This window comes from Blennius ocellaris (genome assembly GCF_963422515.1).
Source record: "Blennius ocellaris genome assembly, chromosome: 6".
Lineage (NCBI taxonomy): Eukaryota > Metazoa > Chordata > Actinopteri > Blenniiformes > Blenniidae > Blennius > Blennius ocellaris.
Window position 1 is genome coordinate 16,701,889 of NC_137655.1, and position 144,179 is coordinate 16,846,067.

Genomic DNA, 144,179 nt, shown 5'->3' on the forward strand with positions numbered 1-144,179 from the left:
GTTCTGTGCATTGAAGACCTTCAGCAGAATTCCTTCAGCCACTTGAAAGCAATACCTGTCATGAACCATCATCACAAAAGCCTTCTGAGATATAATCTCAGAGAACTTTTAACCCAGGAATTTCAAACCTTGCTGTCAAAGAAAAAGCAGAGATCTCGGGATCATGACACTCAGTCAGCAGCAGTCACACAGCTCTGGGCCGGGCGCTTCTCAAGTGCTGGACTATGTGGCAGCCAGCAGGGTCACTGACTGAATTTCACAAGCTTTAGTTAAATACTAGTCCAGTGGAATCCACTTAATGTCCTGGAGCATACATGAAGCTGTGTGCGAAAGCATCGAGACTCCCCGCATGCTGTTTTTCATCAAATATCCAGGAAAAAAAATATTACCACCACTGTTGGGAGGTAAACAGAGTGGAGCAAATTGTAAACATTGAGAAGAATATAAATATTTCAGCCGTATCAGTTGTCAGACCCACCTAGTGTTCAAGCCAGAGACATCTAGTTATGGCTGAATTCTAACTGAGGTTGACTTATGATAATGAGATTCATTCACAGCACGATCGACTGTATGTATACATGACATCGCCTTCATTTCACTAAGTTAAGGAAGTTTCTCATTTAGTTCTACCGCTACCTCCGCAAGCTGAGCATTCAAAGGAGGATCTGTGCTTCCCAACCGTTCAATATTATTAAAAAACATTTTTTTTTTTTTTTTTTGAAAAGGCGTTTCTCTTAAATCACATAACAATTTGCTTTGTGCACCGGAGGTCAGCGAGGGACCCTGAGATTCACCACATCCCCCCTCAACCAAACCCCCTATGAGACTGAGAGTGGGATGCTTCTCGGAGGGATGTTATGCAGCATGTCATCAGCCTGGTTAAATTGCACTGCCAGTGGGTAAGCAGCAGGGGTCACATGAGGCTCAGTGTGGACTGCAACATGAAACGCATGGCAGACCACAGTCTGAAGGCTGGCCAGTAATGACTCCAAAACATCCCGATAAAGATTGAGGGGCAGCTGTTTTTATCTAAAACAACTTGTCTCAGACACACAATTCAGACACCATGAAGAAAGGGCCATGCCGAGCCCTGCTGTAAAACCTTAAAAAAGGCCTATAAGGTTTTGCTTGTTTGCACACCGGAATCAATACATCAATAGTATGTCAATAGAATCCATCGATAATAGAGCAGTGGTCCAGGAGTGTATCATTCTTATTTTAGGAATGATTAAACAACCCACTGTATCAAGTTAGGGCAAAATGTCTGTTTTGGGAGCAGGTCCAAGCATTTGCCCTTGTAAACACAAAGCCCACATGCGACTGGGAGCGGCCCCAGTTGGGAAGACAGCAGAGGGAGTTAACAAAGCTAATTAGGAGAGGCTGACATGTTAAAGTGAGCTGCGGCTTGGGAGTCAGCTCTATCACATATGTTTCCTTTGTGGTGGATGAAGTGGCTCCTTTGTTTGTGAATTGATGGCGTTTCGCTCTGCCGTCCCTTTGGGTAGAGGCAGTGACCTGCGGAGGCCCCGACAGCGAGAAGAGCCTCTTTCTCTGTCTCCCCAATGCCTGCCGCTCCAGCTGTCCCACTCCCTCCCAAACCTAAACCTTCCCAGAACCCGTGGATGCACAGTGAGATGGGCAACACCTGTAAAAGAGTGAATACCCCCTCCGCCCAGGCACCTCAAAGCAGCCTGCCCACCTGCTACTGAGCTCTCTGGGCCCTGCAGCTTAAACGCTCATTTTGTGCCTCTCAGCACGGGACTTATTGATATAAATAGCTGTGCACAAAGTGCACACTCTGTTTTCTCTTGGTCTGATGCAGTAGGTGTGTATGTGATTATATTCAATGGCAGCCTCTTTCAGGTGGGGATGAAATATGAGCAGTTTGGACACTGGGTAAATGACAATCTCTGCTGGATTCACTGAAAATGATTATAGCACAATTGACATATATCGAAATAGACAACATGATTCGAGCCGCTGTCTTAAACAAGGATTCAATATCTAATATGTAGACACAATATACTCTGTATTAAACACTACAGGTACTGCCATAGATTTAATGATGACCTTACCATTTGTCTTTATATAGCTTGTCCTTCCTCACTGGTGAATCGTAAGGTTTGTCCTTGAACAAGACACTTCATGTTTACAATAAAAAAAAGAAAAATCCGCACAGTGCGAGTCTTCCATTTATCGTAATGCACTAATTGTTTTTTAACTTTATTATTACTTCATTAAGATTTACGTCTCGTGGGTTCAATTGAAAAGCCAGAATGAATTTTACTCCACAACATTTCAAAGTCTGGATGTTGAAGTGTTAACTTGCCCCGCGGCCCCACAAACAAAGTTTGAGTCAAGTCAATCTCATTCCTCGTACCTAAGCCAACACGGCAACAGATTAATCCTCAGCCATTAAGATGACAAGACAATTTGTGGCGTAGTTGAGTGTAAATAAATACGTTGAGGAGGAGATAATACATTAGGCTGCTGACCGGGCTATTCCATTACAGCGGCACATTTGTTTCCATACACGGAGGAAGCCATTCAGCGGATGGCGTCTTTCCTTCATGAGGTGAAAGTGGAATCTCGCCTCTGAGACGAAAATAAGGGCATCAGGACTCGCCGACATTAACTTTCATCACAAAAGTCATCTCACCCACCAGGAATAGAGGCCCTCTCAGGCTCACTCATAAAAAAGGAAAAGATATAATACACAGCCTTCAGTTTAAGAGGTAACAATAGTTTTGTCTCCATTAGACGCCATAAAACATCAACAATGAGAGGTGCATCTGGTGCCTCGCTATTCCAAAATACCGCTGTAAAATATGACCCCCCCCCCTCCCCAATCATTTTCCAGCATCACAAAACAATAGTAAAAACTTTTTTTTAGACGTTTTATACACACCTTTAGACTTACTAGCTACCCTACGTCTCCAGGTGGTAATTCTGCAGGAAAAAAAACGAGGCAGTACAAGCCAAGTGGCTGCATTGATTTTGCAGTAATTGATCTGATGGTTCCTTGTGATAATTGACAATTATCCCTGATTACCAGACAGGGGCTTAAAATCAGTCTAAGAAAATGACCAGCATTATGGGATGTTGTACAATGGCTGAACAAAGATAAATCAATACAGCTCAGAAACTGCTTAGGAAACAAGACAAAAGAGTGTCACACTGGGCCACATGCCGCTCTGCTTCCAGCAATCTCTGACCCACAATGCACTATATTCTACAAGAAAATCTAGTACGGTGAGGGATTGAAATTAACACCATAGTCATTTTAGAGCATGAAATGAGCTCCTAATAAAACTCATAATTATTGACTTGATCTGTTCATTTACATGCATGTGGCAAACCTGCACAGGTCTGTATCTTTGTGCGCGGCCATGTTCAGCCTGTGCGGGCGTGTAGTTCCACGTCTATATTTCTTTGTTACTATGTGACTGGCCTCAGCTGATTGGCCGTCTTGATTGAGGCAGACAGATGCAACTCATTGCAGCTTAATAAATATAGGGGCCCAGGGGATCTCTGCTAAACAGTTCTATTAAGTTGGAAACATGTCAGCCAATATAAAAGCAGTCTGACCCCGGGAAAGGTCAACTGTGACACGTATGTTTACTCAGGAAAACAACCCGAGGCTGGAAGGTCTTGTTTCATCAGATGTCTTCAAAAGAGAGCGAGAGAGCGAGAGAGAGAGGGAGAGAGAGAGGGAGAGAGAGAGAGACTGGATGCCCAATTGTTTGGTTTATGTGTATCTGGATCTTTGAACCCCGAGTGAAAGAATGCTGTGTTGTCACTGAGCTTTTCTCTACACAAGTCGAACGGCTCCACACTGTATCGTATTTCTGATGTGCGGACAGTTGGAGGCAGACTGTGACCGATCGGCAGGCAAAATCAAAATATATACAAATACGTATGAAACGTATACTATTTATTGAAACAGTCTCTTATGCATTGCATAACTATATATGTTTTATGATACACCAATTAAAATATCCATGCCATTCCTCTTAAATACACACATAAGACAGTCTAGTGTATGCAGGGCAGAGTAAAAGTATTTTATAAGCTGTTCAGGTACTCCACCCCGTCTTCTGCCACAAACACATGAACCCTGTCCCCAATGAACAGCAGAGGTGAGAGGGCCCTATTTCCCGTCTTTTATAATCCGACTCTACGATGTTTAATCAGCACATCAAAACAGTGAGGGAAAAGAATTTCCGCGCTCTGTGAGCATATTAGGGATGCAGTCGCAGCGCTAACTAGCATTGATGAACTGTTTGCTTATGCAGTAATAATTAACTTCCATTACATTACTTTGTGTGATTACTTTCTTAATTGCCTGAATTATGCATCAATTTAATATCTAATAACCAGTCTTAGACATTAGACACTCTTCAGACACACTGCATATAGTTTCCCCGGCTTTAATTAAACACACTAGAATAAATGAAACGATGTAGGATGGATGTCTTGCAGTGATTTCCTGGGTGCTTAAATATGCTATTTATTATAAAAGCATATAAAATTCACTTTCTCCTCAGGAAAGCAAACCACAAGATGCCAATTATAGAATGCAAGTTGCTTTGCCATGGCTTTTTGAGAATCTAGACTAATAAATTTGTTGAGAGGGACTCATTGTGTATTATGCAAATAGGAGACCATGTCATTTTTTAAGTTTCAAATCTGCAGAGCAGACCATGTCCCCAAAGATGATTTTAATTATATAGCAGAATGGGTTCCTGTTTTGCATTGTTACTGTCCTGTAGTAAGGAACCGGTTCGCTGGGACGATAAATGAGAGAGCATGCAGATAATCAAATGAATTTTTTTTTTTTTTTTACATCACCTAAATGCAACATATCTTCTCGATGCTCTCAGCATGACATATAGTCATGTGCTTACTGGTGGTGGCTACAAACAAATGACCTAATCAGAAATATAAAAACACGATGAAAGTATTACAGCCATGCAGCAATTCCAGGAGTGTTATTTCACACATGTCGTAGGTCAGCTCATCAGCGTGAAGAAAAGCCTTGGACTCAGATGAAATGACTTTGCTCATCTCTTTTCAGTGCAATGTAGAAATAAACATTTTGGAATTAGTCTCATCTTTCTCAATTGCAACCTTCATGGTACCTGGTTTAAATTTGATTTACAGGGAGTGAAGCAACTGTATGTCATACGAGCAGGAGTATAATTAAAAAGTCAACCCAACGGAGGCACCAGGTCATCAACAAATTGATATGAACTTTCAAGTCCTCTTGTATCATCATTTCAAACTCAGTCAAAATGTGACATATCCACTTAAAGAGAAAAATTAATCCTATTGTCCTCATCAGCAGCAGTTTGGCAAATAAATACATGTTAGAGAAAAGCAACACGCTTCCATTTAAAAAAAAATATTTTAAAAACCTTTGAAAACCATAGGATGAAAAACTGTATTTCACATGAATTATTGTGAAGTAAATGTGAATTCAAATAATGGCAAATCACAGCAAAACTCGCTCGGTGGGAAGAAATCCCTTATGGCTGAAATAAAAACCTATTTAGCTGATCTAAACTCATGCAAATCTTTGTGACTGGTGTTAGGTCTGGCAGCATCGTTAGTCTGCCTTTTAAATGATTTCCAGAGCTGGTGAGCTGCTGGCAATGCAAGGTTAGACAGAAAATGATGGCAGCATGCGGATGCTTCACAGACCTCATGATAGTTTCCGTCTGTCATTATTTACGTCTGACTAGTCGCGTCATGTCAGCTACCTAGAGAGACACTTTTAATGTGAACCCCCCTCCGTTCTCCTATTGCTCTTCACAAGCAGTGTAGTATACCATTATTTCTTTGCTTCAGTACCTTTAGGTGAAACTCGCCCTCCCATCAGCCTGAATCAAAGACAGATCCCCTGCTTGCTATTGTACATGCCCATGTTTTTACAGAGCTGGCACACAAGCTTTCACAATGTCAAAGCCAATTCTTTAACTTATTTGACTAATTAAATAATTTTAAAAAAGGCAGAAAAGCCGTGGGTGATGTGATGTTTAGACATTTAAAATCAGGATGTCTAAGAATGTGGAGGACCCGACTCGTGCAGCAGTTTCGCATTGTTTATCTCATATATTTCATAGTTGCCATTAAATCCTACACTTCTGCATAACCAAGCACTCATTAGCAAACAAAGTAGGGCTTCCTAAACAGAAAAATCCTCTTAAAAAAAAAAAATCGTTTGAGCTATTAGGCCTGATTAAGTAACGAAATACCAAAAGCAAAGCAGATCCCTCCGACATACAAATTTATTTCACAACAGTTACTCTCAAGCTCGATAAGACGGCCATTTATCATAGCCCTACCCATGAATCAAGTCACGCTGTAAAATCGATCATTGATTCACCTTATTCCCTTGTTTTTCCATCTGAGCCACATAATGATCATTAAACTGACCACAGCATGTCCAAAAAATGGATTTATAATACTCTGAGCTAGGCCTGAAACGTCATAAGAGTGGTGTCCTGAGGAAAAGTTGATGCAGATATAGCATACAGAAAGAAAAACAAAAAAACAACAACAATAATTTACGGTATCTTATGACCATAACAATTCTTCCTGCGACTCAAAGCCTGGCATTGTTCAGCTTTGGAGGTAGAAACCATGAGTCCAAGACCTTCTGGCTCGAGTCCATCTCTACGCTTTGTGCACGTGATCCCAGCCTAGATGAGCATGCTTTAATGGGGCTGCTTAGCCCCATCATGACCCAATGAGTGCCGGCTGTGGAGTGGATGTGCTCGGTGCGTGTGTGTGTGTGTGTGTATGTGTTCCCAGCAGGGAGACAGTGCCTTATGAAGGTCACAACTGCAGCAGTGTGGGACTCTTTAAGTGAACCCAAGAGAGGCTAACAAGCCACATCTAACACTCTCTCTTTGTGCGCCCGCAGACGCCGATCCACCTGAGAATAGTACAAGCTAAAACATGGTTAGCACAAGCAAAGCGAAATTCTATCTCTGGATGGCGCGACAAACAGACAGAATGGCATTTTCAATTACGACGCAGAATTATTGTCTCAGCCTCGGTTCGAAAACGTATCAGTCGCGACCCAAAATGAGAAATGTGATATTTTTGCAAAGCAATTCTACAACAAAAATGGAAAAATGACGAATACTATTTGCCTCAGGAGAATTTCAGTTCAACCACAGTGTGTGACAGCATTGCCCTGTGTTATGGCCACCTAATGGACAATGTAGCATTAATTCAGCTTCAGATGAACAGGCAGGACAGCGGAATCAAAAATGAAGAGGGGGCCCGGGGTGTATGAATTATGCATATTACATTACCATAACACTACAATACACTGTGCGACAAAACAATGCAGTGAAAATTGGGCTTCGACTCAGATATTGAACAATTTCCTGCCTGGTTCTTGCGCACCTCAGAAGTGAAATTGCATTAAGCCTCCTCAATAACACCACAACCCGTATGAGATTTGTATGTTCACAATCAGTCCAGTGAACAAAACACTATGTAAACAAGTCAGGGATAATTGAAAAGAAAAGTCTCCTGACTGCTTTCCCAAGGACCCATCATTCAGGTAAATGGGAATTTGCTTAAATGGCAGGAGAGAAATTACTTTTTTCATTGATTTTTCTTTAGACATCAAAGCCAGGTAAATGAAATGGAACAATTTACCTTATCAGACTCTGAAATGGTATTCAAGCAAAAACATGTCAGAAACTATTATTTGCAATCATGTTTTTGTTATTAATCCTGTAGAGAAAAAAAAAACGGATAAATGGGTACACGCAAGGGGACTTACTGCGCTGCGACACATTTTTAGTTTGTATTAGGCGATAAACAGAGGAAAGAAATGCATGCAGTCACAGAGAGGAAATGAAGTAAGGGAAAAAAAAAAAAACAAGTGCAACTTTTAAATAAAGTTATGATACAAAACTACCTGAGAGTTTGTTTCTGAGATCATGACACAATTCATTAACTGTCATTTACATTTATGTATCTTTTCTGCAAGGATTTAACAACGGAGTGCATATCTTTTTGGAAGTATAAAACAAATATTACACAATGTTCAAGACGAAAGCTTAAATAAACACTTAAATCACTGTGAATTCATAAGGCCACAAACACAAAGTGTGCTTTTGATGCCCAATCACATAAGGTTGACTCTCCCTCTCTCATTTGTGAAGGAGTCCTATAAAGGGGCTGCACCACACACTTGCAGGGTGCTGTGTAAAACAGTATGTGGTATTGGTAACTGCTTCTGTTCAAGCCTTGTAATCATTACCTGGCATCTTATTGCCTCCGTGGCTCTTAAAGCTCGTGTCTCACCCCCCAGAAAACAGGGAGTTATAGTTGATCTTTTATTAAAACTTTAGGAGAGCGTCCCTCTCTGGAGGGGGCGGAGGAGGAGTGGGACAAATTAGTGTTGACAGTAGACACTTAAAGCAGGAAAATCACAGGCCCACTGGGAGGATGGAGCCACATGGGGCTCGCCGCCTGTGTAAAGAACACTCCAGATTTCACTTGAGATGCAGTCGCCTTTTAACAGGGCAGGGGGAATGTCAACAGACCCTCTTGAATGAACCAATAAAGCCACTAAAAGGAGAGGATTAACCAGCTGATATCGGGGACAGTGGAGTGTTTTGAATGCTGCCCCTCCCTCTCTGGACGATGGCCTGAATCGCACGGGGCGGGACGTTTCCTTTTCATAGCGTGTTGTTACAGGGCCAGCATTGTGTAGCTCATTGTGCTAATACTTAATTGTGGTCACACCTGATTTAACCATGTAATTCTAATAATATTACCAGTGCTTGACCACATGGAACATGAAAAGACAACTTGCTATTAATATGTGACTGGTGTCGACTGAATTCTTTTACTGACCTCAATGTTTTGATGTTAAAAAAAAAAAGACCCAGTTTTCACATCAACTCCTTTGTAGAGTCGTTGCTCCATTGTTGCTTTTACTGCCCATTTATCAGCGAACGCTGCCGTTGGTAAGTGAGGCTACACAACATGAAACAGTAATTACAAGACATCAGGGGCTTTCAATCTCCTCTTAATATCCTAACAGCTGTGATGGAAAACCTTTACTCCAATTAATGTGTCAAAATATGACCCAACGGTGTCACGACCTTCTCACAACCCTGTAAACATCAAATAAAAGACGTCCCTTCAAAAAGGGGCACTTGACTTCAAATGATGGTGTTTTATGTCTGAAAATTCTAAGAACAATGAGCTGAAAGTGCCACTGCGATGTGGCACTTATTAGTTATATTTTATTATGAGAGTGAAAATATGTCGGAGAGGTGTGATGTTTTAAAAGTCCTGGTATGTGAATGTCAAATGTGATGTTGAGGCTGCAGCATGATAAATGTGAATTCGTTTTTTTTGTAAAATAATGTGAACCTGATCTTTTACAAAGTGGTTTCAGTGCCATGTTGATGCAGTCATAAAGTTTCATTTATTAAAAAGATGAAGTTGTTATTCTGAAATGTACATTCGTTAAAGGGATAATACTAATGCACATAAATACTAAATGTCCATACACCCATCCGCCCATCTTCTATATCACTTTATCCACTCGGGGTCGTGGGCCATTGAGCCAATATCAGTCGACTATGTAGTCTGCGGAGGTCAAACAAACTCGCATTCATATTTCTAAGTCACTAAATAGCCTCAAATGAATGTTTTGTTGACTGTGACAGCGAATCGGAGCACCCTGAGAAAACCCAGGCATGCACAGGAAGAAAACTCCACACTGAAGGGTTGGAGGCGTCCCGCTATGAGGTGAGAGTGTTAACCATTACGTCAATGTTTGGCCTTAATCAACATGTCTTTTTCTAATTAACCAAGAGTAATGATGGGTCAATAGTTAACACCAATGATATATGACTTCACGGTGCTCAGAGAAACACGGATCACCTCTGAAGTACACAACTTGCTTATTAAAATTTGTTTAAACTTAAGCTGGTTTAACGACGCCAACAGTTTCCTGCTCATGCCACAAGCCCCGGTCTGTGCACGTCTACAAGCTCAGTCTCCCTTACTCTGAGGTTCAACAGTTCATAGTGTAGCCTTTTATAAATGGTACACTAACAAAATATAAGCAGAAATAAAACACTGATGAAATGGATTTCATTTAAAAAAAGAAATATTCATCTTGAAGTGTTGAAGAAAATGAGCAATCCGTCTGCAGATGTATCAGGTGACCAAACATCCTACGTTACAAAGGTTGAACATAAAGTGCGTTTCTGTATGCCGGAGTGAAAAGCTGCTATTTAGACTGAAGGAAAAACAGTGATGTGTTGCATCGCTGAAATCAAGGCTACAATACAATTAGTACTTCTGAGCATCTACTGGAAAGTTTCTTTCCTCTGTCAAACAAGGCAGTGGGAGATGAATTAAGGCATTTGCAATGTGCAACTGATTTATTATGGAGAAGGTGAGAGCAACACATAGAGGGATTTCCCTTTAATCAGATCTCTTAGGAGTCCATGTAGTGGACCAATACCCCAATGAGTTCCCTTTTAAAAAAAGGCAGGAATATGAGATTGGCTACACGCTGCTTCACTTTTAGCCTCAATCAGGGGGAATTGGGAGGGATTTTGTTAAATCTAAAAGCCTTTTACATCTCTGAAAAGTTCATTTCTCTTCATCTATTAACTAAATAAAAACCAGCCATCATTTATGCATTTGTCCATTTAGAAATCCTCAAGCTCGTGAGCTGCAGATCTGAGCCCAAATTTTGAGCTTACGGATGACCAATCACAGAGGTGCGTCCCTCAGAGCTGAACCACAAATGGATCCTTCACAGCATTGTAAATCAGGACCTCAAAGAGTATTATTTAGCCTCAAGCAAAGAGTGCTTGTTTATCAGATGGTGCCTGAGTCTAGGATAAAAACCGCCCCCATAAATCTGGGTACCTTTTATGTGCTCATGGAGACTGCCTGGCTTGTTTTAAGTTTCAAGGCATTCAAGAATACGGAGGTAGGCATGGCATTTATGTTGAAGAGCAAACACTTTAATAGGAATTCCAGAAGACTCATTTACCAGTTGCACAAGATGGGCAAGCATTTTTTTTTTTTTTTAATTGGTCTTAGCATACTTTTCATAACACATGTTCCTGAGGAGTGTTGCCATAAAAGATATTACATTTGAGAGCAGACTAAAGATCTATAAGGCACAAATCAGGGACAAATCATGACACTTTGAAAGCGAATTCAATGTGAGATACAAGGTGAATCCTAAGTGTGGCTAAAGTTGTCCATTAAAGATTTAGAGTGTATAGCCAATGCAGTTGTTCAATGACTATTGTCAATTCTTCACATGAGGTGTCAGTCGGCGCTCCGCTTCATCTGACACCGCTTGATGTAAGTTATCACGACTGTGGGGCTCCAGCGGGTAATTTTCTGAGCATTTTATTTTGTTGTCTGATATATTACGGCTCCGATATGGCATCGCTACACCCCAGATGATAAATCAAGTAGTAGCGCCTGCCTCTGATAACTCAATAAGCACCTGGACTCCTCCTAACATGTCACACCTGCACTCCTACATATACCGCTCGCATTCCCGGGCCTCACTGGGGGGTTTAATACACCTGCCTACTGCACTTCAGCAGCCGAGCAGCTGGGAGAGAAACATCATGCATGCTTAATTAGGAGGATCGGGAACCAAGAGAAGAGGTTGGTATTTTCAAATGCGCAGTATATACGCATTCTCTATATTTACTGTGGAACAAACCAGTCATTCAAATAGCCACAGTACGTGCAACACCATATGTAGCAAATACAGTATATCGTGTGTGGAGTCGCCGTACGTCAAATGAGAGAAATCGTCTCAGTCTAAGATGGATATTGTTCCCTTGGTGTTTTCAACAATGTGCACGAAAAATAAATAAATACATTTAAAAAATCACTTTGCGCGTACGCCGCTTTATTCACACTGTCGAGTCTTAAAAAGGTCTAATTTAATGAGCATATTTAACAGGAGAATGCCAAGGGGAAGAATTTTTTTGATCAATATTATTGTGTACTTTGTGCCAAATCAATTTAGTGTCTGCTTAGGAGCAATTACCTAGTGTAATAAATCAGGGTTTGTTTAAGAAAAATTAATATTATACTGATTCTCAAAAACCTCAAGACATTTATTAAATGCAAGAAGAAATATTCAATGCTGTATATGCAATGCAAAAAAAAAAAAAAAAAAAAAAAAATCCTATCCACTGCATAGATTGCCCGCTTTGTGGCAGTCAACAAGTATAAAAGCCACATATCGACTTTCATGCTGTCCACATGAAAAAGATAAAGTATCAGAGATATTCATCATTAAGCCAGCTCATTGTCAAACACTTTTATGAAAAACTTCCAAAAATTCCCTATCATATTACTGCTATTACGAATTCTAGCATAGGTGGGGGGAGAGAAAAAAAAAAACCTTTAGTAATGGACATTGAGTCGACAAAGTTGCTGCTATGTGAACATAAAAAAAATGTGCTCTGAATTCATAGATATAAATGTTTCCTTGAGCTGAGATTTTGACGCCCTGCAAAAAACCCAACTTGTTATAGTTGTGTTATGGCCACATGCACAGAGGTGGTAGGATGTAAGAGGCAATTTCTGAGAGGAGGTTGAATTTCCAATGAATTTTTAGTGTTTTACAAGGGCAATCTTTTAGTGTGAGAGTACTGCTCATAAGGTGTGACTCGTATCAACACGACACAGGCTATGTGTTTATCACATATTTACTGTCAGGCGTCCAAAGCTGATATCAGGCCCAGTTTTGCTACGGAGACTGTAAACCCTATAAGGGAGCGAGAAGAGGAGAAGCAGTATGATAACTCGGATCGTCCTGCTGTAATTATGGTATTCATGAAAAGATGAAATTGAGTGCAGACTAAATCTGTAGCTGCGGGCAAAATCAACAGCTTGGCTTTACTCCATGACCCCTGCCTATCTTGAGAATACGGCGAACATACCAAAACTTTGCAGCTTTATTCATCAGTCAAGAGTGAGGGAATGAAGTGCATCGATTGCTTGTGATTATTAACTAGACTGAGATAAGCCCTCTCCTTATTATGCAGATTACTGAGGCTCCTCGCTCCAGCATATTGTACAGATGCAAGGGAGCAGCTGCTCTTACAGATGGTGGGTACACGGATCTATCATTATGCCTCCATTGTCTCCACTTCAATTGTTTGGGGGACAACAGAACGGCATCAAAGAGGAATCCGACTGCAATGAATTAAGAGAGAGAAACGAAAACCATCAACTAAATTTATACACCGGAGGCCATGGAATGGAGAGGAGCGTAAAGCTGAAGCTATCTCATATATACAACCATGGAGTCGCCCAGTCATGTATACTGTGCCCAAATCTGTTGGATGCAGCACTGTGCACCAAGCATATGTTGTTTTTTTCATTAACAGACCGACATTAATTCAAGACTTGGATATTAAATCAAATAGGCAAAAAAAAAAAAAAAAACGGCAAAATGCCTGCAACAAAACAATAAAATGATGCGATAACCAGGAATTCTCTCACTCTTCTTCTTCTTCTTCTTTTTTTTTTAAACAACTCATTTGTGACAGAATTCTTAAATTTAAATGTATGAGATCATCCCACGAGGGCATAAATGCAGACGAGGTGAGTTTTGCCCTCAAAGGGAACCTCTGGTTGTCCATTTGACTGGCCACACCTCCTGCTGAGCACTGCTCAGATCAGGACACTGGTAGCTCCTCTGATCAAACATGACACTACACTGGAGGGAATTACATGCTCAGATTATAACAGAGAAGGTCACAGTGAGTTGTAAGTCGTGACAGCGGTCGGTCTCATGCTATTTCACATATAGCGAGGGGCTAATATTACTGTATGAATAAATGCCGTGGCATTATACTGAGCACAGTACAAGTTATTAAACCTCTGTCAAGGAGGGTGAGAATTTCAGAATTTCAGAAATGTCCCTATAGAAATAGTCACTTGTTTTAAATACTAATCATTAGCTTTTTTTTTTTTATACATGCGCGGCAAATGCAATGGTGGACAAAGACAAGAATAAAATAGTGAATATAATAGAGATTAAGCTTGTGCTTAAATCAAACACTGAGTCATATTAATGAGAAATTTGAGAGCTAATTAGAAGAATTAGTAAACTTAAGTTGCAGGACACAAATGATGTAGAATTAATCATGGTGGGTTTTTTTTTTGATGATCCACTGGGTTAGTATGAATAGTTTTAACCCGCTATCTTGTAGTAATAAATGTTCCATTATGCAGTTTGGGCATTTTAAACCTGTTTTAGATGCTTTAATGATGTTTGTAAATTTAACAATGCTCTGAGATCACATTGTTGAGGTATCAGACTGAAGCATAAGCCCCGTGAACACAGATACTCCTTATAATACTGCTTTCCCCCCACTAGTGTGTCAGGATGGAAAATTAAGCTCAGGATGACAGAGTTACATGAGAAACTCAATAATATCCACGAGAAAACTGAAATTCATTTTTATTTTATGTCACTGTGTACCAATATTAGGAATGGATTTCGGCTCTTTTTTGACTTCAGGTGCATTTATTCTGCGTAACAACGGCCATTGATTACAAAAGAAGCGCTCCAGCCACAAATGCGGGAAGTCCACTATCGTCCATACAGTAATATGCAGTAATTCCCTTAAGGTGGAGAGAACCATCATTATTTGCTCCAAATAGAAAATCAATTCCTTAGTAGAATATATTCTGTTTTCAATATCCAAAAGTAGCCGCTGTCTTCAAATGATCCCAGCATGAATTAATAAATCCCTGTTTACCAACTTCCTTCACAAAGCACATTTGTCCAATAATAAAGTAGACTTTATGCAATAAATTCAACTTGCTAACAATCTGGTTCCTGCGGGCACGATTTACATCACATGTGAGTAAAAACACACAAAGGGCAGGAGGAAATAAGACGATGTATCCCCGCAGGTCACGGCGCTATATTTCAACATTAATCCCATAACTTGTATCTACAATATTCGAATAAATAACAGTTTTCTTTCCCTCAGTCATGTGTCATGGGTGGATAGATTGAGCTCCTGTCAGCGCACAAAGCTTCCCTCACATGTCCACGCTGCCTCGTCTGTTAGGACCTGGTCCACATGGGGCCAAATTTGATTGGAAAGCCCAAAGGGAGGACTTCTACCAGTCACAGGGGCATTGTTAGCGCCTCCAAAATGGCCAGAGAAGAATGACTGATTATGCAACCACAGCCAGGGTTACTAATAGGAATTCTATTTGAATTTCTAACATAACAGATGTTTGCTGGGCACCTCCATGGAGTGCGCATACACAGTTATGCTAATTCACCAGTGTTTCCCTTCAAGTTAGCTCAGAGTCATTAGAGCACACAGCTAGCTTGGATCCCTCTGTCAAACTAATAATTGGCCATTATTGATATTAATTAACATTTTTGCTCTCTATGTCCTTTTTGACCCACTATCTGTTAGTAAATCCAGTTACTGAGTCCTATTAGGAGCAATGAAATCCGCAGCACTCTCGAGCAGTTGTGAGTCATTTATCAGAAAGAGAACGTAAAGCCAATTAGGAATGGGTGCAGACAGTTGTCTTCATTCTCCACTGACTACTTCTTGATCTACATTATAAATTGCTAATAGTGCAGATACTGGAGGGGAGGAGAAGAGGGTAACCATTTCTCACTCCCACTCGTGATGAAAGGTGAATAACACCAGTAACTATTTTTTTTTTTTTGCCTGATGAATTTAACTGATCATCAGCTGCTGGTTTTTTTACTTCAGTGTTTAAATTGAGGCGCATCATGGCACATACCTTCCTCTGGCTGGTCAACAGCGCTAATTGGCCCAAAACAAGAACAACACAGAAAGCCATTAAATTGTTGAGGGTTCACACTAGGAACGTCATGGCTTTTGGTCTCACTGCTATTATCATGCAATGAGCATGAGACACACCGCACCCCATAGCTTTATGGGCTCAGATCAAGAAATCCTAATAGGTGTATATTGACTGGTTTATTTTCCAGAGAACTCCAAGGGGACAGGCGGTTGCAAGAAAATACATCAAAAAAGCTATCAACAATGGTTGGGTCTTCTGTAAAAAATCAATAGTGAGCCATAGATGGCTTGAGTTTTCACAGTTCTCTCTCGTCATTTAAAAAAACTGTAGACTATATGATGCCTGGAAGAACCCACGAGACTTGCGTAACGTAGCAACCGAGCTATATGTTTGAAAAGACTCAGATTAGTAATAACCTAATCTGTTATGCCACCGGTGGAAACACTGTAGGCTGCTTCCCTCAACTTGAGAACAGGTTATTGCGACTCTAACCCGAATCTGTGGGAATAAATGGTTTAGTTTTCAAGAACAAAAGGACTCAGGAGCACAAAGGATCATGTGTTGTTGAGGCAGGGAGCCGAACATAACCTACGTGTATTACAACTAATGTTCCCGGTCCCTGAATCCAGATGCTACCGTGGCAGAGCGGGTTTATGACAAGAGGTATTGCGGTCCCTTAAATGAGCACTATTTAATAGCCTGGATTCAAGTGTAAAGGCTTTCTCCCCTGTGCATTCCCCTGAGAACCTAATTACAAGTTTCATCATCAATCATCAGCATTATTTATTCAGTGAAATGAATTTCTAATTAATAACTGATGAGCATTATGGCCTCAAAGACTGTAAAGCAATTAATTATGGTCGGCAACAGGGAGCGTCCCTGTAAAGGACTATCTGGTGTACAGTCACAGCACAGCAGTGCTAACAGGCTAATGTCCACAAAGAAGAGGCCCTGGATTGTTTTAGTAGCTTCTCTTTATTGAGATAATCACTTTTGTCAATGTTGCGTTGGGCCTGTCAAACTGCTGCAGATGATACAAAACTATTTCGTTCTTAAATGTGTTAACATGAGAGAGCAGACTGGACATTTTTGGTGTAATCCCTTTGTTTTTCAAACAAGGCTAAGTTCGTGCATCATTCTCTGCTTTTTGAATGAAAATCAAAAGATGAGGTTTCCTGTTTGTTCAAATACATTTTCCAGTTTCTCATTTGCAAACTGAAAAAAAGAAAATGCATCTGTTTTAGTGACTAAGCGGTAATTTCACACGCAGATTATAAAATATTTTAAAGTTTTCTTTATTTCAAGGTCACGTAGGAGAAGGAAGGAGCTCGGAGAGACACAGTGGAAAAGAGAGACATAATTACCGAAATGCTCGCCTGGAGAAACACTGCAGGTCGTGAGAATGGATTCAAAAGTCAGCGCTGATTCCTCTGGAACCATCGCCTTCAGGAGGATTGAGCAGAAAGGGTCACCTGAAGAAAAATTATCACTTTGAGTTGAGAAAAATATAAATAACATTACAGGAGAATAAAGAACGATTTATTTCATTTTCTGAGCGCAATACACTTACAAACAAAATAACCTGTGCGTTCTGTCATTTGGGTGTTATTGAAAGCTCATTGTCTAATACTACGAATGAGAATCATTATTGTCCCTGCTATAAATCCAATAAACAAAACATTTGACATATCTTCAATCACTGCAATTTTGCCTAATTCGTGCACAGTATCATATCTTCATTACATTGTAATTGGGCTGTCTTTAACCATTTTTTCCCCCCTAAGCTTTATTTCAGTTAACGCACCTCTGCAATAACTGGGGGTAAAATATAGATCGGCTACAACGAAGGTAGATTATTGTACACCTCACCCCAGACAATAAAGTAAAACAGACACATGATGAAGCGGACACAAATAAAGTTCAAATGATGATAAAGAACCATGAGAGGCTGTAATTCTGTCATTTAGAAAACAGAAATCAGCGAAGCAGCTCTTTCATTTATCTGTTGTTTCAATTCAGCACAAATTTTTGCACATTTGTGGCAGTTTTCTTTTTTTTTTTTTGTTGTTGCATATATTCATCTCACACACAACTCCATCTGCACAAAGCAGAGATGGATTGAGTCATGCATGGCTGTATAAGCCATTCAGAGTAAATGTAATAAATGTGCATGACTATAATGCTGAATTGCAGCAGTGGCCTAATGTGCAGGAGTGCCACCTCATGTGTTAAAAGACATTACAAGATTGTTGCATATCTCCTAATTGATTGGAAGGTCACACAACAGACCATACCTACAGGCTCTGTCATGGGAACGTCCATTTAATGTGGATATATGTTCATTTCAGGCCTGTGTACTGCATGTAGTAAAGGCATTTTACAGGGTGCATTTAAAAACAGTTCAAAAAGTGTTCCTTCATCTGCATTTTGATTTATTCGAAACCTATAATTTCCTTTCTCTCGTTTTTGAGTCGTTGCTGCAGCACAAAAAATTGAATTGGAAGCTTGTCCTGAGTTGTTTGTTTCTGCTGCATCAATATTAGTATTTTTTTTAATGCTTTTTTTTAATGGGTCACAGGGTGTAGGGGTCAGTACAGGAATGTTGGACAGACTTACACTGGAGATAAAACTGCAAGGTAGGACACACCGGTAGGCCTTACTGTGTGGAGTTTTCATGTTCTCCCAGTGTGTGCATGCGTTTTCCTCAGGGTGCTTCGGTTTCCTCACACAGTTCAATAACATGCATGCGAGGTTAATTATTGACCCTAAATTGCCCCAGGGTGTGAATGGGAGTGTGTGTGATGATCTGTGCTCGCCCAGTGATCGACTGGAAACCTGTCCAGGATGCATCCTGCCATCACCCATCGTAAACTGGGATTAGCTCCAGCAACCTGAGACTCTCAACAGGAGCAGTAGAAGATGGATGGATGGATGGATGGATGGATAAACTGCAGGGCGTGTTAATATAATAATGTATTTTTGATAGAAAAATGTCCTCTCCTGATCAGTAGTAACAAGCTGCACCTGCAGCCTGGAATAACATGCAGGCTGAACAACAACTACAACAACAACAACAACAACAACAACAACAACAACAGATCCAGATTACGAATTTTAAAAACATGGTGAATAGTATCAAATCAGATTCTATTGAAGTGTGTAACTTATTTTCCTTCCAAGCCAATTTATGATGTTTAGGCCTTCCTCTATGAAAGTATTGCAGTATATTTTTTTATTGTATGTGTTTGATAATATAAGTGTTTTGTTTTTTTTATGTTTTAGTGTTTGTTAAATGTAATTGTTAACCTGATGCTGCTGCCGCCTTGGCCAAGGCTCCCTTGAAACAAGATCCTGCCATCTCAGTGGGATTCACCTGGTTAAAAAAAGCTACAAGTGTGTTGAACAGCATGACAAAGCAGACAATTCAGAATTTTACACAACCAAATAGATCTATTTAAACTGAATTAAAAGTAATTGATTAGAAGAATAAAAACCCTCACTCAAATTTAGGATTTAATCCTTCAATCTTTCTTGAACAGCCTAAGAAACATTTTAACATTCACGGCATCCGCACATATAAATAGGAATAGTAGGAAATAGCAGCCACTGCACTCTCGTAATCCTTTCTCAATTCACCCCTCATGAATTTGTCACCTCAGAATGCAGAACAATTTTCAAATCGATACACATGCTGAGACGTGTAAAACCCGTGTTTACAGTACATCTATGGACTGTGTGTGATGTCACGTCTCCTGCACACGCGAATCCCTGTGAGGCCGCGTGGACTGTTCAGTCTGCTGGCGGTCAAATATAAAGAATCACACACAAAAACAAATCTGATTTGAGAAAACGTTTGGAAGTGAACATGAAGACGTGCATCTTGAACGTCTACCTCTGACCATCTGTCTTGCCCTTTGCACACGGAAACCTCTCCAGACTTTATGAATCATTTCATAAAGTTATGAACTGATGAAGGAATCTCTTTGCAATTCTTTTTAACTGTAAAATTTCTAATCAGCTTTTCAGCCCAAAAGCCAAATCGGCTACAAAACTTCTGTTTGCTCTGTCCCAACTTTTTGAAATGTGTTACTTTTATCACATTTAAACTAAGCTAACATTTCCTATGAAATGATAAAACATCTTTCTTTCAACAGAACATGTTTTTAGACATTGTGTGGGTGTAAGTTGTTATTTTTATCCAAATACATCTGAGCCTAACAACGAAGTAGCTATAGTTAAGAATTATTATTATTATCATTATTATTATTATTATTCCGTGATCCTATGAGGCCTTGTCCGTGTGAAAACATGTCAAAACACTGACAACCTACATGAGAAATCTGGATTACATATTTGTCTGCTTCATTTTAATTCCAGATACTGTTTTGTTGTTATGAATAACTGGATTTACCAAAATTCTTCTGATATCATTAGTGGCTTGTTTTCAACTGTGCTGTTATTATACTTTTATCAGTTCATGAATATCTTTTGTATTGTAAATAGTGAAGCAAATGTGTTGTTTTTATGTTTTCGAATGAGCTTGCTTCAAATTGCCACCCAGGGGATAGGCAAAGAGTCTGAATTGCATTAAAGCAGGAAGCGAACGGAACGTACAGGAGTCAGTGCAAAAGCAAAACAGTGATAACAAACAAGCAAGCATTCTCTTCATTTGGTCTTCATTTTGTTGTTATGTGATCAATTAAAAAGCAAACATAAACCTAAGAGCAGGAAATATTAAGCAGAAACAATCTGATTTAAGCAGTTAGTATTGTTTGGACTGACAAGGTCAGATGCACACAGACACCTCTTTTTATTTCTATATTCAGGGGATTTTTCCCTGAGTAGCTTCCCTCTTGTTGCGGGGAGGACAAGGCCAAACGTGTAAGCAACCCTGATTTACCTGAACCCATCGGGGTACTTAATCTTCTCAGGCAGCTTTAAGAGCGTTCAGATTAATCTCAGCTCTACCTTTAAAAAGGCAAAATATGGACATGCTGCTTCAGGTGCTGTTTAGAAGATTTACTACAATCCGGGACATCCCCATGCAGTACCAAATACTATGAGCCTATACAGTCACTTGCCACTTCGTTTGGTAACACTTGTACAAGATAAACAAAGGAAACAAGGAAAACTGGTATTACTGCCAGTGTGCCACTTCAAATTTAGGCCAGTCAGAATTCTTCTTCCTGCTCTTTTGACAAGTTTCCTTCCGGGCGGTTGCCAAAGTCGATCCTCTTCTTCCAATACCGTTTGTCTCCTGCATCCTTCTCCCTCACAACCATTGCCTAGCAGCTCTATCTTCAGCACCTGTTTCCATACATAGCTATTATCTCACCTACATACATGACCACGCCATTTCAACCTCCAAATATGTCTTTGTGATTCATAATTCTGTCCCTTCTGCTCACCCACTGTGAAAACTTCCCCTTCAACCCTTCTATCAGAGATCAGGCAAAAAAGTAAGTTCGTTCTCTCAAATACATATTTTGCAATCTGTTTAAGACAGTGACATGCATGGAGATAGATTAACTGAATTATACCAAATAAATGAATTATCTTCCTCCCACATATTTATGAGACGTGGTTCAGCCGATGTACAACATCTCTGAAGGTAAAGTAACCCAGTGTAAACCTCGTTTAAAAAACAATGGAATTTGAGATCACTGCCAAATGTGCCACAGTATTTTTTTAAAGAAAATTGCAAGTGGTTGGTGGTATATGGAGATACCATAACTTTGAGAATAAATAAATACAGCATTATTATTAATGCTGTAGACATGCCAAAAAGAGATATATTCTCTAGTTTACAACATGAGTCAGACTTTATGAAACAATAGTGCAATGTCGCAATAGTGCAGATTGATTATTTATTTTCGTTCATTGTTGTTTGGGGGAAGAATTTTTTACATAAATATAAGTGAAGTATATAAAGTATGCAATCCTCAAAACATTTTTTGAATTAAAAAGTAAGCAGTAATGGCAGCAAAACTGCTTTATGTGACTAATGTCCTCCATTATTAACAAAGTGAGCCAGTCAGTGGCATCAAACAGCCCGACTTAAAAAGCCCCTTCAGGACTTTGTGAACCAGTACAACTCCTCCTCCATACATTTGACCTTTAGCAATTTGATAATGTTCCTTATGCTGTAGGCTGCCACAGAGGCATTCATTTAACAATATGTTTATTCCTGAGGCGGTGTGTACACAGAGGTGTTTAAGTATGCTGTTCTATGATGGTTAGATTTTTGTTTATTTAGCACATTTTAAAAGGTCCACATTACAATTACCATAAAAAAAATTGACAATTACTGATATAAGAAAATCCAACAAAGAGAAACATGCAAGGAAGTCCTAAAAAAAAAAAAAAAACCTCAGGGGGCTTGACAAGAGGACTTCCCTAGATAAACATTAAATTGGATATTGTCATATGCATAAAATATATAGAATCACTCAGATGGTTATAATATATTGGCCATAAATTTGCTCAGAATAAGCTCTACACTACAGCACCCTTTTACCAACTCAATAATAAACATAAAGTCGAATCATTTGAGAAATGTCAGCTTCAGCAAGAATGAAAGCTTCTGAAAAGCACTATTAGGAGCTTCTGTATGACATTGTACATGTATGCACATAGTGCATGTTTATTAGTGATAGAGTTTAATCATGTGACCTGAGTCTGTATGTTTATTAATCCCGCAATGAATAGAAACATTCAGGTGTTATTGCATTAAATGAGAAGCATGCACACTCCCACCTGAAGCAGTTTCAACAGTAACAAACCGTGACACTAAACTTAATGCACCTGGTCACACACTGCATTTGTTGTCCAATACAAATCATTCCACTACGTTTTATAAAAACCCACGGTGAAAACATTGGCTGCAATTTTTTTTTTTTTTTTTTTTAACGTGTACTTACTTGTATTTTGCCCTGGACTGAAACATTTGCCTCTGAAGTGCAGTAAAGTCTGCCAACAAAGTTGGAGCTGCTCACCACAGCTGAGGTAGGACTGGATAATTTCCCCCTACAGAAAGCAGAACATTATTTAATGCACTTGCTTCATTCCGGAAGCATTGTGCCATCTCTGGTATAACAGTTCACTAAGATAGCACGAAAAGTTTACAATTAGTTGGTATCGAAGGGATCAGCTTGCAAAACACGACTGCGTTTGCAGTCTGTCAGTGCGCGGATTGATACATTAAATACAAACTTGGAATAAGAAGCTTGGGGGTCGAATGTCGCACTCAATCTGAAATGTTACCACCCCCCCCCCCCCCCCCCCCCCCCCCCCCGTACACTAATATTAGAGTGTGACTATTTCATTGCATTTTAGTTATTAGTTTTTAATGGACAAATCCGATTCCTGTTGATATGGACTACTTCTTCCTCCGCCTGTCTAAGCAACGCACACTTTGGAGTTGGAAGGTTTGGGAGTCCTATACATGCCTTTTCCCTTTTCTTAGTATTATTTTGTCCTTTAATTATTCTGAGAAGAAATCGTGATGTAAAAAATAAACACAGAAGTGAAGGGTGAAACAAAACCAGGTGTATAAGTGTGTTTTTATAAAATTCTAATTTTTAAAAACACAATTTTAGTGATCCAAAAAATGTTGGCGGAAAACTGTAGGATTACTTATAATAACTAGACTGTATGGAAAGATCACATTATCAAAAAGAAAAAGGATCTAACTGGCGCCACTTTGTACTTTATATGGATCCCAGCAGCAGTTCATGGTATTATCTTCCAATGTGAAAGATCTCTGGGAGTTTGGCATTCAATTAAAAATTCCTTTGGTGTGAGACCAAGCATGTGTGGCAAGAGAGTTTGAAAACTGAGACACATGTTGATGATGGAAGATGGCGAATACAGTCATGTCATGCCGTGTGTAAAGTTTTTTTCCTTTTCTTAAAGGAGTGTAGCATTGGTTAAAATACATTTAAAAAATACTACTATTGTGCTAAGAATTGTTCTATTGATCAATTCTATTGATCTTATCTTATCTTGTCTTATCTTGTCTTGTCTTGTCTTCTCTTGTCTTGTCTGAACAAGCAAATCTTCCAGTCTTTTGTACGAAACACCTTCTTAACTGTGGCCACTGTGCTGCGCTGCCGTTTCTTTTCTCTTAATGGATTACATATGATCGATGCTTTAATTAAGTAGTTGGTGAACTTGCCAGAAGTCTGTGGGTCAGTTCATTATACATGATTCCGCCCTTACAGCACTGCCATCTCACCACTGAAAATAGACACACTATGTCATCCCTCACTATGAGTGAGACACATAACAGAGACAGGATCGTGCACGTCCCATAACCGTCCTCCGCAGGTCTACAACGCGCGCGCGCAGTGAAAGCTCTCGTCTTTCCATCTGGTAAAGTGGGCCGTTGTGATTGATTTGTGGATTTGCTCCCTCTTTTTTCCTCTCCATTTAAGTGAAATAATGTATGGAAGCAATCTGGCGACAGACATTTTGGAAAATCTATTTGAAATCATTTCACTTGAAGCCATGGCAGTTTGTCTTCTTAGGGGAGAGGAGCAAAGTATAATTGTCTGCAGTCTAGTAAAACACAGTATAACTGCCATCACACTTGACTGAGCTTATAGCCAGCGAGTCCCATGGCCTCTAGAAGATAGAGCAGTTAATGTTCCCTTTTATTTTAGAGGATATGTCACTTGTATCGCAGATTTATACCATGATACAGCAATTTTGTCCAAACAGATGGATAATGGTGTCACCAGCAAAAAGCCCTGTTTTTATTGAGTTTAGAGCATATTGTTTAGATAGGGGACTGTGCTGAACAGCTCCGCCAGCCCTTTCTCTCTTTATCTCTCTAATCTTGCCCGTATTAGATTTGATCATTTTTGTTTGAAGGAGGAAAATGTGGTTGTAATGGCTTCCTAATAACAAACACGGGGGATACAAATCCAGAGACCCTGTTCTGTTGTGCTTCCATAAGCACCACTGATTTATAGAGGTCTTTATGACAGAAAGGAAAATGATCTGCTGCAGGTATAAATCAGGTGAGGAGTAGGAAATTGAACTTAGATATCATCTTGTCAGATGCTTAATGCTCTTCCTCCTGTCACATTCGATAGGACCAATTTGGAGAATCCTGCAGAGGTAAAAAGAAGACAATTAACAATGACAGTGTGGTAATAGATGAAGCTATAAAATGAACCTGCTGCCTGCAGGATGCTTTGTATGATTTCCACATGAGGTAGTAGAAGGGATGTGTTGTCCTCGCTTTTCTCCTGTCTTGTCTCTTTTAGGTGGTTTCCCGAGAGTTCCTCTTCGGAAAATATGCATGTGAAGATCATTTCCTGGGGTGTGATTGGGCTCTATAATTGAATTATTGTCCTGCTCATGACAAGCCTTGTAAATTTAGGTTAACCATGTTTTTATGTTATTGATTCCCAGGACATGTTCCATCCTAACACTATGTTAAATCGAATCAATATATCAGTTGTCACAACAAAAATTATGTATGTACCGGAGCATTAAAACCAAACGCAACTAAAACAAACTCCAGCGCTGCGCTGGCATCCAAGCCTTGGAGAATCCAGCTTATGCGAGCCACATTTAGGCGCTGTGTTGAAACGGATGTTTGCTTGCCGTCTTCCCGCAAGCGTGTCCTTTTCTTGGATAGTATGTATGAATATAAATATATATTGCGGATTGTTTGCGGTAATAACTGTCAAACTGTGTCGGCGCACAAACAGATGCCATCGTTCAGTGGTATAATGAGTTCAAGATAGGACGGAGAATGACAATGCTCTCTGATCCCTGAATGTCACTCTGGTATAAACCACAACGCAGTGGTTTATTGCTGGCATCATGTATTCAGCAGCACGCCATGATGTGACAGACAGAATATGGGGGAGAAAAAATACAACAGAAAGCCATCCATCTGGATGTGTAAGTTTCCACTGACCTGAGTTTAAAAAAAATTAAAAATAAAAAGCTAATTTCTTGGAGGCTGATGACCTCTTTGTAGAAAGCGTCGACAAACGGCAATTCAAGCCCGGGCACCTAAAGAGCTCTACAGTAATAAACCGGGGATCCACAGCTCGGGAAGCATCACCCCTCGCAGCTCATCAAGCCAAGCGCTTGTATAATCTAATTTGATTTTAATGCTTCTCTGAAGGAGATTGTGCTCTTATTACTGTGTAATGATGCTGTTGTCAAGAGCCAGCAGCGATGTCTAATATTGCAACCATGTTAACTACTTCTGTGACACGCCTCTCAGCATTTCCCACATTGTCTCCAGTGCATAATGGCGTGCGCGGTATATTTATGACTTTGTTGTTCGCGTTGCATTTTTCTCGGGGAATGACAGAAACCCAGTAAATCCCTAAAAACTCCCTTCCTTATTACCTTTGTCTGATATGGTACTTTTTTCGTATTCAGTACAGTAGATAGAGCATAACGATGAAGGTCTTAGCCGAGATGAGGGGAATTTTGAAGTGCTCACACTCGGGGGCAGCAAATGGAAAAGTGACAAGCCTGGTGCACTTGTCTATTTTACTTATTCTGTGCCTCTGTTTCATATTCCGCCTCGCACCGCGGGGTTATTTTCCTCCAGGGTTCACGAGGGCACGCTCTTTCATTTCTTCAGAAAATTGTTTCGCAGGATTTCAATCTTTGGCTGCGAGATATGACAAAACACAATATCAAGAACACTTATGTTTCTTATCTGCCATTTTTTCTGGGTATAAATAAAAGATCAGTATAAATTTGAGTCAAGTGGCCTCGAATGCACATGTGAGAGATGAGTATGAAAAGAACTATGAACCTTGGGACAGCCCCACTGTACATTTTCATCGCTTGCTCAAAATTACCTTGGCAGCGGGGCCTTGTGTGTCATTTGTCATCCTTGAAAATCAATTAGTCTCTACATGATAGCAATCCAGATGAAATCTTTTGAACGTCCAGACAATTGGACACAAAAAAAAAAAAACAACCTCTGAGTGGATCTTTGGATTCTACATTATGTAAACCATATTTGTTTGAAGTGTTCATATAAGTTGATATGGTCAATTACATGCAGACTATAACCGGAGTTGAAAGTCAGATAGGTGGAGGACTGTCCCAAATATCGATCGTGCCTCAGTAGACCTTCAATTTACCACCCGATAAAAAATCATTGGACCACACCACAGCGAGCGCCAGAGTAATTATAACACCTTTTAAAGGCAGTGATATTTAAACAGAATATGTTCTCCCCCGTGATCATTCAGCTGTCTCGTGAACATCTTTATGCATTAAATAAAGCCAAACAGAAAACTGAGCGTTGTTCCACCGAGCTGAACATCGCGCTCACGTATAATAATTCCACTGACTGTGAAGTGCAAACTGTCAAGAAATGATACAGTGCCGTGGAATCCAAAAAATATTCCCCGAAACATACATTCTCAAAAAACACGCAGCGCAGAGATCTCTTGTGATATATTACTTATGATGATGCACATGTGTGCAGGCTATGTACACTGAACATGCTCCCAGTAGTGCGAAAACATCCAAACGTTGTCCTATTGATGTCCCATTTTTTTTCGCCCCCCCCCCCTGTTTGACTCTTGTCAGAGGTCAACCTCAAACAGCATGTGGTGGAATCAGGCGTTACTGTCGGTGTCACATTGATGCATTACACGGCCCGGGAGGTCACGTCTCTGTAAACATACATTATCAAAACCCATAGAAAATGTGTGATGTTGACCTCACCAATAGTTTGTGGTGTATCTATGGGGTGGGGTGGAGTTGGGTGGGGGGGGTCACATGATGGCAGAGAGCAACTTTCTAGCCGCAATGACGTTCTTGTTGCAAATGAAGGAGGTCAAGCAATCAAGACTGCTCAGACTCTTGTGTCAGCACCATTATCTTACACTGTCTGAAATGATCAATGAGCTAAAATAAAATGATCACAAGCTAAAATTGGCCTGCTAATGAAAATGGACTGTTTAAATATAAGCTGGAGTGAGCAGCTGCAGAGGAGAAAGAGGGCACTCATTTAAATGCCAACAAATAGGAGATACTAGTAACACCACTTTGGAGACCTTTTCAATGTTTATTTACCATTTTCAGGTTAATGTTTAATCACTTTTATAGGAACTGATGTCCAGGAAAAAGGTGTTTCTGAGCACACGAGTTCAGACACGTTTGATCTCAAAGGTTTAATATTGTTCATACAGCACATTGATACATTCAAACATTGTCATTTAAGACTGTAAACAGCCCTTTTATTTCATTTCCTCTGCGTTAATAGATTTTATTGAAAATACTCTGAAGCACAGACTTAAAGTATAAAAGGCACTTAAGGCACAGTACTGACAAAACCCCGTTCCTCCACGCAATAAATACATTATTCCTATTGTGGTACTGTGGATTTGTAAACATGTTAGCTCCTCCATGATGCAAAAGAACCCGCTGAACAATGTCAAGAAAGGTGCAGCATTATAGAAAAATATTCATAAATAAATTTCCCCATAAATAAAAAGATCCATGCTAAATATTTTTTTCTGGAGGTACTCGTCAACCCGTCTCCTGCCCTCACAAATCCAGCCCGAAATACATAAAATATGAAGAAAAACAACATGGAAACCATTTTCTTTAACACTAACAAAGACAAAAGGATGGTTCATCTTTTCTTTACAGCTCTGTTATGGACATGTAAACAAACGGGAAGAAAAAACAAACAAACAACGGATTGTTTGGCTGTTGCTACACAAACTCCTTTGGCTCTCAACTATTGCTACAACTCTAAAAAGCAATTCTTAAAAGAAAAGGGCAATCTGTAAGTTAAAGAGTACATCAACAGCTGGGCTGTTAACTTACGGCATTTTCTTATCGGGTGATATTTCTTACATTTCATCAGGAGAAGGGGAAACAAACAGATGATCCAGCCCGACGTGTGTCGAAACTGCGGTTCCTTTTGTTCTACTCCACTTCCATGGCAGACAAATCCTGCTCGCCGTCAGATTTCTCAGACTGCAGGTCGAGCGACTCCGGGCTGTTCTGGCTGTCCGATAGAGAACTGGGCTCCGTGGATGTTGGAGTGTCTGGCTCTGGGGCGTCACCTCCAGCTGGAACATCGTCAAGGGTGGCGTTTCCTGATAATCGCAGAGGGTTTTTCAGTTTGGCACAATTTCACAATGTAGTATTGGTGACATGTGACTTTATAAGCCTTTTTTATAAGTAAAAAAAAATAAATGAAAAATGACCATTGAGATCCTGGTCGCCGTTCGCTTCGGGAGCAGGCGGACATGCAGCCGCCTCTGGCAGCGTCCTCAGTTCACCGGTGACCTCGGGGAGCCGGGGGGCCTGAGGCCTCGTCCTTCTCGCGGGGTTCAGGAAATAACAATACGCACAGCGGAAGGCTGGAACGACACGCACGGAAATAAAATAAATAAACGGCCGTACACATAGTTTATGTAACCTCACCAACACATTCGGAGACGGACATAGATTAATATACATGAATACGAACCGATGACAAAAAAAAAAAAAAAAAATGGCTGAGATGCATAAACATTTCAGATTGATGTGTGGCACTACTTTGCATATTCAATCTTGGTGTGTTTTTGCTTACAGGACTTGGTGGTGGCAGAGGCATTTAAGAGCCATATGATATACTACGCTGCCAAATGCTAGAGGGCAAATGAAGGCACGGTGTTTGATGGAGACCGACAAAGGCTGCTGTGATTCTTAAAAGTCTTACCGATGTATTCAAATTCTTCTTTTAATGCCATGCCGTTATGGGACAGACACTGCTGACACACGAGAGCGTATCTGCGAGAAGGAAAGACAAACCAGTGAAGATGACGGGCTGCAGAGCGGCTCAAATGAGGCACAAGTGTTCACTGCCGTCTGAGAGCTCGTCTTCATTGCAACAGGAAGGTGACCAACACACTGGACAGCCTCAAGTCCAGCGACTGCAGAGCTTCGTCACTACAGCATTTTAATTTTTTTTATTTTACCTTACAAGATACAAGGCGCATATTTTCCCCCACATCATTATTATTCATATCAACTTTCCATCCATGCATGTTGAAAAGACATTGCGTTTACTTGTACGTACCTGTTTTGAGGCCCATCGCCTACAAGATACTCGATGACCCTGTCCATCGCACCCCTCTCCCTGGGGAGCACCGGTCTGGCCAGCGGAGGGCCTGGGGGGTGCATCCCTGGTAAATCACAGCATCCGTGGCTGTTATAAGACAGTCTGCAGTTTTGACTATGAGCTTTCATAAACAGGGCTTGCTTACGATAGCGGCTCTGAAAAACTGTCTAAAACAGTTTTCTGTTCAAACCAATGAAAAGAAAAAAAAAAAAAACTGCCCCCCCTTTTTTTTTTAATGAATTAACACCGGCTCTCACTTGCAAAGCACGTCCCAAATCCCTGCTGCGTTGGTGAGTTGTAATTAATATAATCTAACATCAAGAGCAATCATAGGAAGATGACTGGTCATTTCTGTGAGACTTGGCAGAGTCTCAGTATCCTGCTGGTTATTAATTTACCAACATATGGAAACTCTGTGGTGACTCTTTGTATCAAATTGCTTTTCACTTTCAATTTTCAACAGAAGCAGGTGATAACATCAAGTCATGTAAACCATTTGTGAGGCGTTCCCAATGCCAAAGGCAATTTCACTAAACATTAAAAGACATTTAGTGAGATTCCACCACCATTGCCCAGAGAACAAACGCAGGTCTGGCTAATTAATCATAGTTAATGTAATCTTGCATCGAGCATACCTCACAGTTGGCTTTCTACGTGGCAATTACAGCATGCAGCTTCTTCTACTCAAGAAGCACATTTTCTTCACTGTTCACACTTTTTTTTCCTACTCGATGCTTACAGTCCAGCAGTAATTAATATTGAACATTCAATACATCTAAATTGGACACATACTACAAATAACACAAGAATTTCCCCATGTGCGATCAATAAAGTGTGGACTTATCTCAAAAAACCGCTCTATGAAAAGAGTTTTCGTCTTGTTGATTGGACAGTTTTTAAATCTTTGAGAGCAGACAAATATGTGGAGGATCACAAGCCCAGGAGAGCAAATGCAAAAAAAACCAGTTCATACTTTGATCAAAAGTAACCAGTTTCTAAACGTCATTCACAATTACACACTTGTTTGAGAGAGGTTGGCCCTCTTAATAAGATGTTTTAATTCTACATTTCTATAATTACCACATTACAACTGCTGTATAGAACACCTCAGGCTGGCTGACAACACGAACCACAGAGCTTTGAGCAACTGGGGACACCGAGCCAGGGAAGAGTAAATCACACCTTAATCGACCACATTATGATCCGGTCCCCCTGTGTGCAGGTAACTCACCGACTCCTGGAACAGGTGTTCCAAGGGTCACAGGCTTCCTCATCAAGCTCTGCTGAGCAGCTATGGCTGACAGGTTCCTCTCTGGGGGTCCACCTGGAGCAGAGTGGGAAGAACGTCCAGGATAGGTGGGCCCCGAGGCAAGAGGAGGGCGGGCAGCACCACCGCTTGCAGGATTCACCAGCACTGGGGGGGTCTTTGGGATGACATTGCGCTGGCGGAGCTCTGACGTGGGAGGAATGCAGGTTGTTCCAACAGTACGAGAAAATGCGAAAGTAACTAATTTGTTCTGAGAACTGTCAAACTCAATGTTACCTTGTCCTGGTTTTGGAGACATTTCAGGTCCAGCCTGATTGGATTCAAGCTCCTTGAGAGGAGAAAGAGCATTAAGAAAACAAAGAGCATGGCGTTATAAAGAGACAACCATATTATTTAAGTTATACGACGATGTAAAACCAAATTAACTCACAACTCTCCTCCTGGAATCAGGATCAAATCTCTCCAGAATCATTTTGGCATTTTTATACGTCTCAGTCTCCATGACTTCCTCAAGCTGGAAACAGACATGTTTGAAAAATGTGAACATTTTGCCAAAACATATCCTGCCTCGATTGAGTTGCAAGTAGTTATTTGGCAATCATTAGGTCTAAATAATATGAAGAATCATTATAAAAAAAAAAAAAAAACCCAGCTCCAATAACACCAACAGAACAAGTGACTCAGAAAGGGCATCATTTGTATGTCACCCAATTGTGCATCTTCATTTTAAATAAATATAGAACATTTCTAAATGTTTACATATAATATGAAGAATAATTGCATTCACTACTTCGATAATGGAGATTGTGAAAATCCATCAGGCCTAATTATTGAAAGTTATTAGACTTGACAGAGGATGACAAGCAATTTCTCAGATTTATTTCTTTCCCGCACTAAATGCTATTAATTAAAGTGACATTAGCAGAGTAGTTTACTGGGTTAAGTCACTGTACCAATCAAATGCTGCCTGCATAGATGTGAGATCAGCAAGTATCTTGCGGTAAAATGATGAGACAGTTCCTAAAGGCTTTTCATAAAAACTGGGAAAGAATTACATTTTATTGCGCTTCGAGGGCCATTTGAAATTAAAGTGACAATGTGTTTCACAGCTGTTGTGAGTTACTGTACAGAACTGCTTTCTGTGACATTTAAAGAAACATCTTCAGGATGTCTGTGGCGTCTTGAAATAAACCTGGTGAAAGTAATGAATTGTTGTCAGGGTGTTGAAGCAGAAGCTATGGCCACCATATATATACCTCATCTCACCGAGTCACTCATCTTCTCTGCGACTCAATCCAACTTAAGCTTACTGGCGCCGATCACAAGCAAGTTATTTAAGCAGCAATGGCAAGGGGAGAAATAAAACCGTGACTTACTATTTGTCTTTTTTGTACTTTAAGATCTTCTAATTTTTCATCTGGAAAAAAAGACATTAAACATAAAAAAAAACTTATTTCTCTGATAAAGGTATCAACGATAAAAACAAACTTACTATTTTTTTCAGTTCTGCGTGAAAAAATATAAACAAGCAATTTCCGAAGGAACCACACTCTGGAAAGAAGAGAGGAAAATAATCGTCGGTCACTTAGTTTGGGGGAAACACACAAAATATGACTCGTAATCGCGTTTACTTACAGCAATGGAAATACTATGAAAGGAAGAGAAAGTATGAGGCGCCCCATGAGCTGTTCAGGCAGGTACCAGAAATACACGACCATACAGGTGAGCAGGTAGAGGAGAAACGAGTAAAGCAGCAGCCGTCCGCCCCATAACTTCAGCTGCCGTTGATACTTTTCGCGATAATCTTCAAGAATCTGAATATCCTGTGAAGAGCAACACATGTTGGGTCATAAAAAGAAAAAAGAAAAAATAGTGTGAAATGTTAATTTTTCACAATTAACGTGTGGTAACTGTTCCTCTTCAGCCCGACTACAAATACTGCACCAACAGGAAGAGCTCATGTTTACAATACATTAACTGACATCACTCGAAATAAGTGCAATTTTTGAATAAAAAAATAAATAAAATAAAAAAAAACTTTTCTGCAGCAACTTTTTTTTGGGGGGGGGTGCTGCTTCACACAGCTTTCATTCAACGCTGATCCACAGTAACAGAAGCTCGCTTATAAAAGAAATTCACTGCACATAAATCCAGGTTGTGATGAGTTGCTGATAGCAGCTTAAGTTGCAAGACTGGACGAGTTTTTACCCCAAAGCTGCAGAGTGCAGAATCCAGTTGATGCACACCAGATGACGTTTCTTTGACACAACACTCTTGACTCTACCAGAGTGCAAATAGAGCCACGTGAATGCTGTGTGGCTTTTATGAGTCACACAAAACAAATCTGAAATACACTATGTTTGGAAACATTAAAACTGTGGAGCAGTTCTCGGCAATTGAACAGCAACTTTAGGATTACAGGCAATGCCTCATGCTGTAAAGGGGAGCAATGTTTTGATTGAGACAGATTATTTCGGGGTTATCAATTCAACTTCAGGGATATCACAGTACAGAGGCGTAGAATTGGCCAGCAGAAACTTGCACGTTCAGTTAAATCATTATCAAATGTTCTTACTGGCAATAAGGACAACCTGGGTCATTATATAGTGATTTAGCAATAGGTAATTGATCTTGAGACTTGTTTTTAAAATGGAAATGCTACACCACAGCTTTTAGAGTGCCCCTGGCTCAACCATGTCTAAATATAGATGAACAGAAGAGGACGCACTCCTGGTCACTTTGGGTCCACTGTAACATGTGTGCATGTCACGTCAAGCACTGAACTTAACATTCAGGATAACGGTGTATGTCTTTGTATTGCATGTTCTAATGGCACACACACACAATGCCAAATATCATCTTATAGAAGACAACATAATTAGAAACAAACTGGAGAAACACCATTCGCTTCAGAACTTCGGGACCACCTGACGTGAGGGTGTCATGTGGCCCCAAGGACAAGAGCTGAAAATAGCCCAACACGAGCTTATGTGTGGGAGCGCAGTAAAGCCACATAGCTGCTGGCATTCACCCACATATTTGCTCATGATGAAAAGCTGAATGCTTACATAACTTGTTCAATGGTTTTTTTTTTTTTTTTTAATATCAATGAACAGCCTTGGGAGGTCACATATACATCTATAACTTTGCATCCATAGCCATATACTACTTACTTTTTGCATAAAACCAAATAAAAAAAGTCCACTTTAATACCTTTAACGTAACTTTAATAACATTTAGCCCAACTAAGAATACATGCAAGCTGAAGTCTTTGAGTGAACAGTATGAGTCTATATTTTGTCTGCTATATCAGCATAACTGGCCATGATTATTAAGTAGCTGTTGAGAATTGTTAAAGTGCTCAAGTCTCACTCTGCAGATCAAGTGCTACTTATTACCAAACATTCAACACAGGAAGCTCTGGTGTGGAATGTTAAACCTCAAAGCAAACAAGTAAAATAACTTCCTGTGTGGCACATAGTGGAACATTCATTACAGTAAGCATTACCTTATCAATTCCTTCCAAAACATCAACAGTGGACGGCTTCGCCTGTAAGACAAACATTTAGAATAAGTAAGTCCACTTGCCTTTACATGCTTGCATGATGGCAGAAGGCAGACAAGTACACAGTGAAATTCCATCTTTCTTGTGAATATGCAGGCGACAAGGCTCGTTTCTACCAATTAGCAATAATCATTAATGCAATCTATACATGAGAATAACACGATAATTACAGTTTTTGAATACACACCCTCCACCGCGAGACCACTGCCCCCATGATGATTGTCTTTCACTGGGTATCTTCCAGTGACGCTGGCCACCTGTCGAAAACAGTGACGGTCTGTGGTTATTTAGCATTTCCTTAAATAAATACAGGCGTAAATAATACTCTAACTTTACCAGTTACACTGTTGACTGACACACAGCTGACTGAGATTAGCCGAAGAAGTCACTTGAGGATCCAGAGCTTGTGGCACTGCTCTGTGTGGTTTATCTTAATTTCAGGCTCTGCATATCACATTTTTTGCGTTAAGTCGCCTTTCCAAAACACCGTGTCCATTTGTCGTGTGCGCAAAACATTGAATTGACCGTTTATAAAAACTTGCAGGGGAAGTCAGCTGCAGCTGCTAACTGAAGACTAGCAAACCTCGGCAACTTCTCTGTGAAAGTGTGTTTTCAGAGATGTCAGGAATGTGAAGTGAAGCAACGGTCGAAAGCAGGACTGTCATGTTGCTGCTTGCAGCTAAAAAAAAAAATACATGCATATTTTACCGCTTTCACATTCCGCGTAGCTCATTAGCACTGTCTCGACACGGCTAACTCTGCGTAGCCGCTAGCTCGTGAGGCTAACGGGGGTTAACAGCTAAACTTTCTCCAGACTTTAGAGGAGCGCGCGAAGCTGGGCTCGTTGTGTCCGTAAAAGAGCGCAGCGTTTGGGAAGATGGGCGGCTTTACCTTTGCGGGCGACGTGTTCAGTGTGTGAGGACTCGGTGCAACCGGTGGCAGGACGGGAGTCGGTCCTCCGGTCTTCACGGGGAGAGCGGGAGGGGGAGTGTCTGTCCGCTGGGAGGGCGCGTGGCGCAGGAGCGCTGCTGGGCCTGCGCGCGGGGGGCCGCTTTGTGGATGAAGTCCCCCCCCCCCACGCGCTCCTGACGTGCACCTGGCTCACAGGGGGAACTCAGGGAGGCACAACTTGTGGGGAATTTTGCTAAGTTTGACGTGTACTTCAGACATTGTGAGTCGAGTTGAAAGGGTCTAGGTCTGGTGTAAAGCCCCGGAAACACTGTGATTTTAAACGAAAAATTGCACTCGTGGAAGAGTCGTGGTGAAATCTTTGGTCGTGGCTCCAATCAGTGGTCAGAAGGATGGACGACGTCCTGTGATCAATATCAGAGAGTGTCAGATATCAGGGGCGATTGTAGCTGTTGCTGCGACCTGCGGCCTGTTTGTTTTGTTTACATGGAGTGTGCTTTGTTGTCAAATGAAAGATCATAACAGTAAATGCTAATGTAAAAGGCTCCGTTCATGTTTATGTTTAGGACAATGTTTTTGTTCTGTTTACAGTCAACACACAGAAAACTTCATGTAGTGGCTGTCGTATAGGCAGAAAATTGCAATCCGGATTATATTCTGCGTTTCCTTTTGTCTGTTTTTGTTTAATGGATGGCATTTTAGTCTTTCAAGTAGGTGAGGTGTTAACTGAAGACAGAAGTTGACTTTCAGGGTGTCAGTCCTTGAATAATACCATCACGTCAGCTCTCAGACTTCAATGTACTTGCACTGTGATATTCTACATGTATAGTCTTTCTCTTGAGCTCGCCTTGTATCAGATGGTCATTTATTGCACAAACGCTGTTTCAGTACAGAATGTTTTGTACCCGATGTCGAAGGGTAACTGTGCAAGACATTGAACCGAAAATGAGTTCTCATTGTCATTAAATCCTTTACATGTTTATCACTGTCTGCCAAATGAATGCAATGTTGTCTCACGTTTACAACTTGGAAAATAAGTTTTAACAGCATTAATTTACACCACATTATATGACAGATGCAATGCAACCATCAGGTGTCTTATGTGTGAAAAACCAACAGATCCAAATAACACAAGTATAATAAAAGTTTCCCATGGTGATGTTTTAATTTGCAGGTGGTATACATAAAATCAAATAGTGAGATTCATTAGTGAATGCAGCAACAGCCTGAGGGTGCTCATAAAAGGCAGAACACAAAATAACCCATTGTTTGCTGACAACACAAGTTAAGTTGGAACAAATAATACAAACGTGTTGCAGTTACTTCGATGAGTGTGACCACATTTGTTGTATTTGATGAAACAGCAGGCTTTTGCTGTTTAAATCTTTAGAAAATGCGCAAACATCAATTCCCAGTCATTTCACAGCAGGTATATAAAACCAATTCAAAGGATAATGCTTCATCGACAGATTAAAAAATTTAACCTTTTCATGATTTAACTTATGGGGTTTTTTTTCCCCCTCTCTTTTTCCCTTGTCCTGTTTGGTAGCTTGGGCAGACAATATGATGTGATTGAGAGCCTTCCGATGTCAGAACAGTGTTTCCCCATGTTGCTACCTTTATTAGAAGTTGGCATGGCTGCCGTACAAGACGGGGGTGGGGGGGGGCACACTCAAAGAGAGAGAGAAGATTGAGGGGAGAGAGAGAGAGAGAGAGAGGGAGGGAGAGAGAGAGAGAGAGAGAGAGCGAGAGAGAGAGGGAGAGAGTGGGGGACAACATAAAATACCCTTGTTAGTGTTACATATATTATTCACAGTTATCACACTAATCCCAATATTATCCTACTGTTGTGAGATTAAACCAGCCCGAGCAGCTCTATCGAGGCAATAACATGATTTTCATGAGGCCCCAGCGAACCACCCCAGAGAGTCAAACACCAACCCAGAAGGCACCAGACGGAGAATGCAGAGAAGACCCCCCCCTCAAGCAAGAGGGGCCCACAAGAGAAGGATAAAGGGCGCAGAACCCCAGGCCCCGACCCAAGCCGCCAAGCCGGGACCGTCCGGAGCAGGGCCCCTAGGCTGGGCACCGGAATCCCCCCGATTCCGGTGGTGAAGCCGGATACATATAAGACGTAGAAGTCGTGGAACAGCAGGTTGACACTGTTTTCTGTGAATTCATGTGACAATATGCTATTTTTTATATTGCTGGCATTGAATTTTGTCTTTAATTAGTTTGTGTTGTTGTTTACTGACATTTGCATTCCTTTTTCTGGTTTGACAAAATTGTATTTCGGTTGTGTAAGTATGAAAATGTTTATTAAAATAAAGCTAACCCACATTAAGTTGGTGTTTTTATGGACTGTATGTGCTTGGGTAAAGACAGTCCGACATCTCATTCACACAAACTGTATCCACCACTGATTTTGTATGTTCAAGCATTGTAAGGCCTGAATTGTTTCGACAGACACACCACAAAAACACTGGCCATTGGTTGACCACAGAGACCCAGCAATGGCCAAATGGTGTGCAAAGGCTGTCAGCTTGGTATTTTAGTGCCCTCGGTTCCCTCTCTGCCGAAGCCTCATCACTTGGCATAGTTGTGGTATCCTCTCATTTTTGTAGATGTCCTGCCCTTTTTCCCCATTCACATATCCGGGATCAAAAGTTATATACATCCATGTGACGAGCTCTTCAAAACCCATAAAACTGTTTTTCAGATCAGCCTGTCAGACTGTCCTCTCAGAGCACTTTTGGGAGAGATAATAATGGTGCTGCATGTCGATGAGTTCCAAAATGAATTAAATGAAATCTTAATGGCTCACGTTTTCCATTAACTGTGCTCCAATTAAAGTCTGATTCGTTGCTCTGGATCCAAACAAAATGTGGTCTGACTGTTCGATGTACACATGTATGACACCCACCAGGTAAAGAGTCTGTAGGTTGTGAGCAACCAAAGACCTTGCTCGGATTTGGTCAAGGAAGAGATAAATAGCAATGCTTGTATGTGGTGCAGGTTTAAAACAGGCTAAAAAGGATGACACTCAAGTATGGTGCAATACGTATTATGTTACCTGGTAAACCACTAGAACACCGTGATATCCAACGATTATTGGATGAAATGCCCCGACTTCTATCACATCCATCCATCTATCCATCCATCCATCCATCTAGATTCTATATCAACAGATCTTCACAGTAAATCCACCAGAAGATCATGCAAACTCTACAGAAACATGTCCAACATGAACTCAAACCCACAATCTCCTTGCTTTGAACATCTACTTGCAGCCTGTATTTTTATCACAGATTGTTTTAACAATCTGAAAATATTCGATTGTAGTCGTTTTTTTGTTTGTTTGTTTGTTTTTTACTTTTTAAGATATTTTATGTATAAATTGTTTTCATTGCTGTCCCTACTGATTAAAAAAAAGTATTTATTTGAAATATCTGCCCGTGAAGATATCAAGCCCTCAATTAAACCCAATGGTAAAACACTATATTTAGAAGTATTTCAACAAGTGCCCCATAAGGAGTTAATTCTACTTTTTACTTCCTTTTTCTCAGACTGAGAGTCAAGTTCACACTCAGAACATCATATTACCCTGGTGTTCATGCAGCAAGGCTTCCAAATGGCAGCACAAAGTGAGTATCCTAAAAGAAAAAACAGCTCTGTTGTTCATGTACTGTGTCCTACACTTCCGCATGTCTCCACAATGGCTCGAAGCCTGCAAGTAAAACTGTCAAACCTCTTCTCCTCTCTGTAGTTGTATTCAAAGGCTCAAAAAGGGATATATATTCTCAAGCCAATGGCAGATAACACATTGCATGATTGCCTGCAACTATAGTTCCAATGTTACTTAAATCCCCCATAAGAAATAAGTGCAAACCATAAGTCTTCGGACATTTGTGAACAAATGAATGGTTGAGAATGATTCTTATTATTTTTTACTTGTTAAGTAACATCTTTTGATTGGATAGTTAATCCACATAGATTAATTTTTATTTAGATAAAAAGATAAAAGTACACTAAAGGTTTGTACTCTTGCCAAATGCAGGTGCAGTATATCAATATATGAATAGAACTTGTGACCATTGTTTTCAGAAACAACAAGATGAGCTGCTCCAGATGATAATGCAAAAAGCAAACAATATTCATAGAGAATGAATGCGGTGCACGATAGTACATATGGCTGGAGATAATGCACCTCAAGTCTTGTGGAGGGGGTTAAAGATTAGGGGTTGGTAGGTGCAGTGAATTTAGCTGCTTTTTCCTCCTCAGCACGATAAGGTTTTGAAGAGTCTTTATGTATTTTATGGTGATGTTCGCCAGTTAAACGTGCCTCATTGTATTTGTAAATCCTTGTTTTATTAATGGAAGCCTTTAGTATGATGCCTTTAAAAAAAAAAAAAGATTGTTGTTGATCTCTTTCTGTCTGTATATGATTGTATTTTACAAAAAAAAAAGTTGTTGAGAGAGACATGATTTGTATGATCTGTTCATCCCTTTACTATTCAGTGAGTCAGAGATTAATTTGATTGAAGAAAAAAACTGCGTCAGTGTACTCAAAATTGTTTTCCATACAATCCTTACATATGTCACAATTTTTACTCTTGGTGGCAAAGTTATACCTCAGTGTGGCGCTGGAGAACCACTCACAGATTTGAAAAAGGTCATGTGAATCAGTGATGTAACCCCATATTGGAAGTATTATCAGAGCCTTTTGGTCCCAAAATTGACTTGATTGGTCCTTGAATGATGACAAATCATCCCTGAAGATTTCAAGCTTTTTGAGTCAGTAGTTTTTGCAAAAGGTTGTATGTATATATGTATTTTGCCAAACTAATAAACATAAATAAATGCAGACCAATACATAACCTTTCCCGCAACGTTCATTGGCGAATTAAATTATCAATGCCTGCAGCTTATGTGAGGCAGTTTGGTGGTGTAGTGGTTTGCAACCTTGCCTCACAGTGAGAACATCTCCAGTTGGGAGGGGTTTTCTCTTGTGAGTTTGCTGTGAGTTTTCTCCAGGTACAACCGTTTCTTTATTCAATCCAAAACTATGCATTTGGGTTTAATTGGTAACTTGTCTGTAGGTGGGAATGTGAGTGGGTGGGGTTCCGTGTTTCTCTGTTTGCTCTGTGATGGATTGACGACCTGTCCAGAATGTACACCGTTTTCACCCATAGTCAGATGGAATTGGCTCTTGCTTCCGACCATCATAAATTGGAAGAAGCTGAGTGGTCCAAACGACGGCCAGAAGGCCAACTTCAGTCTGCGGTATATTTTCAATTGGCCCACAGCAAATGTAGTCCAGGTGAAACTTGAACTTTATTGTCTTGTTCTTCTGTTTTAACACTGTCTTGAACAAGATGCTAAAACAAGGCTAATTCATGAAAATTGTTGTCACTGGTGACAAAAAAAAAACAAGAAAAAGTAATGTAAGGCAAGTGATGATGGATGGATGGATGGATGGATGGATGGATGGATGGATGGATGGATGGATGGATGGATGGATGGACAGTAGGTTGTTAGCAATTCGACCTCACAGGAAAAGTTAACATGTTTTTTTTTCTGAGTAATCTAATTTCTTCCCCCATTTCAAAAACATTAAAGTGTTAGGAGAATTGATCTCTCTGAACTGAGCATTTCTGTGAGCAGATGTGGCTGTGTGTCCCTCTGTGCTGGCCCTGCAATGGACTGATGATGGTTCCCTGCCTTCAGGCTTCAAGCTATTGTTGGTTTAGAAGATGGAAGGATGGATGTCTATAAAACATACACCATGGCTTAATTTGAACTGCAGCTGGAGGAAGCAGTTCATAATTCATAGGATTAAAAAACAATACATAAATCAAAAGGAATCAGGAAAAAAAAAATCAAATGGTGGCTTTGCAGCTCCATGTGCAATGTGAATGTGACAAAAGACCTCCAATGTGTTCTTAATATGGCTTTGAGGTCCTCCATAAACGCCTGCCAGACACTCCATGTCACCACATCCTGTAGAGAATTACATTTTCAAACATATCAAACATTTAATTTACATTATACTGACTATTGAAACCCTTCCAACCATTTCACAATATGAAACCAGCATGATTTCTGAACATACGAGCATAAGTTTAGGCTGACCACATCTGTTCATTGGTAATTAGAGAGGAGCCAGTTGTTCCTGCTGCCTGGCTAAGGGAATGGGTAGACCCGTTTTGGTTTACATGGTTTCTCTCATCATCTTGTATTATCCAACACTTTTCAGTTAATGACATGCTCACTTATGTCTTTATCTGTTTGATTTGCTTATATTATATAATGCTTTCGAGACATCCTTGTGGGGACAAACTGTCCACACTTGTTTTGTTAACTGAATCAGTAACTGGAATAATGAGTGACTGACAATCTGTCACAATCATAGAGTAGAGTTCTTTAATGTGCTCCCACAGTAAAGGTTTTTTTTTATTATTTTTTATTTCATTCAATATGCTATGAATTATGGTCTTGGTAATTTAGTCACTGATCCAGGTCAGATTCTAACCAGAACAAATAATAAACAGGTCTTATGAGCCCACTCTCCACATTAAGTTTAAAATGCAGATGGATGTTATTTTGTACATGTTAGGAGACAAAATAAGAAGTTCTGATGTTGTATTCTGTTGGAGTGCATCAGCTTATCTCAGTGAGCTTCAATTTTGCTTTGTTGTTGGCTTTCATTTTTTCAATTAAACATAATATCCAGGCAAGCTAAAAGCTTCACCCGGCACAGGATGGAATTCATTTTAGTGTTGTTGCTGGTGAAGTTATTGAGTGGCTTTTTAAAAATATATACTTTTGGTCTGACGTGTGAAATAAGAAATCTTTTGATGTGACTCAGTTAATAATTGGAATGTCTAAATGGAATAAATGACTACACTAATATAAACTAGGGAAAGTTTCCGAGAGAGCTGCCTGAAAAATACTGCCTTTGCCTTACATGCAAATAATCCAATGCTAATAATAATAATAATAATAATAATAATAATAATAATAATAATAATAATTTTTGCCAAGGCAACAGGGATTAGGATTAAAATGACTCAAAAAAAATTACAACTAACAGAGAACAGCAAAAATTGTCAATCTTGACCATTTCTTACATTTCCTAGAAAATTAAGAAATTGGTTAGCATTTCCAGTTTTTGTAGTCTGAAATTCTTTTTGCACTCTTTTCCCTTGGCTTGTAGGCTATATATCTTCTTTATTGGAAAAATGAGTATGGTGAGACATTCGGTGTTAAAGGGTTAAAACCTGTGACAAGGTCTCTCAGTGCAATGCTAATTGGGGCACAGTAAATCTCAATGATACTCAAGACCTCGAGCCCCCAGTTTTGCCAAAAACCATCTCAGTAATGAAAATAGATCCTAATGCAATTTCCAAAAGTTCACATTTGACCAAAGTCAAAAATTTCAGGCCATTCCCAATGAATAAAACCACATACTGTGTAATCTGGATTACAATGTAATCCATTGTAAACTCTCAGCGTTCAACACGCTGTTGTTGGTCCCTCCTGAACAAATAAACAACCACATTTTGACACTGATCAGATCTGCCACAGCTTAATCATTTTACAGTAGCAGATATTAATAGATTTCCAGTGAAATCTCGTAGAAAAGTTGTAGAAACCTATGTATTTCTTTCGTTCTCATAAAAAAAAGGTTATTCCCCCGAAAACAGACGAATAAATGGCAGTTTATAGTACTACCTTAACTACATCCGGAGCCATGGGCCTCTAAAAAGAATTACTCTTAAACCAATAAAAGCAATTTTCCAAAATAATTGAGAACACGTTTCAATACATATGCATGAAAAAAGGATTTTCCAAACGACCGACTCATAGACTGGTGTAATTGATTGAGGGGATGACCCTCTGTATTAAATGTTATTTGAGAACCATCAAAACGCGCAAAATTGCAAATTGCCCAGCTTGTATCTGAATTAATACCTCATTCATCATCATTATGAGTTGATAAGTTAATTTAACCATTTCATTCCGCCTTAATGAGCTATAGTTGAATTAATGTCATGTAATATATGAAAGTAACATTTGAACAGAGGCAATGATATGAGACAAACAGAGCAGAGACCGCTTTAGAAGCATAATGGTGGCATAAATCTCATCAGGCTGCAATTGTTGTTATGGGCTACTTCTGATGAAATGTTAAAGTCAAATATTTAAATACGCCACCTGAGGCTGGCTTATTGGCTTATTGTGTCCGATTTTCTTTTTCGTCAGCAACATGGTGTTATTTTAGATGATCTGTAAACTAATATTTTGAATGGAGCCTTTAAATGCATCTCTTTCAGACCAACGACGCAATGTTGTTGTGATGTTAATATTTTTTTTGGGGGGGAACAGCAATTCTAAGAAAATAGCTACTCTTCGTGCCATAATGTTGTGTTTAAGTCTCCCCTGATGTGAGTGAAGACCCCACTGAGCTGTCAGTGTTGCCTGGATCTGACCACAGGGCTCCACGCGCTCTTCTAGCTCCACCTTAAATGCGTTTTGGCCCCGCTTGCTCCCTGTAGTTTAGGTTTTTTTGTCCTCCCGCAGCAGCTGTCACCCTGCATTACTCGCAGTCAGCTAAATGAAACATTATTCTAAACATATGCATCGTAATCAGTCCGGTCACACTTACAAGAACACGCGTTAATAAGGCAATCAATCACTCTGGAACAAGCAAGTTGTTCTGTAACAGCTCATAAACAGTGTGTAATGAAGAATTGGAGGTTAGCATGACACGGCGCTGATCAGATAATCAATGTCAAAGATGCGATGAATGTCAGTAAATGTAGTTTTCATGTCGTTTCTATAAAATCCTCAATTTACAACAAGCAGTTCAATTACCCTGAAAATACAGTCAATTAAATGGGGGTGATTGGACAGTAGGGGCAGGATCATCGATCTTTGCATTTCTATCTCGCTGGTGGACATTTAATTTGGTTTTTCTATTAGCACCGAAATAAAGAAAATATAAAATATATTAAACAACCCTAAGATTTATTTTCTTGTCAAAAACCATTCAGTGAAGGTGACAGACAGTCTTCTGCATTATGATGAATTCTTTTTTCTGTCGTGCACATTGGATACAAAACTAATCGTGTTATTGTGGGCAGTGTTTTTCTGGCCTCTGTCTTTTCCCTTCCACATCTCCATCTATCTCAATGCCTTTGTTGTATGGCTTTGCAACCCTCGCTTTAGTAAAGAGCAAGGAAACCTGGTGATATATCACGCCTATATTTGCTCTCCTAATCCTATTTCTTTAATGGGGACGTTCAAAAAAGCAACTTATCTTCAAGTCCCCAGGGGCCATTCTGGTGTATAGGCTATATTTTAACCAAGTGCAATTAACGACAGTATCAGCTTGTATCATTTAGAGGTAATGTAAAAATAATGGTAAATTATAGGGCCGAAATGACCCGTGATGGCAGGCCTCATATTCCCTGTAGCTTTTCGCGTATTTTCTTTTAATTAAAGTTACACATGCTCTCTACAGATATGATGCCACGGCACCTAAATGAAGATGGGGTGCTTTCGTTGTCTGCGGAAGCGTTTACGTTATTTTAATCCAACACCGGATCACAAACTTACTATGAGTCTTTGGTTTAATTTAGATTTAGCGTTGAGCTCCGCTCATTTAATGTTAGTTCGCTACATCGTCACGTAAAGACGCAGAAATGTGTAAAGTCATTTTTTATTTATTTTCCAAGAACAAACACGATCAATAAATAACATGATTTACATTTCATATTGCACATTTTTTTTCAAGTTAAAATATTTAAATTCATACAGTCATTGATATTTTAAATACAGAGATATAGAGTTATAACAGAGACCTCAGGGACAAAGGCCAATACATTTCTTAATTTCCGTTTTTCAGCCCTTTAAAGCCTCTTTTGAGTGGACCGTAAAGAAATGTTCTCTATCTCTTTATTTTAATTCAGAATTTTGCACAAAAAACATGTCACGAATTTGGACTATTTGTGCATTTACAAGCCAATTTGTAGGCTACGTGATGGTCCTAATGACGATTACATCCAGTGTTTCAACATTTAAAAAAAAAAAAAAAAAAAAAACATTCAGCAAGTCACACAAAATAAATTAAAGAAAGAATGTTTTTTTGAAAAATAGCCTACCATCGATATTTCGTTGTGCATTTTCCAGATCAGTAATTCATCTTATCAGTAGGACTATCCGTGATATTTGCAAAATATTTAACGATTTACAGTTCACATGTTTTATAATTAACATATTAGTGATGTCCCAACAAGGAACGACTAAAATGCTCATAGCCATTTCGTCTTTTTTTTTTTTTTTTTTTATTTCTTTTATCTCGTCTTTTTCTTTCTTTTTACAGGCGCAGACAGATTGTTAGGCCAGGCTACTTTGTCTGAACTTTCGCCTTGCTCAGTCCCGTCACTGGGTGAGGAGGTCCTACAGGGATTACATACAGGATTGACATAATGAGGTTCAGCAATGTAAATAAGAGTGGCTGCTGTATATATCGAGGTATTTCCATGATCAGCAAGAAAAAGAAAAAAGAAAATCAGGGGGCTCTTTGAATGCTGCTTTGTGGGTGATATTTTTTTGAAGCCTCCATGTGTCACAGACTATCCTCATACAGTGCATTCTGTGTACCAGCACTGTCGCTTTGTTCCAGCTCTTTTGTATGTCTAATGACTTCCCTCCGCGGGTTGTTAGCACTTGACAGCGGGTCTCAAAACGAAGAACTTTCTTACAGTCATGTATTCAAAGGAGCTCCATCTAGGTACATGATTGGCAATTTTTGTCATGATCCTCTCATTATTAACATAGAAATTGACACGAAAGAGGCGGTGCAAAATTATATGCGCCTTCTAGCTGATTAGGGGAATCCCTATAGGGGAGATGCTGGGTGTTGGAGAAGCTATTGCTGCCAAAATCTCAGTCTATTAGGCCTAGTGAAGAAAGATATGCAGCTGGGCTAAAAAAGCAGATCCTTCTGCTACTTAAATTTAGTCAGCATAATCCCACGTCTCTGTGTGTGTGTTTTTTTTATATCTATATGAGTAAAGGTGGCAGAATGTGTTGTTGAATATTGGGATTGTTGAACCAAATAAATTGCGTTGTGACTGCGTTTCATTTGTGAAAATTGTAGTGTCAAATAAATTACAAAGAATACATTGGTGGAAAATAGAATGTTTGGTGTATATATATATATTTCCAAATATTTAAAGTAATTCAACACAACCCATTAAAAATGGTACAATTCACGGGCACAAGCCTTTAAAAAAAGTTTTTTTTTTTGTTTGAAAATTTTAACTGTTCACTCCATTTTGTTAGAAAGTATTTTTAAATTGCAATCCGACTCTTTTTTTTTTTTTTTTTTTTAGAAATGTATATCAGTGTGTGTGTGTGTGTGTGTGTGTGTGTGTGTGTGTGTTTGGTTGCTGCCTGATTGTTTACCCAGGTGTGATATTTAAAGTAGGCCTATTCCCGTGAAGTAGGACTGGAGCAGAGCAGGGCCGCGCCGCGCTGCGCCGCGCCGCGCCGCGGGGTGAGTTATCTGTTCAGGGAGGTTTCTTCTCGCTGGTCTGGTGACGGGACTGACGTCTTGCTGAGGACTGCGGCCGAATACGGAAGAAATCCACTCTCGGATCTTTGACCGGACGCTGTGCAGGTAAAGTCTGCGCTGGCGCTCCTGGAGCCGAGCGCGCTGGCCGCCTGGCTGCTGTGGCAGCTGAGACACGAGCACGGCCCGGCGGCCGACGGCGCGCTCACCGCGGCCGCGGCCGCTGCCGCCGCGGCGGCCGCAGACGCCGCCGCGGAGCTATTGAGCCCCGCGGGCGACTGGTAGAGTCCCGGATGCCTGAAGCTGCACAGGAGCTCGGGCCGTGAGTAGGGATGCGACAGTGCCCGGAAGGTGTCGAGGGGCCGGATGGACGTGGCGAAGGGTGACGAGGCGGCCCCGGAGGCGGCGGCCGCGGCCGCCGCGGCCGTGACGCCGACGTGCGGGTAGTAATGTAGAGGCATGTGCGAGTGGAAAGGGTAGGGTAGGCTTCCTGTAGCTGCCGCGTGCGTCATCATGTAAGTGTAGAAGCTGGGGTCGGCGGGATGGGGCCAGGACATCGCCAAACGCTGCCTTTTATCCTTCATCCGCCTGTTCTGGAACCACACCTGTACACAGAGTCAAAACAAGGCCCATATTGAAGCTGCCATGTTGCTCTCAACCTCTGAAGACACCGCGGGTCCGCCTGGGCTCAGGGGACACACCGAGACCTGCACACTTCTCAGAATTATCCTCCCAATTTATTCTCAATTTCTCCATTTTTTTAATATATATTTGAAAAGAAAAATTCATTTTAGCCGTTGGCTTTTGAAGCGTCCAGATCCATTGCGCTCATAACGATTCAACGTGTTACTGTGCCGTCTGTAAATAACACCCTTTTAGTCCAAGTTCAAATGAAATTACAAAAAGACACATTTTATCAAAACGAATAATAATATTTGCGTTCAAATTCTTCCATTGCAACCGTTTGTAATTGTTGTGCTTTTTATTGCTACACCATACACACACACGCACACACACACCCACGCACACACTTGCACAGCCCGCGCACAAGTACAAACAAACACGCACGTACACACATGTACACACACATACACACACCCACAAACGCACACTGTAGGGAAACACGGAAGCCATAAATGCAGCTTACCTTAATTGTAGTTTCAGGCAGATTTAACGCTGCAGCTAATTCACATCGTCTCGGCCTGGAAACGTAATTTTCCCTGTAAAACTCCTTTTCCAGCCTCCCGATTTGTTCCCGGGTGAAAGCAGTCCGATACCGTCTGACCTGGTCGGAGTTTGAACTGTTTGAACCTCCCGAGTTGCCGTTCATATTCGAGAGAGAGGTCGAGCTTGCGTTGGAAGATCCAGAATTACTGTCTGAAAAACCTGCAAAATGAACGCAACATTGTTTGTCACCAATATTGACAATATTGCAGTCATGTCTTTGTGTGGTGAATAATAATTATTACACTTATATTGATCTCAAATCCAGGAAAAGGCAATAATAATAATAATAATAATAATAATAATAGTAATGATAATGATAATTTGGAAGAAAGAAATTGTTGAAAATATTGATAATGTCAAAATATTTATAGATAATAATAATAAACCATGAAGTGGCGAGTAAATCCGTACCTTTGTTATTTTCCTTGTGCTGGCTCGGGGAGCGGTGCGCTGGGCATCCCACCTCCACATCACTGTTTATATCGGACTCTTGCGAAACTTCTGAGTAAAGGCTCATCTTTTTCCTGCTTTCTGACGAGGAAATCTCCGCCGACGAGCTGTTTTCGCTGTTGTGGTGCGAGCCGAAAAGACTGTCAATCTCAAATTTGCTTTTGGTCGGGATGTCCCCAAGATTTCCATGAAGGGAAGCCGAAGTTATTCTCGGACTGAGCCGTCCTCCGTGCTGGGAGTTTTCCAGGGCCTCCAGCACTGAATTTCCCGGCGTGTCTGCGAGCCTCTTCCCCGCCACAGGACTGTGCAGACCTCTCTCCATCAATATCATCTCTTTTCTTATCCTCTCCATCATTAAGCCGAGCAGGACGAGCGAGAGGAAGGAAGGAGGGAAAAAAAAAAAGGAGAAAAAAAAAAAAAAAAAAAAAACACCCACCCACCACAACACTTGTCCAGGGGGCTGGAGCACCAATGAGTTGTGTCGGAGCTAAATCCGCATGCAACTCAGCAACTGTGTCTAAATAACCGTCTCTAAACCTTTTTATAAGCAAGACGCAAAAAATGAAAGAATCTGAATGCAATCGACGAGCGACTGCTCAAAATGAGCCGTGCATCCTCCCCAACAGCAGCGAAATGTCATTCATCAAAAGTGGTTGCAGTTCGTTGTTAAAATGCTGGGCTGACGTCGCTCCAATGATCATTTATTGTAACAGGTTTATAAGCAAATAAATAGGAGAGGGCTGTCACTTGATGATGGAGGCGGCCTTCGGTCAGACGAATAATATCCAAGTGGAGAGGAAGAGAGGAGTGAGGAGCGAGCTGCTTGTCCCTGGGTTGATCTCTGAGTCTGTTTCAGATTGCTCTTGGGTTTGGCCTCTTGGGTGAAATTGACAGTCTGATTAATAAAATGAGCGGAGCAACATTTCCCTCTTCATTTAGGAATATTATTATGCTTTGATTCTCTATTGTTTGCCTCCCCTTCTGTTCACCCTCCCCCTCTGTAATCGCTGTTCTTTTATTTATCCCTCTTATTTCTTTTTCTTTTCTTTTTTTTGCCCATTTCAGCGACTTAATCAGTATGTGGAGTGCATTGAGATTTAGCTTTAAGACTGTGAGAAGAGATTAATAGGAAGAATTTTTTTTTAACTCGTCGACCATGCCTTTTCTCTTTTAGTGCACTTTAGGTTATTTGCTCATTCCCCCCCCCCCTGCACGTTGCACTTTATATTCACACATTTTGACGCGGAGATAATGCGTTCATCATCACACCTTCACCCACGTGTGTACTCGTGAATGCACGCAGAATAAAGCTTGTGATTGTCTGTAAAGGTATAGGCCACTTCTAAAATGACTTTAACTTGTCAATCGCATTTTACTATTTAACTACTATTTAACGACCACCTGTCACACCATTGCTAATATATATACATATATATATATACATATATATATACATATATATATATATATATAGTAATTCGGTTCAATTGTCTTTTTTGAAATTTGTGAAATTACATAAATGTAACACGTTTCCTGTTGATATCCGTCATGTTCATCAATCTTTCAAGTACATTTCCCCAACTGGTTTGAATCTTTTACCGTAATGGCACTTAAGTTCTTCATTATAAAATTACAAGCTCGTTTATCTAAGATAATACTTCGACATGTAGAGACGTAACACCATGCACTGACTGCTCGTTTCTCCAAGTGAAGACTGTAATAAAGGCTCCCGCGGATCATGCTCTGTGCGTCCTCTGGCGCCTCCTGCAGGTTTAATTAAGAATGGCAGCCACTGATAGACGTTGAATGGGAGACGTGGGCTGCAAATTTCGTGATGTCCTAACTTGTGTCTTTGCTGCCCTTTGGGGGCTTTTACAGGCAAAAAGAATGTGTCCTGCAGTACTCTGTAAGATATTTAGTCTTGCACAGCATAATGCTGCCTATTCATCAGCAGAAAGGCATCTGATTGGCTCCAAGTATATTCATTCACAGAAAAAAACTAAAAAGAAACAACCCCAAACATATCGCAAGTGTGTCTTTATTCAACATGAAGAAGAACAACGAGATCTGAAAATGAATGTGTTCCTCCCACAGAGCAGTGATTCCACATAATCAAGTGTCTGGAGATGGAAGGATCTGAACCGAATCACATCCACAGAAGATTTGTCTCCAATATTTTTTTAAAACAACCCCCATGCAAGGTTCTTTAAAGACTGGGTGCAAGAAGAACTGAAGAAGAATGGTGATCACACCACTGATTCCTCAACCGCCAATTCACTATGCAATGCATTAATTGCTTAAAAAAAACAAAAAACAACTAACTCATCATTTTTTAAAGCACCTTAGCATCTTTGCCCTCTAAACAAGCCTGACAACTTTGCTCAGCCCTTTTTATCATGTATAATGGTGAAATAGGTCAGTGGCTGTTAAAGTGAGGTTACCGCGGATCCATTCAAAAGAGCTGGCATCATTTATTTCCATTGCCATTAGTTTTGTTCAATATTTGCAATATTGGTTTTCAATACTTGGCCCAAACAAAGATCAATGGCTGATCAAACTCAGATAAGAGCTTATTAGGCTTTAATTTCACTTCTCACAGTACAACTACATGTAATTTAAATACACTTTGACACTCTCGGTTGTTGAATGAGTGTTTATGTAAACTAATGTGTGATTTCTTTTAATGGTTTACAATGCTCCAGTTGAGTCCAATTAATGAATTTTGTCGAAAACACAATGCAATCGAAGCTAAATACCGTCATTTTTGTGTTAGTGAACACAATGTTTTTATTTTGCTTTTGTTAAAAAAAACAAACCCAAAACAAAACCCAAAACTCAAGTAAGACACTGATATCCATTCCTGCTTTAGAGCTTTGGGAATTTACATGTAATATAATTAGATGATTTGCATATGTGCTGGATTAATTGTGCATCTGATGAATCGCTTTTTTTCATAACTACAGATTCACGAGGAAAGGGAGAAGTGAGCCATTAGATGTAATAAAGGATGAAACATTATATTATGCTTGGTTTGTACTTCAATACAAACCTCTATTCAGATGGAAACTGTAGAAAACTGTGGAATCCTCTTCCCTCTTCTTCTAGAAAGATAGACCACGTGTTTTGTTTTTTTAGTTTTTCATATTTTTGATCTGCTACGTCAGATGGAGAAAGCACGCTCAGATGACAGCATTATCTTCTTTTAAGCGTGTTTCATGAAAATTGTTAACTTTATTGCTTCAGACTATCGCTCCTTTGGTCAACTCATATCCCTTTATTTATTTATTTATTTTTAATTTCAGTGATAATTATTGAAATACAACACCAGATATTAGTCATGATCCCATTCTTTCACTTCAACCACCTCAAGTCTTCCACTTGAGGTGGTTCTCAAGCTTTTTTTCTTCTTTTTTTTTCAGGATCCGGTTCATGGCACAGACGCATGTGTTCAGGTCTGGATTTGAAGTCTGCAGCTGCACTGAGAACAAGACTCAACCCCAGGAAATGTACCAATACACGTGTCTGAACATTTGGAGTCTATAAATATGAATTTGTAGTTGTTACAGTATAGGACAAAGCCATAAAGTGTATAGGTGATCCATTTAAGACTCCTAATGCACGCTGACACTTCTTTTTTTTTCTTCTATTTTGTTTCTTGACTTTGACTTTTATTTGTCTTGGCCATGCTGAGCCACCACATGCAGTGTTTGTTAACCTTCACAATAGGCTGCACGCACATGGAATGGTACACAATGTGCGCTGGAGTTTGCCAAAGAGTTCTGTGAAGCCTTTCCTTTCTCATAAATGCTTGTGCCCGCAGGTATAACCCACAATGCTGATGACAGGGTGAAATCAGATGTGATTTGTGTGTGTGTGTGTGTGTGTGTGTGTGTGTGTGTGTGTGTGTGTGTGTGTGTGTGTGTGTGTGTGTGTGTGTGTGTGTGTGTGTGTGTGTGTGTGTGTGTTCGTGTGTGTGTTCGTGTGTGTGTGTGTGTGTGTGTGTGTGTGTGTGTGTGTAGTTTGTGATCTGATGTTTGTGCATTATGAGCATTTTACTTTGGGAGAGAAGTTGTCTGTTTTCGTGTGCCATGAATCTTTCTGAAAGGAAACTAGACGCAACGTTATTGAAGGACATCCAAATACCATAAGAATAGAAGGATGTGAGTGAAATACGCCAAGGAAGGTTTCATGACATTTGAAAACGGTGAATATGAATAAGAAGAGAAAATAGCTCGGCCATCGAGGTGCAAATTCAAAATGACAGTAGTCCATTTTATTCAGCTTGAGTTTACTGATACCGTGTGACTTACATACATTTAACAACAAAAGCAGCATCAAGTTCAAAAAGGTCTCTAAAAATTATTCATACATGATAATTAACATATGATTAAGTTTGAAACCCTAAAATAACAACAACTACAGAAAGCAGACATAATAACGATGATTGATTATAATTACAAATCAGCAACACTCTTGAAGGTTATGCTCGACCGCGTCACTTGGCTCACGGTGCGTTGAATACATGCTCGAGCGTTCAGGGGCTGATGGTGGCTTACGAAACCCAAAGCAGGATTATCAGACAGAACAAAACGGTTCACGTGGAATTGAATAAAGAATTAAGCGAGAACGGGCTTGATGAGAGACTTGATTCGATATCAATCAGATACCTGCTCAGAGACCTCAGAGAGAGTTCAACATCTCTTTGGAAGCGGGATTAACCATCCGGTAAGCAGAGAAACCCTCCCGAGGCACAAAGGCGCGGGAGGCTGAAGGAGCTAAGTGTCAAGAAGTAGAGGTAAAGTCTGACACAGAATACATACGCTGTACCAAAACATTTGAAAAAACAAAAAAACAACATGGGAGCTCTGAGTGTGGATAGGAAAGAAAGTCTGAGAGGCTTCTGTCTGCTCTGCTGAGCATCCAGAGTGAAATGTTGTTGTGTAAAGACACCTGTCACTCGTACAAAACGTTTTTTTTTCCTCTCGTATATTTCACGTGTCCTTTGTTAAAGCATACAAATGAATGAATAATCCACAGCACAACATGGTAACTATTTGAAGCTGGGGCTCTTGCTGGAGGATTAAGGGGATACAGTCAGCATTTGATGGGCTTGGTGTTCCTCTAGTGGACATTAGTGGAACTGCAGCCGAAAGAAGTGAAACGGTTGAACTTCCAGTTTGAAAACAATCTCACTTCACTTCCACTGCTGACATTTGTCCTCACGTTTCTGACACTGGGTGAATAAAATGAATAGAATTACAAATTCAAGGCAAATATCATGATAAAAGAAATTGATAATAGTAAAAATAGAAGTTTGTCAAAGAAAGGTTATCAACTTAACAACTCAGCAATTCCATTACAATAAATACATCTTTACAACAATGGAAAACGCGAAGAGCACACTACTACAAGAGTCAAGAAATAATATTATTCTATTCAGATCTATAGAAGCCATTATTAATTCAGTCCGATGGTGAAGTTGTTGATACATCCCAGCTGCAGTGTGTGTGTGTTTCATACCGAAACGAAATATAAATCACCACCAGTTCAAACGGTCTTCTAGAACAATTTCTTCAGAGAGATAAATCAGAGAAAACTTGTCCGTTGGTCCGAATCTCACCTTTAGTGAAATCCCTTTTTCAGATCATCTTAAGAAAACGTCCAATGCAGTGCAGTGCAGAGGAATAACATATTGACATCATGAGCTAACATAATAACGATTCTTTCAATAATCGTTCATGTTCCCATGAAAAAGACATGAACATATATGCATCAACCCGTGACATTCCTTCTTCCTTTCTTTTTCTTCTGATTGAAGTTGTCTGATCTAATTCTGCTGATTTAAGTTGAGTAATAACGTGAGGAGGTAAAAACAAAAGTATAAATAAACAATGAAATACACATTATATCAGTTTTCTGGACCGTTTTCTGGACAACACTCGTGTCTATTTACTGACATGCGTGGTGCGTTGTTGTAAATCTCAGGTTATTTTGTAATTCAACCAACAAATGAAACTTACTTGCAGTTGATATCCATCACAGTGACCATCTGCCTTGAAAGTGTTGGCTGATGACGCTGAAGTCCAGATTTCGTGACTTGTTGACTTGACCTCAGCAGAGTGACAACGGCTCAGCCAACTAACTCCCAACAGGCTGCTTCTGCTTGGACAAGAGTAGAGGTGGGCAGTTTTTTTTTCTTCTTTTACAACTAACGCATGCGGTTGGTGCTTATAAACATTCAGAAGACACATCTACAGTGGTTGAAAAGAGAAAAGAAAAGGTTTGTCATTTACTCTTAACTGTACCACGTTCCCTTTAAAATGATATTATATTCATGAAGTTGATTCATCTTCTTTTTGTACTTGAATTGCACTTTTGAATAAGGTTTGTGTCACATGCATCATAGGAAACGTGCAAACATTGTATAACTAATAACTTATTATGAACCGCACTTACTCAAATGACTGTTCAATTCAAATGTACTGACATTTGACGGTAATACTCTTCTTTTATTTAACTTCTAAAATCAAAAGTTATTGCTGAGTGGGCCCTAAGTTTGAATTAATATTCAAATATTTTGATCTATATTGTCACAACTTCGTTTTTAGATACAAAATGTTCTGTTTTATATCAGCATTTGTTCACTGTTGTAATTTGTATTTAGAATATTGCAGAATAAATGCGCTCATAGTGAAAACATGTAAATTGAATTGAATCTGCTGTTGAGAAGAATACTTTGTCCTTAAATATCTACAAATTAACAAAAAGAAAAAACAGTTATTGTGCTTTATACAACTTTTCCATATTGTTTTCACGACGTCTGTCCATCAATGCGGTATTTTGCTTTGAAACTCTCGTCATTTAGGAAATCAGCAGCGTGACCCATTTAGCATTTTAGATAGAAGGGGGGGACATAACGGCTCAACTTATTCACTATAAGAGAATCCATTTGGAACCAAAACTACATTTGCACGTTCAAGTACAATAGCAAGTGAACTGAAGCAGTTCTCGCGGAGCTGAATGAAGCCACAGTCCCCCTGCGGCTTCACTGACAGCCACTGTCACAACAACCGCCTGCGTCTGTTTTACGTCTTTCCTTGAGTGATACCGCCATCTAGTGGGGTGCTCTTGTCAATGCACCCAAGACGCAGCCTCTTCCTTTTCTTGCAACCAAGCATGTTTGAAGGCCATATCCTCTCAGCGGGAGACCAACAGGCTATATGGCGCATTGCTGCATGACTCACATGGTCTTACAGGAAAAAAACAAACAAAAAAAAAATCTCAAATAGCTGACGTGATGATGCTGTTTTTCCTCTCTTCTGCAGATGTTTCAGGTTAACATGGTTGGTGAGATTTTCCAAACAGAAGAAGAAAAAAAATCATGTCAAGAATAGGAAATAACCACGTTAACTCCATCGTAAAGGTTGTATATTAATCTATGATTTAAATAATACACCCTGTCCGTTTCCAACCAGTTGAACTGTAAAACTGTGCAGCTCAAGTTGACCTTCTTCACACGTCTCGTTCCTGATTATGCCTGATCAGTATCGCTGCTGATGTTTCCTGCATTTAATAATAGGAAATAGTTATTATCTGACCGAGTCATTTTAAAACGCCGTGCTCAAGTCGCAGTTTCAATTATAACAGGCACACCTAAGATGAACTACAATATTTGATGAAGCATCAGGAACGGGGAGCCGCTGTTTCTTTTTCTTTTCTTTCTTAAAATCCCTTTTTTTTGCCGACCAGTTATTTGACGCTGAACCACAATATTGTGGCACAATTTCTTCTCCAGTGCTTGTTTTTCTTGTCGTGGGCTTAATGTTTTCTATAGCTTTTGACTCGATGGATTAAATATGCAGTTACAGTTTACCTTTGACAATGTTCATATTGGGAGACGCATCGGTGACATTACGCGTCTCCCAAAGAAGGCTCTTTTCAACTGAATGTCTCAGTCGTATTTAGGAAAAAATAAACTGCCTTCTTTGGTCACTAGTCGTTGAATAATTTGGAAAGAGAGGGGCTGGAAACGCTCATATCTATAGTCGGGGACATCTTGAGAAATCTGAGGAGCTTCATATATATGCTGTTTTATTCTTCTGGATTCATGGGTCCTGCTGTCGTGTTATTGTAACTTTGTGCTGCTCGATGGGACGTACAGTTCGATTAAACGTGAAATAGAAAAGGTGACCCTGGTATATCATGGTGACACATAAAATATTTTTTTTTTCCAAAACATATGCTTCGTTGTTTTTCCAATGTAAAGTGGAAACATGTATTACATAACATTCAGCTTCAATCTGAGACAAGATATTAAACTTGTATTCTAAAAGCTTGTGTGTGTGTGTGTGTGTGTGTGTGTGTGTGTGTGTGTGTGTGTGTGTGTGTGTGTGTGTGTGTGTGTGTGTGTGTGTGTGTGTGTGTGTGTGTGTGTGTGTGTTTACTTGAGGTGACTCCGTGTCGTTACAGCCGTGAACTTGTCCAAATGATTGCAGCATCAGAAAAAAAAGAAGAGAAAAGAGATTTCATTCCTCATTTTGATCCAATGGGGGGGGGGGGGCAGTTTTGTCAGTGTGTCTAGTAAACGATTCTCTCCGTGGCTGCAGCTTAAATAAGACTACACACACAAAAAAAGGAGTTCCCTATGGTCTGTACGAAACCTCTGAGGAACGGTTAGTTCTCGTCTATTACATTTTATAATTCTTATGGCACACTAACATTTCAAATGTTCCCAAATGTTTCTTTCGTGAGTCAGAAAATATATATATATTTTTCTATTGCGCTCATGTTGCAGCGCCGTGCGTTTTCTCCTGACCTGACGCCTCCATTTCACACAAGGACGATATAAAAATCTGTGGCAAGACGACGGTCTATGAGATATATTAATAAAAGAAATCAAAGAGTTCCAACACGGACCGTTCTGGCTGAAAACGCCGCAGAGATTTCCACCCTGTGAGATTTGAAGGCTGCGGCGTTTGTGAGCTCGGGGAACTTGAACGAGGGAAGCAGCAAGTTTATTACCAAGGACAATGGACGGCGGATGGCTTCCTTCAAAGGGCCTGGAAAACAACCAGCCTGAAGTTCCTCAATTTGGCTCCTGACGCCCTAAACACGGAGGACCGAGAGCAGTAAACGGCACTAAAACGAAACACTAAAACTTCCCCTAATTTTCTAATAGGGAGCTTGTTTGCGACGAAGAGCTGAAGCCCAAGAGGCTCAAGTTCACATAGAGACGTCCTTCATATAATGTCAACATTAAACCCCCCCTATGGTAGGAAATACCCCCAATCTACAAGCGTTTTCATTCTACGGTGTTTGAGTTCCGCACGTTTAGAATTAAACTTCACCTTATGAAATAAAAACGATAATAATATTTACAAGGCCGGTTTAAAATCGTTATTTTGCACACAGGACCCTTTAAAATCACAAGACCGAAAGATTGTTCTTTTCTACGTTTTCCGCATTCACAAACCTTTTGGGTTTCTTTTCATTTTCATTTTCATTTTCTTTTCTTTTTGTTGTTGGAAAGTTTTTATTCTTGTTTGCGAGTTCGCACGTAATATTTGTATGACTTTCACAGAGAAAAAAGTGCTAAATAGAAATAAAACGCACACAAGTATGAATTTTGACTGTGACCTTTAATTAACGAAAGTTACATTAAAGTTATAGAAACAACCTCAATGGTTCAATGTTATATTCAAAATGTCTTAATACTGTTTTCAAATATTAGAAAGTAACTACATCAAAACAAGTGCAGTGGTAATGAAATATATGTAATTTATATTTGTTATATGGATAATAATGTGTATCAGAATACTTTTATTTGAACTAGTGTGTTCCGTGTGATAACAGAAATAAACAAATGTTATCAAATGTTATTATTAAAATAGCTATCAGGGTTTGATTGAACTTGGCAGGTGTTTTGAAATACAAATGTGCAATAAGCACACACCTCTGGAACAGAAGCATTCATCATCACAAAGTGATCATTATTTTATTTTAAGTTATTCTATACTTTTTGTTGCTTTCCCCCGCTTATTTTAATGCGCTTTCGTAGAGCACGCGCGTCCGTGTTTCCAGATTTGTTATCTTCCAAATGTTATGGTTTCTTATTTTTTTGTATTTCTATATATATTTATACATACATACGATACATTATTGTGTTATTGAGCAAGAAGCAATCCTCCCGTGATTAAAATCAGATGTTATCAAAGTGGAAAAGAAAAAGGAATGGAAGAGAGCACAACATGGCAAAGGAAAGGACTGTACATAACATGTGTACTGCCACCTATTGGATCACAATCGCAACAGCTGAAATGAAAAAAAAAAAAATACACTGCAGGTTTTCTTGCTGTTTGAACTGGACTTTTGTTTTTTTACTGTTGTGTGATTTTCTTTGGGTGGTCTCCAGACCAGAAGAAGCCCAGTTGACCGCGGTCTGAGCTTTGCGTGTCGCTATGATTTTTTTTTCAAGTGTTCATACGTCCAATGTGATCAGCAGCTATAAAATGGAGCAGTGACTCAGTATTATATCATTTGGAGACCCAGTGAAACACCAGCAGCTGCTCTCGGTGTTCAGTTTCAACGTGTTTGAATTCTACAACACAGTTTTTTTTCCCCTACCAAGTGCGGTCAGTGGGAGATTTCATGGGGACTCAAGACAAAATCATTCACATCATAAAAAATAAATCTAATGTAGGCCTCATAATGTGCTTTGTTTTTATTCCAAACAATGGGCTTGTTGTTTAACGGGACCATTGGAGGGCTGCGACAAATACTAGTCACGATTCTAGGTTGTATGCGAACATATATGGAGTATTTATTCAATAAATATCACAGTACAGTGAAATATACAAGCATGCATTGGTGACAAGCGGAACACCTTGATCATCTGACTGGAGTCTGCTCACTTTTTGATCTCAGAATTCAGCTTTTTTCATGTTGGCGATACTAAATGTAAAGGTGTGTGTGTGTGTGTGTGTGTGTGTGTGTGTGTGTGTGTGTGTGTGTGTGTGTGTGTGTGTGTGTGTGTGTGTGTGTGTGTGTGTGTGTGTGTGTGTGTGTGTGTGTGTGTGTGTGTGTGTGTGTGCGTAATGTAGATTTTCTTTTTAAGGTTACATCTGCAGCAGGTGTGAATACGGCATTTATTGAGGGACGCTTATTGTATATGTTACATCCTGCCAACAGATAAGATCCTAATTGGCAAAGTTTAATTCACCTTTTTATTAATACGAAGAGATTGGGTTCACCCACACTGCGCGTAAAAGCGTGTTTTGCGCGTGCAAGTATGCCGACCGTTTTGTACAAATCGAGAAGTATTTTTCGAGAAAAGGGTAAAGGGATATTACCAATTTCATACTTTGGAATAGTGTCATGTAAAAGTCTATCCTGTTTACATATGGATTTATTTAATTATGTCTTTGTTAGATAAGTTGCACACAGTTCTGCGGTTATGGGAGGCAGGCAACACCAGGATCTTAAGGCTAATATGTTTGAATCTTAAATATGAGAGCTTGTAGTATCTATCTATCTATCTATCTATCTATCTATCTATCTATCTATCTATCTATCTATCTATCTATCTATCTATCTATCTATCTGTCTGTCTGTCTGTCTGTCTGTCTGTCTATCTATCTATCTATCTATCTATCTATCTATCTATCTATCTATCTATCTATCTGTCTGTCTGTCTATCATATTTCTATTTCTTCACTGAAGGTGTATCATGAAGCCCAAAAACGTGTCCAGTGTTGCGTTTCTATCTCTGTGTTTGTTGCATCATGTGCTGTCAGTCCACACAGTCACCTTTTTGTACCTCATGCCACAACCAACACAGTGAAATGAAAAAAAAAAAATGAAAAAAAAAACCCTCCTCATGTGTTTTCCACGAGATTCTCGTGACACTGACAGTCGACAAATATCCTCAGGATATTTTTGACATTTTTCCTCTTTATGATCGCCAGAAACTAAACGTTTATCTGATATAAGTTCCCCCTCCCACCCACTCAATACCAAAATATGTCCTCATGGAGTATTTTGCTTTGCAGCATTGGTAGCAAGGGTGGGGCGGAACAACATATTTTGCATATCACGTGACGCTGTATTAACAAATCAACAATTACCTTGCCTTTATTCTTCAGGAGTTGCTAAAACGCTTGCAAGAAGCGTTTGAGGAAAGCTCCATGGAAATGTGTGAGCGGAATCCTTTAAATCCCGGCTATGTTAGTTCGCTATTGAATTTTGCGCCCCCTGAATCGCTGTATTTCTCCAACTTGCGCGGTAATGGAGCCCACATACCCGGGCTGCATCAGCTCCCTTACAATAGGAGAGAGGTGTGCACGCTCCCCTGGACTTCCTCAAGTTCGTGCGCGTCTGGACCAGCAGCACCACCACAGAGCCGCGCCTTTGGAGGCTACTGTCCACCGTTCCTGTCCAACTCGGTATCTATAAATACCAACTCCTCCGGCGGCCACGTCAAGGCGCATTTGGAGGAGACGGCTCGGTGCTTTCAGGACACCAGCCACAAGACAGAGGAGGCAGGCAGGCAGCAGGAGGTGTACGCCGGGGAGCACGGGATCCGCGGATACTCAGATCTGGAGAGCCGCTCTCAGGGATCCGCGGCTCAGCTTGACCCGGATTCAGCAGGTTCACTGAGTGCGAACGGATCCAAACAGGAGCACAACTCCATCCACGCGCCCCCAAGTGACACGTGCTCCAGGACGACTTTTGATCAAGGTTAAATGGCCTACGAATAATACTTTCTCTTATGTTCTTGCGTTTTGTATAGGTGTCCAGTATTGAGACTGAATAGATTTGTTTTTAAATAGTTGTCAATTCTTTATCTGCAATGATCTGTCTTGTTTTAAAGATTCAAAAATGATAATCAGTTCCCGAGTAATTCTCCCGATATCCTTAGTGAATTTAGTATTAAATATAAAGAGCACAAGGCTTTTGATTTTTTGGTCAATTTACTGCCGTATAATTAGCGTTCTAATTTGCCACAATAGCATTCTACTATTGTCGTATTGTATGAAGCTTATTTTCTTATATTCAACCGCAGTGGTTGTACCTTTTGTTCATTATGATGGCATTAACATCTGCTTGCATTTATTCATATGTCACACTGTGGTCAGTGGGGACTTATATTCTCTGTCTGTTCCTTAAATCTGACTGTTCTTGGATTCACTGTTGATGTAAAAAAAACCAAAAAAAAAAACCAAACCCCCCCCAAAAAAACGTGTTTCTGGCTCTTCCCTCCTCTAGGTGCCCCGTGGTGCTCGTCACAAGTGAAAACAAGAAAGAAGAGAAAGCCCTACTCCAAGCCGCAGCTGGCTGAACTTGAGAATGAATTTATGATGAATGAATTCATCAACAGACAAAAACGGAAGGAGCTCTCAGACAGACTAGAGCTGAGCGACCAACAAGTGAAAATATGGTTTCAGAATCGCAGGATGAAGAAGAAACGACTGATGATGCGCGAGCAAGCTTTCTCCGCGTACTGATGACCTTTGGACTTGATCGTGACCAGCAGCGCATCAGCACCAGAACTGAATTTGCTCCCAACCATCTCAGCTAGAAATGACTTGTATGTTACCCACTTGTTTCCCCAGTTATTTTGTGGCAGTTCCCTAATCACTGGTCGGATTGTGCTGTGACATATGCTTGGTTGGTGTTTTTTTTTAATAGAATGAATGAATTGCTGCATTTATAATGACGAGAGACCTGATTTTCCATCTGCCCATATGTTTTGTGGTCAGGTTAAGTCATTAAAATAAAAGCACTTTGTCTATAGGTTATGGGAGATTTTTTTTCTTTCTTTCTTTTGGTTAAATGTAAAAATTAAATAAAACAAAATCCGTCACAGTTTTATCCAGCCACAGAAGTTTCAACACTATTTGTAATGATAGAAACCTAACATTACAAGATGGTAAATTAAATAAATAGTATTTCATCCCCCAATCTGGAGCGGTGAGGGCGTCCAAATGCTATAGGCCAGAGGTTCTGTTTGCAATAGCAGATATGAATTCATCTTCTACCCAACTTATTTTTCATCCAACGTAAATATAAGATATGTTTGAACCGACCGATGCATTTTGGGGGGTTTTCCGCATTGCGGCCTGCCCTTTTAGCGTTTGCGTAAAGTGGAAGCAAACAGTCAAGTTCATGTTTACGGATGGATTAAACTTCACAAGTACTTCAACATATTATACCTGCATGTCATTTTTCTAATTGTTGTTATTTAATTATATGTATTTTCCCTGTTTTATTGTAAAACTGTCCAAAATTTGTAATATCACATCGCTTATGTTCTACAAAGCCGCGTCCGGCGCGTGTCATTTGTGCGACGTGTTTACGTAAAGCCTGCAAAACAAGTGAGTTTGTGGATGTGAACATTTCTGATGGTGTAACTTAAAAAAAAAAAAAAAAAGCATTATATCTGTTGTAGATTAAGCGTGGATTGCTCTTGCTTGACCGCTGTATTGCCACAAAAAAAATGGACAACTCGTGCAATCGCAAATACTAGAGATGCAATCTGAGCAATCACAGTTGCGCCAGTCACTATTGATGGACAAATTTACAAATACCCAATAAACGTATATTAAGTTTGGCTTTGGACTGTCTTTAAGTTGATCTAAGAAAGCATGTTATTGATGTGCACAATGAAAATCGGACCAGTCATCTTTACATCCGCGGAATAAGAGATTTTGTAAAGTGGACGCGGTGTAAAGATGAATGCATTTGTAAATAAAGATACATTGAAAACGGTTTGTAACGAGTTATTCCTCGTCACGTTAAATATTTTGTAATCTTCATCGATAATATTCAAAGTAACAGGCCTCGTGCAGTTCACACCCATGCGTGGCGCTGCTCAGATGGTTATAATTATATTTATGGAGAGATATTGAGAGGACACAAATGTCTCATCAGGTTTTACTGCTGATTTGAAAATAGAAGTCGAGATGGTTTCCTTCCTCGATAGTCATGCCTGCAGAGGTGAGAGAGACCGGATTACCTTTCTCACGAAAGATTCTCATTTTAGACTGGCTGTATAGTTTTTGTGTGTGAGTGTGTGCGTGTGCGTGTGTGTGCTTGTTTTTGTACCAGAGAAATTATGAACAGCGCTTTGGGTGACAGTAGTCCTCTCAATTTGAAATTAAACGTCCTCGACTGCATCAAACCACCCGCCTCTCTTCTCCGCGTAATTTCTCCTCTCAGTGCGCAGCACAGCAGCAGAAGGAGCAGCTCTCACTCACAATAAAAATCTCCACATGTCAGGAAGAGGTTATTGTGGCTTTGACCAAATGGAGTTGGCGTAATTCAAAACTCATATGTACTAAACGTTGCAGCGATATAACGTTCAGCTCGGACGTTAATGGACGGGAACTCGTCAGTGGTCATTATGTTGAGGCTTGTGGTATGGCACCATGTAACTGGGTCCTTGTTTATATTTACCAAAACATTTCCCAAGCTCAGGAGTGACAAAGTTTAAGTTTACACTTCTCTAGTGGTCAGTCTAATTTTAGAAGACCATACTTGAAGGCACGCATAGGCTCGTGACATCATTATCAGGTGCATCCCTAATGTGTTTTTGTAGCGCCGCAGTGGAGCATTAAGGAAAATTCCAATTTTTCGAATCCAATGTGTAAGAAAAGAGGAAAAAGGTTTCTTTATGAACGATTCTTGCATTTCTTTGTCTAGGCAATCGTATGTTTTAAAGACCGCGTGCACCCTATCGGAATGCATCGTTTATAAACGTGTTCTGTTGCGTCTCGTGTTTCCACTATTTAAGTTAGTGCTGTGTTTATAGACGCATCTGTGGCTGCACGGCCTCTCCAACTCTTCTTGGAGTCTGCAGCTTTACGCAGTGCAACATGTTTCACGACTATTGACTGAAATTGCTATTTTGGACTCCCACAATGGATTTTCTCCCCACCCGGCACGCAGCGTTTTCCTATAGTATTTGTTGTTTGATTGGTTTACTGCCAGAAAGCTTCAGATAGCTCCAGCTTCTAAAGATGGTGGGGGTGCCCAAACAAAGTTAAGGTCAAGTTAGTAGGCTGTACATTGCAACTTCCCAATATATGGGGTTGAAAAATAGTTGTTTGTGATTGTACAGAAACCGGTTTTCACTTATATTATTGTTTAAAGCAGCTTACAACATTTTGAAGCGGTTACTCGTGCGTCTTTGTTAGATTATTAACTTTTAACCTATTTTGATACGCAAACAAAACAGGCTCAGCAACAAGGCGGCTTCTACTTTATTATTTTGGTCCTTCAGAACCTGTAGTTGAATTTTAAATAATACATATTGAAGTTAGCAACTTTGATGGCGTATCAAGATCATGCGTAATGCTGCGACTCTAATGAAATGGTTTTGTGCGCAAATATAATAATAATAATAATAATAATAATAATAATAATAATAATAATAATAATAATAATAATAATAATAATAATAATCATAATTTTAGAAATAGCTCGTTTTTTGTATTATTTTTCGTCAATAAAATCAAATATCGAACCCAAAACTAACACTTATATTAACCGATGTGCAACAAGTGGTCATAACTTTTTCCTCTTTTTTAGTTTAAGTATTTTAGATTCATACGAGGGTATCTTCAATTAAAGTTTCACTTTTAGTATAGTTGCAAGTGCAAAAGGATTGAAAAATGCAATCCTTTCTTTTAGGTTAACCTAAGTAGTTTGTTTCAAAACGCGCATTTTGGGGCCATTTTCCGTCCATAAATACAGATCTACATGGTAAAATGCATGAGGGGAGTTCACTGAATTGTAGTGAGGTTGAAGACAGAGAAACGGACCAGTGAGCTTGATTTTACCCCCAATAACAATAAAACGAGTTGCCTTTAAGCTAAAGGCACACTGCGTGGGAAGCTGTGAAGTATCTCCTCGTCCTTAACCACAATTTACTGGCATTCAAAATGAAGCTGATTTACTTTGCAAAGTCACTTTCTTTTCTGTTTCATTTAGTTCTTTGTTTTGTTTTGTAATTAAAAAAAAAAAAAAAAAAAACCCATAGCGTAGCTCATCAGTGCAGCAAAAACTGGAATAAACAGAAATGCTCAAACACGTTGTGAAAATAAAGAATAATAATATTAAAAGACGCAAGTATATACTCACATTAAATTATTGGTGGAGGCTCGACTGCGAGGTGTACGTATGCCAGTATTTCAAGTTGGTTTTCCCCACCGAGAAGGAGACAAACACTGCAAGCATGGCTGCCTTCGTGCAATAAAATGATTTGGCTTCAGAGGTTTGTTGGCGAATGCTTGGTGGACATCACCTAGACCACAGACGGTCAAAGCCAGTTGTTTTGGACTTGGCAATGCGGGATGTGCTTTTGTGATTCATGTTTGCAATTGACTTCTGGATTTGTTGAATTACATTTATTTTTTTTGCCTGCCTGCCTGCCTTTAGCTTTGCAATGGTAAACCATGCAGGCCTCTTTCATTTGGCTGTTTCCAAACGCAGCCGTCTGCACCGAATATTCAACTTCAAAATGCAACACAGGCAACAAATCATTTGGCATTTTCATGCAAAGTGGAGGCAAACTCGGAGTGGTTTGGTTATTCTGTAATTGGATATACACAATATTCCATACAACACATTTCGAGGTGGTTTGTAATTTGTTGTGCGGTTTCTAAGCTTTTCTTTTTTTTTTTTCTTTTTTTTTTTTTGCACCCTGATCCAGGCCCAGAAGCATACATTTGACAATGAATTCGAAATTATTTCCTTCTGGCGCTTGTTTGTGTGTATTTAATTGTGCTCCAACCATTATAGTGCGCAGTGATTATACGCAATGAAGCTTAAAATTTATTCGCATAAAGGCAGACTTGATGAATCGCGTATAATTCCGGAGGCTTCGAGTTTAATTGTGCAGCATGTGCAGGCACGGTGGCCCTGTTGCTTTTCTCTTCAAGCCCTTCATTAAGTGAAGTGGTCAACTTTGATATTTTCTAACTGTTGATACAAACGCACAATGCCTGCTCCAAAGTGCGCTCATTTACCGAGGCGGAGAGCATGTGTGGGTGTCATTACACTTCATTACACGATGAGGATGATGTTGCTGTAAAGCTTTCAATTAAATATTCCAGCGATGGTTCACAAATTTCTTTTTTCCGTGAGCCATAGGGCAAGCAGGCTGGAGAGGAGTTCCCTCTGCAGCCAGGGAGCCAATGGAGTGTCTTGCATGCGCTCACATGAGTTTCTCCGGACAGTTTTTAATGACTGATATTGATGTATGGTAATTTCTTTGCTGGATCACATGACACAATTACCTCAAGAATCGATCAAGATGTATTGCAGGTCTGCCTACGTTTCCGATTTTTTCTCCCTGGCGGGGTCTTTCCACACGCCTGTGGTGCTATAGATGGACAAAGTTTAACACAGTCAAGCTGCCAATTCCTTTCCTCTGTGGCAAAGAGGAAAGGGGAAGAAGAGATATGACGGAATACGATGATCGCGGCTGTGCGTCAAATATGTTTTTACCGAGCTGTACTTATTACGTTTCGACGCCCGATTTTACATCAGTCTCCTCCTTTTTACCGCAGACCACTTCGTGTCAGGTTAATTTTCCATATTCTCCAAACATAACCCAAGTCCAACCTGTTCGAGAAGTCGCTTTCAGGGATTATGGACTGGACCATCCCAAATGGCACTACAGGGGCAATTACGCGTCTTACTACTCAACGGACGAGATAATGCATCGGGACTTGATCCAGTCCTCGGGCAGCAGGGCGGATGTGATATTCAAAAATGAGTCCTTGTACGGCCACCACGGGGGGACGAGCTCGCCGTGCAATTTCTTCACCAGTGTCGGCCGGAATGGGGTTCTTCCCCAGGGCTTCGACCAATTTTTTGACACTCCCAACTCGGACAAGCCCAACGCAGAGCCCCCAAAACAAAAGACAGACTCTGCCGTGCCCGGTGATGCCGCCAATAACGACCAGGCTTTAACCAGACTGGAGCAGCACAACGCCGACCCGACCGGGAGCGTCGACGAGGACTCGTCCTCCAACTGCGGCGACAAGAGCAACCAACAAAGTAAGACACTTTTCTCCATTTGTGTCGGATCAAAGGTGTGCAGCTCAGACATCCGGGTGTCAGGACTGCACAGTGTCCGCCGCCACCGCCGTCCAGGGTTATATGCCTCTTTATAAGCATGCAAAAGCTTTTATATCCCAATAAGATCTACTTTACGGTTGTAAAGGTATTTACAATGGGAAACCGTTAAGTAACCATAGTTAAAGGTTTCCCCGAGTCCTCTGAAACTGTGCTGCTGAATTTGTTTTGTACAGATATGGGATTAAATAGAATTAGAAATCGTTTGTCAGTCCTTCGTGTGTGAGCTCTGACTGTGCAGATGTGAGGATACTTTGAGGAAATACAGACCTTTATTACAACAGACTCCATGGGGCAACATTTCCATAGAAATCAGTGCAATGTGAGGTTATTTCAATGAAAATGTGTCTGTGCTCTTTACGCAGACATGTGTGTGTGTGTGTGTGTGTGTGTGTGTGTGTGTGTGTGTGTGTGTGTGTGTGTGTGTGTGTGTGTGTGTGTGTGTGTGTGTGTGTGTGTGTGTGTGTGTGTGTGTCACAGAGTCGGGCCTTAACGCGCCAACAAACAAAAAAAAACAAACAATCAAACAATCAAGTAGACATGCAGCGCCTTAACGACACCTCAAGTTTTAATTTTGTGAATTGGTGGTGCACTTCCAATATTGTCTCTGACGTTTTCCTCCACACACAGGTTCATCCACCAAGTCCAGGAAGAAGAGGTGTCCCTACTCCAAATACCAAATCCGAGAACTTGAACGAGAGTTTTTCTTCAACGTGTACATTAACAAAGAGAAGCGACTTCAGCTCTCCAGGATGTTAAACCTGACTGATCGGCAGGTGAAGATTTGGTTTCAGAATAGAAGAATGAAGGAGAAAAAGTTGAATCGTGATCGCCTTCAGTATTTCACTGGAAATCCTTTATTCTGATGCCTCACATCCACACAATCACAGACACGCACAGACACGCACTCTTTCACACACACGCGCGCGCGCGGGATAAATAGCAGCTACAAATTTAAGACTGGTCTCACGTTTGATTTCTGATTTGTATTTTTAAAACATTAATTTGACAAAAAAAAATCATGGTATTGAAGGTGCCATTTTTTTTTTTTATTTTGCAATAATTCCTCCAACTATTTATTTGTATTCGCTTATTATCCCGTTATTGGCAGTAGATTTTGCCGCAAACTGCGAGCTGTGCTTTGAACATGTTAAATAGAATATGTGTAGGATACTTCCTTGTGTGTACATTTGTAAGACGCATGACTTGTACGTCGTGATGTGAAATAAAATAAAGACAAATGCACCATAGTCCCTGGAACGATCACATGGACGCAATCAAATTAGACACAAGGGGATTTCTTCTTTTTTTTTTCTTTTTTTTTTGAAGATTCGTCAATGGAGAAATTTGGCGCTTGCAGGCTTGTATGGTCCGGTTATTTCCTTTGCTTTGAAACGCTGGATTGTTTACTAAACCTTGAACCGTCTAGACGGTATAATAAAAGTAGCTGTAAATGTCTAAATAGGGGGCTATTGGACTTTGGAGTCCCAACCCCCAGACCACATGAGGACCAATTCTCCTTCCTGTCCTAAAGTACTTTAACTCCAGGCCAGAAAAGCATGGAGAACTCCACAGATTTCATCCCATCCATATTTAGCTCCCTTTAGCATCACGGGAACGCTTGTGTTGTCAGTATTTACTGGATAACAGTGGAATATATTCTAACGAGGACCGCCATATGGAGGATGGGTACGTTTCAAGTTTATCTTATTTAGTAGTGTAAAAAAAAACAAAAAAAACGAGTGTTGTATTTCCTCGAGCGCTTCCAGATCTGCTGTATGGAGGAGTATTGACTGAATGCCTCTTCGTCTTTAATGCAGATGATGTGCAGCTTGGCTGGCTTTGCGATAATTGAAATCATGAATGACACACTGTTTGAGTTCTTTCTGTTGTTTTTCGTACCAGCAAGAGGAGAGAATAACTAAATACATTTCCACACAAATATTTGTTTTATTGATAAATCATGTGATGCAGTAGTTTTCTCTCTCTTTTTTTTTTCCCAAGTATGTACAGCGAAAATCTAATTTCTTATTTCGGCGTCCCATGTTAGTAAAAAAAAAAAGAACTTTACAGAGGGGTTCATGCTGATTTCATTTGTGATGGATCACACATGCACTTATTTCCCAAAAAGGCTATTAGAAAAGTGAGGTTTCATTAAGCGTTCAGCTGGTCTGTCATCTTGTCCTGCAGTGAAATTGCATTACCAACTGTGTGGGGCATTTCGCTTTGATTCTCGCTGTATCCACATGAGGGCAGACTTTCAGTTTGGGTTGCCTGTGGAAATGCACAGTTCAGCCAATTTAACATCTACCCTGCATGAAAATGAGTCAGCCTGGAAGAATAATAATCCCTTCAGCAGACATGTTTATATTCTATTGTAATTATTACTTGTCACGCTCCATCGAACGGAGATGTGCTTTCAGCAAAATGTATTTTCTGTTTTCATGATGAAATCCCCCCTTCCCCCTCGCCCCCCCCACAAAAAAATGCATCTATATATATCACCAGATTTAACCCAAGCCTGCCACTACCAGTTTCAGAAAATGAGACCACAGCTAATCTTGATAGACATTATTATTTCGTTGGTTCTGTATTGATGTGACTCCTATTCAAGTTACAGTTTCATGTCCAGTTTATTCCTGTTGAAAGTGACACGGTAAACACCAACAGTATGCTCTTTGTCTTTGTCCTGTTAAATTTGAGAAAATGATATCTTCAGACTGTATAAACCCATGGTCAGTGATACATGTCTACAGGCTAAACTCAATTATGCGTCGTTAGAAATAATATGAATATGCTTTCTGTTCGCTTTCGTTTTAATTTGCAGCAATGTAAGTACTTTTATACAGTCCTCGACCTAAGAAAGGCTGATTTGTAAAGAATAAATCCATCTCCACTCCAGATACACTTCCAATAGGTTCAGACTTGGTTTTGCTTGAAATAATTTTTTTGCATTGTATGTACAATCCTGTATAAAATACCTGCTAATTCCTTTTTTATTATTATTATGATTATGATTATTATGATTACTATTATGATTATTATTATTATTATTATTATTATTATTATTATTATTATTATTATTATTATTATTATTAGCAATACATGTTTCCGTGGACCATTAGCTATACATAAACATATATTTTTTTAAATCCTTGTTGACATCATTCAACACAACGTTGTGTGTATATTTTGTATTTATGTATGTATGTATGTATGTATTAATTGTTGATTTTACCTCAATAATATAACCCCACGGTAAATGGTTTGTTTTCACAGTATATTGAAATATCCCAAATGTTAAATTCATGCACGTGTCATTAATAAACACATGACCATTAAAACAAAAGAGGGGAAAAGTAAATACGTGGTGTCTCATGTCTGATTTGAATATTTTTTAAATAACATATCCGCGTTCATGGACGTGACTGTATATTTTTGGCTGTATTGACGGTGCGATGATTTGCATATCACGTGTTTACAACCAACTATAAATATCGGAGAGCCTTTAAATAACCTATCTGAGTATCCACACATCTCAGGCACACACATGCCTTTTACATTTTTGTAAATGAGCTTAGACGATTAACAAATTTCCAGGAACTATTTGGGAATTTTGTATTTTTTAAGGCCCGTTTTTGTCATTATTTCGGTCTAACTTGTTTTTTCTTTTCCTTCATCGTGGATGTTTTCAGGGACTGTATGTCTGTTTCTACTTACTCTCTTTGTCTTGTAGACGTTTGCCTTCCCTGCACACTAAAACAATGAGGCACTTAACAAATTATCCCGCAGAATCCGCACATCGCCACCTTCAACAGGACCATTTCAAAGCTCGATTTTAAAATACGCATTTTAGAAAGAAAAAAAAAACCAAGAAAAGGCATGTTTTATGATCTTAAAGGGGAATAAATGGTAGTTTTGCTATAAACAAGCCGTGTATCTTTTTAAATGGTAATGGCGACCTTCGTGCATGCATAGCTCCAAATTTGAAATTCTATTCAGTATTTTGTGTTTAATATATTAAAATCTATGGTTTGCGTGTAAAGTGGTCAAGATGTCGAAAGTTTTAGAGCTGCTTTAGTTAAACAACAAACACGTAAGAAAATTATGTAAATGTGCAAAAAACAAAACAAAAACAAAATTACCCAGACTTGAAACCAAATCTTTCTTTTAATACAGATAGTAAAGTACATTTCTTTTGGATACATATCTTTATGGATCCTCTCAGCTTTTTTATTTTATTTTAAGTGAGACATGTAATTGAAACGGTGTGTGCAGACACAGTGACAGTGGGCTCCGTCGTTGGTGGGCTCGGAGTCTTGATGAGGGTCAGTGTGAATAAAAATAACACCTTATTCACTGGAGCCGCTTACATCTTCGAAAACAGTCTGCAGTTGTCGCCTGTGCTGCTTGGAGGCTGCGTTTCACGTTCTGACACGCACACGCGCACACGCACGCACGCACACACACACACACACACACACACACTCACACACTATCTGTTTCAACCTGACGCAAAAAAAGGGAAAAGAAAATACATTTACATTCTTGAGGGTTTTACTCATACAAAACATTTAGCAGGGAGCTGGTGGTCAAATAGTTGTGATCCAGATGAAGGTAAAACGTTTGTGGTTGCGATCCAAAGAGTCTTTAAACGTAATCATCTCACTTTTATTGATCATGGGCTGTTTTTTTTTTTTTTTAAAGTCCAGCGATGCTCCTGCGCGACTCTGCAAAACCAATTTCAAGTCCGTGTTGTAGGTGTCGCTGTTGACCACGTCTGCATCCGCAGTGCTGCCGCGTGCAGGGAAGAGGAGGCTGCGTCTCAAGGCCATTTTCAAATCTCATTGGTGGGTTTGTCATGTGGTCCGGAGGCATCCTGACTTACAGATTGTTTTTCCTAGATATGTCAGCTTACAAAGGACATCTCTCTCCTCTAAAGAACTTAAGCCCCCAAAAATGTCCTTTCCCAGTAGCTCTCCTGCGGCCAACACGTTTCTAGTGGACTCTTTAATTGGCGCGTGCAGGACGGACAGCTTTTACTCCAGCAGCAACATGTACATGCCGTCCGGCTCAGAAATGGGAACTTACGGAATGCAAACCTGTGGACTCCTGCCGTCTTTTGGCAAAAGAGGGGAGGTCAACCACCAAAATATGGGCATGAACGTCCACTCGTACATACCTCAGCTAGATAACTGGACTGATCCGAGCAGACCCTGCAGGATAGAGGCGCCCAGTCAGATGTCAAACTGCACATTTTCACAGAGCATAAAGGAAGAGAGTAACTGCTGCATGTACTCCGATAAGAGAGTGCAGAAAGTCAGCTCGCCAGAGGTCCCCGCATATTCTAACGTCATCCCGGAGTCGTGTCCGGTGGACGGTCCCGAGATCCCGGTCCCGGGCTACTTCAGGCTGAGCCAAACTTATGCCAACGGGAAGCACCAGGAGAACTACTGCCATGAGCCGCCGCCGAGTCCGAACCCGACCCTGATGCAACTGAGCCGGGTCACCCCCAAACCGCAGTCCTCCACGGTGTCCTCTAATTTTGTAGAGGTGGAAAAGAAAATCGAGGACGTCCCGCAAAACCCCGAGAGCTCGAGGACACCGGTCCCCGCGGAGAGCCCCGAACTCAAGTCCAGCTCGGAGGAAAAAAGCTGCTCCCTGGAAGCCCCAGTGTCCAGTCCCGAGCTGCTCCAGAAGGGAGGGAAAGGTGGGTTGGCTACAAAGGAAAGCTTTTATCTTGTGGCGCTGTGCTGAGAAAGCTCCAGCATCATAAAACCAAGTATAAAACACAAACAACCCTAAAGTCGTAATGTTTAATGAGAGTCTTTCTCAGGTTGCAGTAATAGGCAATACAGAATGGTTTTACCATGCAGCATGCACCCTGCATCTCCATTCGCTTATAGGTATTTACATTTAAAGTTGGCAAACATTTTTTATTTTTTTTTACATTCTGTTACTTCATTTGGCTTTGCACGGTTTTCAGAAGTTGACATGAACTGCACTAATAATGATACCATCTGTGCTATGTGGAAGTGGTAAGTTTAATAATTAAAAATTCCCATGCACCACATCAGTGCGTAATGTTCATTGCGGTGAAAATTGCAGAGAAATTGCACTTGAAATCGATTTCAATGATGATTTCCAACATCTAAATAACAGTTGCATGTTGATTGATTTTAAGTTGCCATAAAAATAACCGATTTGGAGTTCATTTTCTTTTTTCTTTTTTTTTCAAGGAGTAAAGATGTGTTCCTGTTGTGCGTCTTGATCAGTTGGGGTTTGATTTAATCTTTGTCTTTATTAGTAGTGGCATGTACGTGACTAATAACATCCCCTGCATTTTAGTCATTCAGGGAAAAGGTTTAGATTATGTGTTATTTCCCAGAGGTGAAATCCAAAAGTAGCAGATGAGGTGTGTTGTTGTTTTTTTCTTCTTCTCCCCTTCTTCTTACAAGCTGATGGCGTCGCTCACATGTTTGTTGTTTCTGATCTGAATCTCCACAGAATGCAAGAGTGACACGTTAAGAAGCAACTGGTTAACAGCAAAAAGTGGCAGAAAGAAACGGTGCCCCTACACAAAGCACCAGACCTTGGAGTTGGAGAAGGAGTTTCTGTTCAATATGTACCTGACCCGAGAGCGCCGCCTAGAGATCAGCAGGAGCGTCAACCTGACCGACAGGCAGGTCAAAATCTGGTTTCAAAACCGCAGGATGAAACTGAAGAAAATGAACAGGGAAAACCGCATCCGTGAACTGACCTCAAACCTCACCTTTTCGTGAGCTTTGCATGCGCCAGAGCTTCAGCTGTCCTTAACTTTTCTTTTTTTTCTCCCCTCTCTCTTCTGTCTCTCTCACGTTTAGTTTGATGCTTTAGTGGCATTGGACGTTTTGATCTGAAATTTCAACGAAACTGTGACTGTATATGCTGATCTTAGTATAAGTAGCGTGGTGTCGTGTATTTGTTTGTTCTTTTTTTTGTTTGTTTGTTTGTTTCATCACAGGGTAACACTTTTTTTTTTTTTTTTGGTCTTAAATTATTGGAGAGGAGCCCCTTCTCCTCCTCTCTGCCCCAAAAAGACATGGACGAGTTACTCTTGATTTCAGCCATGAAAGAACATTCATTGTCGTATATATCGTGCAACGTTTGTTTTGCAGTAAGTGCAAGCCATTTGCTCAATGGCGAGATGTTTCTATGGGCTTTAAAGTGGTGGAAAAAGCGATGTTAATCTGTGAATCTATTGCATGTTTGTGGCATGTATCTTGCAATAAATATATTGTGAAAGAATCGTGTTGTATGTCCTAAAAAGTCTCTGGTAGCGTATTCTTAATTATGACAGTTGTGTATGTTTGAGCGAAATTCCGTAGTGTTATTAAGTTTCGACGTCTAAAATATTCTTTAAAATGGTCACGGCGTGGGGAAAAAATAGGAAAAGCTGAATGTTTAGTTATTGCATTCCACGATAAAGAAAATCGTTCTGATTTGTGTTTAAAATTAGGCTGTAAATACATTTCTCAATGCACGTCTGAGATTAAACTTGAAAATAAACAGTATTCTGTTCACAGTTTTAAATCAGCACTTATAGCAAATATTGCACAGCCCCGTAAGACAAAAGCTTCGTGATTTGTAAAAATTGACTGAAAAGAAAATGGAGAAAATAACCTGCAAACACAAACGTAATCGCTCTCTGTCGTCGCCTTCAAAATCTGCAGGGGGAAAAAATGCAAATAAACGTTGACGTTTGCTCTCGTCTCGAGGCCTGTTTCTAAACCCCCATGGTCAAAAATACGTTTGGGACGAGTAATTAGAAGGTTTAAGCGACTACTTGTAGTCAACACAGATAATGTTGAGAATTTGTCCCAGATTTAATCTTCAGAGTTGTGATAGAGAAACAAACCGCTGATCTGAAATTCTGACGTTTCGATCAACGACCCACTTCATAATGAGTAAAAATGTAAACCCTGTCACGCCGAAAAAAAAGGAACATATAGATGATATTACTTTTGAATTACGCCTCTCAGATAGCAATACACAGATGGACTTCACCAAGCCTTTTTTATTTTATTGACGCCATGTATAATCACACGCACCCCATAAAACATTTATTGATACATTATTACTCCCCTTTGAATGAATACAATAATTTCACAACTGCGGTTTCCGGATCAACTTAAAAAATTAAACCAGGCTAGAAAATACGTTTCCTGGCCAAATATTAACAATGGATACGGCGCAATGTGAACGGAAATGGCGTCTGTTATTTTACAACATGTTATTACATCTATTTTACGAGGACTCTGTAAGTCTATAAACCATTTTACAAGCATTGTGGGTATCAAGACGATATTATAAGACTTTTCTCGAGCATTAAAACACACTGAATCTGTATTGGTAGACTGAGTGGGGGGTAAAGTGTTTTATTCCTCTTTTGTATGTTGCAACGTCCTGCTACTACAAAAAAAAGAAAAAAAGAAGAAGGGGGAAATGCGTTTTATTCGAGCGATCGTGTTCTCCCTCCAGTCACATCAGATGGGGCTTTTTATTATTTGTGAAATGAAAAGCGAAATTAAACCTGGGGAAAAAAGAGGAGAAGCACGGGCAGGATTGATTTACTCGCTGTATTGGTAAATATGACCACGTGATCCATGTAACCAATCCCTGTAGATGCAGGCCAGCAAAAATACTATGATTGTTCATGGAGGGACGCTTCCCGTAACAGTGCAAGGCTTATTATATGACTAGGAAGAGATCAAAAATGTCTTCCAGTGGCACTCTCAGTAACTGCTATGTGGACGCTATCATGGGGCAGGAGCCGGAGGACGTGTACGGGGCTCGCTTTATTCAGGCTCCACACTCGATGACCCCGAGGCCGTCAGGTGCTGGGGACAACGCAGACTTTTCCTCGTGTAATTTTGCGCCAAAGTCCGCGGTTTTCTCCTCGTCCTGGTCCTCGGTTCACCCTCAGGGGATCTACCATCCGTACGTCCACCACCACCACCACCACCAGTCGCATCTGCCCGCCTCGGACGGCAGATATGTCGGCGTCCGGTCCTGGATGGAGCCGATCTCCAACCACATTTCGTTCCCCGGATTCCACTCCACCAGCAGCCGGTCGTACGGGACTAAGCCGGAGGTGGTGGCGCACAAAGCGGCGGAGAGCGACGCGCTGGACGCGGAGCCGCGGCCACTCGTCGCCGAGTTCCCGTGTGGAGGATCCGAGAGTCCGGAGAAGACGAGCAAGGAGCTCAGTGGAAGTGAGCTTTCAAACCACAGTGAGCCCAAAGACGAGAAACAACAACAACTTGACCCAAGTAAGTAAACGAAATAGCCGCTGCTGATTTACAACCCCGAGAACTGTACGAGCTGGGTGCGTAAAACTGGAGGTTTTACTAACCTATAAAAGTGTCTCGTACTATACCGTGCCTCCGAAAAGGAAAGTAAAAAAAAAAAAAAGAATGAAAACCGTCCTGGAAGGGTTATTGCAAGAATCCCACTGTTTATGTCACGAGACACCCAAAATAGATATTGCAGTTTTCGATAAGATTGTACTTGAAGAGACTTTATGACTTTTTTTCTCGCAGCACGCAAACCTGCAACAGAAATGGTCTCCTTTGTCTGTCAAATTAAACATTTCTAATTTAGCCTTTGAATCATCTTTGAATCTCTGATCTTTATATTGTAACCTTTGCGTAAATCACAGACGTTTGCAGCGTTTTAGTTCTAAATGTCTAATCTATATCTCCTGTGCTTTTTCAGGCAACCCTGCAGCCAACTGGATCCACGCACGCTCAACGAGGAAGAAGCGATGCCCCTACACAAAATATCAGACTTTAGAGCTGGAGAAGGAATTCCTCTACAACATGTATCTGACCAGAGACCGACGGTATGAAGTCGCCCGCATTCTCAGTTTAACGGAGAGGCAAGTCAAGATCTGGTTCCAGAACAGGAGGATGAAAATGAAGAAGATGAACCGGGAGAGGGGCACCAAGGACCAGCTATAAAATCACTGCTTTTATTTTTTAAGACGAATAAGAAGAAGAAGAAAAAGAAAAAATCAAAGAAGCCATCTGAACAATTTCATTTCGGTATAGAGCCAGCATAGCCATTTTATTTTATTTTATTTTATTTTATTTTATTTTTGTAATCTTTTTTGCGTGTCAGTGTCGTAACGTATTGGCTATATGCGTATACAGGAATTTCTCTGGTTGAGACAAATGGGATCCGTCGAATAATGTTCTCAGTCATCTTAATATTGTTTTTTATTTTTTACACGAACTGTTCATATAGCAGGAAACGTGCCTATATGTATTGCTTTTATAGCTAATAAAACTTGGAGTTGTTTATTAATCAGTTTTACATGTAATTCATCTAAATTCTGGTTGTGTCATTCCCCCTTTTGTCCAAATCATGTTACGACAAAAACAAGAAAGAAAAAGAAAAGTGTCCTCTTCAGTTCAAGCTATAATAAACACACATTCTCTCTATTTAACGCATTGCACAACTAGTATCTGTTACGTGTATTTGGCGCAGAGCTATCCATTTAAAAAATCCAACACATCTCTTTAACTTTAATCCAACAAGTCAACGTCTCAGAAACTGAATTCAGGAAATTGTCTTTGAATTTAGATGGATAGATTTCGCTTCTTTTTTTTTTTTATCCCACGAGCCCACCAGACCAATGTTAAATTCAGTTCTTTTCAGCGTAGAATTACAAGTAATAAAGTGTTTACGATTGGGAGAGGTGTTGCGGCGGATTTCCAATTTATTGTCCAACTTGTACGAACAATTACTTTAGAGCAGGAAGAAACGCGGCCCAATAAAGCTATAGAAATGGCTAGACGTCTGGCCTAAATTAGTTTATGGGACTGGCCAGTAATTACTCTCTCCTTTGAAAAAGCTTCTTTTCTTGGGCGTTTGCGTCTGTTGCTGACAAACAGAACGTAGACACTTTTCCACAGGGTGTCTGGTCGATGAATTGTTTCAGAGGAAATCACCCCCCACCTTAATGGTCACGTTTATTCATCAACTGCATTCCCACCGATGGGAAAAAAACTTAACTTTGACTGGTGTGCGGTGGACTCCTGCAATTCGGAGGACTTTATTTGGATTGAAATGTTAAAACGCCATCGTGTAGCAATCTTTACCCTGCAGGCAGGTAGTGAGGATTTCAATGGGACATGGTTTGAGATTTTATTTTATTATATCGCTCCGAAACTTGATTATCTTTTTAGATTGTGATGGTCTATTAAAACTGAGAGAAACCCCTGGAAGACACAGTTCTGAAGATAGTTTATCCTTCAATCAAGCTTTTTCCAGATATAAGTGGAAGCACTAGAGGGCGACGTTGTTCTTTGAGTTCCTGTTGTAGCAGCTCGTGGTCAACTTGTGTTCACGCGATTCTTCATATATCCTTGATTAATGAAGACGATCATGTTCTGTCCTGATTAAACACATTTTGAAAGCAGTGGCCATGAGCACTTTAAACCAAGTTGAACGTCTATTTTGAAAAACCCGTTCCAAATCCACAACCTCAGGATCCCATGTTTCAATGTTTGCTGCCACGTTTTCTCAACTTCAGTATGGATAAATGACCTACAGAGGGTCACGGCTGGATAAGCCTGCAAACAACAACAGAAACACTTATGGTCCCATGGATGGAATTTCCCATGTCCTCCTCTGAACTTCATCAAATTCGTTTAGTGACGCACTTAATGCACAAAGTATTCTGCAGCTCGACGCTTCTCCAGCTTTATAATATAAAATAAAAATATATAAAAAAAAACAAAAAACGTTGGCATTAGCCCGATAGAATTCAGAGTCCAAATTAACCAAAGTGAGACTGAGTCACATCCGCTTTGTTATAAGCTCAAATATATAGACGTTATTGTATTTTCCTTCAATCGCAGACGTGACGTGACAAACATCTACACAATAAACACAACTGCAGCATAATTTCATTGAAATTATACAGTAATTACGCACAATAACTACTAAGGAGAAAGTTAAACATGAATGAATTTTAGCAACACCAAACGACCTATTAGCTGTCTTACACCGGGTTTAAACTATTCTTGGACGTATTTGACGAAAGCTCAATAAATCTTGCATTTTTCTCTTGCTGGTGTGTTTCAGTTGCGTCTGCAGAGGAGGTACAGCAGGAGAGATAACTATAGGATGTACCACTGTGTGTTTCTTTGAATCCTGAGATAACGTGAACATTACTTTACTCGTCACCATTAAAAGTTGCGCTCGTCAGGATCACTCCCACTTCTTTTAAGCTTCCAGACACTGAGAGCCGCCGGCGGCTGTTCAGAGTTCAGGAAGAATCCGAATATTTGTAATGATTGGAAAACACGGAACGTTTTCCTTGCGGGTCTGACATGTCGATGCATCACGCTGCTTGTTTGATATTGACTAATACTCAGATAATCGAGCGAGTGAGGATGGCGATATGACATATACACCATTACTTCAATTACGAGACGCGTCTAATCAGATTACATTCATTGTATAGGCCTTTGCGGCCTGTTATAGCTGCATCCAGAACTGCAGCGGCAATGAAGAAATAATTTACTTATTTTACATTATAAGGGGGATAACCAGTCCAGAGAGGGATAAACCGGAAGTTTCATGAAAAAATCTTGAGCTTCCATGCTTCAGTTATAAGGGAAGACTGATTGTACATTGTTTAAACAGTTACATGACACTGTGTAAATCTCCGTGTAGTCCTTCTCTCTGTGCCGCTTCAAAAGGATCATGTGCTCGCGGACCATGAGTGGAAGGTCATCTATTTCAGTCTCGCCATTAGCTGCAGTCATGTTGTCATGTTAGACCCGCGGATGTGCTCTTTCTACATTTCCAAACATTTTTGTTCCCAACTCTGCCCTGTGTCACACTCCTGCACTGTGTGTGTGTGTGTGTGTGTGTGTGTGTGTGTGTGTGTGTGTGTGTGTGTGTGTGTGTGTGTGTGTGTGTGTGTGTGTGTGTGTGTGTGTGTGTGTGTGTGTGTGTGTGTGTGTGACAGTAGTATACATATACGAACTATTATGACATTATTTTCATTCTGTTACCATTAATGGCAAATGCGTTTTGACAAAAGTTGCTTACTTTACCAAGCAACTGTTTTACGTGTTTAAAAAAAATAATCATAATAACCAGATCACCTTTCTTTCGTCAAATAAACCCAGTATTTACACTGGACCAGCATGTGCTGACTTTTCATCTCGAAACACTGATCCTTTGCCGACAGAAGGAGGTCTGCATTATTCAATGCGTCGTGATGCGGTACCTGAACGCACCACAGTGTGTTTCTATGGGAGCAAGATCCTGCGGATGGATTCATAGTAATACTGCGGATTAAAACACAATGTCGCCTTTTCGCCAGTCGGTGAGACACTGCGGTCTGGTGACGTGTATGTTCAGTCTCCACTAGCTGGTGAATTGAAAATATGCATCTTAAGAAGTCAATACCTCTATTTGATGTGTAGTCATGTACATTTTAATGATGTGTGGTGAAGGAAAACCTTTGATCAGAGCTTTTAAAAAAACAACATTGGCTTCCATCTTAACCTACAGTGTTGAATAAAGATTTTCTGATTCACATCACACTTATTTTTCACATTAATTACTTGGGCTAATTCTTCATATTATCCATCGAGGATCATTTCTCCTTTTGATTTCACCCTGTTTAAGTAGGACTATCTTTAGACAAAACCAAGGCGAACGAACAGCTGATGGAACAAACGGAGACGTAATCCTCTCAGCCCTGCTGCGGTTGCCACTTCTTTATTAGTCTTTTAGGTGTTTAACAATGTTGCAGCTGTGTGAAGCCCATTAGCCTTCACTACTGCAATTAAATCTCACCCAGCCACCAAACACACACCCCCGCACTGTGCATACATGGATTCATCTCAGTAAGGAATTTAGAATATAGAGAGGAACTGCATTTTATTGCGGGTGAATTTGGAAGCCTATATTAACTGTTTGATTTCAAGCTGCGAAGAAGATCTTTCCCCCTCACAGTTATATGACCGCGAGCTGCATAGTATCACCATCTCGAATTTCAAAGAAGCTATAGCAATGTGAGAGAATAAAGAAACGTGTATCTGCTGGTGGAACACGAGCCAATGGGTGTTAACCTACCTGTTCCTCCAACAGCTCGTCTCAGTTGACTATTGAATTACAACAAATGATTACGAAATATAACAACTCATGACAATGTGGGCTCTCTGTCTGTTTCTCGTCTACACACACACACACACACACACACACACACACACACACACACACACACACACACACACACACACACACACACACACACACACACACACACACACACACACGCACACACGCACACACACACACACACACAGGGCTATAAGACAGGAAATCATCTGTAAATCGCAGAGCTCAGACTCAGTTGGGCCACCAGATGAATTGGAAGGAAATAAAAGAAATTCCCTTTCTACTACAAAAATATGATCACATGCACACAACTGTGGCTTCATTATTCAGACCAGAAATCTTGAGGGTAAATAGCGTGAAAGTATTTCCCATCTTTTATTTGTTAGTTGTTGTTGTTTTGTTTTTTTACATTTTTATTTATGTTTAACAGCTGGGCTATAGGAGCTATAGGCTACGATGACATAAGAGGAAGAGGCCTACAGACATTTAAAAAGGTTTTGGTACAGCAAGCAGTCCAGGGCTCATTGTTGATTATAATACCACCACCACTTTTCATTTCTTTATTAATAGATTTGGACAGTTATATTTCAGGTTTGTATCATGGATGCTGCTGGATGTCGATTAAAAAAGAGGAAATAAACAACAAATTTCGTTGTCGATTCTTCATCTATAAATGTTATCAGTACATAAATATTTTGTTAATGTAGTTTTTTGTCTTTTCGAACAAAATATGGTGAATAAATTCATGTTCCAATTGTGCACTGCGCATTTTTATATGTTCACTGTTGCATTGTTCCTACTTAGTTCTTTAAAAGTGTAGTTTAATGCAATTTATCTTATGATGAAGCAAAACATGTTTAAAAAGGTCTAAATGGTGTTTTGCAATTTGCAAATATGTCTTGCCATGGTCGGATGAAGGGAAACAGAAAACTGAAGAAAAGCTCTGTTGTTGTGGGAACGTGGAGGGGCTTCTGCTATTATGCGCAAAGATGGAGAGAATTGCTGCAGTCGAAATTCCTTTTTGTGAGAGGACAATTTACAACTTGGTAATAGACCTTTTTATGTGCCTCCATCGCCTGTCATTGGATGCTACTGGTCATGTGTGAGAGGCAAACGTCTTCATGGCCCTTTTCCTGATTTCCCAGGCGATTTTTCCCCCCACTGCATTCTGCGTCTATGGTGTTATACCGATACTCCACGGTTGCTTTCCTTAAAAATCACCAGTCATTCGTTTCATAAAGATCCGATCAGCACATATTTTTCGGCACTGCGCTTTTCACTCGCCTGGATGACAAGAAGAAGGCTGCAACTTTATCCAGATCTGTCTTCTCCACGCTCACAGCAACCTCGACTCCTCGTAGCTTTTTTTTTTTTTTTTTGGTTTATTTTTTTATTTTGTTTATCAGATTGCATTGCATAGATAAACCTCAAAGGTTAAACATGGATTACCTGTCGGCTTTAGGTAAGATTTCTGCGTGATAATGGTGTTTATCTGCGCTCTCGTGTATGCGTGTGTGCGTGTGTGTGTGTGTGTGTGTGTGTGTGTGGGTGCATGTGAAGTCTGACAGCTTCCTGTTTCATTAGTCATGTAAATTAGCAGCAGATTATAAGGCTCCGGGTAGTTTGGTGCTTTCACATGTTGCGAGGTGGACTGGAATAAATAGTTCAGGATTTTTTTCTCTCTCACTCAAATAAGTGTTGTGATGGTGTTAACTATAGGAACAATGTTGTCAAAATATAATGAGACATTTTCTCTGAGCTCATCCAAGCTAAAATAAAAATGATATGATGATGTTTATCATTATTAATCTTGCATTTACAAGGTAATTCTGCTTAAAAGATCTTGAGTTTGAGGTGGTTGATGAAGGTTACTGAGCTGTATTTTTGACGCAGACCACTGCAGCTATTATTTCTCATGCTGTGTTGAGAAGATTCATATATTTTTATACACAACTGGCTATATCCATGTTTTGTAATGTGTTTTAATATGAAGCTGCTTTTTTTCTTCAGGGTGGGCGTTTTTCCTCCTTCATTTTTAAATATGTGCTGCAGATTTCGTACCTTAATAATAATTGCTGTGTGCTTAAACGTGTTTGAAATGATGCATTGTTCCTGAGAAACCATTTTTAAAACCTTGTATATTTTCCCCATTCAAATCCTGCAGAATAAACCAGTTTTTTTTTTTTTTTAAACCTGCTTTGCTGAATTCTCCACATGCAAAGCCTGATAGAAGAAGTCCAGTTTTCATAGCTGTTTTCAGTTGCTTGGAGATGGGGCCAACCGAACAAAGACAGTATTTCACTGTTCCCTGACAGGCAGCTGCGAAAGTATTTACAGCCTTACTGCAATGCGGCAAAATGGACCCTATAAGACAAGCTGGAGCAGGAGAAAGTTAGGCATGGTCACTTCGTGCTGCTCATGTTAATGATGCAGGCATACATGATAGACAACAAGATATTCGCATGTTTGTTGTTTGTAATCTAGCCGCAGGCCTTGTGCATATATTGACATTATGGGTGTGAGTGACACTTTTTCCACCCTTTCTCAAACCCTTCAAAGTAATAATCCTCCCAGGCGTGTCGTTCACCCATTTTATCAGCCTGCTCAGCACCAATGTGCGGAGAAAGAGATATTTCGTAATTATTCACATCGTGTTTTGCGAAAGCTAAAAGATATTGTGGTGTTGTTCTAATATATCTTCCCGTTATGTGGTTGCACAAAATTATATAATTTGGGGGAAATCAGCCTTTATTGATATATCTTCAAAATGACTAATAACAACATTTATTGATTAAAAACACCTGGATTATGACATTTACTCTAACGTACGAACTACAACAGCTAAAAGGTAAATAAGTAGTTATTATACTATTAATATAATAACATTCGCAGTGTTTTTCATTTGCATGAGATCTTGGCTCATCATAGTCTCTGGTCCTCTCCCATTGGACCACCTGCTGGAACAGACGCACATTCGATCGAACTCATTATAAACATCCTCCCATACAAACATCAATATACATTGAATCCTCCCATTCTTACGCACTTGCATCCCGAAAACATGACCACTTCAAATGATTTTGTTTGGAACGGTTGACATTTTTTACAGCGGAAAAAGGGAGGGGAACACAAAGCTGCCAGCAGGAGGCGCTGTTGCCCAACAGTCTGCCTCTCTGCTCCGCCTCAGCTCTCCTTCTCCGGCTGCTCCCGGAGCCCGGTGATTGGCTGAGGCGGGCGTCACGTGCCCCTTTGCTCGTTTTCCCCCCAAAGTGGTTTAAACGGAGAGCAGCGCGTGAGAAATGTCCCCCTTTAGACTGTCAGCGTTGCGGGATAAAGCTGGGCCTGTTTACCGAACGAGCTATAGGGGTTATCTCTCCATCGGTTATCCGTGAGAGACATTCATGTTCTCGAGTGCTCCACAAACCCAGGAGCTTGTCATAACGCTCCATCAAACACGCGGGCCCTTGTGGGCCAGTGAGTGTTTTGTTACCACAGATCGTTTCTGAGCTCAACTTGTTGAAGAGGCTGTGGATTTATTGACACCAGAAAGTCAAGCGGTGGTTCTCACACCAGGCTGTAACCACCGCTTCAAATAATGAGTCATAAAAAAAAAAAAATTAATAAAAAAAAATGACTTGATGCCCACGAAGCTGCAGGTAGACCATCTCAACTCAGAAAACACTTTGACACCTGCAAATTAACACCAGCCACCATGTGTGTGTGCGTATAAATCATCAGCCATACGCACGTTTACGCATACGCACCCAAATTGGTTGAGAAGGGAGAATCCTTCTGGGAACCCTTCTGAACTAATTTGCAAGAAAATAACTTTTGACGAGGACATACGTGTATATGAATGAAAAAAAACCCTCTGGTTTGACACATTCTCGTCCATCATACCTGCCCCACAGAGGCAGCCACACACAAACCTCTGCATTATCCACTGCAGCTTGGAGGTGGTGGTGGTGGGATAGGGGTGGGGGCAGGGGGGCGTGGGGGGCAACATGCACTGCACTCTGCTGGGATTGGCCCGGAAGGATGAATGACATCAGTCTTTACTGTGGCAGGTTGACTGGGGAGAGAAATGTATGTTCATGATCAGTGTTTTGCGACCACATTAGAGGTCAGTGCGCTTTTTAAAAGGGTGTCAAATAGAAGGAAGAAAAAAAGAAGAAGTGAAAAGTTTGAACCTAATAGGCCTAACTTTACAAAGACCACAAGGCCTTCATTAGTCAGGCTTGCTTTTTTTTTTTTTTTTTTTTTTTTTAACAGATTGTTGCTTGTTTGAAAGCAAATGGATTCCTTCAAATTCCCCACAAATAACCTGAATGTTTACCTTCGGTCCCAGCGATCTTTAGCACATATTTGTATACCACAACCACTCAGTTTCCTCATACCACTTTTCGTCCGTGCACATCAGTGTAATCGGCATTATTGAGTAAGTGCAACTTTGAGGATTATTTATGAGCCTGCGCGGTGTCGTGAATGGCTGAGAGGAAACACGTGACGCCATTAAAGTTTGTTTTATGACCCGGGACTTGACAAGCCAAAATATAATTCTCATTGTGTATTAGTAAGACTGTCCAGATGGGATGGAATGGGGGCTTCATTGGACAGGGAGCTGAACCCGGACTGAGTTTTCGTTCAGCTCGGACGTGTTGTGTGTCGCGGTGGAACATGTGTTGCGGTCTCTGCGGTAAGTTGCGTTTTCTCGTCGGGCTGGACGCGTGATGTCACATGCGTAACGCTGCGCGCTCAAACTGTGCGCACAAACATTAAGTTTGTGGAGGCTGTGCAGAGAGGAAGTTGTGTGTAGTCGTTTTAACTGCAGCTGGGTGTTTTTTTTTTCTTCTTCTCAGTAATGTCGTTCGTATTATTTCTTCATCTTTTATTTCCCTACTTGTTTGGAGGCTTGTTATTCAACCGGAAGTCACCAGACTGGCCTTATAGAGCTTTAGTACCTCACTATGTGAGAGCTTCATATTTGAATACTCATTTCATTTCAATTGCAAATCGGATGTTTTGTGGTGTTCACAGAAGTTACATTTTTACTGCATCACAAATCATTTCCTGGATGTTTTACTGGCTAAATGAACGGATTTTAGGTCACTGTAAGAATCTATAAAAATTTTTACCCACCACAGGCCTGAAGCATTTTACCTGTTGGCGTCTTCATTATTGTAAGAATTGTTTTTTAACTATAGCTTCATTAAACAAGCTTTAATACAACGTTTAAAATGAGTTTGTTATTTTCCGTTTCTTCAAATGCACGAAAAATAGATTTAGCAGGCATCCTTTTGTTTTCTCACCAACACTGAGTATTTTTATGAAAGAACAGCCCGTGAAGGTGTTGGAGAAAGAGTCCAGCCTGACTAGTTTGCCTTCATTTAATTGAAGCTGCAAAGAAACGCTGACTTTATCATTCTTTTGTTTTGATTCTCGGCTTTGACCCGTCTGAAGGACGAGCTGTGGAAGGTGAAAGGCAGGTCAGGCTGTCTAATAAACATTGAAATGTGAAGTGCAAGGACGGTTTTTATTTTAAACATCCCATAATCTTTCTTTCATCTGCAGCAGTGACGGATGTTTTAGGTTTTTGTACACATTTCAGTCTATATTAGCCCTCCTCGCAATTCGTTAAAAAGGGCTCATCACCAAAGCTTTTTTATTTACATTTTTATAATTTTTTTTAAGTGAAAGGATTTTTTTCTTTTAAAATTGAACTTTAAATGCAAATCAAAAATTAAATATCATCAGAAATTTGTATATATGTAAACAGACCCTTATTAACACGCCACACAGTAAACAAAAGGCCAAACCGTTTTTTAAAAGATGTATAATAATTTTGTTAGCTGGAATAATTTTAAAACAGTGTAACATTTCAACTATAAAAACACTAATATCATATTAATTAAAATCAAATTGACTTTATTAGTTAGTTTACTTTCCTACAAATGACAGAATTAAAAATGTGCTTGCTACATCTGATATTACGTAAAAAGAAACATCAAGATATTGCCATTTTAAATTGATATACAGAGGATTTTTATTTTTTTTTGCAGAGGCCGCCAGGGTGGTTAATGGCTGCTAAACTTTTGCACCCTTTGAGCTGTCAGCTGCAACGAAAACTAATTAAACTTTTGGATCAGTTTGTAAATGATTCAGTTTGACCTCAGTGGCCTTCAGCCTCATTCTGGTGACCAGTGGTGATGATCTGGACTTTAATGGGCAGTGAATGTAAACCGTTCATCTGCTGGTGGCTTTATACGCAAGATCCTCTTCCTCCAACTCGATAAAGGCACGTGATCTGACGTGATCTGAAGAAATCACGAGTTCTTGGGAGCATTATTTATTTATTTATTTTTTGAGTGTGTGAACTTGAATCTGGAAAAATGGAAACCTGGAGTCAATTCAGTTACTCACTGGATTATCAGGAAGAAAAAAAAAACTTCTTTGAGACATGTAAACACTGACAAGGTTATAGATAGATAGATAGATAGATAGATAGATAGATAGATAGATAGATAGATAGATAGATAGATAGATAGATAGATAGATAGATAGATCATTTTGCAAATAGCATCCAGGCAGTGCACAGATACAGCATATTTCTATTGTGAGCAACCTCCCTTTCATTAAACTCCACTTACTGTACAAAATGAGAAATGACTGGAAAATGTGATTGTTATGTATTGAAATTACTACAGCTCCATTGGAAACAGCTTACAGTTGAGAGAGGAAATTACAACAATCACACATTGTTGTAATCTATAATCCAAGTGCTTTATTGTGTGTTTAACCACAGTGGGGTTTTTTGATGCATGCCTCCTGTTTTCTCATGCAGTCGTCTCTCTTTCATGTTTCTTTGATAATCAAGCTCTGGCTCAGCTGCTGCACACAGAACTTGATGTGGTCGTGGGGTTAAAAGTGGGCACTGTCGCTTCCCGTCGTCTATATATACCCTGTAGAACCGAATTTGTGTGATCAAATCACAGTCACAGATTCGATTCTAGGGGAGTATATGGTCGATGAAAAAACTTCGATTCGTTGACTTACTGCCACTTTCACCAGGGGTTTCGGAATCGCTGACGTGCTGCCCACTTGTGACAGTTGCCGGCGCGTTAACGAGAGTAAAATGTGACAACTCAACGTTCCACGTGGGACTGACTTTCAAACTCTGCCGCTGACTTAAAGGAACCTGACGCTAAATGTGTCACGAGGGATTACAAGCAGGGGGGGGGGGGGATGCTTGTGTTACAGTTTGGTTCCACGTGTTGGAATTAAACACCAAATGGATTTACTCAAAAAGACACTCCAGCTGTAGCTTTTTTTCCCTTCTTCTTCCCCTCCTGTGGGTCGTTTCTGTCTCTGCATTATTGATTCCCAGAGGCTGCTGCTGCTGGCCAATGGGCTCCTTCTTTCAAAGGGTTGGGAGCAGATGAAATGATGAGATTCGTGTAACTTTTAGATGACCCCCTCCTTGACAAAGACAGTCTCCATCAATTGTCCTCAGTCATTATTCCCAGCCTTTATGCCAAGGGGCTTTTTGTATCTTTTGTTGGTATCTCTGTTCAACACCGTGCCTTCAAGTTACAAGACACAAACTGAAATATTTGTGATTATCTTAGACAAAACATCTGCTCTTTTCCTTGGGATACTACTTTTTTTTTTTTTTTTTTTTAATAATCATTACAAATGTTGGATTTAAGAAATGTCGAACTTTCCTGGGTTTTTACAAGTCACCTTTTTATTTCCTACCCTGCCTGAACTTTTTATTTGATTTTTTCCCAGCAAGGTTTAATTTTAGGCTGCCTGGGGTAAGTAAAAAAAAAGAAAAAATGCATTTAGTTGTATGTTTACCCGTGTTTGGACCAGCATCACCTCGATTGGCCGATCTGGTCACATGGTTCGCTAACTTTATTCAGTTGACACCAAGTAGGAGGGCTTTATGGAGGGAGGAAAAAAAGACAACTCGAGAAAAATTAGTATTTTCTACCTTCAGAAATTAATGGCCATGAGTTCGTATATGGTGAACTCTAAGTATGTGGATCCCAAATTTCCTCCCTGCGAGGAATATTCACAAAATAACTATATACCTGAGCAGGGCTCGGACTACTACAGTCCATCGCAGGACACAGACTTTGAGCATCCAGGGATCTACCCACGGTCAAACTACCCGGAGCAGCCCTTCGGCTGCAACACTGTGCAGGACTCCACAGTGCAGCCACGGGGTCATGTGCACGAGAGATCCAGCCTCCCGAGCCACTTAAGCGCACAGACTGAGCAGGGGGCCCCGGTCCAGGCGGCCGGACCCCGGACTTGTGGACAGCAGCAAAACACAAAGAACCAAAATGGGATACAAGCCAAACAGCCTGCAGTAGTTTACCCCTGGATGAAGAAAGTTCACGTAACTACTGGTAAGATTTCCTCTCTTTCTCTCCTCGTGGGTCAGCAGAGAGCTGTAGTTTAGGAATCATTCAGTGTGATATTTATAGGAGTCTTTTGAAAGGCCTCACCAATTACACAAGTCATAAATTTTTATTGCTCAGGAAATAGGCCGCTACGTGAGCGCCTGAAAGCTCATGAAAAACACATATTGACCAGAGCTAAGGCTCTTAAATCTGCTGAAATTCAGTTCAAATCAAGAATTATTTCCTGTTTGTTGCGTCCACGTGAATTTCTGTAAAGTTTGAGCGCCTCGCGCACGTAGACTTCTCCTGTAGTGTTGGCTGCATGCTGCTGCTTTACCCATATTTGCTGACTTTTTTATTTATTTATTTTTTGGTTTTTCTTTCTACCAGTGAACCCGGATTACACAGGACCCGAGCCCAAACGGTCCAGAACCGCTTACACCCGGCAGCAGGTCCTGGAGCTTGAGAAGGAGTTTCATTTTAACAGGTATCTGACCAGGCGGCGGCGGATTGAGATTGCGCACACTCTTTGCCTCTCCGAAAGGCAGATCAAAATCTGGTTTCAAAACAGACGGATGAAATGGAAGAAAGATCACAAACTCCCAAACACGAAGGGCAGATCTGCACCAGCCTCCAGCCATCTGCAAAGCATTCACAAGGACAACCAGACTGATATCACAGCATTATAAGACAGGAAGCTGTCCTGTTTTCACAAAATAACATTGTACATAAGAAAAAAGACAAAGGTTGCATCTGACTTTTGCATGGATTCATTTTGTTTTCCCATCTATTTTTGTTTTTTAATTTAACGACAGTGACCAAACAGTGTTGACTCGAGACTGAGTCCCAAAAAAAAAAAATCAATGTCTTTAAAAGAGGATTGCAAGTTGAGCCTCGTTGTTTGTTTGTTTTTATTTGTTTTTGTTATAAATTTCCCTCAAAGAGATAAAAAAAAAAAAAAAAAAAAAAAACATGGAACCTTGATTTAACTTGTTATTAAATTATTATTCTTTTGGGCGTTTTGCCCCTGAGGACATTCAACGAACAAACTGGACTTGGTTTCATGGATTTAAAGGAGCTGCTTCTGCTTTCCTCACGTGGACTCACGCTGTTTCAACACTCGAAGCATCAGTTCAAGACAGGGAGGCCATTCGTTAGAATTACACACGCACAAAGGGTATTTTGTTTTTCTTTTCCTCTTCTTCTTCTTCAGTAGTGAGCTCACACATAAACGCACAACAAATAAATAAATATATATATATATATATCTACTTGAAGGAAACATTATTTGCATAGAGCACGCCAAACACTCTCCGACCTCCTTTCGTACCTTTGCAAGATTTCCCGCTTGAATGTTTCAGTTGAGGGTTTTTTTGTGTGACCTGTATGTTTTAACTTATTTTGTACAAAAAAATAGCTTTGAAATTTTGTTCGCCTAAATATATTTCCCAAACGTAAGACATTCCTGTGTGCATACTTATTCGGAGTGCCCTTATAAATCTCCCTCTGACATCTTTGTAAACAGTGTACATTTTCTGAGGCTCTCTCTCATGCTGTTTGAAAAGATCATTTGTTCCTGCATGGCATCAAATTGATATTGGATGTTTCTCATCAGGAATAATCAAAGCCTGAATTTTAGGAGTAAAATTGTTTATTTTTTCCCCCCTCCTTGATACGATTTTCATTATTTATTTGTTTAAAAAAAAAACGTGTAAATTTCGTATAGCACACAGTTTAATTAAAAGTATTCGTTGAACATTTATTATTCTGAAATACGTTTGAACTCTTGTGCATTATTAGCATGGCTTTATGCAAAAGATTTTAGTCTTAGTTAATATGGGAATCTTTTTTTTTTTCCATTCAAGCTTACCGAGGGGAGGCTTTCAGATCACCTTTCAAGACACACATTTCTTGTTTTTTACCGTCATTGTCCTCGGACACATACAAAAAAAAAAAAAAAAAAAGCCCAGAAGCTCTCCCAGTATGAGAAGTTCTCTTCTCTCTGAAGTCTTGGTGATGAGAGAGTTGAAAAGGTATTTCAACCAAAGGTCGACAAAGCAGCAGTGGCAGGTTCATCCAGGGGACACATTTCAGCCGCAAGGACTGACCCCAGCACCCCTGACCCGCCGGACAGGCTGCATTTTCTCTCCCGGCGCTACTCGCTTTGGCTTTTTCAGGGCTGCTGCTCCACACTTAAAAAAAGAAGAAGCTCAAACTCTTTCAAAGTACGATCCAAGTGAATGCCACACGTTTATACTTCTTTTAACAGTATATTTTGTATCAGAGGAAAAAAGCCCCCGGAAGGTTCTGATTTGTGCATTTATTGTCTCCTCATGTCAATATGCAATCCTTATGGTTTTATTTTTGTACATGCTTTCTACCTTGTACTGTGCATTGAGATGTGAGAAGTATATTGGAAAAAAATAAAGATTTCTACTGATTATGCATTGAAATATTTCCAAAAGATTTTGTTTCGAAATGTTTTTAATCCATTGAAAGAAGCTTTATGTATTTCCCTAACCCAGGAGCGAATCACAAATATCTCTATTTAAAAAAAAAAAAAAAGAAAAGAAAAAAACCCCCACTTCAATATTACTTTAACAGACTTATTGAGTTGCTTTGTTCCATATAGGAAGGGAACACCTCTGGTGTTTTTTCAGACAGAGCCATATGGACTTAAAGCCCCCCTTTTGCAAAACATCCACAAATGGACCAAATGTGCCTGCATGGGCTGATTCAGCTTGTTGTTCTGCTCAGATTTAGCAGCAGAAGTGCGTCACTGCTTGAAGATTGCGAAGAAACTTTCATTTGGAGTAATTATAACAACAGTTTTGGCTCTGTTGTGTCTTAAATTTCTCTCATTGGTTGATATCATGGGAAACGTAAATCCAGCTCGGAAATAAATCCGCAGAAAATATTCGGAGGCGCTCATTCAGTGTTTTTCAAATAACTCTTTTACTATGAAAACCATTTCGGATGAGCTTTTCCATGCTTACTGTCAGAGAGAAACACAAATCAAATTTAGCTGCTTGATCATATCAAACTGATAACAAAAAAAAAAACAACAACAACAACTGATCACATCACATTAATGCTCCAACAACCTCAATAGTCCACATATTTATAATAATAAACAATAGTGCAACAGATATGATACCCCCCAACGCTTCCCCACCTTTGACATTATATAAGATGACCCCACTGCAGCACTGACCTTCGACCCCCCCCCCCCCCCCCCCCACACACACACACACACACACACACTACATAATCATCTCAGATACAAACAAAGTGACCATAAACGGACATGTAGAGGGACATCCACACAGTTTTCATCCCATGTGACGACCGTCTGATCCCCAGTGAGGACATGCTGGGGCTGTTGGTGTGCACGAGCTCATAAATGTTTGTGTAAGTGCAGAACACAAGAGTGTGTCATTTAGATTTAGAGAGAAGCAGAGACAAAGTGATGCCACCAATCTACCATCCTGACAAAACTGATCTGCACAAAGATGCTGAAGAGAAGATGAGAAAGAAGGAGAGGGGTGGGGGTGGGGGGTGGAGGGTGGGGGGGTGATGGAGGGGAGGGTGGCATCTTACCTACCTAATACATATTACTAGTCCTTTAACTTAACTACTGGTTTATGTTTACTGCGTTGAAATGACTTTATATAAAAACCTGGGTTTGTTGAACTGCTAATATTAAAAGATGAGTTGAATTAATGTCTGGATGGTCACAGTTTCGCCAGCAATTATCAGATCCGTGCAGCCTACTACGACGTGCAGCGTGTAGCCACACTGACCTACATGTCTGAACAGCAATAAATGGGAGCCAAAGGCAGTGCCATTTTCAATGACACTGCACCCAGTGCAGGAATACGACGTCGTTGCTCTCCATCCGGCCATATTTGATTTCCAGCTGTTTTTTCGCAGAAGCCTCTCCGAGCCAGACAACCCCCCCTAAGATATATTAAAGTGCGCTGTCTGCATTCAGAGATATAATCCAGAGACTATACCACTCCGCTCTCTATTCTCGACCACGTGATTGTCTAAATAATTAATGCTGCACGTCCCCCTAGAAGCACGGCGTCGTCATTAATCGCAAGGACTCTATCAGACTTGAAAACTGAAGAGATCCCCCAAGAAAATAATATCCGATACCCGGCGCAACTGTAGTCCCGCACTTTAGCGACACACCTGAACCGATGGATGCTTGGGTAGGTAAATATTTCAGCATTTTTCATGTTGCCCGAGCTGCTAAATGACGATATCAAATGTCTTGATATTTGATAAATTGCTCCCTTTGATTGTGCGCTCTGGGCACTGTTGTGGCTGTGGCTATGTGGCTTTACGCATGTCTTCTTTTTTGGGGGGAGTAAATATCCTTTTGCAGAAATATCGTGTTTGCAGTTTACGCATGGAAGTTGAAAGGGATTGATAGCAGTAGCCGTACAAACTAAATGGCACCGACGTATATTTATGGATGCTCGCTCTTTCGGACACGCACAGCTCAGTTTGCCCCCTTTCACCGGGCTCATTAATCTCTCTTTTTGAGTTTTATTTAGATTTTTCTTTTTATATATATATGTATATATATATATCTATACCAATTGCGAAATAATTTCAAAGACAAGCAAATATCTGCAATAAAATAGAGCAATAAAATGATGCATTAAGGCGAGATGTTTGCGAAGTAAATGAAGATTGATTCATAGTCGAAGCTTTCTTTTTATAATAAATCAGTGGTTGTTTATTTGTGTGTGTTTTTTTTTTCCTTTGCTTGAGAAAGAAGTTGATTTTCTTCCAGTTTTAGTGGGGGATTATTTGATTCTGATTTCTTAGAAGTCGTGGAAGTTTTTTGGGGGGCCGGCTGACAGTTCTGCCTCCTTGTAAATCATTCCCAGTAATTCCTGAAAGGGTGCTCGGCTGTTTGAGGTGGGGGCGGGCGAAAACTGTAAATCTTTCACTTTTATTACCCTCTGAACATATGCTGCGACGCTACCAGTCCTCCATCCCTGCTCCTGCTTCCCAGCAAAGATAAGCGACTGAACCAAGCCGACGGTCTCTGCGGCTGTTCTCCTCTTCCAATCCCATCCTGGCCTTTATTTGTATTTATTTGTTGGTAGTCTGAGTTTAGCTTTACTGCGCGAAGTCGTGTGATTAATGCTGAAAACATTGAGAAGATGAAGCCGTGGACCTATTTGGGTTTTGGTATGTGTGTATGTATGTTTGTTTGTGTGTGTGTGTGTGTGGGTGTGTGTGTGAGAGAGAGAGAGAAAGAGGGACAGACACAACCAACAAATAATACTGTGCTTTATTTGCATACAATATGAAAAAAGTCACATGTATTGTATTAGAAATGTAAAGAAATAATGCCCACCTTATTACTGTAATGATAAGGAGAGTGCATTGAATGCAAAACTGCAATATTATGCCCAAAATACTGAGCATTCAGTGTGTTACAGGCCCCCTTAAGGTGTTTTTTTATTGCTAAACTCCTGCTCTTTCCTTTTTGAGGAAACGTGTGAAAACTGCTGTAAAAGTCAGAGTTTGTGCTCCACAAAGTGCACAGTTCAGGTTTACGCACATGCACTATAGATGCTGCGGCTGCAGTGCACTGCTGGAGGCTGCATTGGAAAGTGTAAATGTTTCTTATTAGAGCCAATCCAAAACATCATATCTACTGGTGTTGGAATACTGAAGTGCAGGCGGGTTGCACTCCTTGCTGTTCACATGGAGATAAAACAGAAATAGGCATAGGAGCATTTTCACATTCACACACTTCAGATGAGGAAATAAACGCCACCCTTTATCAAAATGGATTGGTGAGGTAAGGCTCGCTTGAAGAGGAGAACAATCACGTGAACAAATATGCTTGTATCTTAAGGCAGCGCCTTTATTTGTCATCATAAAGCTTCCGAAACACCCCCAAAAATCCTAATGTTAGCTCCAAATCTGTACAGGCCTATCCCTTTCTGAATTCCTGTATATTTCACTGGGTGATTGATTGCCAGAGATTTTTTTTTTTTCTGGAATAAGGATACCTTGTTCGCTTTTTATTGGTAGCTGTATGCGAGTCCTTCCATTCTTTCGGGAATACTGTCTCCACCAGTATATGGAAATGTCTGAAAAACAGCAAGATCAGGTTTAGGACAGCATTGTCTCCAGACAAAGGGTGAAGGATTTATTCTAGAGACTGCGTGGTGAGGAACTGAGACTGAGAGGGAACTGCTTTATGATGAATTGATTCACAGGTAAGCAATTGCATGGCACAAAGCAACCTTTAACCACGGGTTAATATAATGCAAGGAATTATATATGATTCATTTCATCCACGGAGGTGATGCTTGTTAATGTCGCTCTCGCCAGCATCCTTGCGGATATGGAGCCCGCAGCTGCCTCTCCACAGGCACATTCGCACACATATCTCATTTTTTTTGAAGAAAGCGCGTTCAAATATTATCGACAGAGCGAGCCGGAGCTGCCCCGCGCCTTTTTTCCAGCTGATTTCACGTTTACGAAAACCGGCTCGGAGGAAGAAGTAAGAGAGGGACTTTTCTTTTTGACTCTTGGATCGTAAATCACATTAATTTGTTGTCTTATCGTCACACTGGCGTTGGCCGTGATTTATGTGGTTTCAACTGTATGGCTTTGTTAACCTGCGACGCTATATTATACATGGATTCATATTGGATGTTTTAAAAATGATCGCCGGGCTCAGTAGTGAACGAGAACAAAGGCAAATACCTACATTTTTATACTTTTTGGGGATTCATTTGTGACGATGCTGCTCTTGGGAAATAGTACCCACTTATGTAAATATATATATTTTTCTTATTTTATGTGTAGTCTCCACTGTAATAATCACTAGGCCTCAGACAATAAACACCTATATTAAGATGAATTTTGCACAATCTCGGTTGACTGTTTGACATTGGTTCAAAGGTAAGATTGTGTCTTTATATCAACAATGTTGACCTGCTTTGGGTTTAGTTTCACATTTTATTGCACTGAAAATTGGTTTTATAGCTCAACAGTTTGCAGCAAAAATGTCAGCTTTAAGCCAAATGTGATTTTTTATTTTTTTTATATTTATAAACAAAACGAACCTTCGTGTTATCGCAACAGCAAGTAAAGGGCTATGTTTGTATCCACCCTCCTCCAGCTGATACCCGCATTTTATATACATGTATATATTTAGTAAATATGAAATATTTTCACAACAATAACGCACACCAAGAGGCTGTTTAACGCGTGATATTGACAGGATTTGAAAGGCTTACCCAGAGAGAAAAGACTGTGTGGGATAATAACACTCCATATTGAGTCCGAGCCATTGTGTGAACCAAACTCACCGTAACAGCGCGTAGGCGAAAAACACAGCCGCATGAAAAGGAGAGCATGTCTGCCCGGAGTCGCTCAGTGTGCCCAACAGCACTCCAAGAGCACATTATCCAAAAGATTTCACTAAAATAAGTCTCAATCTCTCATTGCTATATTAAAATTTTTTTTCCCCTCCTCAATCGTCAGCATTAAAATACAGCACGTTTAAATTTCCATCCCTGACAATAGAAGCCATCATGGGATAAATCTGGAGGTTTAATTCCATTTTCCTTGCCGTCGGTGCAACATCTCGCCCTGTTTGTGTCACGGGGGAAAAGCTGCTGTGATTTTTTTTTGGGGTGAGACTTGGGTCTACTTGAAGGCAAACTCCTCGTTGTTCATTAAACTTTGGCTTAATGCTGAATGACCCAAAGGTCACACAAAAAAGCTTATGGTTGCTAAATATTTGGCCTGGCTCTTTGTATAAAAGTGCACATGTAGGACTTCTTCTCTCTTCAACAATGGAAAGCTTTAACTTGAAAAAAAAAAGAAAGTCCTCGATAGTCACTGCAGTGAAAATTCTTTTCTCTCTCTCTCTCTCCCTTTTCGAAAGAAAAAAAATCGTAATCGTATATGAATTTATGAAACGAGTTTGAATAAATAAAAAAAAATTCGACCGCTCATTAATAATTTATTTTTTTAATACTACATTGTTTTGAAAGGCATCTATAGTTGACTATTTTTCGTGTCTGTTTTTCAACACAAAATCGATCCAGTTAATTCCTTTATTTCTGCGATAGAAAAAAAAAAGAATCCAGTGATAAGAAACAATTTTTTTTTTAATTGAATTTTATTTTATTTGTCTTTCAGGTCGGGAGGGAAACGGTGATGAATGCTTGAGGGACACAAGACAGAGCAGCGCAGATTTCGGTGAGTAACACTTCTTTTAATGAAGGGAGTGGACAACTACTAACAAGCTGAAAGGATGATTTGTTAAAAGCTGCATATTTACCCTCACAGTGTTTCACGGGAGGCTTAAATCACGAAAACCGACAGCAGGAATGGCCCCAGCTTACCCCGAACAAATTATTATTTACGCAGGCCTACGTCCAATCTCAACACGACCCCTTTTGCTCACCAGTCAAAAGGAAATTACATTTTTGCATAAACAAAAATACATAACAGGCTACTTTTTTTAAACAGCTTTTAATGAAATACATGAGTAGTATTAGGTGAAAAATGTGTAAGAATTCCTCCACTTCATACCAGGATTACCAGATCCGCCATCGCCAGCATTTCCTCCTCTTATTTCTGCTTGTCCCTCGTGCGTGTTGAGCTGCGGCCTCGCTCTGCAGCGGGAATGGAGGCATTGCTTTATAAACCCAGCCTGTGTATGGGGAGAAGCCGCCGAGTACGAAATTCTTTCCCTTGCCTTCCTCCTACGCTTGGTTTTACACTTCTGAGGAGTGTTTTGCTTTTCATTCCTCTCTCAGGCCGTTTACAACCATAACATTTGCGGTCATAAATTTTGCCGCGGTCCACACTGACAGGTGCAATTGTTATGCACGGCGCAAGACTGCACCTCCCGAAGCCACCAACGTACAGTACATGAGTCTTTCATACTTTTCTACTAGTTCTAATGCCGGCATGAGTTGAGCAATCAAAAAACAAACAAGCACCCAATTATTTGGCTTTTTTTTTATTGTTGTGGTTTTGCATTTTGGAAGAGTTGCACAAGATGGAAACCAGTCAAACAAAGATACAGAAGTCGAGACATAAGTAAAGGCAAATGAAATATCTCATTTTACCACCTCTCTGCCACCCCCCTTCCCCTCAGACACATTCACCTATATTTTTTCTTATTTCACAATTAATAACTAGCACGAGAGGTGTTTGGCGTTTAGCTTTAGGCGTGCGTAAACCCGCCGTCTAAAATGCGCGTGCAGAGGAACAATGAATGCATGACGGCCTTTGTCAGGTTTTGTGATTAGTGAAAAGGGTATTGTGTGTATGTGTGTGTCAAATGCTGAATCAGCTCATTTGTGCGGGACTCCTAAAGCCTCCCAGAGGCTCTTTTCTGGTACAAGTTAAACTTTAACTGTTTTGTGCCAGAAAAGAGTAAAAGGAATGTCTTGAAGTCTGAGGCTGGGAGATGACGCATTGATCCAGACAGTGCAGAGACAGTTGGTCATTTCTAATTCAATAACTGCTGGAAACTTAAAGCAACCTGAGCCTGGACTATAAGCAGAGTGAATCCTAATGGTGACTGTGTTCTGTTTGTGAAACCTTGAATCTCATGCATTCGTTTTAGAGATGTTAAGGGAGATGTTGTTATAATGACTGGTATTTCTTTTGGTAGGTCACATACTGGAGCAACGTTGGGAAACACCAATCACGTGAATAAACAACACTCATGCCATTGGATAGAGTTGCACTGGCTTTTTGGCTTTAAATCCACAAAATGCAGAAAGCAACATACTACGATAACTCTGGACTCTTTGGAGCTTACTCCTACCCCAAACCAGACTCCTACACCTATGGCCCTGCACATCAGTCCTACTCCACCTCTAACATTGAGAGTGACTACCAGGGCTCAGTGTGTCCTATCCAGACCCCTGCAGTCCGGCCACCTGCCCTCAAAGACAGTGACCTGAACGGAGACTGCATGCGGCAAAGCAGCAGTCAAAGCAACAGTAGCAGCCAAGCCACCAGTATAGCAGAGCAGCAGGCGCCCCCGCCGCTGTCCGCGACCTCCCCCAGCTCCAACAGCTCCGCGTCCCAGAAGAAGAAGTCCCCGTCAGGCAGCGCCTCCGGGACGGCCACACCGGCCCTCACCAAGCAGATCTTCCCCTGGATGAAGGAGACCCGACAGAACTCAAAGCAGAAGGGCAACAATTGTGCTACTGCAGGTAGTGACCACGGTGAGGTGTGTGCGTGCGCGCGGGTGCGTGTGAGTAGGGGGCGGGTTGGAGGTGTGTGTGTGGGTGTGTGGGGGGATGGGGGGTATTTCATGATGTATTTCACGAGTTGGCATTCATCAAAATGCCACTTTCCTTTGAATTCCTCTAAATTATAATTCAAGAAAAGTAGCCTTATATAATTCGAATCCATATCACAATAATCAAATTAGTACCAATGAATTACACAAGTTAGTTTAGACAAAAATACATATTTTACAAAGCTATATGGATCGACTGAAGGACCCAACCCTATAAACCTCGTGTTTCTGTTTGTTATATGGCAGGGAGTTTCCTTCCTCAGCGTGTGAAAATGTACTAACTTAGGCTTGTGCTTCTTTAACAGGTGGTGAGGTGAGTGACGAGAAGAGCCCACCAGGACCAGCCTCCAAACGGGTCAGAACTGCTTACACCAGCGCGCAACTTGTGGAGTTGGAGAAGGAGTTTCACTTTAATCGTTATCTTTGTCGTCCCCGGAGAGTGGAAATGGCAAACCTATTGAATCTCACCGAGCGCCAAATAAAGATCTGGTTTCAAAATAGGAGGATGAAATACAAAAAGGACCAGAAGGCTAAAGGGCTTGCGCACTCCCCCCTGGGACACTCCCCGGATAGAAGCCCGCCGCTGAGTGGCCCAAATCACATTGGATACTCTGGTCAGCTCCAAAACGTGAACAGCCTGAGCTATGACGCGCCGTCGCCCCCATCCTTCGCCAAACCCCAACAAAACATGTACGGCCTGGCGGCGTACACGGCCCCCTTGGGTGGCTGCATCCCGCAGCAGAAGAGGTACCCGGGATCCGAGTACGAACACCACGGCATGCAGAGCAACGGCGGCTTTGCCAACGCCAATTTGCAAGGCAGCCCCGTTTATGTCGGTGGGAATTTTGTTGATTCCATGCCAGCCTCGGGGCCCATGTTCAACCTGGGCCATCTCCCCCACCCTTCATCCACCAGCGTGGACTACAGCTGTGCCGCTCAGATCCCAGGAAACCACCATCATGGACCCTGTGATCCCCACCCCACATACACAGACCTCACCTCTCACCAAGCGTCTCAGGGAAGGATTCAGGAAGCGCCTAAACTAACGCATTTGTAATATGTGGTTTCCGTGTGTGTGTGTGTGTGCGTGTGTGTGTGTGCGCGCGTGTGTGTACGTGTGTGTGTGCGCGCGCGTGTGTGTGTATGTGTGCCAAAATTATGTTGCGCTCTTTTTTATTACCTCACTAGTCTAATAACTACACTCCAAGCGAGTCGTGTGTATTATTACAGTATTATTGATATTACTATTAATGCTATTGTGTAATTATTTTCTAAATAATACAGCTTTGTCCATTTCTCTTGAATATTTTGGGATGTGCAGAGGCATAGCCTGGTTGTAATAGTTTTTTTTCCCTTTTTGTTTATTCTCAAGTGCAATGCGCATTTTTTTTTTTTGAATGGGTGTTTCATGCAGTTACTTGAAGGTAAGTCTTGTAGATCATGGAAGTAGAAACTCATCCTTAGAGTAAAAGGATTTGGGAAATTTTTTGTCTGTTTGTTAGATCTCATTTCCCTCACGGGCATCCTATTTATTTATTGTTATATCATTTTTTTTCTACATAATCTTTCTTAGTAGCATATAGCCTATTTATTATTTAATTCCTATTGTATTGCACATTATTTATCGTTTATATGCCAGTATTTATACGTGTGGAGTTTGTTGTACGATTGGACAGATCAGTGCACTTGAAAGTGTTGGTAAAACAGGGTTTTGGAAAATGCTATGACTCGCAGTGTATTATTGGAAAAAAGGAGCATTTCTAATTGTAAATCTGGGATAAATGGGACATTTTATAGTGTACAAACGCCACTATATGTCCATGGTTAATCTAGTGTCAAATCTTAAGCAAAACGTAGACTATCGAAGTATCAAATATTATACACACCAGCATGTCATTTTGTGTAGCCCATTGCTATTTTTTTATTTGTCTTCCATTGTTATTCCATTCAGTTGGATATCCATAAAATTATGAAACCCTAATGATATTGAAATGTTATATTTTATTGTGTTTAACATTTTGTAAATAAAGTGCTTAAACTTGTATAATTTTTCTTGCATTATTTATTCATTCATTTATTTATTTTCAAGTAAGAATAAGAAACCTGCGGCAGAAACTCTGCACATCCTGCTGCTCCTCATTATTTTTAATTCCACATTCAGCTGCTGCTGCCAGTGAAACTGTCACGTTACAGTGCAGAGGAGGCTTATTGACTCTCAGCTCTACTGTACAGTCCAAAGAGGGAGCGACGATCAATAATTAGACACCAGGATATCTAAAACTCATCAGACTGCTCTATGCTTCCAATGCAAAGTGCATTTCAGCGGAATAAAAGGCTCTGGAGGTTATTGATGTTTTATTGGTATGAGGGAAGTGAGTCTGTGGGCTTATTGCATCTTCCACATGTCACTTATCATTTCTCAGGCTCGGCCACATGATTACCTTCCTGAAAATAAGCTCAATTTTCCTCTAAAGACCAAAGTCTAATCACTGACTGACTAATTGATCGGTTCACAGTGTTGGAAAGGGTTCGTCCGGATACAAAGTGTTGGGATATTAAAAAAATAAAATAGAATAAAAATAAAAAGCGCATTTCTAGGCGGGTGTGGCTGATTGGTAACAATAAAACCAAAAGAAGAAATGCATGAAGCTTTTCTGACATTGTGGGGGAGAGAGAGAGAGAGCGAGCGAGAGAGCGAGAGAGAGAGAGAGAGAAGGGGGGAGAGCAGTTCATCCTTTATTGCTCCTGGAGAGCCATTTCAAAGCTCATTAATCAAAAACTCGTCGCTTTCAGACTCCTTGCTGATCCCTCCTCCTCAGTGAACAAAGCATTTGCATTCCAAATCCAAGTAACACATTTCTAACCGAGCGGGCCGATCTTTAATGGCGGGGGAGCCTTAAGAAAGAAAGAAAATAAGCGGGCTGAGCTCACATTTTCTGCAAACGTATCCTCGGATTGAGGAGCGCGATGGAGGCAAATGGAACTCTTGTCCCAGAATTGAGAGTGCAGGTTCACAATCACACGGATGACTTTCACATCAGTGTGAGAGCAGAAATATACAGACATACTTGAGCAGCATATTTTACATGTATTGGATCTTCCCCCACAATAAAATTGGATAAATACTTTATAAATAAACCATATCCTCAGTGGGAGCGGCCATTTTAACCATAACTGCTGTTTTTCACCCACTGCCATCACATCGATTCTTTCAGTTCCCACAGAACTGACTGCAAAAAAAAACCTCCAACAAGACGAGTATTAATCAGGTTGAATATTTAATCTACAGTATGCATACAATTTCTGATGAGATAAAGCAGTGACAACAGAGTCAATGATCTCTTAAAGACAGAATCACAACAGCATTTATTATCATTGTTTAGGAAACATCAAGACAGGGTTCAGCAGCTTGAGCTGGCATGCAACATGAATACAAATAAATATAAACAGAGGCAACCAGAGCTGTTGGGAGGTTGTTTCTAGGGTGATTGTAAAAGCTCTTGAAGCCAATGATGTATCAGAAAATAAGAGAAAAACAAGGGTGATTTTAATTAGATTTGAACAAAAAGTTCTAACTGGGGTTTTTATTTATTTATTTAAATTAAATTTTTTTAGATAAAACATTTAAACATCAAAATGTGTGGCGACGTGTACTAATGTACCATCTAACCAGAAAGAAAACTGAGGTGTAGATGATGTTATCTTCCACAGTGCCCCTGAGCCTGAGCAGTGTGAAAAGATCAAATGCAACAATCTGCCATGGAAGCAGGACCATTTCAGCTCAATTGGAAATTGCAGCCGCATGAATCCTTCGCTTGAAGATGAAAGAACAACCACACACGACTTTAAAGAGACCTGCATTGAAAATCCTTCATGGGTCGTCTGGGTGGTGCCATTGGGAGGGAAACCAAGTATAGGTACATGCATCTGTTGTGCAAAGTGTACTACAATAGGTCATCTATTAGAACTGTGAGAAGAAAATGTAGCTAAAAATGTCAAGTAATTCATACAAATGAAGTAAGAAAAGCTTTGCTCGCGCAGGCGGTGCAGCTCATTCTGATTGGACACAGGTCCAGCAGGCCCCGCCCCCTCAGTGGAGGGTAATATTTACATATGGAGAAGTAGTCCTACCAACTATTAATGAGAACAAGAGGTGCCAACAGCTTTTAAACTTATCTTCACTCAGGACATCCTAACTGGAAACATTTCGGGGGATTTTTTGTGTTTTTTTTTTAGGGGTTAGGCTGAATTCTTCGTATTTATGTGTTGTTCCGGTGGTCGCAGGCTTTTTTATAACAGGGACCACCGGGAGGAAGCCACCGTCTCAGTCTGTGTTTGACTTAAACCAAGCAGCGTTTTTTCTGAGGGGGAGAAAAAAAAAGTGTTTATACGATCAGGTCTGATACAAGACGTACATTGAATCCCCACGTGGAGAAAGTTGTGCGTCTGCAGCGGCTCAACACATCGCGATGAATCCTCTAAGAATGATTTCTCCATTCCCATGTTGAATCGACAAAGATGAGACGGCAACAGAGGTACAAAAGGTAAAAAATAGCCTCGTGTTAAGTGTAGAAAATGTGTATTTTTTTTAAATTTATTTTTCATTACACCTGCTTTGTCCTTGGTTTGCCGCGTCCTGTGCGCACCGGGCGATCTGTGGATTATAACGCGTCGGATCGAGACTCAGAATCACAACAAAGAAAATGAACAGAAGTCAAGGGAAAGGACTTCAGTCTTTCACTGTGTGGGAGACACACACTGACTGGACGCTTGGCCTACAGGTCTGTTTTGGGGTTTTTATTTAAAAAGAAGAAAAAAGAAAGTGTACAGATTTTTCTGAATTGAGTTTTTAATGACAAGACATTGACAACAAACAATCTGTAATTATATGAAAATGATGTTTTTGGATTTGTGAGTTCACTGTTTGTAAATTGTAAACATGACTGGGGCTTCCAATAAACCATGCATAATTTACATTTATTTCCAGAATATTGTATTTATTTCAATCAGTATCATTGTCCTTTGAATAAAAAAATATCGTTGTTCACTCGAATATCCTTTAGACTGATGTGAGTAGTAGGGTCGTAGTCTCTCCCAAATACGATTTCAATGTTAATATATTTTCTCTTATGATTCTCTCTGTTACTGTTTTGCCTGTGTTACTGTTTGTTCATGTAAATCACTGTAATTTGTTTTTGCTGAGATGCTGCACAAATAAAGTTGACTTCCCCAAGTGTGTCATTGTCTTTACAGGTATTGCTTATAAAGACTGATGCCCAAATGCCAGTAAGCTGTCATGTGTCATGATGTAACATAATAATAATAATTTCTCACTGGCTGTGTGATGTATTATGAAAGAGAAATATCTGTTCATGTTTAAATCATTTTTGTTTCTCGCCAAATAAACAGCTATGCCTTGAAAGTGTTTTTATTCATCAAATCTGCATTAATTTCTCTTTCTAATATTAATTATATACAAAAGACATGGTTTTACACTGTGCCATTGGACAAGCTGCAGTAGTATTGCACATTTTCTACATTTATGAGGTCGATGCTTCTATTTTTTTTCCCAGGATTTTATTTCTGTCCTCATGCAGAGCTTCTCCTGTGTTGATCACTTGCATCAGTCAGGAGGAGGAAGGACAATTGACCTGTACCAGCTGCACACACTGACAGAGGACATGAGTGTCAGAGGACACTGTTGCAGCCCTTCATTATACGGCCTCTGCTGCCATCAAGTATTCACCACACTGAGAGAAGGTGCAATGCAGAAGAAGACACTTTTTAAAGTATCTGTGCTCGACAACAATAAAGTCTACACTGTACTTCTTTTTCTGAATGAAAACTGAGGCAATTGCAGCAGTCACATCATGTGCACAGTGGTTACAGGGAGCAACATCTGTCCTGCAGTTCATCAGGGATATCATATAAAAAAACAAAAAACAAAACCATTTACCCACATATAATGTGTAAAAACATCACCAAAGAGTCGATTACAGCAGTGTGGTTAAAAGCTGTTAAAAGCTTTATATAAGATGGACACATTTAAAGTTAACAGCTGACAAACAACAAACATTGACTGCCAAATACTTAACCACATGCGATTGCACTAGAAATGAGAAAACACTGTTGTACAAAATATTTTTTTTTACCAAAAACCGATCAAAGTGTGAGTTACTTTAACTAAATGTAATTACTGAAAGTGAAAGTTGCTTGACAGGATTCAAGAAAAGTTTAAAATGACTCTTCTCATAAACTATTGAAAGTAATAGATGCTTTGAGTTGCACTGTCTGAAAATAAAACACAGTTGTTTAGTAATACTTCTTAGTAGTACTCTTCTTTAAAATGAATGAAAGACATTCCCAAATACAGTTGTTCTGAAACCAGTCATATAAAAAAATCTGCCACTCTTCACACAACCTATTGCACGCATTAGTTGTTTTTGACTGTATGTCAATGTAATATAGTTTAGCTGTTTAGAAATATATTAGAGTAAAAGTGTATTGTACTCTTTACTCTTTATACTTCAAAACAACTAAAATTAGGCCATTAGTTACTTTATGCTAGTAAGTAAATACACTGTCAGTAAGTGAATGTAGTGTTGTTTAAAAAGATTGAAGGAAAAAGTATAATCAACTCAAAGTGTTCATGACTTTTAACTGCATGTAATTACAATATAGAAAGGTCAAATTAATCTTGTAAACACTCAAGTACAAACAAAATAGTTTTCCTCAAATAGTTGGTTACCTTTACGAGCAAGTAAGTAAAATGACTCTTAAGAAGACCCTCATAAAAAGTGAAAGTGTGTTATAAAAGAAAAAGACCTTGTTTTCAAAAAAACACTCGAAGTATATAAGTAATTACATAAATGTAACCGATTGGTCAATAGCTGACAGACATATGAATTTTCCTAAATGAAAGATCAGAATTCCAAACTAAATTCACAGACAAAAATCAAGCCCATAAAATGTCGTGATACAAATGTAAAGATAAAGCAGAAGGAGTATTTATCTTTCATTACTTTCTGCTAAAGTCTTCCTCAAGTTGTTAACCCATTCTCGTCTGGCTGCAATGACATTCGAATGAAATATGAACAGGAGCCAGCAGATAGGGATCGAGACAGAACGCGTGTGATCTCACACTTTACCGCACTGAGTTTGTTGTTGAGCATCGGTCTTGATGATCCATAAAACACGTTAACTGTGAGAAACCGGCAACCAACCTGTTCAGACTAACAGAAGCTGGGGAAGCTCCCCACATGGATCATGCATGTTGTCACAGAAACTGATGTGCGTGGATTTATCGCAGCTCTTATGTGTTAGTGATATTGATATAATTGTAACTATAATAAATGGCCCGCTCCTCTGAGTATGATTTAGAGGGCTTGGCCAAAAGCCTCTTCTCCTCCTTCATTGTGTGAAAGATAGCTCAGTGATGTGAGGAAACCTGGAGTAATTCATACATTACCCAAGCCTTGACTGCAATGCTCTGCTAGTCTATATCAAAAAGTATTAGTGCTTCTACCCTTTTCTGATGCTTATATGGATTTCCTTCACGGCATTTCTGTATGAAATTATGAGTGAATAAATTGCATCTTCATTTATCTTGGAAAAAAACCTTCTGTGCTGACTGCGATACTCAGCTCTCAGCGCTTTACATAATTATATTAGTCTTCTGCTACACCACGAAATTGATTGCCCAAGAAAATGAACCTGGCTTTGCTATAAATTACACCTATGGATCATAAGAAATGTGTTATTTTGTTTAAAATAGTACCTAATATAATTAGAGCTCTAATTCATGGCAAGCTACAAGTGTGCCTATTACAGTAACAGGGTTTAGAATTTAATCTGTCTGCTGGATAAAGAATGATCCTGTGTGGTTTTCATTTGTAATCCCAGACACATTATTTCAGTAAAATAGTCTGTGACTTTTAGATATGAGAGATGGATTGTTAAATGAATAACTATATTCATAACTTTCAGTATTAAAGTTAACAATTCATCCGGGGAAGTTTGGGCGTCCACCCTGTCCTGTGTAACTTTGGCTCCAGCTTGTTTGGAGGTCTTACCTCTCCCGGGTATGTCAGGACAGTCTCACAGCAGAAAATAACAGCCGATCGACAACAGATCCACTGCAGAGTTACATCAGAAATATCTGAGACACATTTGTCGAGTTGATCGGTGCCGTCCGAAGTGACGCACGTCAGAGGCCAAAAGAGACGACCATTTAATCACTCAGTCATCTTCTATACATCTTTATATGACAAAGAGATGTGAGGCACGGATAAATCAAGGATACACTCTGAACAGGTCACAAGTACAAATGTAAACAGACAAAAATCACACAACACACACTCATATTCAAAATGACATAAAAGTTAGATTGACGTCAAATGCCGTCTTTTGGACTGTGGAAGGAGACCAGATTACCCGGGAAAAACCTCCACATGACAAATGAGAATATGCAAACTCTACACAGAAAGGGCCATAAGCCTGACCTCGACCCAGGGAAGATTCTCTCTGTGAGGTAAGACTGTTAATACGATACGGTCACACAGCCTCGTGGCCACCCACCCCTTTGAAACATCAACGTCTACTGTGTCGGCATCTCAAACCGAGGCCGACTTTCCTCACTGAGCTCCCTTTCATCCTCTCTGAAGAGATAATCATTTTAAATTTCTGGTCTCATTTTTAAAAAAGTCCAAATCACTTTAAATGGCAATACATTACTAAACATTTATGCACACAAATCAATTATTTTGTGCATTTTTACAATGAACCGACCCCAAACTACTTTAGTAAGAACAGTATAGTCAGTGTAAAAGTCTGGCACTATGTTCCTAACAGTGAACCACATTGTTACAGCCGAACCGTTATCAGCCTGTACCTTTGTAACATATACAAGTTGGGCTAACTCATTTATGAGTTTTGTTGTTTTCATGAAAATTGAGCTGCACCTAATTTACTCTATGGAGTCAGATCCGACAACCAGAAAGCCCACTCTATATCTTAATTGCATTTTGAGCTCAGTTTGACACAGTTATGACTGTTTCATCTTCAAAAGTAAGATGTGAATGATTTTATGTTACTTGTGAAACGCTAATGTATAACTGTCCCATTCGGTTGGTATCAGGCTGCTGTTGACCTCATTGATCAAGCCTCAATTAATCAAATCAAAACATATTTTTTAAATGTAAACACTTTGAATAGGAACTTTATGTTCTTACAAACAGGAAACGTAACAATATTGTGCTTTTCCAATACAAAGGCTGACAGTCTGGGGATATAATGCATCATTGTACTTACGCCATTACTTATGTCATCAAAGTTGCTTTGATGGTTGTACAATCAGCCATTGATGTGGCAGAACCCGTTCTGACTGTACGTCAACTGTGGTCGCCTCCAGCTTCTCTGTCCAACATGTTATAAACACGTTTATCCTTTTTTTTTTTTTCTTTCAGCTTCTCGATTAGACTCGGCAGGATTTTGCTTCTCTGATTAGTGAAAAAAAAACAAAACTCTTACAGGACACCACTTTGGAAAAGCCGAGATTTAAAATTACTAGAAGTCTCACATCATTAGCTCAAGGAAAATTGAATGCCCATTGTCATATCTTGAGATGACAACATTTTACAAAATGAATATTTTGACAGGCTCCAGCCACAAGCAGATTTCAATCCCACAACCACAGATCTGTAGTGTGCGATAACCAAGACGTCACTGTGAAATGACGGCTGATCTTGTGACTTTGTAGGTCTTTGTGCTTCTTGTTTCTGTTTCACATGTGTCAAAGATTCTTGTGCGGTAACACATGGCTGCTGTTTGGTTTTGAGCTGTGTTCTCATATTAAACTCAATTATTAAGTCAGAGTTACATCCAGCGGCGGGAAGAGTACACAGCAAACTGGCGAGACATACAGTTACCTGTATACTGCTTGATTTGTTCTTAATCACAAGTCGAAGCATTGTCAAACCAAAGACTTGCAAGCAAAAGCACAAAGTAATCCTCTCGGGTGGGTGTAAGCGGCTGCTCCATTTACAGGGTCACCACGGAAAATTATTGGAGCTTACATGGCAAACTTGCCTTGTGTTTGTACGCCAATGCATCTTATCATTTTAGAAGTAGTAAGGTAGAATACACAGTGTAAACTGTACACAAGTTAAAATTACTTACTTGGATAAACTGCTAAAGGTGATTCTGCTCCTGTATTTCTAATTTACTTTCCCAAATACACCATGTACTTCTTTTCTTCACTATTATTACACACACATGTTTATTAACATAGATATGATTTATTTATGTATTTATTGCATCATTAAATGAACATTTAAACAAATTGAAGTTATCTGTCACATTTGACTGCCATTTGTCCTCCTCTTTCTGGTTTTTGAAAGCGATGTACCTATTAATTAAGCACATGTACATAATCCAGTGAAATGATAAGTAACACATTTGGAGACATTACAAACATGCACTCAGCTGACATTTATAAACAGGGAGGGTAACTGGTACTATTGGTAATGTTTGTGTTACCTCAGTAAGATCATGCAGAAACCAACATATTTCAAATTAAAACATAGAACTAGGAGAATGTGGTACATGAGTTCTGGGGATTCTCCTCAATGTGAAGGAACCTTTTAAATAGGCTTCCTTAATGCTAAAGTAAATCTCCTTCCCATATTGTTCTCCTTACCCACAGGCATCTGCATCGCATCCTAAAATCCTGGAGCACTGTGGCAGCTTGCAGGGTTAAGTAATTCTGCACCATCGAGAAAGACATTTGATTTCATTTGTAGTGTGTCTTGCGGCGGGCGTAGGTGAGCCCACCTTTGGCTGCAGGAGGAGTGAAGCGGCACACATATCTAGTGTTGGGAGACACAAAATTGACAATGCATTTATCTTTGAATAATGTAAATGCCTTGAGAATACGGTGGCAGTGGTCCTGGCGTGTCCACCGAGGGCGCGGGGCTGTCAGACACTCAGCTCTCTGGTCCTGCTGCAGTATAATGTGGCCTCCGGCTCCCCTGGAGCATCCCGCTGCTCCGCTCCGCTCCGCTCCGCTCCGCTCTGCCTCAGGCCCCCCGTTCCTGCTCCAGCACACTGCACTAGATCCCCACTTAATTTACACCCTGGTAGGAGAGGGAGTTAATGCAGAAATGCCTGCCAAGAAGAATCTTATCTGCTCTCCCTCTTTAAAGATGGGGTAATTTAAAGCAGAGGTGGAGGAGGTAATGGTATTTTTACAGGACATCCGCTTGCACATTTGATCTATGTAATTTTTTATCTCAACTCATTTTGTAAAATATGACACCAGACATCCGTGTGATGAAAATACATATTTCCAGTTTTTGAGCCACTGCTATTATCTTAAGTAGTTGGGATAACGTGAATGCTTCTATGAATACTTTGAGTTATTGTGTCCCAGAAATGTGCAGCTTCGTGACTAAAACATGTATTGTTTAAAATGGATGGTTCCTGGCAGGCTGACAGTGCTGTTCAGTGAGGCAAAGTGCCAGTAAATTGTTTGTCTTCTGCAGTGCAGCCCTATAATTCTTCTGGGAACCAACGGCATTGTGTTTGCCAAAGAGAATAATGATAGATGGGATGAAATCAAACTAGAGGATTTTGGGATGCACTCTGACCACCAGGCGTAATCTGAATACATTTGTGTCCCCAGGAGCGATGCAATAGTTGTCCTTCCGCATTCCCAGCATTTGTCTCTTCCCACCTGATTTTATACAGATCATTTTGTGTTTGGACACATTGTAAGTAATGATTAATGTCATTACAGTTCTTATACAATTGTTCCACTTGGGAATGATTACACATGCGTTTCAGTAAACTGATGCAATCTTGCACAGACAGCTGTCCCCTCTGCAGACAGTACAATACTGAAGTCAACAATGCACATTACTTTGTGTTGCACGCTGGCTGGTAATGGCTGCATATTTGAGATCTAAATGTAAATGTGCAATCTGCCCGTTAAAGTGTCCTGTTGGCCTTACAACGGGATCACATCCCCATCTGTTGTCTCTCTGAAGCGCCCAGACAATATATCCCCGTTTCAGACCTTCCCATTTGCAGGACCAGAGGTTTTCCAGTCATATCGAAGGTTACCGGCAGCATAAGAGCCTCCACCATGTGCTCACAGACCTCTCAGTGAAACAAGATGGTACTTATTTGCAGACAACGTCCGGATAATTTTTTTCTGATGGTGAGTAATCTTTAAATGTGCCGTCCTTGGAGCATTTCGCTACTGCCGCTGCAGTTGTGCAGGATGTGAGCAGGGAAAGATGAGCACGGCTGTCATTGGAGTGTGATTTGTTGCAAGCCCGGCCTTGCCAACTGTGAGGCGCCGAGGTGTGACCACAGAGATGCCGAACATCTCCAGTTGCCTCAGGGCCAGCCAGTCAATTACACAATACTGTCTACCCTGAGCAACGACATGTGCTCAGTAATGGACAAAGGCAGACGGGCCTCCAAAGACTTCACACTGATGGACACGCCACCATCATTGCATATTTGAGCAAAATATGTCTATATGCTGCAGTACTGTGGTCAGTAGAGAAAAAAATAATGGCGTCTCAGGACTCCGTTTCGAACGTATAATCAGATATTTTCAGCCTCCATCCTACAAGAGAAACCTTCTCATAAGTTGTGGACCTCAATTGCTCGAGAGGGTAATGTGTGGGAAACTCCAAGTGGGTCCTGGCTGAAGGAAAAACCAGTCCGTCCTTTGTGAGGCGCTTTATCGTGTGGATGCAGATGTGCTTTTTGTTGGAACCTTGCACCTCATCCATTACACGCGGCCTGCCAGAGCGATAGCAGAGAGTGAATCCATTCAGAAAGAGCACGACGGAGCCTGCTGCTCAACTGAACTTTCTGTGAACTAGGCTCAACGGCGGGGTCCATGCATCAAAAAAAATAAGTAATTTCTCTTTGCTGCTCTGGCCTGTATTTCATACAGATTGCTACTATCAACACGTCCGGCATCCTCATGTATCAATCTGTCAATCTGGTGCTTGTTTGAGCACTGTATCTGTCTCTGAAGATTCAGTCGAGGAGAGAATAAGGCTAAGCTGAAATCTTTTGAGCGTCTTGTCTTGTTGAATCGGGATGTTTCCCGCTCAGTCTGAACAGATCTGAATTTTTACTTGGAAAATATATATATAAATATGGAAAACAGATTCAGGGGTGAAACAACTTGTTTCTATCAAGACTTGAACTGTACAGTGATTTTCGCATCTGCTTTTGCTTCTGAGGAGAGAATAATGAGGCATATATGATAAATCAAACGGAATCAAAAAAGAATAATTGAAAACTCCATTCTGGACAAATGTATTCCTTGGGTTTATATTTTCTGTAGACAAGTGGTATATGAATGATAAATGGACGTCACTCCAATCCCACACAAAACGCCAGGAAGTGTGTGTATGGTAAATGACTCCTTTGTTGTGGCAATGCTTCTTGAAAAGCCAGTTTGTTTCCCTTTTATATTGTTCCATATTCATAAGGAAACTACATTTGTGGGACAAGCAGAAGAGCTGTGTACATGTGTAGCAGCTCTGAAATATCTTCCTAAATCTCTGCCACTGACAATGATCATATTGCATTTTAATACATTTGTGTTTAGAGTTAATCATATGATTTTCTCTCTCCCACATTTATAACAACTCTGCATAGATAGATAGATAGATAGATAGATAGATAGATAGATAGATAGATAGATAGATAGATAGATAGATAGATAGATAGATAGATAGATAGATAGATAGATAGATAGATAGATAGATAGATAGATAGATAGATAGATAGATAGATAGATAGATAGATAGATAGATAGATAATCCTCACATACTGTAGGACAGATGAAGAAAGTTCTAATGTTGACATCTGGGGTACAAACAAAAATGTGTTTTTGCTTCCTCGGTAATGGCACGGAGAGTCTGGCACTTTTGACACAGACCTTGGGTTGCTTTATGAAAAGTCAGTGGACACAATTTAATTTCTGTCAGCAGTCGGGCTCCACAGCCGCAATGGATTTCTTTTATGTCTCAGACTCTCCGACTCTCACTGAGCATCCATGTGAGTGGGAAACACCATTTCTACTAAACCCCTTTCTCTCCTCCACCCACTGCCTTTGCCCTTAAGGTGCATTTCATCCACATAGAAAATGAAGTTATATCTGAACTTCGACCAATAGTCTCGCTTGCCCGGGTGGGGTGGGGGGGGGGGCTCGTTGTAGTATGACCAGGCAGCGCAGACTGCACCGGGTTGCATCAGTCCATCAATCTCCCTCTGCTCTGCACAATGCCTGCATACATAACACAACTGTCTTCTCCATTAGAAAATGTTTCCCAATCTGAAATGGACACATTTATGTGTGTGTAAATGCAGACATTATGTTGAATCCTGACTTTTTCTAAAGTTATCTTTCACTGTATATATGCATTATGCCTTATTGCTCTCAACAGTTGTCACCATTTATTGTTAAAGCGGCCGCATCTTGATGTAGTCATGAGGAACGCACATGGCGTTGGAAGGATTGGCCTCAGACCTCTTGTCCTAAAACCACATGTTGAAGGCTTGGATTTTGTCCACAGCGCTGCGAGTCAAGCCTCCTCGTGAAAAATGTGTTGCTGACATCCCGGTGCAGTAAGTCTCTAAAATGTGGCTGCTGCTGTTCCTAATGGCATGTAGCAGCGCAGTGTGTTCATGGCTCTTTGCCTCACGGTGACTGACAGCACTCTAGTCAGGTCTGACTGACAGGAAAATAGATTACATCATTTTCTTGCAGGGAAGTGCTGACATTAGGCTTCTACCGTCAAGGGTTCGATGAATTTTCGACTAATGTGGCTGCTGTAGGAGCCGTTTCTTCACGGTGAGTATGAGCATACTGTGAGACCACATAATATTGTATCTCATTGAGTGTATCTTTACGAAGTTTCACATTTAAAATCTGACCTGCTTCAAACCTCAGAAACCAATCAAATGTAGGTCTTTGGGGGTTTTTTATATGGAGTTCACGTGGACGTTTTCATTTATTTTTTTAAAATAATTTTTTACCATCAATAGATCAATTATGTAATCCAATAATTAATTTCAAACCCAAATCTCTATATGGTGCCCTTGAAAGAGCTCGGCTTTACTTTGTTGTTTCCCCTCTGGTTTAGCCAGCAGTCTTTCTGTAGAAACAAAGCAGCTGTTTTCATTGAAGAAACCCCAAAGAAAACAGCTTTTTGCAATATTTCAACACCTTTCAACATCTAAATACGTGACTTGCTGAGTGAAATGACTGGAGAAGTTTCATATCTAAATCTATTTGTGTCAGTACATGATGGGGAAAAAAGAGAGAATCAGCGAGAAGTAAATGGAAGATTAACAGGAATCAGATGCTCACAACTTTAAAAAGATATTATCATGGGAATGTGATCGTGTCCCTGAATGTATGAACGGGACTGACTGTGTACAGTGAGACTGCTTTTGAAGTGTTCAGTGTGTCAAGCTGTAGTTTTTCAGAACTGGGTTGGTATACAAATTCTGATAACATCGATGAATGTGCTCTCAATCAATTTTGTATTTTTTTTACAGGAATTTTGCCGTCACCCAGAAACTCAATGTCCATTCAAAATGGCGACCCTTTCGTAAAGCTCTGTTTACTAGTCTGAAAAAAAATGTAAAAAAGGGGAGTGAATTGGTTGATATTACTATTAAATTGGAAAATCTGATTGGACTCATTCTAAGTTGCGGAGAGAGCTGATAAGATACTGGGTGTGATTCGAAAGACTTTTTGAGGGAAGGTGACAGGACTGTTTTGTACAAAATGTTTCTAATGTTGGCAAACTGACTAATTACGATGTTGTATTGTGTATCTCATACTACACTTAGTAGTGATGGCAAGAATAGTTGAATACATGGTCTCCTGGCTTTGTGTGGCACGGTTAGAATTTTGGCATTGAGCTCATTTTAACTGGTTTTGTTTCTCAGACCTGGCAACCCTGTTTATTTTCACTAGCAACTCTTCCAGTAATAAACTGGCAATTTCTTAATTAGTAATTCCTGAAGTTCCCAGTTGCATGAACACAACAAAAAGCCACAACAAACAACCAAACAAAAATCATGTTCTGTTGTGAAATGATTTCCAACCAGGCAGTTTATCGTCGCGAGACCCCCACACTGAGGGGAAAGAGTGACAAAATAGTCAAATGCTTATTCACCAGGATACTGTGAAATCTCATTAATGGCATGTTGCTAACCTTTTCTGATTGCTGTCATCCCAGTATAAATCACAGCAGCTGCTGGTGGGGATGTTGGCTCACACAACTGTCACAACCGCCTCCGCTGTGACCGCTTCCGTTCGAGCCCTCGATGTATGGAACTCGGCGAGAAAACTCACAAGTTTCATTAGCTGCCTGCTAACATTCCCTCCTTCTCTCGGTGTCTTCACTCTTTGTCCTCTGTGGTTGCGAGCAGCTGGCTGTCACATGAGGGGAGCCACCTAAGAGACGGTGTGCTCTCACAGATCATTTGTCTTAATTAAAATTTAATGAAATGCGGTTCTCTTTACTGTTGTGTCTTGCAGCTCATAAATGAAACATTGTACTTCGTAGCATTGCTCTTATGGTGCTCGGCGTATTGTTCGTTTAGGCCTGTTGCAACAAAAGACAAACCAGTAATAGTATCTGCTTTAAGGTATAGCTTCAAAACACTGCGTGCATGATTTAATTAATCATCCTGAGTCAGGGGATATTTGTTTTCAGCACCATTGTATTTTGTAAGTTTACTGTGTGTACCCTCCAACAGATCCTGTTTTTGTCTTAAATATGCAAATAAGGATTGGAGACTAAGTGTAAGCATCATCATCCAGACGTCTTCCATACACTCTGGACAGGGAAAACACAGAGACGAACAACAGCACAAATTCACATGATAGGAAATTTTGGATAATTGGAACACCCATTAAAAATCCACACAACAGGGTGTAGATGCAAAGTTCATTACGAGGTGGAAATGCTAACCACTACATCTCTGTGCAGAATGTGTAACCAATTATTTACATCAGAAACATTTACTTAGATCCTGCTTAAAGTTTGCTCACATGAATAGACTGAGCTTTGTGTTTGTGTGTCTTTTACAACTGATTTATTCAAAATAACACCGCAAGTGACATGACATGCAAACATGCGTATTCAAATGAGGGTGTTACATGATTTAGATCCTGTTTGAACAAGAAAAATATACAAGAAACAATGTCGATCTTGTGTTCACTTGTACATTAATCTGATAGCATAAAAACCTCCTGGTATTTTTGTGGGAGACATGGCCGATATTTCATTATGAACAGTGTGAATTATCTTTAGTAGATCAGGTCCTTTGCCAACTGTTGTTTCTCACACAAAACAATAAGTTCTAAAAGGTGGTTTTACTTAAAAAAAAAAAAAACAGTTTTGAAAACATGGCAGGACAAAACAGGCCTTAACTACAACATTCTCAGATGTGGTTACAAGAAGCCTCAGTCCCTGTACATACACAAGTCACACTGCTCAGGAGAATGTTTGGATCCAGAGCAAGCAAGAGAGAAAATGATTAAAACAGAGAACATTTGGGGAAAATCATTCACGGGTTGGATCTTTAAAAAGAAAATGCATGGAGACAATTTCATGCACTGCAATGTAAAGTAGTTATAGATGCACAGACGGTGTGTTTGTTGAATGAGCAGCCAGAGATGAAGCAGCAGCAGCCCCGGTGCTCCTGCAGTGTGGATGGGATGCGTGCTGCTCCAGCTCTGGAGCCAGCTGCTTTTTAAGAGCACATCACACAACCAGTGGCCACATTCACTATGTCATATGCAGGGAGACAGAAATGAATTATAAATATCTGTTCTGCCAGATGCTTCTGATGTATGTGAAACACACTCTGGATGGGCATGTGGTTACCATGGCAGCACAAGTTTCAGTCACCATCCCTAACATCTTTGGCCACCTTTGTTACCGACAGGCATCATTTAGTTACATTTGACGTCCATATCAAGACAAATAAGTGTTCCCCAGCATGGATGGAGTTGATTTATTTTGTGATCACCTGTTCATCTGATTATTTTTCATAGTTTGTTTTCCTTTTTTTTTTTTTTAAACTTGACACCATGATTACCCTGACATTGGACCCGAGCCTTGCTCCTTCAGATTTCAATCAAACAGCCTTGGGGTGAGTGGAGCCTTTTTTTTTTTCTTGTGCTCATGTTAATTTTACAAACAAAGCAACTGCTACAGGCTTGCCTTCGTTTTGCTTCATGTCTATGTGAATATACCTGCAGGAATCAGTTCAGCCACCGGAAATATAGCAAGCACTGTTGTCATGGCTACCATCAGTTTAGCAGGGCGGCTTCCATTCAGCCTCAGCATGAGGTGCATCCACATGCAGAAAGCAAAGCAAAAGCGTGGACAATTCACGAGCGATCATTACGGGGAGGTGTTTTCATGCTACGAACTGCATTATTTGTCAAATGTGTGGAAGGTTTCACCTGCAACAGAAGCTAAGACAATGTTAGAGATTATATGTCATACTCTGATCCTAAATGATATTAACATCACAAGGATTGTCTGCTCAGACGATCAGTTTTTAATGTAGGTCTCCAACATGGTGGTGGTTCAACGAGGTGAATAATGTCTGAATCATGTGAATTCTGTCCTTTTTGCTTCATTTGCACACATGCACAGGCAAGTCTTTAATTTTGGGAGGAAGCTGGAGTATTCAGGAAAACATTTAACAGGCACAGGAAACACATGCAAACTTGACGAGCTTGGGGTACGAGTGAACCCAGAAAAATCCCACACTCTGACTGATGTGTTGTAAAAATATGCAGTGGGTTACATTTATCCCACTTTCTATCTAAGGTTTAACAGACTTGTATGGGGTCCTGTCTGTTAATTAGTAATTGGATACTGTGGCAGTTGAGCATGCCACCCCTGGGTTCACCCACAGAGACACAGAGACAGACGGACTTTCCACCACCATAGTCGTTTTATTAAAGTAAACAAAAACCCCACTCAACACCCACACAGCTTTTCAGATGGTGCTCCCACCTGTCACCACGCGTCTGGCCAGCTCCTCCTTTTATGGGCAGAGAGGTGATGCAGCACACCTGACTCCTATCAGGGGCTTAATCAACTCTGCCACAGATACTATTTTCCATGACTATATATATATATATATATATATATGTATATATATATATATATATATATATATATATATATGTATATATATATATATATATATATATATATATATATATATATATATATATATATTTATATTTATACATATACATGTGGCCTATTGGCCTTTTAGTATCTCCTTGTATCTCACTCAATTTCTTTCACGGTTAATAACACCTGCTTTAGTCTCTCACTGTTACGCACTCACTGTGTTTTCAAATTTACTGATGTAACTCGAGATGATGAATCCTGCAACAGAGGAACTTTTATGAGGCCAAAATTTACAGGTGAGGGTCATTAAAGATGATTAAGGGTGATCTAATGAGCTAAATCCTCACCTTTGTCTAATATTGGGCTATTACCAGCCTCCCAACTAGCGTTTTAATGTTCTTGCCTCGCAGCCTTTAACACAAATTAGCTAAACCCACCCTGACCTTAATATTTCTGAGTTCCTGTTTTAATTTGCAGGCGACAGACCTTTGCCTTTATACTTCTTCGTGACAGCTGATTCACAGCACCTTTTTCTTTGTGACAGTTTTGCTTCACATCCTTTTGTTCATTAGGCGCTATCATAACAGAAGTGTAGCTCCTGTTTCTCTCTCTGTAGCAATATCTGGCAACATTGAAATAGGTTAAATGTAGTGTAATGTAATGAAAATGAACACATCCAGATTGGTTTGGTGCATTTTGAATGAATAGAAATTAAAAAATAACAGGTAGACTTATAGCAAACTGCTTTCACACAACATGTGCAAATCTCAATTAACTGTAAAGAGCTTTTAGGATTTAAATAGAGCTGGAACTATCATGGTTCACATTTAGTTTTTCTGTATTATTTTGAGATTCTGACTCTGTCTCTCATTTCAGGCTCCTTGACCTTGTCTTCACCCTGTGCCTGAATGTGAGATTGTCTTCACCTGGTGGCCTTGGTATATATTGTGCTTTTGTTGTTTGCCAGTTTGTCTCTGTTTCAGTATTGGTTGTGTTCCTGTGATTTCTATGTTAATTTCGCTTCAGGCTTTTTCTCTGTATTTGTTTTTTTTGTCTTGATGGCATGACTTTTATGGCTGCTTGCTACAAAGCAATCAGCGATCCTTGAAAGAGGCATACAAATAGTATCAGAGTTGATTGAAACTATCTTTGCAAATGTATCAGCAGGTTATGTTTTTGTTTTTTTCCACATGAAATGTATGTTCACATGTCTACAGGATATCAAATTAAATTTTAAGACCAATATAACAGTTCTCTGGATTCTTTATATTGGAAGCTACTCCTTAAATATTCAAGCTGAATTAAAAGGTTGTGTTTCTTTTTCTGTCTTCACATTGTCAAAGGCTATTCTGAATTAAAGCAATACAACATGAACATACAGTTTGTAGACCTTGATATTGTCTGCCCCTGCTGTTTGCTAGATAATGCTACATTAAGGTACTTCCTGAGTAGTTCATCGACTTGGAGTTTTTTTTTGAGGATTTGGTGAAGTCATGTCATTTCAAATTCATGTCAACTCAGTTTAATCATTTAGCACTAATATCCCAGAACACTTGATAATAGAATAAACCATAGGTAAAATACCAACAATTCCATGTGTACAAGTGGAGAGAGCAAAGCTCTCCTTTACCAGGAAGAAACCTCCTGCAGATCCAGGACAAATGTCTCTGCCTGGTGTGGACTGGTGCTTCTTAAGGGATAACAAGAGAACAGAGAATAACAACGGACTAAACTAGTTGACATAAGACTTTCTCAAATCAATTCTTTCACCTCATGTCCGAGTGGATTCATCAGTTCATCCTGTTCCCGTGACAAGATTACTTTGTGGAACTGAATAGTGGGAAGCTCCTGTACTTAAGCGCTTTGTGTGTCACTGACGGCATTGGAGCCACTCAGGTGAGAATCAAAACATCTTTCAAGACATGCATGACCAAGATTAGAGTTAGGGTTCGGAGAGTGTAGGAGAGTTACAGATTCGACTGATACAAAACAGATTTGTGATTGGATATTCAGGCTTATAAAGAGATGAGGGGACTGTTGGTTTTAGACACTCACACTGAATACTTGTCATGATGTTGCATCGATGGCGATGAACAATAGTCAAACATGTTTTTCGATGATGCTTTCGAAAAGGTGGAACCAACAGCAGCTTTCACTTGTTTGATTCTTTCTGCAGACGATGACCTGAAAGGAGACCTCCATCACGTCCAAGTGCTCCGAGCGCTTTGTTCTGCACAGTCTGCAAAGGAAGACCTCCAGGCCGGACCCCTGCTTCCTTCATTCCACATATTTTTTATGAAGGGTGAAGGGTAAAAGCAGTGGAAAGACGAAGCATGGTTAACCAACTCTCATTGTTTTTAAGGATCGCCTGTATGCGTTCGCGGTTCTCTTTAACTCCAAGCGCGGGGGGAAATTATAATTAATCTGTTAATGACAGTCGGGGCTGTCATAAGCTTGGGGAGTGTATAATAAATTGCTGTAATAAAAATTAAGATTGCATGCATCATTGAGGCCTTCAGAGGGTTTGTTTAATGTAGTTACAAAAATGGTAGCAGCTGATGTGGCGTCCACTGCTCTACCAGGAGAACGCTAATTTCTGAGTGACACTTAACCTGCTGTAGCTCAACCACAGCTGAGGGAGGTGAGGGGAAACCTAATGAGTTTTTCTGCATCCCATTTTGAGAACCACTGAACTGGATGGCCTGGTTTGTGTCTAAAAGACAAAAAAAAAAAAAATTAATAAATCAAGAGATTGCATTGTTCATTAAAAAAATTAATTAAACCTCTCTCCTAAATTTAGACCAATTCCACATTTCAAGTGAAGAAACGTGACGTCTTTTCCGGGCCTGAACTTAAGACTGATCACCACAGGCTGTGAAAAATCATGCCTGGGTTAAAGGTTAGGCTATTTACTTGTTCCTCTTCCCCTCAACTGGAACATGAAATGCTGCATCATCTGTATCTTGAACTTTGAGGGTCAATGGCATGTTTTCAGTTGAAGAGGACTTCCTTGTCTTTGATGAGAGACAAAGCTGCCTCTGTGGAGACGGGGACGCATTCAAGGAGAGCGCTTGACTTCTGCCCCGAAGGAACAAAAAAAATAAATCAAATCAAATCTTTTTGTCACTGCACACTGAACAATATGTGATTTTAGACATGTACTCTGAGTACCGAGTGGCTTTTCAGCACGTCTATGTTTAAAATTTCTCCACACTTGAGCTGTGATCTCCTGAAATACCAAACGGAAGTTGGCAGACCTGCTTTTGTCTCTTTGCCATGACCATGTCTCTTCTCTTGGCCTTTTTAACCAGAAATATTTGTCAAGGAAGAGACTTGGAACCTTATCTTTAGCTGTATTGTTTAGCACACAAGGGGCCTCGATTGAGGTTTAGCCTGCGGGCAGGCGGGTATCTCGCACTTGTAGCCTGACACCAGTTGAGATAGCATACTTGGCCTGGTCACTCTGGAAAAAACAACATTGTTCTCTTTCTGGATGAAGCTAACAAACAATGGATTTATTTTTTGTTGACTGGCAGTCAGAGGAGCGCTGAGACTTGACTCACCTGGCGAGATTGTCTTTCAGTAACAACATGCTCCATATTGGACTGTTTGACTTAAGAGGTATTTTTTTTCTGTTAGAAGACGTGGACGTTGTATTGTTTTAACACTGGACTTGTTTTAATTGATTCAAGTCAGGTGATTGGATATTGTGTAAAGAAATAGGATAAAACCTAAAAGCATGTGTAAAGCACTTTGTGCTACATCTGTATGACAAGTGCTGTATAAATACAGTTTGATTTTATTTTATTCAAGAATTTCATTTGAAATATCTGTTGCAGCCCGAACCTTGAGCCTTCTAAGCCATAACGATGAGCTGTATGGGCTACAACATAAAGCTTGTGAGCCAAGCCTAATCGGACCTTGGTGGCAGGTGGGCTGCCACAAAATGTATTTCACTGTGATTCATCTCTGTTGTTTTGCTGGTTTGTTACCTTTCCTTCAAACAGCCTATTGCTCCCGCAGCTCCCACAACAATTATCACCCACTTGTCTCTCAGCTTGCCTGATGACACTGTGTTGTTCTGTCTGCCACCGGCCCCAGAATCTTTATATTTCCTATTTTGGTTGTGCCATATTAGTCTTACATAAACCTGTTATGCATCACCCACCAGCCATGAAAGATAATTATAGACCAAAAGGAGCAATGGGCCTAATTTTCCAAATTAAGTGAAACTTAATAACACATACCTAAATCCTGGCAGTGATTAATGGCTGCAAGACCACCATGCAAAAACTTACAGGTCAACTGCTCTGCATAGTATATAGTCATCGGACTATTTTTCTGAGCGGTGACACACACAGAACAGAAAATACATTCACACTACAAGGAACAAAACGCACAATCCGAAAAGGATATAATGCATATATATTTTGTAGCAGTGCCATTGTTTCTTAAAAGTTTCTATGAAGTCACATATAAGGAACAAATAAGCAGCACAAATTAGAATGAAAAAGCCAACACCACCCCAATGCACCATCCACTTTTTCATACGTTTACGGAAAATATAATCATTCTTTTTAATTACTGCACCTAGGCACTCTATTAAAATTCTAATTCACCTCATCCACCTCGATTGATCTGTTCACAGTGGGTGGCTATGGTGAAATGCACTGTATAATATTCATGCTGGTACGCCTTGGTTGTGCTGTGTGTCAGAAGCCATCTTGCAGAGAATCCCTCACCCACCTTGGAGCGCAGCCTGTGGAACTGATGAGGTGAAGAGCATTGCTCTGCAGCTCCATGCTAGTAATCACGGGACTGAAGAAACACATACATCATCTGCCACACAGGTTGGCATGGCGAGTGAAAAGCCTTCACATCACGTAAGATGTTGGACAAATGATGGCCATACGTGTGTTTGTCTCCTCACAGATGGCTGTGCATCTTCAGTCAGGAAAAAAAGCTGAGCCTGGCACTTATTCCCCTCCCCCATTCCACTCCTCTTGCTCCCTCTTCCTCTCTGCCTCCATCAGTCTTTTGTAGCCCCCCCCCCAACCACACCTCCCACCCCCCACACTTCTCCTCTGCAGGAGGTTTGATATTGGCAACACAGTTAGTGCCCTCCACGGAAATAACAGTGGAAAAGATGACATAAATTATTTGCCAATTGTTTGACACATGCAGGGCATTGTCCTTGCTATAATCATCAGCACTCTGTCACCTGAAGGTATGAACGGTGCCACTGCTGCTTTGTGTCTCTGTGCTAAGCCTCCCGGGCTGCTCAGGACTCCCGCTCTCCTCAGTGAAAAGTATATGAAGAACCCTTTTCTCCGAGCTGTACGAAGGGAGGCTGGAGGAAAGCATTTATTAGTTGATGCAAATATCAAAGGACACCCAGTATTTAAACAGTAGTGGTCATTAATTGACAAGCACACTCACCATACTCTTATCATATAGTGCAGTATACTTGTGCGGAAACATTCCAGACTTCAAGTGAGTATAATAAAACCCAATTTAGAATGACTCATAGAACTTTTTTTTCCCCCCACTCACAATATTATAAAGTAATGAAGAGGCTATATATTTTTCCAGTCTCTCAACTTCTTTTTTTTGCTCATCTTAGTTGTTGTTTTTTTTTTTTTATATTGCAACTTTTTGTCAGATTCTTATTAAAACTACAATAAAGGAGAAATTATACCAAGGAATGCTTAAAAAAAAAAGATCTGTGCATGTTTTACTTTGCATCATCAATATTTTTCATTGGGGATTATTAAATTTTATTTATGTTCGCATTTATATTTCACTGTTTGAACACAAAATGCAACAGAATCATAGTGACATGCACAAACAAACATGAATAGAGCCCCCAGACCAGTCGGGTCCACCAGTTACTCTTCATGATATTGCTATAAATGGATGTTACTGTACATGAAACATGATAGGTATATTCCACAAGGAACACACTGGTTTTTAAATACTAACATACAGTATTGACTGATGAACTGTCCATGAGATGAAAGATGGCAGCTGTTGGGAGAATCGCACTGTGTACACTTTAACAATTGTGGATTTGCAAATTGAATTATTACACATATAATGCCAACATGTTTTAGAGAGAAAAGATATCCTGAAAATAAAATAAAATTATGCACCATCATACCAAATTACAAGAGACACTGTTGGAGCTATGCAGGCCCGCTCACCAGTGCACAATCAGCAATGAATGGCATCAAACATACAAACAGAATTTTCAAGTAGGTTTTTGTTTTTGTTTTTTTCCTCAGGCAAAGAGATTACACTCAGCAATTCCATTAAAAGTGGTGGCTGCATGCGTGTGGGAGAGTAAGAGACTGAGAGAAACGATGTTAGTTTATATACGTGAGTGTTTGGTTTATTTTCAAAGAGCTTGCCAGTGTCAGTAAGAAGCACATTTCAGTTAGCGCATGTAAAGTCCATTGTTATTACATTGTGGATGGTGATGCATTGCAGTTCATATGTAGCTTCCCGCAGTAAACAAGAGGATCTCCAAAACAGCTCAGGCACATTGCATGCGCAATACGCGCCACATTATAGTGCATGGATATGAGATATAGAGTTGGATCAATAGGTGATTTAGCTCGATGAAGAATGATGAAGCTGAAACAACAAGAAAATACAACAAGAGACAAAAACGGTCCCTCATGAAAAATGCTCATTATCAATGGGGGAGGTGTTTTGTCTAGATGTAATGAGATACTGTCATGCTGTGGTACAGTGCAGAACAAGCAGAGCCACCCCTATGCAGCCTGTACCATTCTATAATGTCCTTGCCCTTGATCAGTTCCCGCTGCCTTCAATTGCACTGAAACCCATTATAAATTAATCACCTCGTCTCGCAATTTGCATAAAACACACACAGCACCATTTCCGTTCACCTCTGTCTATGAACTGGATTAGGAGAAACTGCATTAAATGGCACATTAAAGTAGAGAATGGGGATCTGTAGCAAAAGGAGGCAATTCTGTGACAGTGGCAGTGGAGCGATTCCTGTGAGCATCATAATTAATGCATGCCTTGCAACCATACCTGGGGAACAGCCCATTGCATTTGGGGACAAAATGGGAGAAAATGCCTCCATCAGTCCCTTCAAATCCCTCCTGCTTGCTGTTATTTCTTTGGCATAATATGAAATGACTGCATCACCATGTTTCTGATATTTTGACAAATCTGCGCATACACATTGATGAGATTCCCGAGAATTTACCAATGTCTTATCTCCCCTGTTTATTTTGGCTGCACAAGACAGTGAGATGTGCACCTGCTCAGTCAAATTATAACAGATTTGCCCTGGAGTGATGAGGTAATCAGCTATCTGGAAATGCCTAGCGATTACTCAGACAACAAGGAGCCAGTCCCGACAATAAACCTAACTGAGAGACTGAAGATTGATCACAGAGTTCTCATTTAGACAAACACGGCTTTGAGAAAAAAGCAATTCATCTGATCTGTCCTGCTGTATTTTCTCTATGAATCAGCAAAAATAGTTAAGCCATCCTTGACTTTTGGTAGAAAAAAAACAACATAAATCATGTAATTAAATTGTCAAAACAACATCTGATCTTTGCCCACACACACACACACACACACACACACACACACACACACACACACACACACACACACACACACACACACACACACACACACACACACACACACACACACACACACACACACACACACACACACTTTGGTATACCTATATAAAAAAAGGTGCTTTTATCTTTATGGTCTGTTTGAATGTTGCTAATTAATGTAGTTTCCTCATTCACCACTCACTGCTTGAAATATGAGCAGAAAATAAACTTTCCATCCAAAAACAAGTAATCTACAGCATCCACAGATGCTAAACACAATTTCTGAGTGGGTCTGATGTAGATCTACAGTCCTCCCACAGTCCAACTGGAAATTTCTCTATCATGAAAACATTTGGACGCAGTGGATTGAAAATAAAAAGCCTGCAAAGTGCATTTAGTGTAATTATGAAATGGTCTGGCTGCGTAAACAGCATCAGGCGTGTAAAGCGGCCTGTCCAACAATTCAGCTTGGCAGTGAGGAGCCTAGATTAAGAACACAACCGTAGTTATTCTCCCAGTGCTTTCCTAAATGTCACAGTTTGCATTTGTCAGATTGCAATGTATCACTTAGAGGGGGGTGATGGGAAACCCTCCAAGAGTAACCTTGAATGGCAGCCAATCGGCACGGGACCAATGGCCTCCCATTCCTTTGCCTCACTGCACTGGTTCTGCACTCTACAGTATATTTAAGCACATGCCGACACCCAAGAGGAGGAGAAATAGCACCTGACCCCTTGAAACTGATACCCTCGAAAGCATGGGCGAGGGGAAATTGTTTAATGAAGATGGATCACGGTGATGGCTTTACATTTCATTTCTTAACAGCGGGCATACGGCTTTATTACAGCCAGCCCTCACCTTTGTCCTCCCCCCCTCTCAGACGAGACACTCAGGAGGCTCTGTGGACTCACTTTAGTTTTGGTTTCAGAGCCCTTTTTTTGGGAGGGGGTGGGGAATGTTTGTGTGTGCAAGAGCGTATATCTGCAGCGTCTCTCGCTTCCTAAATGTAAACTCTGCCTGCATTGTGGAACTTGCTTAGCTGGCTAGTCAACAGGGAAATGTTGACAATTCAGCCCAGTTCCATCTGGCCACATTCTTCCTGGTCTAGCTGCTCTGTGAGGTCTCCTGTGAAATGATGTCCTCTATCAGCACTGAATGTCACAAGCCCTATACCATTATTGCAGAATAGGATCCCTGCAGACTTTATGGAAGGAAGGACGTTCGACATCGCTTTTGTACCATATTGAACTGTTTTCTTCTCCCCATACTGAAAGTGTGCTGATTTTATGCAAGAAAAGACTTGCAATAAGATAAACATGCACTTGGCCCTTTAATAAGCTACAATGATTATCAATTTACATTGGCTGGAAGTGGTGAAATTGTGACTTGGACAGTCAGTGACTGTAAAACCTTGACATGCTGTCTCATTTCTATTGAGAAATAATTTGATTAACAGCTCAAATCTAATAAAGGCATGTTAGTTTCACTTCCTTTGGCTTAATCAGCAGATTTGTTTATTTTGGGTTGAGTATAGTTCGACCTCGGCGACATATTTCTTGCAGGATATCCACACTTACTGACAGTTTCAAACTTTAGACTTTATTCTTTGAAATCTGCCCCTTAATGGAACATGATAACACTTCCTGTGGTTTACACACCATTAGGAACAATAAAAATCAATCAACATCTAAGATTAAAATACTATAAACTACATGCAATGCAATACTTCGAGGAGCTACGTCCATCCATTAATCTTCTCACTTCTCCATCTTTAGTGTTTTGGGACGTTGGAGCCGATCCCAGCTGAGTAACCTGGACGGGTTGCCAGGGCAAACACGGAAAGACAATCACCCACTACATTCACAATTATGTGCAATTGAGAGTGACCAACTACCCTCATATGTATGTTTTTGGACTGTTGGAGGAAACCAGAATACCCAATGGGAGAATACTTAAAACCCACACTGAAAATCCTCCAATTGAACCCAAACAGGGGATTTTCTTACCGTGAGATGACAGCGCCAGTCACCACAACACTTTGTGGCCCATGATGCTGTTGGATTTGTGAAATTACATCCATTTCAGAGAACAACAAATATTTGCTTGTTGACAGAAAACATATTCTATCATTATGAAAGAATGTGGCGAGAGCGTAATAACACTAAGGAATTACAAAAGTCGGGACCTGATGAAGTCACCACTTTAAAATCTCCCTGAGAATCATGAATATCTGCAGCCATTTCCAGAGTTGCTGATACTGGAGTGCTACACAAAACAAAATGTAGAAAAAAGGTTTTGACTCATGGCACATGAGCGCAAATATTTCTCACGATCTGTGGACTCATTGTGAAGGCAGCCCTTTACCTTCATAATTCAATATATCTTAATCTAGACGTTTCAGTGTGCAATATTAAGTTTTAAGAAGTATTACAAAGAGAATACATGTGAGAGATTTTAGGTTTAGGTTCGGTCAAAACTCGGTGGTCATACCGAAATGGTAGAGTGACAATCAAATCATTAGAAATGCAGGTATAGTCCCTGAAAAGAAGAGCTGTCCATGTTTCAGTTTCACCTGCAAAGTTATCGCATTATTAAAAGATGACTTTCCATCAAAAAATACTTCACTCAAAATCCAAATACATTGTCCATTCACAGGAGTTGTTGGTACAAACATGTGACAAACCTTTAAAATACAACATACTAGTGCAGTACAGAGCTGTTCAAATTTCTCCGCGTTGCTGGGTTTTGCTCGGCGAGCAGATATTTCATGTAGCTGCACTCGGTTGCATCACTTACTTCCACATTCATTGTTTGACCTACATAAGCTCACTGCTCCTGAGACACAGAAGCTGCTTGTGCTTTAGGTAGCAGAGGTTATGTCTCCTCAGGACCTCTGTTCTGATTTACCAGGTAGTCTGATTGAAGAAAGGAGGTTCAAGTCTATACGGTCTGGCTGGTATGGTAGTTATCTTGTCTGTGAGGCGCTATCAAGACACGGAATAAACAGGATCTCCAGCAGTCGAAACTCAAGTCAGAGTTGTTGCTGGCTGTGGTAGCTTGTGCGTTGTCCAACAGGTCATTAAAAAGAGCTGTATTATGCTATAAATAACAGCAGCTTTGCAGTGATTGCTGTATTTGTGAGACCAGCTTCCAACCACATGCTGACTGGATATTCTGCTAAAAGGCACGTCTTGCCACAACGACAGCAGGAATATGAGCCAAACAAACGGCGTGGATGTAGCCTGTCAGGTAATTTGTAACTCGCCTGTACAGTCTTGTGCGCAAATGACATCTGCTTAAAACATACCTGTGCTCAGCTTCACTGCTGTTGCCCTGATGTCAGAGCAAAGTTTGCACATTTCAACCCTGCAACAAAGGTCAAGGGTCTGAACAGATAACATGACCCTGTGACAGAACATGTGAACCCTGCTTGAGCAGTGCAGTGTCCTCCTGAAATGGAGAAAACCACTGCTTGTATTGAATATTTTTACATCACATGGAGATTTTAATCCACTTATGGCACCAAACATTCGGAGGATTTGAGGCTGTGCTGCAGCAAATTCAATTTAGCACTTCGGGTAATTCGTTTTTGTCCGGTGTATCGAGATACAGATGGATATGGAGGTATAGTAGTTCCTCATACAATAGCGATTGAATTTTAAATGAAAGTTAATAGAAGTTTCAGTCATCAAAAAACTCTGAACTTGCTCTCGTCGTGAACCTTGGGGAGCATTTGTCTGTTATAACAAAGATGTACGAGTCCTGCACACGCAGCTCGCTGGTCTTAATTAGGTAACCACCATCAAATGGGAATTGTATCATCACATTGGTAAGTGTAGCACAACATGCTCGCCCCTAACCTTATACATTTATGAATTTCAATATTAACGGGCATAGAATACTTAGAGGAATAATTAATGCGGGACTAAATTGACTTTGAAGAGCCTGTGGTTTACCGTGTCATTGGTGCAGACTGTCAGCCACTTGCAGTGTCTGAGGGATTGGGAGGGTCAGTGTGTAATGTCCATGCGATGAGTAGCGCTGCTTTATGACTTCCATTTGCTCCATTGCGGGCAGCCTTCCCCACTGGTCCTCACTAATGACGCCTCTCTAATGCTGCATGGAAGAGCAGAGGAGGGTAATGTAAGTGGAGATAGGGGAGCCACTAGGGTAAAAATTAAAACATGATAATTGATAATATTTCAAAGTAGCTTAACTGAATTGCTCTGTATCGTGCTCAAGAAGATGAGCAATGAATAATTAATAAAACATACACACATTTCATAATTGAGATAGAGTAGATATGATCTTTGGATGCTGATCTGCGGACTGTGGAATGCCAACATACACAATAAAACAAATTATGTATGAGTACAGTACTCTAATGAGCACTTTAAGAGAAAGGCTCTAAATACAGTTACAGTTACTAAATGTAGCTACTCACTGGGTAAATGTTATTTAGTGAATCAAATGAAAGGATTATGTTAAAATTCATCTTTCCCTCATATCTTCTACACTAGTACCTCCTTTCTAGTGCGTTTAGCGGATACTCCCACTGTCATCACATTCAGCCACATTTTCTAAGTGCTATCAGGGGCACAAGCTGGTCCTCTCATACATGCATAATGCTCTGCTATATGTATTTTACTGTGCCCTTTTTAACCTCGGTGCTATTAGCAGCAAAAGTGTTCTATAAGTGCACTATAATGGAGGAAAATGGGTTAATCAGAGCTGGTCAGGTTGTAATACAGTAACAAGTGTGGAAATATTAACAATGAAATGCCCTTTAAGATAATAATAATAATTATGATAAATAACTTCATTTAGATCGTGCTGTTCTCAACATTTTCACAAAGTGCTTGTTAATAAAACCAGAGAGAGAGAGAGAGAGAGAGACAGAGAGACAGAGAGAGAGAGAAGTCATACAATTGCAGTAAAACAATGCAGTAGAAAGAAAAGCAGTAATTGTTTAATAGGCAATAAAACTATTTAAAAGTAACCCCACGCGTCTTCTAAATCTTTAGGAAACAGAAATGTCTATGAACTAGAAAATTGAAAAGTATGAGAAAACCTGGTGTGGCTTATGTTAGTTGAATATTCTTGGAGCTGTGAGTTTAAAAGCTCCTACAGAATCGAATGCTGGTTACTAGTGGTTAACTCATTTAGCATCAAATGCAAACATACTCAATCACTGCTTAGTATAATGACATTTTATATCTGTAATGGTAGGATATTATTTGATTGTAATCTCTTGTAAATTAAAACCCTTTGGTTCAACGTCCTTTTAACATCTCCCAGTCAAAGTTTTTAATTTACCATAGAACCCACCTACCTCTCACAGAAAACTTGAGTTTCAGGGAACAAACATTGTGAACAGTCACAACCGACACCCGTAGTTTATAAAAAACAAAACAAAAAACAAAAAAACATTTAATTAATTAAATTTCATAAAATGATGCCCACTTTTTTTAATTCCAAACTTAAGTTGAAACATTAGGAACAGCAGAAGACAAATATAAGTCCTACCATAGAATTTTTTTTTTTTTTTTCTCCCCCTGAAACACTGTGGAGAGGTATTAAGGCTCAGCTATGGACGGAGTAGAGGAGTCATTAGAGTGAGCCTCGCAGTGTCCTGGTGTTTTGGCTCTCGCAGTGTTGTGCTTCGGAAGTCAAATAATTGCAGGAAGCGAGGGACCCGGCTAAATCATGCCAGTCTGGGGGAAGAGAGGGCAACAGACAGGAGCAGGACTATTTGGCCACTGTGTCTATAAGTGCATTTCCTCCAGCATGCCCCTTCTGATCCAGCTGTCCCTTATATCATAGATGCTCTGTTTATGTTTGGGAAATCAATTGATATTGTGCATGATGGATGAGCTGTTGGCAGACCTGCCCTCTCTTTGGAATGGAGTCAGAGGTGGCCCGATTTAATGGATAGCTTGTCGGCTTTGAAACTATATGTGCAACCAGTGCAACATAAAACACACAGCTGGCCGAGGATGGTGTTCCCTCACTGATATGCTATGAACACAAATATCATGATCTGTATGACACAGTATCGCCTTCAACGAAAGTACCCTCAGAAGGAATATCATTTGGTTTAACGTCTCTAAAACTGCCTCGTCTGTAATCTGCAGACAGTAAATCTAACTTTGGAGCGGCATTGAACTAAAGATGTCTCCAAACATGCAATGAGGGTAGTGCAGAAAGGTTTTGGTCTCTGCATACTGCCGCTGTGATGTTATGCACAGACCGAGGTGTGTAATAGGTGGATGATTAGGTGCTGGAATGCCTTTTATTAGAGCAGCTAATGCTTCTGACTTCTGATAGCCTGTGAAGTATAAGACAGATAGGTGACCTAGATTAGATAAAGCTGTGTGTGTGTGTGTGTGTGTGTGTGTGTGTGTGCGTGCGTGCGTGCGTGCGTGCGTGCGTGCGTGCGTGCGTGCGTGCGTGCGTGTGTGTGTGTGTGTTCCCAGCCCAGTCTTATACAAATAGGGAGAACCCAGTAATAGCCATCGTCTGAACGTGCACTTTCATCCTGGTGCTTTTTCTTGCCTCCAGCGATGGGAGTGGATGACCTTTTACTGTCAACTTCTAACATGACAAATTACAGAGGCTGGATGACCGTGTTTTTTAGGAATGCAAGAGTTCACTGCCTGGTCAGGCCGCGAGCAGGGCAGCGGACCCTTACAATGGAGACAGAAGTATTAATTGATAAATAATACTCATAGATGTATTGACTGCGGGTACCGTATTTTTGGGCAAGGAATGTTATAGCCTCGTAAGCCTGTTTCACTATTACCTCCTCAAAGGAGCAGCCGGAGCAGTGCAGACCTGCACAAACTAGATCATGTGCCCAACATGAGAGCAGGAGACTCCTGGGATGAACATCCACTGCGCTCCCACAGGCTCAGTCTGAATGTAAAGACAAAATTAGGTGCAACATCCCTCCTGAAACAGATGTGTGTGTGTGTGCGTGTGTGTGTGTGTGTGTGTGTGTGTGTGTGTGTGTGTGTGTGTGTGTGTGTGTGTGTGTGTGTGTGTGTGTGTGTGTGTGTGTGTGTGTGTGTGTGTGTGTGTGTGTGTGTGTGTGTGTGTGTGTGTGTGTGTGTGTGTGTGTTTCTTTTTTTCCTTCTTTTTCTTGGGAGAGCCTGTGGTGAAAGCTTCGAGGGTGTGTGTGACATGTCTTGGCTTCAGATCCAGAGGTGGCTCACATGGTCTGCTCTGTTCTGTGATGTCAATGCCCTGTTTAACTGGAGATCAGTTGAGCCGAATGCAGCGAGAGCCTCGCTTTCTGACCTCATTGGGCTGATCTGTGCCATCCATTCAGCCCACTCACTTGCAACCACATCAGTCACTGGCCTGTCAGTTGCCTCAAACAGCCCGTGAGTACTTATTGTGCTTATTATGTTTGCGGCACCAACTGGCCAGGGGACGGTCTCTTAAGATGTACACCTGATGCTTACCTAATTTACTTCCTGCTGATAGCTTTAACTGGGGTCATTGATATGAGTAGTGATGACCAGGCAGGCAATAGTATGATCAGGGTCACTCATAAGGCAGGGAGGGCTTTTGTTATCTCATAAAATGTGCAGCCATGTGAAAATCATTACATATTTACTTGGAGTGTTCATTCTGTCCCACACAGATTGGATCATTACATATTCCTCATTTGCTCAATGACACCACTGTATTATGCAAATGCTCATTGTAATGGATTTAGTCCCATAGACCAAATATTACTGCTGTAGTTATCACATATTGCAGTGTAGCCAACAGTTAGTGAGCTGAGAAAATGAAACCGAGATTGCCCAGCATCCCATCCACATTTATGGAACGGGAGCATTGTGGGAAAATGATTATTTTATCCCCAGGGTTTTGAAGCACTCATAAACAATCACAGGGCTTTCCATGCAAGCAGAAATTCGTGTTGGCTGTGATATTAAGTCAGGTTGTATGGGCTTTGGTGCCGTTATTTCACACAAATTAATTAATCTCAGTAATACAGTCAGTGTTTACTGTGTGCAAATGCTTCTGTGGAAAAGGGCCTTTTACTTTACTCATTCATAAACTGATTAGCCACTAGTGTAGCCACATGAATATATAAATATACATCAGCCTACATTCCTGATGCTATAGTAAAACTTTGTATTTTAAGTGAAACATCACAAACAGACAGTGCGAGTGAGGACTGCACACACACACACACACACACACACACACACACACACACACACACACACACACACACACACACACACACACACACACACACACACACACACACACACACACACACACACACACACACACACACACACACACACACACATCTGTTTGCTATTTTCGCCATGGAGCTGGAAAGACACAGTCCTGTGTGCTTTGCGTTCGTTATGGAGAAACAAATGTTTGGCTAATAAAAGCTCTCATGCAGACTGAGGGGGCTCAACTACACTGTGGCAATATCACTGAAGGCTACCTAGATTCATGGCTTGTCCTCCAATAAAATAAACAGCCAATAAAACATCAGGCTGGGACTCCCCTGACAGCACTTTAACATCATTACACTTTCAACAAGCTTTCATTGAAAACTTGAATATATATTTGGCTGTTCCCGATTACTTGTAGTCGACCACATGGGCCCAGACAAGTTTTTATGGCCTCCTACTTAATATCACATATCTCAGTGCTCTGTGTGAAAGAGCAGTGGGCTCAGTGAGTGTGAGCATCTTGTGGGGAGATCTGGGGCCGATTTGCGCTCACCATTGCTTACACAGACTCCACTTCCACCTAATCACTCTGCCTTGACATCAGTAGCCAGAGAGCATATGGAGCATATATATTCTCCATCCACAGAGGAATTCACAGGGACTTTACTGTTGGACATGGAATTAGACATTAGTGGAAATTAAAATTTCGAGCAGTGAAAATAATAATATGATTACTCAGTGATGGCAGACTATGAGACAATAACTCACTTGCTACAAGAAAAAGAAACATTAAAATTTAATTATGCAAATTATGCCTTAATAAACTATAACACTATTTGCACCACATGTTGTGTTGTTTTTCTTTTCTTTTTCAAAGGCTGAGACAGCCTTTACTTTGTGTTAAGAGAATAATTAAACCTGGAAAGAAATCGATTTAAAATGTGAAGAGTGAGTATCATCATAATGTGAAATATTATAAAGCATGTACATTGTATAGTTTGTTATATATATACATATATATATATATATATATATATATATATATATATATATATGGCATGTCTTTATTTTCCTTTTCGAAACACTCGGATCACTTTCTGTGAGGTTAATCCCCCTGACCTCTGCTTTGACTACAGTATTTAACCTGGTGTGTATACAAGGGTTTTCAAGAGGATTATGGAGTTCCTTAATGAGGGATTAGCTAAATCCCCATGTTGTCTGTCCTAAATTCTATTACACTGAGGGATAAGACCATCAACAATAGCTGAAGGCAGTTTGGTTGAGAGGTCAGTGTTGCCCTTTGTTCTAACTGGGCTTAAACGACGCGCGTGCTTTGCAACTTAGCATAAAACGAAGGGGTCGTGTGCCAGATTCCTCTGAAAACGGTAAACTGTGGTGAAGTGTGAAAGACGTCACGCTGCCAGAATCAGAAGAACAGTTTGTCCTTTCTTCTTAATAACTCTGGAGACTGAATTTGGTTGGTTAAAGTCTGTAATTACAAGCTGATGACGGGATTGCCCATTCTATCAGTGTGTGGTCCAGCATGGAGCCTGTGTGTGTGTGTGTGTGTGTGTGTGTGTGTGTGTGTGTGTGTGTGTGTGTGTGTGTGTGTGTGTGTGTGTGTGTGTGTGTGTGTGTGTGTGTGTGTGTGTGTGTGTGTGTGTGTGTGTGTGTGTGTGTGTGTGTGTGTGTGTGTGTGTTTCCTCTAATCACACAGTGCTGATGTCAGACTCCCCCTATAGCCTGCCAGAGGTACTTCAATGCTCCAGCGAAGGCAGGAAACTGCCTTCTTCACTGATGGAGCAATAAATAATACAACACATCTCATTAATGAGGAGTTTTATTAATTCTTAAATTTGTCATAAGCTCTTTATATTCTTGTTACTTTCTTTACTTTCTTTACTGTTACTTTCAGTACTTTCAGAATAGAAACAGTGCTGCTACTTTCAGTAACAGTAAAGTGGATGTGTTAAATTGGTGAGGCATTCTTTACAATAAATAGATAATGAAGTATATTTAAATTGTATATCTTATTATCTTTAAACCTTTTATGAAAAACTGTACTTATATATTCAGCCACTCTTACATATATTAGTCAAACCTTTAACAGGGTTGTTATATCCATTATTGTTGAACCATTTAAAGAAACATTTTTTAACTTTATAACATTATATCATGTTAATATTAATATTTGCATGGTGATATATGTAATTGCAATAGTTAATACCCCCATCCTTACATAACATTATACACAAAAACTGAACTTTAAAAACAAACAACCAAAAAAACTGTTGTAGTGCAAGTTTTCATCTTACAGCTAAGAAACTAGCAGCTCAAGTATGTCAAATCTTACAAACATTATTGGTATTCTTAGTCTTATTCTTATTCCTATTCCTATTCCTATTCCTATTCCTATTCCTATTCCTATTCTTATTCTTATTCTTATTCTTATTCTTATTCTTATTCTTATTCTTATTCTTATTCTTATTCTTATTCTTATTCTTATTCTTATTCTTATTTTTGTTCTAGTGGAGTGGTGGCTTATGATGGGAAGTTCCTTGGTTCGAATCCCACTGCAGAGGTGTCACCAGTGTATCCGAGCCCCCAGCTGCTGTATGTGGGCTTCAGTGCAGTCGCCACTAGTGTGCAACCAGCTGTTAAAGGGGCCCTTTCTGTGTTATTCTGGTGCCAGTCCCAAAGGCTGGATGAAGGGTGCGTCAGGAAGGGCATCTGACAAGAGTGCGAACCATTATAGGACTGTGGTATAATACTGAGGTGGCACAATGTCACTTAAACACACACACACACAAAAACACACACACACACACACACACACACACACACACACACACACACACACACACACACACACACACACACACACACACACACACACACACACACACACACACACACACACACACACACACACACACACACACACACACACACAGATGTTACACTAACACAGTATCACATTGAACATCCCAACACCGTCACCTCACTTGCTTTTACAGAGACAGTAAGTGGCCACTTTACTCTGGTCTTGCGTTCCTGTTTGTTTTGGTGTTCTTCTCTGTGTGTAAGTGTGTTTTTCACAATACCAGTGGTGTAGCTAGAGTACTGCAAGCTTTTACATCGGCTCATGTTTCTCACTATTTACTCCTCGAAGGGCTCAAATAACTCAATTTGTTGGCGACTTGCGTTTTAAGGCATGCCGCTTGTCAACCGATATTCAAGGAATTTGAGTGAGGGCTTCACAGTGAGCCTGAGCAGACATGCGGTTAGGCTGACAGTGCTAATGGCTATAAAGATAAGTGGAAGAATGTTGACGCTTGAGAAAGCCACAGGCACTGGGAGAGGATGAAAGAGAGGGTTCACCACTTAGACCACTCCCTCACTGTGCAGCTGGGGGGGTGTACACACACAAACACACAGTGAGTGTTTATCAGCCCTTAGACTTCAAATTACTTTACTACTTACAACAGGGCATAAATAAAGCTGATTCTTATAATCCCACAACTCAACAGTGCTCTTGATTGTATCATATTAACACTGTAAATGTTCCCAGGCGTTCGCCTGCCGTTCAAATATTGATCTGCTGTGACATGACGAGACGACGCAGATTTTTGCCGACTGAGAAATTAGATATTGAGACTGTAGCTGTCTATCTGCCCGCTCCTCTCGTCTATCTGTCTTTTCCTGTCCTCATCTCCCACTCCCTCCATCTGCTTCTCTCAGAGGTGCGGCCAAAGTAAACACCATGTTCGGCTCTCTCAATCACAGGATCTCTCAGAGGAAGAGGGGGCAGTGCCCTGGCAGAGTGCTGGTGGCCAGGCCTGGGGAGTACGTGAGGAAGTAGGCCACTGCCTTAGAAACGTTCTATCATCCCAGCGCCAGAAGGGAATTCACATCTATCAGTGCGTGTGCTCGCTAACTCAAGTGCTCCTACTTGACATAAATATTTGCATGACATGGCTTGACACAGGAGATCCTATCATAAGTCATACAAACTCATCATCGGCCATTACAAGCAGCACTCACAGTGACCACCAGGACAGACAGTGGCTAAAGCAGAGAATAATGGCTGACTCCTGGCCCCCGCAGCAGCTACAGTTACAGAAACATGGGATCATTCTGTCATCGCGTTTTTAAACAAAATGTCATTCCTGCTATTAGATTGTCATTTTTAGCTGCTCTGTCACAGCACAGAAAACGTCCAGTGACAGATAGACTCTCCTGCCGCATGCCTGGCAGCAGTTATGCGCCTGTGCATTTTCCCACGTACTTCAACCTTTGCCTGACTGCTGCGCACATCACTCTCAATTGTGCTTTGTGTAACAGCACGAGGAAGAGCCTCTCTGTTATTTTTGGTGTATGAATGTGTCCGTGAGGTGTTGTGTGTCGGAGACAACCCTATTCATTTTACCTTTGTCCATCGTCACTTACTGTATTTGGGAGGAAGCCCTGGCCTACGTGCAAGGGGCTAGTTTGTGACTCGACGAGTGTTTCCTTCATTGGATACAAAAAAAATACTGGGTCTGCGACAGTATCACTGGCTTGTTTTCCTGCTGAGCCCCTGATTCAAAGCGTGTGTTACAGATAGCTTTGGCTTGGAACCAGCGCAGTTTGCCAAGCAGGTTATCCCGCTGTGCTCTTAAAACATAAATCTACTGCTAAATAGTAACTGCAAGACGTGTGGACAAGTTAGAGCAAGACGTCTGAATGAAATTAAAACACTTATAGGATGTTTGATTGTTTTTCGGGTGACCATACGGTACTTGATGTTGTCGCAGAGGAGGCCGAACATGCATGCAAATGTGAAGTGTGTCCCAGCCTCAGCATGCGTCTCCACACTGTTCTTGTCACATGTAGAAAAGGTTTATTTTATCGTCTACGTTCTCCACAGGTCTTCCCTTTGACGCAGGATTACAGGACTACGAGAGCACGGAACATAATGGATGTGAGCGTGGTAAGTTCAGATGACTGTGATCAAGATAAGGATTATTTGCATGCATTCAAGCCGTGACTCCACAGAGAGTGATCACTGTCATCCGGCAACAATGGAGCTGATATATGAAATATGACAATACTGAGACATTCATGATTATTGATTGGTATTGTTAGGAGATTTAAAAGAGCCATATGTCTTCATCTCCAGCAATGACACACGTATAACAAATAAGTTTACCACACTGTGTGAGCCGAAAACCCAAAGGCAAAATAGTAGGGTTCTGATACACATGGCAGGGTTACTTCATTACATGTTGTGTCATTAAAGTGAGATTCTTGCATGAATTAGCAAAATAAATGAATATAAACCTTTTTCTTGACAAGCACATCCATAAAAGCAGGATGAAAGAGTTTGTTATTGAAATACAAATGAGTTTCTTATTAGACAGGTGTGCACTTCGTGTACTGTAATAGATATACTTTCGTATCATAATACACTTGTAACATTTACAGTGCAGCTTCGTAAGAGGAACACAATATGTGGTTTCTGGGCTCATGTGTCTTAGTCAAGCATGATTCCTCTTGGAAATGTGTTTATGAAAATAATCTATTTTCTATTTGCTTGGAATTGTCACAGTCAGGAGGATGTTGCATCCTCTCAAGGTTAGCAAAGTTGCTCAGATGAATGGTTTCTTGAGACTGGGCTCGTATGTCAATGTTTACCCCATTAGTGACAGCTCTGAGGCAGTAGGCCACTTAATATTGTCTGTGTTGCCCCGACTGTCCCCACACGCCAGTTCAAAAGTTCAGCCACTTCCTCAAGGGTCTCATCACATTCTCACCACATCTTGATTTTCAAAGCTTCACAGAGAGACTCGACCTGTCAAGAGAGATACCACAAAAAAATGATGATGGAACACAGGTTTGGAGCCAGGCCCGGTCAGGCCAACAAGGCTGCCTCCTGGCTCTCTGGTTAGGAAGGCCTGGAAGATGGAGCTCATATTAAAGGTTGCGTAGTGGTCCTTTGCTCGGCTGCCTGCATCCAGCTAGAGGAAGAATTGATTGTTCTGGAAACTGATGAAGCTCGGGCACAATTAGATTGCAAGGCAGCACTGTGAGGTGAGAGAGCACCCGGCCTGCCTCGCTGTTGATTGATGGTAAAATAATAACCGCCGCGTATTAACTATAGAGTTCACCATCGGGTTAAGGTGGGCCAAAAAATTGCCGCTCTTATTAGATTCCGATATGACTTGCGATGTTAAAAGATTATTCTCATTGTGGCAGCGGGCAGTCGTTTTGCATGCGATGAGGTGGTTTCCTCCTCCACACTGTGGTTAAATGTCAACATGAAGGTTTTGAGTCAGAAGGGCACTGGGTCAGGAGTTACACCGGGACATTAGCCGGCGCTACTCTGACACCCAGGCCAATAAAAACAGATGTGAAGCTTATTCAAATACAGTTATTCACACTGAAGGTCTGCCTGGGTCTCCTAATGTTCTAGTGTTTCCTCATATCTGCTGCACTGCATCAATGTCTGCTCCAAAATGTGGATCCCAAAAAACCGGGGGAGCGTCGGTTTATCATATTACAAGACTTCAAGATGAATATCCCCTTTCACACGCATGTCAGGGAGACAAACCAGTGAATGTACAACCATATTGTAATATATGGGAAAAAGAACAAGTTGCTCATGAAGGGAGGTAGTTCCACTGAGCAATCTCCCCATGTTTCAGATAAGGATTAGGTATAGGCCAAATATATTTTTCTTCAAGAGTGTTTTCTCAATGCGTGGTTATAAAACAGCCGTCCCACCCCTCCTTTGCTCAAAGTGTGTAATCCTGGTGGTCATTTGTTAACTGGTGCATCTCCCATGCGGAGGGGAGGCCGCTGGCACTGTTGGGGTATACAGGAGGTGAGAGCTTATAGTTGCGTATCAGAGCTCGGGGCTTCGCACTCATTTATCTCCATTTCTCGCACACGGTGTCGAGTAATAAAGGCTCAAGTGAAAATGGTGTTTATCATTGGAATGACAACATCTCCCAAATGCAGCAGAAGAAATCTAGAAAATAGATAACGCATTACAGTAACAAGTCCTTGCTCTGCGGAGAATCCAATTAGGAGAGCCTTACATCATGATAATCAAGCGGAGGTGGACTGGTTCATTTAGACCGGTGGATAACAGAACAGAGGGAGGTCTGGTCCAGTGCATCGGGGTTAGTTGTAGATAGACCTGCTGCATACATCAGCCGCCATCTAGTGTGGGGAGCTTAACCCCCTAGTGGTTTAAAGCAGGAATGCAGACCTCAGCTGCTCCTATGAAATGAAGCATGTGTTTCAGTGCTCAGTGAAAACAAAATAACTTAAAGCATCCAAGCTCTGTCCACATTCTACTTGGATGACTTTGGTTATAGTTTAAAAAAAAAAAAAATTACAGTTGTGTGGCTTGTGCAGCAGGAAACAGCTGGGGAGTTTTCCTGCATGTGTGCAGATGTTTCTAAGCGCATGTGTCTCTAAAGCTGTGAGATGCTGGGATGTGTTGTTGTGTTGCTGTGGAATGGGTGCACCGCTGGGCCTGTCTGTTCTGGTGTTCTGATTTCCTGCTGTTCAGCGTTTCTCGGGGGCCTCAGGGGGACACGGGGGGTGGGGGGTGGGGGGGGGGGGCATATATGACTGGGCCATGCAAAGCTGAGCTAGTCACTCCTATCGTTCCGCAACAGACACATCCCCTCAGTGTCCTTCTGTGTATTTATTGTCAGCCTCCTCCTCGGCACAGCAGCCGATATGGCACCCAGCCTGATGCTCCTCTGCACGTTAGTGAGCAGCTTCAGATCCCAAACATCTCAGAGCAGGTTGCAGCAGAGCAGGTGCACATGTTGCCACAAGGGCAAAGGGGACGTTTCTGCACTCCTTTCTCAGCAAAGCACTGTGCTGACATAACAATTTACCACCCACCGGCACATACTATGTTTGGATCACTCTTTAACATTTACATGACCAGGCAGTGATTTATTGGTGCTTTGATGATTCTTTCTTCAAGGGTGAGGATGGGCTATAACACCTATGTTGACATGTCAGATTTGTAATGGAGAATGATAAGGTCTTTATCATTATTTATCATGCAAAATACATCGAAAAGTCAATTTACTCAGTATGAAAATAGATT

At 40.5% G+C, this 144,179-nt stretch overlaps 8 protein-coding genes across 10 annotated transcripts; 6 read left to right on the forward strand and 2 right to left on the reverse strand.

Moving 5' to 3' along the window:
- Positions 1-27,905: 27,905 nt before the first annotated feature.
- On the reverse strand, positions 27,906-35,782 carry lnpa (limb and neural patterns a). Of its 2 annotated transcripts, none has more exons than XM_080497889.1 (13): positions 35,695-35,782; positions 34,991-35,060; positions 34,747-34,788; positions 32,874-33,061; positions 32,731-32,789; positions 32,615-32,655; positions 31,669-31,752; positions 31,515-31,566; positions 31,203-31,424; positions 29,930-30,020; positions 29,570-29,640; positions 29,073-29,228; positions 27,906-28,961 (listed from the first exon to the last, which is right to left on the reverse strand). In XM_080497889.1, the coding sequence occupies exons 2-13, from the start codon at positions 35,015-35,017 to the stop codon at positions 28,789-28,791; spliced, it is 1,206 nt and encodes a 401-aa protein (XP_080354015.1). In that variant the 5' UTR covers positions 35,018-35,060; positions 35,695-35,782; the 3' UTR covers positions 27,906-28,788. The 2 variants fall into 2 exon arrangements, with proteins under 2 accessions (XP_080354015.1, XP_080354014.1); XM_080497888.1 differs by having other exon boundaries at positions 29,930-30,035.
- Positions 35,783-45,852: 10,070 nt separating this feature from the next.
- On the reverse strand, positions 45,853-49,325 carry evx2 (even-skipped homeobox 2; the record flags this gene model as incomplete). The annotated part of the gene is made up of 3 exons (XM_080497702.1): positions 45,853-47,898; positions 48,441-48,679; positions 48,932-49,325. The coding sequence occupies 3 exons, from the start codon at positions 49,323-49,325 to the stop codon at positions 47,284-47,286; spliced, it is 1,248 nt and encodes a 415-aa protein (XP_080353828.1). The 3' UTR covers positions 45,853-47,283.
- Positions 49,326-61,152: 11,827 nt separating this feature from the next.
- On the forward strand, positions 61,153-63,733 carry hoxd12a (homeobox D12a; the record flags this gene model as incomplete). The annotated part of the gene is made up of 2 exons (XM_080498247.1): positions 61,153-61,705; positions 62,234-63,733. 2 exons carry the CDS (start codon positions 61,153-61,155, stop codon positions 62,470-62,472), a joined length of 792 nt encoding a protein of 263 aa, XP_080354373.1. The 3' UTR covers positions 62,473-63,733.
- A 3,683-nt stretch (positions 63,734-67,416) lies between these two features.
- Positions 67,417-69,305, forward strand: hoxd11a (homeobox D11a). The gene is made up of 2 exons (XM_080497899.1): positions 67,417-68,032; positions 68,741-69,305. Exons 1-2 carry the CDS (start codon positions 67,432-67,434, stop codon positions 68,974-68,976), a joined length of 837 nt encoding a protein of 278 aa, XP_080354025.1. The 5' UTR covers positions 67,417-67,431; the 3' UTR covers positions 68,977-69,305.
- Positions 69,306-72,372: 3,067 nt separating this feature from the next.
- hoxd10a (homeobox D10a) lies at positions 72,373-75,243 on the forward strand. The gene is made up of 2 exons (XM_080497730.1): positions 72,373-73,820; positions 74,618-75,243. The coding sequence occupies exons 1-2, from the start codon at positions 73,070-73,072 to the stop codon at positions 74,890-74,892; spliced, it is 1,026 nt and encodes a 341-aa protein (XP_080353856.1). The 5' UTR covers positions 72,373-73,069; the 3' UTR covers positions 74,893-75,243.
- Positions 75,244-76,774: 1,531 nt separating this feature from the next.
- hoxd9a (homeobox D9a) lies at positions 76,775-78,393 on the forward strand (the record flags this gene model as incomplete). The annotated part of the gene is given in 3 exon segments (XM_080498611.1): positions 76,775-76,849; positions 76,851-77,421; positions 77,867-78,393. Coding segments are annotated over 3 exon segments (891 nt in total). The 3' UTR covers positions 78,112-78,393.
- Positions 78,394-90,287: 11,894 nt separating this feature from the next.
- On the forward strand, positions 90,288-91,394 carry hoxd4a (homeobox D4a; the record flags this gene model as incomplete). The annotated part of the gene is made up of 2 exons (XM_080497781.1): positions 90,288-90,711; positions 91,096-91,394. Exons 1-2 carry the CDS (start codon positions 90,303-90,305, stop codon positions 91,392-91,394), a joined length of 708 nt encoding a protein of 235 aa, XP_080353907.1. The 5' UTR covers positions 90,288-90,302.
- Positions 91,395-100,437: 9,043 nt separating this feature from the next.
- Positions 100,438-102,907, forward strand: hoxd3a (homeobox D3a). Of its 2 annotated transcripts, none has more exons than XM_080498422.1 (2): positions 100,438-100,949; positions 101,332-102,907. In XM_080498422.1, exons 1-2 carry the CDS (start codon positions 100,490-100,492, stop codon positions 102,081-102,083), a joined length of 1,212 nt encoding a protein of 403 aa, XP_080354548.1. In that variant the 5' UTR covers positions 100,438-100,489; the 3' UTR covers positions 102,084-102,907. The 2 variants fall into 2 exon arrangements, with proteins under 2 accessions (XP_080354548.1, XP_080354549.1); XM_080498423.1 differs by having other exon boundaries at positions 100,438-100,937.
- Positions 102,908-144,179: the final 41,272 nt, after the last annotated feature.

What these genes read in the sequence shown, in the direction of transcription:
- lnpa (XM_080497888.1), bottom strand. Translation starts at nt 35,017, where the DNA reads ATGGGGGCAGTGGTCTCGCGGTGGAGG. An exon ending in TTCATAGTATTTCCATTGCT is followed by an intron (nt 32,790 to 32,873) that starts GTAAGTAAACGC and finishes TCTTCTTTCCAG; the next exon opens with AGTGTGGTTCCTTCGGAAAT. An exon ending in AACACCTGTTCCAGGAGTCG is followed by an intron (nt 30,036 to 31,202) that starts GTGAGTTACCTG and finishes GTGATTTACCAG; the next exon opens with GGATGCACCCCCCAGGCCCT.
- hoxd11a (XM_080497899.1), top strand. Translation starts at nt 67,432, where the DNA reads ATGACGGAATACGATGATCGCGGCTGTGCGTCAAATATGTTTTTACCG. An exon ending in CGACAAGAGCAACCAACAAA is followed by an intron (nt 68,033 to 68,740) that starts GTAAGACACTTT and finishes CTCCACACACAG; the next exon opens with GTTCATCCACCAAGTCCAGG.
- hoxd10a (XM_080497730.1), top strand. Translation starts at nt 73,070, where the DNA reads ATGTCCTTTCCCAGTAGCTCTCCTGCGGCCAACACGTTTCTAGTGGAC. An exon ending in GCTCCAGAAGGGAGGGAAAG is followed by an intron (nt 73,821 to 74,617) that starts GTGGGTTGGCTA and finishes GAATCTCCACAG; the next exon opens with AATGCAAGAGTGACACGTTA.
- hoxd3a (XM_080498422.1), top strand. Translation starts at nt 100,490, where the DNA reads ATGCAGAAAGCAACATACTACGATAACTCTGGACTCTTTGGAGCTTAC. An exon ending in TACTGCAGGTAGTGACCACG is followed by an intron (nt 100,950 to 101,331) that starts GTGAGGTGTGTG and finishes CTTCTTTAACAG; the next exon opens with GTGGTGAGGTGAGTGACGAG.